General features: G+C 41.0%; 1 protein-coding gene across 1 annotated transcript; it reads right to left on the reverse strand.

Annotated features, from left to right (window-relative positions):
• Window positions 1-25,208: 25,208 nt before the first annotated feature.
• egf (epidermal growth factor) lies at window positions 25,209-105,734 on the reverse strand (the record flags this gene model as incomplete). The annotated part of the gene is made up of 17 exons (XM_048605287.1): window positions 25,209-25,311; window positions 34,650-34,782; window positions 43,785-43,890; window positions 53,214-53,378; window positions 58,533-58,716; window positions 61,332-61,457; window positions 62,783-62,899; window positions 64,516-64,686; window positions 75,464-75,631; window positions 75,727-75,950; window positions 77,990-78,094; window positions 82,404-82,552; window positions 89,106-89,242; window positions 90,569-90,694; window positions 97,293-97,415; window positions 102,068-102,190; window positions 105,632-105,734. Coding segments are annotated over 16 exons (2,247 nt in total), but the record flags the coding sequence as incomplete, so codon positions are not given.
• Between the last annotated feature and the right edge of the window lie 3,236 nt (window positions 105,735-108,970).

Consider the following 108,970-nt stretch of genomic DNA (forward strand, 5'->3'; position numbering starts at 1 on the left):
GGTATATTTGTTGTAATTTATGTAAAAATATATGGCACTATGATTATGTGCCAACTTTCTGACAACAGGTTATTTCAGGTTAAAATGTGTAAACGAACACGTTTGGTCATCCAAAAGTGCCTCAAATCCAACCTACAACCTCACATTTAAAAATACGTAGTGGGATCTATTCCATTAATATTAATACAGCTACTTTTGAATATCCAGTTGCAGTAAACCCATAACATTCGCAGTGTGCGAATGAAATCAGCTCTTCACCGAGGAGGACAATGGAAAACCATCATGTTCTTGAGCCGATCAAAAATATATTAACGGGGATCTTTTAATCAAGTCATTCTTTAAGAGGAGTACCAGGGCCCCCAGTCGTTTGAGAGGAACTCTGAATATTACTCTTAATTAAAAATTGAGACCAAACAAATGGTAGCAAGCATGTGACAGATTTTCGTCAAGCTCAGTTACACGTAGATGATTTCCAAACTGTTTTCAATTTCAGAATAAATGATGGATGAGACCTGCTCCAAATTACATATTTAGAATAGCAGCTTTTCAGAATATTGTTCACCCTGATGTTAATTTTGATTCCCTTTTCTCAATCACAAATACGTTATTTGCCCTAATTTGATGAAAATACATAAATATTGCCAAAGGCAAGTCAGAATGAAAATTTGTCATGCTTATTACACAGAATAGGGCCTAAAGGGAAAATTGGCCATAAGCCTTACATTTTAACTGTTGTAGGGGATTGTTGATTGATATTACAAACACACTTAAATTGATGGAGAGGCAATGGCCTAGTGGTATTATCACTGGACTGTTAATCTGGAGACCTAGATAACATTCTGGGGACCCAGGTTTGAATCCTGCCACAGCACATGGTGGAATTTAAACTCAATAAATATCTGAAATTAAGAATCTAACAATGACCATTGCCAATTGTTGGAAAAACCCATCTGGTTCACTAATGTCCTTTAGGGAAGGAAACTGCCATCCTTACCTGATCTGGCTTACATGTGACTCCAAACCCACTGCAATGTGGTTGACTCTTAACTGCCTGATGGGCAATAAATGCTGCTTTGCCAGTGACACCCTCATCCTGCGAATTAATAAAGGAAAAAAAAGTCTGTACTTTTGTATTTTTTAAGGCCTTAGCAAAAATTTGTAGCTTGGGTTGTGGATGCAGTCACTCTTTTGCTTGCCGATCTGGTTGTTCTGTGGTGGGCAGACGTTTCGTTACCATTCTAGGCAACATCATCAGTGTGACCTCTAATTGAAGCATTAGTGCTCTGCTCCATTCCAAATATATATGTTCCTCTGGTGTGGTGGGTCTTCTCACTTCTGGTGCTGTTTTTCAGCCGTGATCTGTATACCGGGTCTATTTTTATGTGTTTGTTAACAGAGTCCCATGTTGAGAACCAGGTCTTCAGGAATTCCCTTGCATGTCTGTTGTTTGCTTGTCCCAGTAAAGTCACTTTGTCCCAGTCGAACTGATGGCCTTCATTGCCTGTGTGAATTTCAACAGCAACCACCCCACCAGACACAAACAGAGCTGCATTAAGACACGGTTTAATTGAGCCATATCACACTGCAATACCCCAGAACTCCGGAGAATGGAAGAAGAACAGCTGCATAAAGTATTTACCGACAACGGATACCCAAGACGTTTCGTCCACTCCTGCCTACAAAGCAAATGACAGTGAGAGGACATGGTACAACAGAAGACCTCTACCCTACGTCAAAAATATATTGGAAATGGCAACCAGACTCCTTAGACCACATAGGATCATGATTGCGTACAAACCTACATCAACACTGCGTCAAATGCTATCAAAGTCTAAAAATTCCATACCGACAGTAAATAGGACGAATATGATATACAGAATCTCATGCAGTGAGTGCAGTAAACATTACATTGGACAAACAGGGAGGAAACTGATGATCAGGATACACGAACGCCAGCTGGCAGTAAAAAGACACGACCAATATTCACTTGTCTCGATACACACAGACAATGAAGGCCATCAGTTTGACTGGGTCAAAGTGACTATACTGGGACATGCAAACAACAGACATGCAAGAATTTCTGGTTCTCAACGCGGGACTCCATGAACAAACACATAGAAATAGACCCGATACACAGACTGCAGCTGAAAAACAGAACCGGAAGGATCGTATAAATTTGGAACAGAGGAGAACACTAACATTTCGATTAGAGGTTGCACTGATGTTGTTGCCTCCAATGGTAACAAAATGTCGGCACACCACAAAACAACCGGTTCGGCAAGCAAATGAACAACCGCACTTTGGTATTTCCTTGAGGCATAAGAAAGAATCTCTCTTAGCAGGTTGTACAAATGTAAAACATATTCTTTATTGAATCAGAATTATTTTATCAGAAACTATGTATGTACAGTGCACTTAGGGTTTTAAAACAATTGTATGAAAGTTGTTTGAAATATATATATATTAAAAATGGGTGACAGATGAATCCTGTAGAGGGGGTGAAGGTTCTGGTCTGTTTTTGCATATGACTTGCAGTTTGGATCAGCCCATGATCGTAGGTCCCTGGACCAAATTTTGAGAACCACGCCGCTCCACAATTTTAATCTGCTCTAAACTGCCATCTGTTGGCCAGAACATGGAACTACACAACCACAGGCTGTACACATTAATCGGAAAATCCTACGGGAAATACGCCAAGCCAGGCATTACCAGTATAGAGTCAATATAGAAAAACCAATGGACGCTATTGGCATCGTAAATTGAAAATATACAGGTGGCATGGTTTTTAAAACTTTATTTTGAACATGTCTGAATATTTTGATAATATTTTAATGTTACTTCTCGTTCCTAAAATACCTAAACATTCCTGTTAAACCCAAACTTCACAGTTATTTGCAAATCTTTTAGAATAAACAATAATTATACCTCATACTGCATTATTCAAAACGTACAATTATTGTCAGGAGCCGCACAGCAGGTTGTCTTCTGTGCATTCCACTCAGGCCATTATTTAACTCACAAGTATAAACAGAGAAAAGCTGCCTTGCAATTGCCCCATGTATTTTTTGTTCCCTGAAGGAAGAGTATAACAGATTATGACGAAGTTTTAATTTTCATGGCAAAGGATCATGGCCCTGAATTACTTTGAGATGTATTCCCATATTGAAAGTAAAATAGTTTGTTATTTCTTTTCTATAGAAAAGGACATACAAGCCAGAGCTGCCTGAGGATGTACTTCATTGGCTGTGTGGATTACACCTACCCTCGAGGCAGATCTTGAGATTGTCAAATCTGAAAGGACGTCAAGCAATTTCAGAGAGTCACTTCATGGGAAGAGAGACAATGCAAGAGCCTGAACCACCTCCTGTGAGTTACATCCCCAGACTGTGGGCATAATGTGAGGTGAAAGTCTGGACTAAAACACATGTATGTCTTCCCATGCCAGGGAAGGGATTAAAAACCAACTTCTCCCCCTGTATATAAATGCTAATCTGATGTTCTAACACTACTGGGCTAGAATATGTTGAGAAGGTGAATCAATAACTAACTGCTTGTTTCCCCTGCACTTTCAGGTAAAAAGGGTTAAAAATATGGAAAATCTCTCTGATTGCTCAAAGCAAGGCACCAAGTCAAATGTCACAGTCAAACAGGAAAACAGACAACTCAACTCAGCAAATCTCTAAATCAACTGTTCACCTGTCAGAGTTAACATTACTGGACCACGCAACTCAACGGTTACTGCATTCCACTTTCTACTGCGCAGGGACAAACCAAATTCTGATGAATACATCTCTTTGTAACTGTTATCTCTTTCTCACTCACTTCTAATCTGTGTACTGTGTTTTTGTTTTCCCCACATTTTAGTATTAATAAACTCATTCAATCTCTCAGTCAGGAAAGAGATAGTAGGAACTGCAGATGCTGGAGAATCTGAGAAACCAAGGTGTAGAAGGGTCTAGGCCGGAAATGTCAGCCTTCCTGCTCCTCTGATGCTGCTTGGCCTGCTATGTTCATCCAGCTCTACACCTTGTTATCTCAGTCAGGAAAGCCTGCTTTAAAAATATAAATACATTGGAATAATAAAAGAAATCACCAAGAGAACGGATCTTTTTTACATAACCTTGTTGCGTTCAACAGAGGAGTAGAGTTGAATAAAGACCAGGAGCATATTCGTCCCTTCATCATGCAGGATTGTAACGAACTGGGGCCTCTTGGCTGGAGACTGGTCATAATGTATTCCAAAAACTAACACTGTCTGTTACAAATATGGGCCAAATGCCTTTATTCGGCACTGTGATAATTCTGTGATTCTGTCAGCAATGGTCAAAACCAAGTTGTGAGATTACAACTGTGACCTATTTCGCTAAAGTATCAAGTCACGTGGCGATGAGAAACATGCTTAGGATTGTCAAGTTAGACTTGCCGCATTGGAAATACAGAACAGCCAAATGGCTTTTAAAATATCTTTAGCTTTGCCTGCACGTTCCCTTTTTGTCAAAGTGTTTCTTTGAGTGAGACATATAGCAGCCAGTCCACATGGCTCATGTTGACTTTTTACAAATAATCCTCTGCTTTCTATTTCCTTATTTACGAGCTAGCCTCTACACTTTGGTCTTACTGAATCACAGAGCAAGAGAGGGGGGAGGGATTGCTGCAGGTGGCTCTTTGAGACATTCACACTGTTGGTGCTGCATTTAAATCCCAGCTCCACGGCACTTCAGTAGTTGCAAGCCACTTTGGTGCTCAACCTCTTATTACTAAGGACATGGCCTAGAGCATAAAACTCACATCCCACCTCACAGAAAGGGACCTGGTGGTGCTGGTGGATGGAGTGCTGGAGAGGACGACATCCCTTTCTCCTGCTGACGGACAATATGGACAACACCACTAGATGGAGCCAGCCAAAGCGGTCCAAATCAGTGCAGTGTCATGGGTTAAAAGAAACATCATTGCAGGATACTCAAGGCAGAGACTGGCAGCGAGATATTGGACATATGGTTCCCCAATCTATATGAGAAAGAAATGCTCAAATTGGCCAGAGAAGAACCTAATCATTCATGTGGGGACATGGAGATTTCTATAGACCTCCAGTCAAGTGTGAGCTTCATTGTGCTGACTGAAGATTTAAAAGTCATTTAACCTCAGTACCATGTGATGTTCCTGCCGTGTCTCACTGCTGCCTTCTCCCTGACAGTGAGGAGGATCTGTAAAGTGTAGATATTTGAAAATAGGATCACCTGAAATTCCCAAGCATACAATAATATGGAGAAGAAAAACCTAGAGGCAGCGTGGGAGTGTTATGTCTTTATTCTGCGTCAGTGAAAGGGTTTAGTACTGCTGTCATCAGCCATTTTTAGAGGGGTAGCCCTTGTGTGCCATTACTCATCATTGTATGACCTGAGATCCTTGCAAAGAGGCAGAAACCTGTCAGTTATCCGGCATATTTGCATCATGGCAGCTCCCAAGATATCTTGAACAAACCTCCAAAATCTAGTGTTGATGGTTACAAGTGAGTTGAGTATTGATGGAGTGGAAACCTTTTCTGTTAATGAACTGTGCAAAATACATTGTCTTTCACACCTAATGGAAGGAAACAATTTGGAGTCACTTTGGCAATACCTCATTGTAACGAGCCCACTCTGGATCAGATTTGGTCCTTGTAGTTTCAAAATCATCATCCACAAGCAAATGGCGGGTATTGCTCAATTTTTTGAACAATGTGGTGTGTACTCGTGATTTTGCTACTGTCTATAGATGAAACATTAGCAATTGGCATCAAATTCTTTTGGTCTTCATCATCCACTGCAACACTGGATATTTTTGATCCATAATACACAAATTTGCTGTCATTGGAAAATCGTTGCTGGTCTCAGGGTTTGATTTGACCCGGTAAGTGCAGATTGCATCTCTGGTGGTGATGAAAGCATTCAGTGACTTGATTTTTTGTTTTTCGATACTTGCTTCTCAAGATCAGGCAAGTGGATGCTCCCTGTTCTCTGGTACATTTGCTGTTGAACACTATCTTTAGGCTACATTCATTCCTCTTCCATTCTCGCATCAGATTTTCGCTAACACTGAATTAACTTGCCGCAACATAGTTATTTGATAAATTGGCGAATAGTCCAACTTTTAGCTTGGAAACAACATCTTAGTTCATTCGTTTTGTTGGAAGACTCCTGTCTCTTCATCATTCACTGGGCAGAGTGTCCTCTATGAGGAAATGTCACAGGGAGGGACTGTTTCCTTCCATTGTGATCCGAATCGTAAGAGCACAATGGGGATCAAAATGGCTGCCACCTCACCCAGAGACAGATGGTCAGTGTTTCATTCTGCGAGGGGGAGAGGACAGGAGCAGGAGAAGCTCAATTCACATGTTGGACTGTAAAACATTGCACAGCACCAAGGATGGCAGGATTCTGTCCCCTCATCCTTGTATTTGCAGCTGGAATGGCATCACACTTGCTTACAGAGCGGATGGTGAAAAATGCATATTTACTTACAAATGTGCCAATGTATTTACAATGAGGTTTCACTCCATGCTAGCACATACTCTCAGAAGGTTCTTCTTCCTTTCCATCCCACCAGCTCTCAGCGCGGTCCCAGATCCGGAGCTGGGTTGCAGGGAACCTGCCCTACAATGAAGGGATGTAGACAGGTTAAATGAATGGGGAAAAGTTGGTAGATGGAATATAATGTGGAAAAATGTGAGTTTATGCGCTTTGGCAGAAGGAATAGAGGAGCTGAATGTTATTTAAATGGAGAAAGACTGCAGAAAGCTACAGCACAGAGGGATGTGGGAGACATTGCACGTAAATCACAAAACATTAGCGTAAGAGTTCAGCGGGTAACAGGGAAGGCAAATGGAATGTTGGTCTTTATTTCAAAGGGAATGAAGAATAAAAAATAGGGTAGTTTTGCTAAAACTATACAAGGTACTAGTCAGACCACGCTGGAATACTGTGAACAGTTTTGGGCCCCTTATCTAAGGAGTTATCCTTGCATTGGAGACAATCCAGAGAAGATTCACAAGACTGATCCTGAGTATGGAGGGACTGTCTTGTGAGGAGATATTGAGTAGGTTGGGCTTGGACTCATTGGGATTTAGAAAAATGAGAGACAATCTTATTGAAATACACAAGATGCTTAGGGGGCTTGACAGATTAGATACAAAAAGTTGTTTCCCTTTGTGGGAGAGTCTAAGACTAGAGGACATAATCTCAGAATAAGGGGGTCACACATTTAAAACAGAGGTGAGGAGGAATTTCTTCTCTCAGCTACTAGTGTTTATGTGCAATAGAGGGTGTAGAGGGTCATCAAGGTTGGGTCATTAAGTATACTCAAGGCTGAGATTGGCAGATTTATAATCAATAAATGAATCAAGCGTTCTGGAGAAAAGGCAGGAAAGTTGAGTTGAGGATTATCGGATCAGACAGAATCTTAATCAGTGGTGGAACAGAATCAATGGGCTGAATAGCCTATTTCTGCTCCTATGTCTAATGGCCTTAACTCTCAGTGATTCTCTATCTTTCACTGGAGTTCTGTGCCCTTTCCTCTTGAGAGGAAGAGTTGTGAGTAAGCGAAATGGATTGTGTGGAGAGGAGATAATGATGACACCTGTGGGGAATGACTATGAGGATAGATATGAAACATCAAGAAGATGTGTATTAGTGCTGTGTATGAGATGCTCAGATGGAAATGCAAGAGAAAGGAAAGTCTGGTAAATGTTACCTGAACATTGTGTGCCACTCACCTTTCTTGCCCGTATGAGACAGTTGCAGCTTTTTTGGCACTGGATGCGTGTTTGAGGGCACACTGCTACTGCTGATTGTTTCTACCACTTCCATTCAGGCTGTATCGAGTTAAAATGCTGTCCACAGCAAACACTTGTAGCCCCCAGCAGGAAACAGCGAAAGATTTACGGCACAGATGAGGGATTTCAATCCTTTGTGTGAGAGTAGAAAAGGAGCTCGTGGGCCATAGTACTTCAGCCTATGGCATCTCAAGTGCATATCCAACTGGTTTTTAAGTTTGGTGAAAGTCTCCATCTCTAATACAGTGAATTCCAAAAGACCATCCCCATCTCACAGGTGAAAAGGAAGTTTCCTCAACTCTCTATAACCTTTCTATCAGTTACCTGAAGTCTTTGTCCCTACATTGTTGACCCTTTCACTGTGAAAATAATTCCTTCCTTTCCACTCCATTAAAAACCTTCATAATTTCATGTCGGGAGGGGTTGTTAGCTCAGTTGGCTGATGGCTACGATGTGTTGCAGAATGATACCAACAGTGTGGGTGTGGGTTGAATCCCAATACTTTTTGTGGTAATCCATGGAGGCCCATCTCCTGGTCTTGCCCAATCTTTGTTGTGGAATGATGCCTGTCAAGCTATATAACCGCTTGTCTCTCTTTATCTCTCTCTCTCTCTCTAATAGATCTCTCTCTCATTATACCTATGATCCATTGAGGACAATAGCACATTTACCATAACTAATTTTATACTCCTCATTTGAATCTTCCCTTAGCCTCCTCTAGTCCAAAGAAGACAACTCTAGTCTGTCAAATCTTTTCTCGCAGCTAAAATTCTCCAGTATTGACAACACCCTCATAAGTCTCTTTTATACCCTCTCTAATATCATCATAAGCTTCCTTTAAAGTGATGACCAGAACTGCATACAGTAGTCTAGTTGTATGTAACCAGTGTTTTATACATTTCTAACATAAATCCCTTACTTTTATACTCTAGGCCTGGTCCAATAAAGGAAAGTATTCTGTGCACCTCCCTGATCACCCTGCCTGTCTGTATTGATATCTTCAGAGATCTGTAGACATATACTCCATGGTCTTTCTGATCCTCTACATCTGTTACTAAACAATCATCAATTATGATTTCTCTCACCAACTTGCCCTTCCCAATTCCAACAGCCATTTTACTCCTTGATCAGTTGATATTTTCTTGCAGTCTGCAGCTAACTGCTGTAATCTACTTAAACATATCTCTGACATGAGAGTCTAAATCAATGATATATACCATGAGAAGCAAGGGATCCAGTAGGAAGTCCCACAAAATTCCACTGGCAACAGACTTCCAGACACAAAAATACCATTGAGCATGACCCCTTGCTTTTTTAAACCACTGAGGCAAGTTCACATCTAACTTACCACTTACCATTGGACTTCATGGGGTTTTAAACTTCTGACCAGTCTGCCAAATGTGACCTTGGCAAAAAAAGCCTTGTTATAATCAAAGAGCTCAATTTTACACTGCTTGGCTACGTGTCAGTTTTGTCGAGTTCTTTCCACGAAGCCGAATGAGATCTTTTGCATATCTTACCAAACTTGCCACATTAGCTACCAACCTTGCCCCTATGGCAGCCCTGTTGCCCAATTCTAGCCCCATTCTAGTAATTGCTGTTCTTGGAAGATCTCATCACTCATTGGATAGCCACCGAAACACCAGCAACCCTGGTGCCTTGCCATCTTTAAAATGTCACTGTGTACCCAGGCAAGCACTGGCATTCCAAAGTTTCCCAGCTCTTCTCTTCAACAGACAATCTTTCCAAGGATGTCTGCAAGGGGGTAAACTGATGCCCCAATTCTCCAATAGGGACCTGGAAGCCCTGGTGGACAGGGTGGACCAGAAAAAGGATGTCCTTTTCCTGGAGAACCTGTAGAGGATGCCATCCTTCGCAGCCTTCTCTGAGGTTGCCAACTAGGTCAATGTGATCTCCAGGATCTGGAGGAATGATCACCCTCCGGCAGGGTAAATGACACACTCGAATTAAGGCAAAATACTGCGGATGCTGGAAATCGGAAACCAACACAGGTGACACTGGAGAAACTCAACAGGTCTGGCAGCATCTTTCCCTGATGTTTTGGTGCAAAAGTGTTGGTGCTGAAAGAAATGGTCAGCAATGTGTACAGCACACAGGGAGCCAATGCACCAGGATGGCCATGGATTAGGGACCCCACAGGTCTGTGTTCTGTGCACTGTCTGTTTTGCGTTCTGTACACCGGGTGGGTCTGTGTTCTGTACAATGCATGTGTGCGTGTCCTATACACTGTGAATGTCTGTGTCCTGTACACTGCATGTTTAAATTTCTAACACGATAGAAGGCAACAGTGGACACATTTTGGACTGGTTTCCAGTCTTTACATCTGTGTGTTGGTAAGACTTCGAACATTGAGATCTCCTTCCTGAGAGTGCCTCCCGCAAACACCATAGGCTTTGAACCTCCCCAGGCCCTCAGCCCACACATTTACATGTTAAGCCCACACTCCTGGCTCCTGGCATACAACATTCAGATTTCTGAAGAAGGGTCTAGACCTGAAACGTCAGCTTTCCTGCTCCTATGATGCTGCTTGGCCTGCTGTGTTCATCCAGCTCTACACCTTGTTATCTCAGATTCTCCAGCATCGGCAGTTCCTACTATCTCTATAAAATTAACTGGTACTGCTTTTCTAATGATAGCAATCATAATTACTAATATACAAAATAACATTTACACTTAGGTTTTTCTGAGAGTAGGTAATCCTTTTTTTTTGGCACTGAATGAATGTTACTGTGGTGGCTTGACCTGAAGTTGTTTTTTTTCAATCTTTGTTTGACCAGGCTTGATGGTTGCTGAACTCCCAGCAGGACTGTAACCCACGGCACCCTAATCATGTGAGAGTTGAGGCCACAGTGATGGCGTGCTTTTCATTATTTTCATGATCGCATGGCCCAGTGGTAGAGAAAAAGGTCAGCTGTATGATTGCTAACTTAACCTTCCTGCCGAACAGTAATTCAGCGAAAGTCAGAAACCTATCTGCACTATAAACGGCACAATATTAGTTTAAAATGTTTTAACTGTTTATTGATTTTTGCAGGCAAATTGGAAAAGTATGATTAGAAATATCAGCTCCTCGGTATAACAAAATTTACAGGCTTATTGTAATGGCTATAATGTTCTTCTTAGCAATACATATTTATTTGTATTTCTCCATGCAATAAATAATATAAATATAATTCTATAACTCATAAAATAATGTTTGTCTTTTTTTTTATTGCTGGGAAATGGAGTGATTTATGAGCCTGGAAAGTGACTGTGCATTAAAATGTAATTTCTTGGCTTGTTCATTTCCTGCTGATAACTCCCAATGTTAGACAAATGCGACTAAATTTTTAAAGCTCTACTTTCCCAATTGGAAAATGTGTCATCTAAATCTCCGGAGCAGGCTATGAAGTACAGTAGTCCCTTCAACTGAGCTGATAATCTACCTTTGAATCCAGTGCTCCCCAGAATTGAATGGGGAGTTGCCTTCAATCAGGTACTAATCAGAAGTGGATGATTTTTGCAGGTTTCAATAAAGTTCATGGTTTAAAAGTGTTAGCATTGGGCAGCACCCTTACATATGGTTGTAATGTCTTGGCCTGTGTTTATACTATTAATAAATGGATAGATAACCTAATCGATACCTTTTTTTTCAAAAAAATCTGGATTTCAAGCCCATTGCAAAAATGAAGGAAGAAGATAATATTATTTCACTTAATTATTTCAAAATTCAGCCTATAAACTGACGAACAGATAGTCTAGATTGGAATCTCTCAGATTTGAAAACACAGAAACAGATATAATCGGTTTCTAATGTTTGGCTAACAAAATACAAAGTGTCGAAGGACAGGGAGGATGATTCTACCATATGTGGAAATACCTTCAGGACTCATTCACTTCCTTCTATTTTATCCAAACCTGGTTCATCAAACAGAATGCACTGAAAGCTTGGAGCCAAGAAGACCGGAGCGTGACCTCAAGGATTGAAACAAAGCCTTTGAGTGGGCAGCTAATGGCCTGTTTAGTACATCATCTGCTCAGATAGAGGAGGGAAAAAAAGGAAAACCATCACTTAGGGTCAACTACTACTGTTTGAGAAATCAGTAATCATGTGAGCTTTTGCAGCGAGCCAAGCCATGCCATGGTCTATTTTATTTAGGTGGATTAACCTTTATCCCTCACTTTAAGTCTGAACAGCTGAACCAAAGCCACTATAAAGCCACACTTCCAGCAAAGAGCAGTATGATAATCTACATTTACTATTCAACGGACCAGAAAGAAGAGCCTAATTTGATTTAATGTCTCTAATGCTGAACAAGCAAATAGCTCTTTGCAAACTCTCAATACATGACAGAACTACTGTCTCAAATGTTCATGTCAGACTAACTCTCTATTTAAAAGGTATTAGAATTGAAAAGTCACTGCCACTTTCAACTGTTTTAGTTATAAATGTGGATGAGGCTAAACAATTAATGTAAGAAGATGATTAAAATTACACTGTAATATCTTTATATTCAGAATATGTGTACTAATGTTTGTTGATGCATCTTTTGAACAAATTCGACTCTGGAAGCTTCATTTCATTCTCTATTTCTCCCAAGAAGAATATTGCATTTTTCTAAAGGAGCTTCATTTACTTCGAAGATTGAAATGGGATAATGCTAGATTTTAGAAATGTCAGTTGCAAAACAAACACTTTAAGGAAGGCAATCCCTCAGAAAAATGATGCTGTGTGTGTCCTTCACTACCTGAGAGGGTAGGAAGCCCCATTCTCGAGAGCTTCTGACCAATCTGATAGGTGGGAGGCTCCTGCAGTCCCAGCAGCACCAGAACTCAGTAGTGGGTGCTGCTGGGAGATTCCAGAAAGAAGACCACATGGATCCCAGAGCAGAGCGGGATTAGGCACCCTGGGGAGGGGGTGATGAAATAGTGTGTGGATAGTAGAAGCCAGTGTTTTAGTACGATTGTGCAACAAAGCTCTCTGCTGTAAGCTGCTTTAGTTCCATCCTTCTGTTAGAGTCTCTCTTATATGACTACTAAGGTCACAGTTACATTGCAGCATACCCCAGAGGCTCTTCTGACTCTTCATTAAACCATATTCCAACAGCAAGCTGGGAAAGTACAAAGTGGAAAAGGAGGCACGTCCTTAAAGGGCAATATAGATTACACTGAAGAATTTATACAGCCCTTCCTCTTTGGCCTTTGGTGAAGAAAACTGCCATCCTATTCCCCCCATCATTCACTGTCCATTGTATTATAGCTATAGGGATGGATTGAGGCTCTTAATGGCCATTAATTGTTCACTTAAGGACCTTAATACACCTAAGGATGGGCAGACTAATGGGTTCCTTAGTCACCATTTGCTTCCAGGGATTGGCTCGGGAGTGAAGAGGAATGTGGGTTAGAGGGGGAATGGGCCTGATTGGGATGCGATGAGAGTGGGTGTGAACTTGTTGGGCCGAAGGGCCTGTTTCCACACTGTAGGGATTCTATGAAATGACAGAGCAGGCTTGATGGCTGGATGACCTAGTTCTGTTCCTATGATACTGCTTCCTGTAATCTTGCCGAAGATGGATCATTATGAGCAGTGGTTATCTGCCCTTCAGCAACGGTTAGCTTTTTGTCAAATCATAGGCAGATTGGGAATGCTGCCAAGATCTCTCCAATTTCTCTGGCAGACAGACCCCTGCCTCAGCCCAAGGACAATAGCCTGGCAGGTGCCAGTCACTTATTGGTGTTGGCAAGGAAGATCTCTTTTGGCTCCTCCATCCCATGGAGATCAGTATGGCACAGCTGTTGTCATAGATTATTCTCTGGACAGGTTTCTTCTCTGAAATGGTGGTTGCATGTTAATTTAAGAAAGCGAATACCTCTTCAGAAGGCACAGAGGTGGCCTGGAGGTCCCTTCCTGTAGTGTCCACCTCTATCAATGGGACTACTGTCCTTCCAAGGCTGTAGGTACTCGGGTTAGGCCGGCTGCTTCAGGAGCATGCGCACTATCCTGAGTTGGGTGGCAGGTGTGGAGGCAGTCAATTAGACAATTCCCATAAAATCACACCAGTGATGTTTTACCAGCAGGTACGGCCCATTGTCCCAATTTAAGATTATCTTTCAAGGATACAAGTGTCTTCCCTTTATCTGCTGCTTTAGTTATCACTCTGATATTATTCAGAATTGCGTAACCATAGAAACAAAAACATATAAAAAAGGAGCAGGCATAGGCCATTCAGCCCATCAAACCTACTCCTCCAATCAACATGGTCATGGTTGATCCTCTATACTCCTTCTCTGTCTCCATACTCTGCTGAAATCTTTAGCTTCTAAGCATTCCTTTCATAAATATATTCAGTGGCTTGGCATCTACAGCTTTCTGTGATAGAGAATTGTACAGGTCACCACCCTCTGAGGGAAGAAATCGCTCTACGTCTCAGTGCTGAAAGGACTACTCCATATCTTGAGACCATAATGCCTTGTTTTGAAATCCCTGGACTGGGTATATAGCATTCCTGCCTCCAGTCTTTTCAGCCCTGTCAGAATTTTATATGTTTCAATACAATTTCCTCTCATTCGTCTAAACTCTAGTGAATACAAGTACAGTCAACCCAATCTCTCCTCATACAACAATCTTGCCATCCCAGTGATCAACCTCGTGAACCTTTGCTGCACTCCCTCTATGGCAAGAATATGTCTTCTGAGGTAAAGAGACTAAAACTGCACATAATACTACAGATGTGGTGTCAGCAAAGCCCTGTACAGCATTAAAACCTCTTTGCATTGAAGACAAACATATCATTTACCATCCAAACCAAGAATGGCATCAAGGAGCCCTAGCAAAACTGGAATCATTGGGTATCATGGGGCAAACTCCGCTGCTTGGAGCCATACCTAGGATGTAGGAAGACGGCTGCGGTTGTTGGAGGTCAGTCACCTCAGTTCGAGGACATTTTTGCAGGAGTTCCTCAGGGTAGTGTCCTAGAGTCATAGATTTATAAGGTTGTACAGCATGGAAACAGACACTTCAGTCCAACTTGTCCATGTCAACCAGATATCCTAAATAAATCTAGTCCCATTTGCCAGCATTTGGCCCATAGCACTCTAAACCCTTCCTATTCATATACCTTTCCAGCTGCTTTTTAGATGTTGTAATTGTATCAGCCTCCACCACGTCCTCTGGCACCTCATTCCATCACCCTCTGCTTGAAAAAGTTGCCACCTAAGGTCCCTTTTATATCTTTCCCCTCTTACCTTAAACCTTTAGTTTTGAACTCCCTTACCCTGGGGAAAAGAACTTGGCTATTTACCCTATCCATGCCTCTCATGATTTTATAACCTTTATAAGGTCACCCCTCAGCCTCCGATGCTCCAGGGAAATAGCCCCAGCCTATTCAGCCTCTCCCCATAGATCAATTTTTCCAACCCTCGCAACATTCTTGTAAGTCTTTTCTGCACCTTTTCAAGTTTAATAGAATCTACCATAGAATCCTTACAGTGTGGAAACAGGCCATTCGGCCCAACAAGTTCACACCAACTCTCTGAAGAGCATCCCACCCAGACTCACCCCCCTATCCTATCCCTGTAACCCTGCATTTCCCATGGCTAATCCACTAACCCACACATCCATGAACTCTATGGATAACTTAGGAAGGCCACTCCAGCTAACCTGCCCATCTTTGGACTGTGGGAGGAAACCAGAGCACCCGGCAGAAACCCACACAGACACAGGGAGAATGTGCAAACTCCACACAGACAGTTGCTCGAGGCTGGAATTGATCCTGAGTCTCTGGCGCTGTTAGACAGCAGTGCTACCCACTGAGCCACCGTGCTGCCCTAGAGTATATAAGTCCTGCTCTGATTTGCCTTATCAAAATGCACCATCTTACATTTGTTTAAATTACGTTTCATCAGCCACTCCTCCGCCCATTGTCCTCATCCCCCACAACTATCTTCAGCTGCTTCATCAATGACTTTCCCTCCATCATCAGGTCAGACGTGGGGATATTCACCACTGTTTGCACAATGTTCAGAAAAATTTGTGATTCCTCGGGTACTAAAGCAGTCCATGTTCAAATGCACAAGATCTGGACACTATCCAGGTTTGAGCTGACAAGTGGTAAGTAACATTCACCCACATACATATGTCAGGCAATGACCATCTCCAATAAGAGACAATCTAACCACATTCCCTTGTCAGTCAATGGTGTTACCATCACTGAATCCCCCACTATCAACTTCCTAGGGATTATCATTGACCAGAAACTCAATGGACTTGCCACATAAACACAATGGCTACAAGAGCAGATCAGAAGCTAGGAAAACTGTGGTGAGTAACTCACTTTCTGACTCCCCAAAGCCTGTCTATCATTTACAAGGCACAAGTCAGGAGTGTGATGGAATACTCCCCACTTGCCTGGATGAGTGCAGCCCCAACAACACTCAAGAAGCTTGACACCTTCCAGGACAAAGCAGCCCGCTTGATTGGCACCATATCCACAAACATCCACTCCCTCCACTACTGATGCTCAGCAACAGCAATATGTACTATCTACAAGATGGCTGCAAAAATTTACCAAGGATCCTCAGGAAGCACCTTCCAAACCCATGACCATTTCTATTTAGAAGGACAAGGGCAGCAGATATATGGGAACACCACCACCTTCAAGTTCTCCTCCAAGCCACTCATCATCCTGACTTGGAATTATATCGCTGTTCCTTCACTGTTGCTGGGTCAAAATCCTGGAATTTGCTCCTCAATGGCATTGTGGGTCAACCGACAGCAGGAGGATTGCAGCGGTTCAAGAAAGCAACTCACCACAACTTTCTCAAGGGCAACTAGGGATAGCAATAAATGCTGGCCAGCCAGCGACACCCATGCCCCACGAGTGCATAAAAAAAGATTGCTTGCTGTACTAGCATGCCAGCTTTCAGGGACGAGAGTACAAGAACATCCAAGTCCCTTTGTACGTCAACCTTTCCTAATGTATCACTATTTGAAAATATTCTGCCATTCTGATTTTCCAACAGAAGTGGACAATTTCACATTTACCCACCTTATACTCTATCTGCTATGTATGTTGCCTATTTGCTCAACATGTCTAAATTACCCTGAAGCCTTTTCACAACCTCCTCACCACTCACGCTCCTTCCCAGCTTTGTGTCATCAGCAAATTTCAAAATACTTACTTCCACTTCCCTCATCCAAATCATTGATATATATTGTCAATAGCTGTGACCCATGCATTGATTCTTGAACTCCCCTATTTGTCACTGTCTTCCACTCCAAAAATGACCCATTTATTTCCACTCCCTGTTTCCTGTCTGTTCACCAATTCTCAATCCATGCAAGTATATTACAAATAATCCCATGTGCTTTGAATATGCACAATTACTTCTTACATGGGACATTATCAAAAGCTTTCTGAAAATCTAAACACACCACGTCTACCAATTGTCCCTTATCTATTCTGCCTGTTATGTCCTCAAATAATCTGTAGTAGATTTGACAAACATGATTTCCCTTCCATAAATCCACCTTGACTTAGTGAAATATGATTGATATTTTTTAACTGCCCTGTTATTTAATTACTGGGAGACTTAAAAGACCCCAGCATTGTCCCTATTATTAATGTTTGGCTAACTGTTCTATAACTCCCAGTTTTCCTTATTTCTCCTTTTTAAAACAGTGGCATTAAATTTCCACCCTCCAATCTGCCAGGACTATTCCAAAATTTACAGAATTTTGGAAGGTGACAAACAATGCATCCATTATTTCCATGGCCACCTCATTTCGTACCCTTGGATGCAGATGCCCTGGAGATTTATTATCTTTCAATCCCATTAATTTTTCCAGCACTATTTTTAAAATAATGCTTACTTACTTTAATTCCTCCTTCTTAACAGATGCTTTCTTTTTGAGCAATAGGATAGCCTGCCCCAGAGTTGATTCCTCAACATATTGGTCTAAAAACCCATACTATACACACTCCAGGAATTCATCTGCCACAGTACTATTATTCATGTGGTTTGCTCAGACTATATGAAGATCAAAATTACAGAATTAAAATAGCACCTTGCTACATGCTATTTGCTACATTCCAGTGTAATGATGCCCCCTACCTCACCTTATTATTTGGAGGGCTACAGACAACTCACTGTAATGTTTACAATCCCTTGTTGCTGCTTAACTCCATCCAGAGTGATTCCACATCAAGGTTTCCTGCGTCAATATCCTTTCTTACTATCACACTGATTCTGTTTTTAACAATGACACTTCCCCACCCAGATGCTGACATCATATGTAACTAAGACTCAATTCCCATTCTCTCCCCCAGGCCTGACCCAACCAGACACACCCCTCCCACCCAATCTGACAACCCCTCACCCAGACCTGACCCAACCCTACATGTTCTGAAGGAACCAACCTCCCCACTGGTGGACAAGACCTGACCTAACCCCAAACCCCGGGCTGAGATCTGATTTCTCCCACCCCAACCTACCCCAAGCACTGTAACACTTACCTTGCCATTTTGCACCCTACTCACCTGGCAAGCTACCCCTTTCCCACTCTGGCATTCTACCCCCTACTCATCCAGCAACCTTCCCCTGCCACCCCAACCTTTCCAGCTGGCACCCTACTTATCGGTACCCTACCCACCTGGCACACCAGTCCTATCCAACTGTCATCCTATCCAGCACCCTAACCCCTCCCTAGCTGGCACCCTACAAACCTGGTTCACTACCCTCTACTCATTCCTGGCACCCTAATCCATCCCTAGATGGCACCCTTTCCAGCTGGCATCCTACTTACCTGAGACCCTGGCACCCGTGCACTCTAGCGTCACAGCACCATAGCATCACACTTACACAATGGACTTACCGTTTGAGAGAAATGATTGTCAGAACCTTTAAATGTAAATATGTCAGCTTACTGCTGTCAAAAGGGGGTGTGGTTTGGCATGCTCTGACTGTTCGGCGTAAGTATCCCAGTGTGATAGAGGGAGATCATCAGCTATCACAGCATTACCATCATAATGGACTGCTTTGAACTAATCATGGTATTCCTAAGGCACCTCAGGGAGTGAAACACTTCAGTAATTTTCAAAAGCATGCTTGACTGACTCCAGCACTCGCACATATTTCTATCTAAAGTGAGCATAGATCTCGATATGATTGTGGAATAACTTGATTGGTTATCACAAGAATGTTACCTTAGTGTCTCACTGAGGTGGAAATGTACTGACACGTTGCACAGCAGGCAAAGACTCGTTTCACTCAGTTATGAGAAGGTGCTGGAGTGAATGACACCCATATCTCCCCAGGGGGAACAGAAAATTCCAAAGATTCCGATACTGTCTATCTTACAGTCACATAAAGTGTGGTCCATGCTCAGATTGTCCACTTTCCTGTCTTGTTTCCTTTGGTGTATTGACAAGGGTGCAGCAAAAATGTACATTCTGCTCTTAAAAACACCAAGCTAAATTTTTATCCTCTGTGAATACTCAGAAGGAAAAGCTACACTTCCCATCAAACTTCTGAAAAACAAAAGTCCAAACCAGATCAGCATCCTCACTAAAACAAGTAGAATCATAGAATCCCTACAGTGTGAAAGGGACTGTTCAGCCTATCGAGTCTGTACTGACCTTCTGAAAAGCATCTCACCCAGATCCAGCTCCCAACCCTACTCCCATAACCCCACATTTCCCATGGCTAATCCACTAACCCACACATCCTTGAACACTATGGTTAACTGAGCATGGCCAGTCCACCTGACCTGCACATCTTTGGACTGTGGGAGGAAACCGGAGCACCTGCAGGAAGCCCACGCAGACACGGGGAGAATGTGCAAACTCCACACAGACAGTCATCCAAGGCTGGATTTGAACTCAGGTACTTAAGAAGAAACTTCTGAAAATGAACCTGTTGGTCCTTTTAATCCCTTTTAAAGGACAGGCAAACTCTTCTGTGAGCCATGTGATGATCCTATATGATTACAGTTGCTCTATATTGGCCATCTGAACATTGGTTCTGTGATGTTCTTGCTGTCCTACAGAATAACTTTGAGATTTGCCTGCAAGGGAGTACAAGCGGGAAGAGAAGTGTTCCCTTTCTTGTACCATTCAGCCTCTATTTGATGGTTTGCTACTGAAGACAGCTTTTGTCTCTAAGGTCTTTGTGCCCAAAATCCAGACATACATTCCTAGTGGACATAGCTTCATTTATAGAATAAAACATTGTAAAATCTACCTTATAATGCAATCCATGCTGCTTCCAGATCTGCACATCTCATTGTTCAGTAGGATGTATGTGTGCAGGAAGAATGTATGCAAGATACTTTAAAACAAAACTTGTACTGAAATGTCAGCAATGTTTACAAAATAATAGAAGCAGCTAAGACCACATGATAATATTTTTTTCGTATTACATTCAGAGTTTAATGTCTTCCATTTCATGCCAGTCTTAGTACTTGGAAGGCATCTAGTGGCTAAATATTATGCTTGGAAGATGCCCGGTTATATGACTGTGTTACATATGCATAGTGACATCAGTTATAGCACAGAACCTCAGAAAGACTGTCACAGCTTCTTTACTGAAATATTTGGAAGACAACACATATATAGTCACTGCAGTTTTAAAATGAATTCCAACAAAGATCACTCAATTTGTTCGTACTTAGTCAATCCACTCTGTCTGGAATATAAAAATGAAGTGCATGGGTCAGGAAATTTGTCAGCTCTGTAAGTTGGACAACATTTGAATAATAAATATTGTTTTCTTAAATCTCCATTGTTCACACTCTGAAAATTTACGATTGCTGCAGTAGTTTAGATAGATGATTTCTTACTTTGTCTGTAAGATGGAATAAAGGTCTTTCTGAAATTGGACGCTGAAACCATTTAGTTGTTGGCATAGCCTGCAGCAGAGAATGGCACCAAATTGCCAATCATTTTAAGAAGACTTATGGCTGCTGGAGAAAATGTAAAAACTTCACACTGCTGTAATAAAGCCGAGCTGATGCCAAAGTTATTATTAAGACATTTTCAGGTGCTTTACTCAGCATCCAACCCATGATGAACTTGCCCAGAACATATGTGATACTGAATATCTCAGGACGACACGTCAAGTTCCTAAGGAGTTATATTCCTTCAGATAAAGATAGGGGCAAATGAAATTTTTCTGACGAGCCGCTCATACATTGCCTCTGAACTGTGGTACTGACAGATTTCTGTGAAAATCAATTGTTTTCCTTGCAATAATATTTTAAAGCATAAAAGTAATTTGAGACAACATGGGAAATATAGCATGATTTGAAGGAACACATAGCTTGGAATCTATGGCTTCCAAAGCTCAATGCCACCGGAATTTGCTTCACATTATACTGGTTCTGTTGTAGGTGAAGTGACAGAGATGCAATGATTTATGACAACTCCAATATTGTTACACCTGCTTGGTTAAAGTTAAAATGAGTGGATTTTTTTTTCGTCTAAGAATTCACTTGTTTGTGTACTTTTTCAGCTAGGAAATAGAATAATAACACTGAAAATTTTGGGACCACAAAGAAGGTTGCAGACTATTTAAAGACAAAAGGTTCAGTCCCTCTAGTTTGCACAAAGAATGCTTCAAACAATATCCTTTAATGAATTCTCCTGAAACATTGAAAAGAACAAAGCAATAAGGTAGCACAGAAAGAATTAAGATGGGCAGAGCATTCTACTTGAAATCTTTACATAATAGATTATTTGTTAACTTTCCAAACTTGCGCACCCAGTAAAGAACCTTGGCTACCGGTTACATATATGTCAGAAATACATCGCTGACTATTTTATGAAAGGTGTGAATAGGCTGATGAGGCATTTCAGTAAATTAAGTTAATACAGTAAACCACGGACTAAGTAGGCTACTATTTTCAAAGTTTAGGAGCTGTGCAGTCTATCTTATTTCATCCTTTTCTATTTTGGCAGAAATATTTCTAAATTTAAACAATCAATTGCATTCCTCTAACTTGCTGAAATCAAAAGAAAATCTAAAATGCCCGTAAAGAATTCATTTTTTGTTTCGGTCAACTCAACTTAATAGACATTGAGTGAGGGTCGCTGCAGCAATTAATTATTGCGGGAAATTTTCAACTTTGCTGTTCATATATAAAACTAGCATTGTTAATCAGCAAAGTAATTATTGTGCCCAGGAGGGAAACTGAAAATCTATCTGATGGTTGGAATAAAAAAAAGTATTATAATAAGCAGGCGACAGGACACATAAACTGGTTCTGAATTAAGCTATCAAATGTAATGGGCTACTGCCAGTGCTATTAGAATTAGCTTAAATTAACTTTCTTTTCAATGAAGACGTTCCTATAAATCTACTATGTGCATAATTCAAAAATCGAATGTGAAGCTGAATTTCTCTGTGGCAGTGAAAATATGGCAACAAAGGACCTCTGCCCACTGTATCTGCCCCTTGTTAAATGTATACTAATTGTATTTAATCATATACAGTTGATGGGCATTAACTTGTACCTCTGTAAGTAAGCACCTAATGAAACTATGATTGCTGGAACAGGAATGTGTAGGCTTCTAATGTGTAACTCAGTAAATAGATATTTACAAAAGTGTAAAAATTAGCTTCTATTTTATCCTTTACAAACTGGCTTTCTGGAATGCAATGTTCCTAAGACCAACCCCTCTTCCCCCATTCACCCACTTCCCAGGATCAAAAGGCATTTAAATATTTTGGGTAAGAAACAGATCCTTCGTGGCGCCAATGGCATTCCTAGCTCGGAAGAAACAAAGACAATTGGTGCAATGCAGGTGGGCTTTCAATGTAACAGGAACAAAAGTAAAAAAAAAATCAAGATGTTCATTTCCCTGTTGCTGCCAGTTTCAGTGACATAATTGATTGCTATGTGATTGATAGTATTGCTGAAACTGGCCTTTTAAAATAATGCAATATTTATGAGTCATTCTGAAGCCCTTAGCAATGCTAGTTGTTGGAGACAAATTGATGTTCTGTAGGTTGAGCTGAGGCAGGACGGAAGGTATACTGTATAATGTACTTATTTACTTTTCTTGTGGTGGAAGGTAGAAGGTAAAAAAAAAGCTTCGCCATTCTGCCTCCCCCACCCCCAGCTCACACTCTCCAGAGCAGTACTTTTGACAGGAGGACAAAACAATGAAAGCTCAGTGTGTCCAGGTCTCAAATTATACTCCCACTTCAGCGTTTCAGGCTTCTCGCTATAAGGAGATGATTTCAAAATCCCTTTTTGTATAGATTGTGATAGGCCGAGTTAACCTTGCAGCAAATTGGAGATATCATTCATGCGAAAACATTGATGTTTGAATAATTTTGGTGTTAGGTTTCCTACCATCAAATTTTAATAGTCAACTATATTGTATATTTAGACTGTCTGGGAACATTCCTCTCAAGTTTCACTCCTGTTCTGCTGAAGACCTTGGCTTTTGCTGCAGCTATGCTTCCACAGCTGCCAGGAACCTTATACTACTGCACCCAAGCAACCTCATGCCAATGCCCAAGTAGAAAATGTAGCACACTATCTGATGGTGTGGTACGTCAGGGCTGAACACAGTCAAGGTCCATAATGAACACTTCAGAGTGGTGGCCACTGAATAGAGATTGAGGCTGGAGTCCAGTCAACTATTGGGATCCCAGCAAATCTTTCTTCTTCCTATCTACGGCCAATTGTAACTTGGCTGCAATCAGCTGACTCAACATAGATTGAATATTGGACTTGCATCTGTGTAGAAAAAAAGTTTTCCTCAATCTAACAAAATCATGAATATTTCTCATGGGCTACACATAAAACTGAAAAGGAAACTATATGCCCTAATGCAGCAGGTAAATAGAAATATAGAAGACCAGGAATGATCTTCGTGGCCTATTGATCAGGTCCCTAGGGTGTGTTTACCTAAGAATCTCTCAGGGGCCTGAGTATCATCTTACACTTAAAAATTAATAATTAATAGTAAAAAAGAACTTAACTTGGATTTATACACCCAGCAGGTGAAGCTCTTTGCTTGTACTCAAACACACATTCACACAAGAGCTCTAACCTTGACCAAATAGTGATGGAATTGGCAGTTTAATTCAGTAGAACTGGCTGTCCACAATTTTAGATATCAAACTGTCGTCTGAAGTGAAAAAGTGCATCAGGAATTAGGGGCAGATAATGGACTAGTGGTATTATTGCTAGACTATTCATTCAGAGACCCAAGTACTAGTCTGGGGACCTGGGTTTGAATCCCACCATGGTTGCTGATGAAATTTTAATTCAATCAAAATCTGGAATTAAGAGTCTAATGATGACCATGAGACCATTGCCAATTGTCAGGTAAAATGCATCTAGATCACTACTGTCCTTTAAGGAAGGAAACTGCCATCATTACCTGGTCTGGCCTAAATGTAGCTCCAGACCCACAGCTATGTGGTTGACTCTTAACTCTCCTCTGGGCAACAAATGCTGGCCTAACCAGCGAGGCCCTCAACCCTTGAATGTATTTTTTAAAAAGTATTGTATCATATGAGGTCATCAATAAAATGCACTTTGCACCTTGTCAGAATGAGCATAACAAGCCATTGTGCAGTTACTGAAATACACAGCTCAATTAAACATAACAATGAATCTTATAAAAAGCCATCCAGTGTTTTTATATTGACAATGGGGTAAATACTGGTCTCCATGTGGATATGGGTACTCTGTTGATGAGGATTACCCACTCAATTTAAAACTAAATCAATTTCCATTCCCTTCAAATAAATGGAATGGAAATCCAATAGATTTTACAATAGATGAATAATCCATTTAGTCAAGGTGAAAACTTAACCAATGTATTCTGAATACCAATCCAATTCACAATATCTGATGAAGTTGAATTGAGATATCAGTCTTTTCAGTTACTGTCACAACCTGAAGTCCACTAATCTCTCAATATCGTTGTTCTGTACTCTTCCCAACTATCTGCAATATATCTTATTTGGATTGTTCTGTTCACTCACTTTGTTCCCTGAAGTAGTCTGAATATTAAACACAAGTGAGTTTCAATCAAGGGACATTGAGAAAGTGCAATATTATGGGTAACCTGCAGGAATAAATACACTGTACCTAGAAAGTGCAAAACAGATGAGTAAACTAGTTTATCAATTGATCAGTGATTTCAGGATAGTACAGCAGACAGACTGGAGCAGCCTCTAAAGCACGTGTTCTATGGTTTTAATTTGATAGAAATGAACACAATCAAAAAGCTTATTCACTGTTTTCATGAAGATATGACAGCTGAATTGGTTAATTCTTAAACAGATGAATGGCCTCAGCCCATTGTCTTGGGGAGATCAGAATGGCTAATGTTAAGGTAAATCAGAAAGTCCTCTGGCAGAAGCTGAGATTTAGTTCGAGCGCTCCTATGCGGGGCTGTGGACTGTCTCGTGATTGTACATTAGTTGCTCTTTTAACTGACATCCAGTAACCTCATTGCACAATGCAGTGGATACATGTTCTATAGACAAAGAGAAAGGTTAAATATAGTTAGAGAGTAATACTGAATGGCACATATCAACATAGTCCTTTATGTAAATTATTATCGTAAATTAAAGTTGTCATGAAGTACAATCTTCAAATATAACTAACTATCCACAGTGTTGTGATGTATCACCTGGATTATAAACTGAAGACAAACACATACTTAGTATTCAGAAATAGGAACTCTCAACCTAATCTTAATATTGGGTTGAGGAGCTAGAATAGGTCTTTTGGGCCTTTGTACTTACTTCACCATTCAGAAAGATCATGCCCAATCCGGTTATGGTCTCACCTCCATTTTCATGTCTGCTCCCCGTAACTTTTGGTTCCCTTGCCTATCAAAAATCTCTCAAACTCAGCTTTGAATAAATTCAATTATCTAGCCTCTACTGCTTCCTCGGTAAGACAATCCTACAGCTTAACAACACTCTGAAAGAAAATAATTCTCCTCATCTCCATTTGGAAAGGAGATCCCTTATTCTTAAGCTGTGTGTCCTCAATGTAGTCTCCCCCACAAGAGGAAACATCTGCCTATCACCTACCCTTTCACATCCCCTCAGGATCAAACAAGTTTCAATAAGATCACCTCTCATTCTTCTAATCTGCAAAAGATACACGCCCAACCTGTTCAACTTTTCTTCATAAAATAACCCCTTCATCCCAGGAATAAATCTAGTGAACCTTCCCTGAACTGTTTCAAATAAAAAAGCCAAAAATGTACAAAGAATTCCAGATGTGCACTCATCAAGATCCTGTACAGTTTCGTGAAAACATCCTTAATGTATTTTCCATTCCCTTTCTAATAAATACCAATATTCCATTTATCTTCCTGATACTTGCTGTACCTATATATTAATTTTAAGTGATTCCTGTACCAGGTCACCCAGATTACACAATACTTAAGAATTCTGCAATCTCTATGGTATACTGCTTTTTTACTATTTCTACCAAATTGGACAATCCAGATTTCACCACATTATGCCCCTCTGCAAAATTTTTACCTGCTCATGAAAAGTATCTAAGTCAATGATATCAATTCAGTGAGAATGTACTGAGGTCAGAAGCTGATCTATCCTGGCAGAACACAAGCTTGGTGTCAGCAAGTAGATGCTGCTTGATAGTGCTGTTGATGATACCTTCTATCACTTTACTGATGATTGAGCGTAAATGGATGGTGTGGTAATTGGTGGGGTCAAATTTTTCTGGCTTTTTGTGCACGTGACATATGGGTAATTTTCCACATAAGAAGAAAGAACAAAGAAAATTACAGCACAGGAACAGGCCCTTCAGTCCTCCCAAGCCTGCCCCGATCAAAATCTTCGATCTAAACCTGTCACCTATTTTCCAAGGATCTGTATCCCTCTGCTCCCTGCCCATTCATGTATCTGTCTAGATACATCTTAAATGACGCTATCGTGCCCGCCTCTACCACCTCCGCTGGCAACACGTTCCAGGCACCCACCACCCTCTGCGTAAAGAACTTTCCACACATATCTCCCTTAAACTTTCCCCCTCTCACCTTGAAATCATGACCCCTAGTAACTGAGTCCCCCACTCTGGGAAAAAGCTTCTTGCTATCCACCCTGTCTATACCTCTCATGATTTTGTAGACCTCAATAAGGTCCCCCCTCAACCTCCGTCTTTCTAATGTAAATAATCCTAATCTACTCAACCTCTCTTCATAGCTAGCACCCTCCACACCAGGCAACATCCTGGTGAACTTCCTCTGCACCCTCTCCAAAGCATCCACATCCTTTTGGTAATGTGGTGACCAGAACTGTGTGCAGTATTCCAAATGTGGTCGAACCAAAGTCCTATACAACTGTAACATGACCTGCCAACTCTTGTATTCAATATCCCGTCCGATGAATGAAAGCATGCTGTATCTTTCTTGACCACTCTATCGACCTGCGTTGCCACCTTCAGTATACAATGGACCTGAACACACAGCTCTCTCTGTGCATCAATTTTTCCCAGGGCTATTCCTTTTACCGTATAGTTCACTCTTGAATTGGATCTTCCAAAATGCATCACCTCGCATTTGCCTGGATTGAACTCCAACTGCCATTTCTCTGCCCAATCTATCTATATTTTGCTGTATTTTCCGAAAGTCCCCTTCACTATCTGCTACTCCACCAATCTTAGTGTCATCTGCAAACTTGCTAATCAGACCATCTATACCTTCCTCCAGATCATTTATATATATCACAAACAACAGCGGTCCCAACACAGATCCCTGTGGAACACCACTGGTCACAGTTCTCCATTTTGAGAAACTCCTTTCCAGTACAACTCTCTGTCTCCTGTTGCCCAGCCAGTTCTCTATACATCTAGCTAGTACACCCTGGACCCATTGCGACTTCACTTTCTCCATCAGCCTGCCGTGGGGCACCTTATCAAATGCCTTACTGAAGTTCATGTATATGACATCTACAGCCCTTCCCTCATCTATCAACTTTGTCACTTCCTCAAAGAATTCTATCAAGTTGGTAAGACATGACCTTCCCTGCACAAAACCATGCTGCCTATCACTAATAAGCCCATTTTCTTCCAAATGTAAATAGATCCTATCCTTCAGTATCTTCTCCAGCAGCTTCCCCATCACTGATATCAGGCTCACCGGTCTATAATTACCTCGATTATCCTTGCTACCCTTCTTAAACAAGGGGACAACATTAGCAATTCTCCAGTCCTCCAGGACCTCACCCGTGCTCAAGGATGCTGCAAAGATATCAGTTAAGGCCCCAGCTATTTCCATAGTTATTTCCCAGCTATTTACATAGTTGGGTAGATGCCAGTGTTGTCACTGTACCTGAATAACTTGGTTAGGAGTGCAGCAAATTATGGAGCACAAGTCTTGATACTACATCCAGAATGTTGTCAGGGCCCACAACCTTTGCAGTATACAGCATCTTCAGCCATTTCTCACATGGAGTACATCCAACTGGCTGAAGACTGAACTGTGATGTTGGGGACTACTGGAGGAGGTTAATATAGAACATCCACTTCAGCACTCTGGCTGAAGACTGTTGCAATTTCTTCAGTCTTATCTTTTGCACTGATGTCCTGGGCTCCCTCATCACTAGGGATGGAGCTATTTGTGGAGCCTCCTCCTTCAGTGAGTTGTTCAATTGTCTACCACCATTCACGACTGGATGTTGCAGGACTGCAGAGCTTAGATCTGATCCACTGGTTGTGGGATCACTTAGCTCTGTCTATCTTTGGTGCTTATGTTGTTTGATGAGCAAGTAGTCCTGCCTTGTAGCTTCACTAGGTTGAAACCTCATTTTTAGGTACTTGTGCTGCTCCTGCCTTGCCCTCCTGCATTCTTCATTGAACCGGGCATGCCCCCTAGGTTAATGATATTCCGGGCCATGAGGGTGCAGATTGTTTTTGAGTATCATTCTGCTGCAGATGGTCCACAGCACTTCTCAGATGCTGATTCTTGTGTGGCTAGATCTGTTCAAAATCTATCCTACTTAGCAGTCAAACACAACATGATGGAAGGTATTCTTAATGAGAAGAAGAGACTTAGTGTCCACAAGAACTATGTGGTGGTCATTCTTTTTGATACTGTCATGGACAGATGCATCTGCAACAGGCAGATTGGTCAGAATGAGGTCAAGTATGTTTTTAACTTTTTGTTGGTTCCCTCATGCACTGCCACAGACCCAGTCTCATAGCTACATCCTTTAGGACACAGACAGCTCAGTCAACTGATGAGCTGCTAAGCCACTCTTGGTGGTAGAAATTGTAATTCTCCACTCTGAGTACATTCTGAGTCCTTGACACTCTCGGTGCTTTCTTCAAGTGGTACTTAGTGTGGAGGAATACTGATTTATCGGCCAATGTGGGTGGGTATCTGGTAATCAGCAGTTGAACCATGTTTGACCTAATGCCATGCGATTTCATGGGGTCCAGGATCAATGTTGAGGACTCCCAGGGCAACTCCCTCCCAACTGCATACCACTGTGCTGCCACCTCTGCTGGGTCTGCCCTGTCCGTGAGAGAGGATATCAGGCGATGGTGGTATTGGAGGCATTGTCTGTTAGTTATAATTCCGATAGTATAACTCTGTCAGGCTGTTGCTTGACGATTCTGTGAGACAGCTCTCCCAGTTTTGTCACTAGCTCCCAGATATTAGTAAGGAGGACTTTGCAGAGTCGACAGATCAGAATTTCCTGTTTGCTGTTTCCAGTACGAGGTTCTCTGTCCAGTTCTATTTCCTTTTTGAGACTGTTTTTCAGTTGGTGGCCTGTTTACAATATGCATTAATGACCTGGGTGAGGGGAGTGAGTGTGAAAGCAACAGGTGAGAATTATACCAAGAGGAGACAGAGTGATATAGACAGATTAAATGTGTGGACAAAAACTTGGCACGTGGCACAGAATGGGGGAAAATGTCAGGTTATACACTTTGGCAGGAAGAATAGAGAAGTTGAATGTTATTTAAATGGAGACAGACTACTGAAAGCTGCAGCACAGGGGGATCTGTGTACCATTCACAAAGAGCCAGCATCCAAAATTAGCAGGTAATTGTGAAAGTCATAGAATGTTAGCTTTTATTTTGAAGGAAATGGAGTGTAAAAGTATGGAATCCATGCTAAACCTGTAAAAGGCACTAGTCAGACCACACCAAAAAGATTACTGTGAACAGTTTTGGTCCTATTGGAGGCAGTCCAGAGAAGGTTCAAGAGGTTGATGCTGGGTATGGAAGGTCCCACATAAAGCTTTATTGGACACAATTAAAGAGCATATATTGGTAGGAATTGAAAATTGTTTAACAGATAGGAAACAGAGTGGGAGTAAATGGGTCTTTTTCCAATGGTAGGCAGATGCTGTAAGGATCAGTGCTTGGGCCCCAGCCACTCCCATTATATATACATGACTTTGATCAGGGAACAAAATGCAACATTTCCATGTTAGCACAAAACCAAGCAGGATTGTGAATTGTAAGGAGGATATAGTGAAACTTCAAGTCAAGATCGGAGAGTAGGCAACCACTTTGAAGATGCAGTATAATGTAGCTAAATATGAAAATATAAACTTTGATGTGAAAAACAAAGAGGTAGAGTATTATTGAAATAGTGATGTATTGGGAAGTGTGGACATACAAAAGGATCTGGGTCTTCTTGTACACTGGTCAATGCAATTAGATGGCAGCTGCTGCAAGTAATTAGGTTTGCAAATGGTATATTGGTCTTAATTGCAATAAGTTTTGTGTTCTGAAGTAGGGATGTCTTACTGCAGTTATATATGGCCTTGGTGAGACTGCATCTGGAGTCTTGCGTATAATTCTGGTCTCCCTATCCAAGAAATTATTTTCTTGCCATAAAGAAAGTGTAGCAGAAGTTCATTAGGCTGACTCTGGGGATGGCAGGACTGTCCCATGAAGAGGGATTAGTTTAACTGGACTTTTATTCACTAGAGTTTAGAGAAGTGAGAGGGAATCTGATTGAAACATGTGAAATTCTGATTGACTAAATGCAAGGAGGATGTTTTGCCTGGCTTTGGACTGGAGACATAGTCTCAGGATATGGGGAGGGCAATTTATGACTGGGAAGAGAAAAAGTTTCTACTCTTGGATGGTAGAGAACCTATGGAATTCTCTACCACTGAAGGCTGTGGGGGCTAAGTCACTGAATATATTCGAGAAAGATAGTTGTTTTAGATTTTAAAGGCATCAACTGGTATGGGGAGATATGAGGCATATGGCAATTAGATAAACGATCAGCCATGATCATATTGAATGGTGAAGCAAGCTTGAAGAACCAAATAGCCTACTCCTGCTCTTGCATTGTATGTTACTTATTGAGGACAGGTTGAGGGGGTTGGATCTGTTCTCATAGGAATTTAGAAAAATGAGATGAAACATATATAATTCTTGACACAGTGAATGCAAAGAGGTGTTTCACCTTGTGGGAGAGTCTAGGTCCAGAGGGCATAATCTCAGAGTAAGGGGCCACCCAGTTAAGAAAGAAATGAGAAAGAATTTCTTCTTTCAGAGGGTAGAAATCTGTGGAAATCTTTAGAACAGAGGGCTGTGGAGGTTGGGTCATTAAATATATGCAAGGCTGAGAGGGACACATTTTTAATCAGCAAGGCAATCAAGGGCTATGGAAAAAGGCAGGAAAGTGGAGTTGAGGATTATCAGATCAGCTCAATAGGGTGTTTCCCAGGGCAGTTCAGAATCACCCCAGTGCTGTTTGTCTGAAATCAGACCAGGAAATTACAGCAAAATTCCTTCTCCAAAAGACATTGGTGAACCATATGGGCTTTACAGCAATGGTTTTATTCATTAGACTTTTGAATCTAGGTCCTAAGAGCATTTCCTGGGTCTCCGAATTACTAGGCCAATGTCAAATCCATTGCATCATCTCCTCTGCGGTCAAGAGTTTTTGTGGGCTGACATCAGCACCCAGACCACACTCATGTTGGCAGTGTTTATACAATGAGAGCCACTCAAAATGTGATAGGTAAGACCACTGGAATGTTTTAAACACTACTTCTGCTGCCTCTTTTTAGCATACATGGCACAGCATGTATCAAGGTTCAATATGGTTTGTTGTAAGCTGGGGAGGTGATTGCCTAGTGGTATTAGACTGTCATTGGACTGGTATTTGGGCTGCTAATCGAGAGACCCAGGTAATATTCTGGGGACCTGGGTTCAAATCCCACCTTGGCAGACAGTGGAATTTGAATTCAATTAAAAATCTGGAATTAAGAATCTAATGATAGCCATGAATCTATTGTTGATTGTTGGAAAAATTCATCTGGCTCATTAATGTCCTTTAGGGAAGGAAACAGCCATCCTTACCTGGTCTGGCCTACAAGTGACTCCAGACCCACAACAATGTGTTTGACTCTTAACTGCCCTCTGGTCAATTAGGGATGGACAATAAATCCTGGCCGAGCCAGTGACACCCCTCATCCTATGAATGAATCAAAAAAAAGAAGCTGAACAATCTTTTAATTGTGGGAACACAACCTTTGCCACCAGTGAAACAATGACAAGATAAAGATGAGGAGGAGGAAGAAAAGGTGTCATAGGAGGAGGATCTGGCTGGACTTAGAAGATCTGGCTTATAGGTCCACTATCTAAGCATAGGGGACAGCAGTCTGAGCTAGCTGGTTGATAGTTAAGAGCAAGGGCACTGGCAGAATGGCAGTGATGGGACAATGGAGGCTCCTGAGATGGAGGGCAGATTGCTAATCTGTCATGACACCCTGAAAGGCCCTTTGAACATTATCTATAGCTATGATAGCAGCAATCATGACTGCAGTCAGAGCTTCCAATACAACACGAAGCTAAGCCATTAGTTATCAAATGCTAGATTATGGTTGGATCAGCAAGTGTGCTAATAGTTTATGACCACCACTTCCACAATGAGCTTTCAGTTTTGCATAAAGGAATTTCTGAGAAGGAATTTCTTCACCCAGAGGGTTGTTAATCTGTGGAATTCCTTGCCCAGTGAAGTAGTTGACGCTACTTCAGTAAATGTTTTTAAAAAGAAGGTAGATTTTTTTTGAACAATAAAGGAATTAAGGGATACGGTGAGAACGCGAGTAAGTGGATCTGAGTCCACGAAAGGATCAGCCATGACCTTATTGAATGGCGGAGCAGGCTCGAAGGGCCAGATGGCCTACTGCTGCTCCTAGTTCTTATGTTCTTATGTTCTTATAAAGCTGTCTGCAACATTGGGGTGTATCTCCTTTACCCTCTTTAGAGGTTGACCGCAGGTATTCTGGCAGCATGCCAAAGCACTGGCATTTCCTTACACATATCCATCAGTCTTCTAACGTAGCCCACTCATTAAACTGTCCATCTAAGACTTTTGCAATAGACTAGGGTGCAACCTCCTGAGAGCTGACATCTGCCCTGTCCTTGTTCCTTGACCTAACTGCAGGCCACTCATGCCCAGTGTCTCACTACATGCTAGATCCTACTTTTCGGCTATTCTTTTTACTACAGTTGATGTTGGCATAGCTGCAGGTATAAGGAGGGTATATCTTCTTCATTACTGTCTTCCTACTTTTCCATCACGGCCTGGCTAATTGGCAGCTTTTGTGTGTCTGAAAAGGAAAAAGGCATTATCATAACTTTATGATGAGCATAAGAGGAAAGTAAGATATGCAGGCTTACAATGTAGCTTATAAACCAGAAGAGAGTTTGAGATGAGGCGTAAGTGGGATGCGAGAAGAGGGATTCAGCCTGACAATACCATCATCTTCAATCATTTCTGTCCTGTTACTAGTTTCAGTCATGAGCACTTGGTGAGCTCTGTCTCCTCCATGAGGATAAGGGAACGCAAACATCTCCAATCCCTGTCTGTTGAGTGCTGCTATCTCTGGCTATGCACTCTCATCCTACCACAGAGGAGTATGTGAGTATGGACATTGTATTTGGTCGATATGTCTGCCATGACAGAATAGCTGGCAATGTGTGTGAGCTGGCAGATCGGAGTGTGAGGCTTGCAGCTGTGTGATGCTGAGGTGCAGTTATTAATGGAAAGTATGAGACCCGATAGCATTGTATCAGGTCCTTGGGACTTGACTGCTGGCATTGACCAGTACTGCTTTTCATTCATGTAGCCTTCAGAAATTTAGATCCTTGGATGCCATTTCCCATGCTCTTCACCACCCTGCCATGGCTTTGGTGCAGTCAGAAAATCTTAGGGTATTCCTTATTTGCATACTTTTTACATCTTTTTCAAGTCAGAATCAGTTGTGGGATGACTTCCAGTATCCACTTCAACCGCAATACACTTTTCCTTTAAGAAGTGCCTTTTTAAACTTGTTTTAACTTGTATTAGCCTCTCACTATTTTATGGTCTTTTTTTCAAGTATATACTCACTCAACTTTATGCCAGCTGCAAACTAAAAGCCTTTAAATATGCATAATACATTTGAATGCTGCCTTCACCAGAAACAATGGGAGGGAATTGATTGCTCAATGTCATTCTATGCCCATCTTCATGGGTGATCAAATCTCCAGTCTATAACTCTTCCAGTTTTTGTATTTGTCATGTACTTTAAAATTGCAAATAAATGATACTACAGAAAATGCTAACAGACTACGGACAGAAAATGGACATGAAAGTGGCAATATAATTTACAAAGAGAAACAAATTGCTGATCATCATCATGATCTTGCAATTTAGCAGGAAGTTTGAGATTCTAGACCTATAATGATCTACACATTATTTGCACATCTACGTCAAAGGAAGTACACATACATTTATCAATTGGAAATTACTGTGAGAATATGACAGACTAGAAATTAAACAGAGAATCAGTGTTACTGTACAAAACTCACACAGAACTCCCAATTATTTTAAAACAGTGTCCAGGTAAACTGATGCTGTGGCCTGGGTATGGTTTTGTGTTCTGATAATACGGATTGTACGCGCTTCTCCAATCTTCCAATTAGTTTCCACCACAGTGTAAAACTGGAACAAGCAAGTAGCAGAACGCAAATAAACATTAGGTCAGGCAAGATACAACAGACAAACCTGCAAAATGAATGCAGAGAAGCTATTTCTGACTTCATGGAAAGCTACAGTTAAATTCTGAGGAATCTCTTCAGTGTTAGTAAACAAGAAACAAATTTGTCAGTCATCAGTAGTTTTTTTAAATACTGCATTTCAGTGATGCAACAATCTAATTCCCCAGCAGGGCCATGTGCATATTTAATGCAGATAAATCTGGTTATTCTTTGTCTCAGATATTTCTCTTCACATCGGTAACTTTACTCTGAATAGTTTTACTCTCAAAGAGTTGGTGCTTTACACATCCACTCGGGAATGAATTCTACGTCATGGTAATGTTCTAACCTCTGTTTTCTTATTCGCTCATCCGTTGTGAGAATTGCTGACAATGTTTATTGTCCATCTCTAATTCACCTGGAAAATGCTTTCGCGAGTCACCCTCCAGAACTGCTACAGTCCACACAAATATATATAAAACTATATCAGTTAGGAAGCCCTTGAGCCTGATCAACCATGTGCTAAGATCACGTTTGATCTGATTGGAACTGACTCCAACCAGTGGAGATTTCCCCCTGATTCCCTTTGACTCCAGTTTTGCTAGGGCACTTTGACACCATACTCAACATGTGCTCTTCTTCCCAAATTTAAATCACCTTCAATCTTTCCCCACATGACGAAAAATTGCAGCAGCTAAATAACTTGTACTTGAGAATCTGTACCGGAGGTACATTTGTACCTAAGATGGCGCCGTAAGTGGCAACTTGTAAACTTTTCACTGCACTCACGTGAGTAAATGACAATAAAACTAATTCTAATTCTATTGCTGCTAGTTACAGAGATGATTCTGTAAGTTTTTTTTGTTATGCCGAGAAAGCTTTCAAATATAATGGGGAAGGTTAGAATCTAAAGGGTTAAAAATAGTTTGATCAATAGAATTGAAGAATAATAAAGCCTTAAGACAGACGCGTTGACATATCAAGTCTTTAGTTGGGTTTCCACATGAGGCAGCTCAATGAATCACATTCTCCATGAGAATTGGAACATTGCATTCGAGTTTTATTGGACTGGAATTGGTTAATGTTGTTAATTCGGTGAAACTATGTAAGGTTTTAGATGGAGTAAAATCAATCAGTGAGTCTGGTAAAGACTTTAATTTGTGTTCAACTTTTCAGAATAAATGCTTATTAACCAGAGACGGCAGGGCAAGTAACTTGAGAGAAATTCAAAAAGGAACTGAGCATGATTGGCACAACCATGAGATACTACTCACTAACAATTCAGATAATTTACCAAAAAAAACTGTAGTTCATCAACTGCACACAGGCAATGTTACATGATAGAAATTCAGAATAAAATACTCTACAAAAAACTGTGCCTAATGGTTTTTCTCTTAGATGTGAATATTCGGTAATATATGTTGGCCAATGAACAAAGAATTCTCCGTCAAGCAAAAAATGATATCGAAAATAATGGGCACCTGTGTGTGATTAGTGAAGTAGCAATGTTTAGAAAGCTCAAAGATGAGAGTGAAACTCAAACAATTTAGAACTGTCCACAAAGTGAAATTACAGACTTGTAATAGATTCCACGTTTCTGTTTTAATTCCTTTTCTAACACACACTCTGGATTTGATTGGGAAGCCAAATGCTGCAAACACTGAAAACCCGAAATAAAAACAACAGAAAATGCTGGAAACATTCAGCAGGTCTGGCAACATCTGGCGGCACAGAAGCAGAATTAACATTTCACCTCAATGACTAATGAAAGGCAATCAACTTTAAAGAACCTTCTTTCTCCACAGATGCTATCCTAACTGCTGAGTAGAATAAAGAACAAAGACTGGTGCAGCACAGGAACAGGCCCCTTTGGCCCACCAAGACTGCACCGACACATAATATCTTTCTAAACTAAAATTCTTTTGCCTCTACGCTGTCCATATCCCTCTGTTTATTCATAAATCCTTCAAGATTCCTCCTCTGGCAGCGCATTCCATGCACTTACCACCCTCTGTATAAGAAACCTACCTCACATATCTTCTTTAAACTTACCCCCTTTTACCCTAAAGTTATGCCCCCTGCAATTGACAATTCTACCCTGGGAATTATCTGACTATCCATTCTATGCATGCCTTTCATAATTTTGTAGGCTTCTATCAGGTCACCCTCATTCTTCAATGTTCTTTTGTCCAATCTCTCCTATAGCTAATAACTCCAAACCAGGCAACAACATGGTAAATTCTTTCTATATCTTCTCCAAAGCCTCCACATCCTTCTGGTAGTGATCCAACCTGAACTATATACAATATTGTAAATGTGGTCTAACAAAAGCTGTATTTAACATGACTTGCCAATTTTTATACTCTATGGCCTCACCAGTGAAAACAAGCATGTTATATGTCTTCCTGACCACCCTAATCCATCTGTGTTGCCACTTTCAGAGAACTGTGGACCTGAACACCTAGATCCATCTGCATGTTAAATCTATTAAGGATTCTATCATCTACAATATACTTCCCTCCTGCATTAGATCTCCTAAAATGCATCACCTCGCATTTGTTCAGATTAAACTCCATCTGCCAATTCTCCACCCAAATCTCCGGCCTATCTATATCCTGCTGAATCCTTTGGCAATCCTCCTCACTATCTGCAGCTCCTCCAATCTTTGTGTCATCTGCAAACATACTAATCAGACTACCTATATTCTCCTCCAAATTGTTTTTATATATTACAAACAACAGGGGTGCCAACATTGATTCCCACGGAACACTATTAGGCACAGATTTCCAATCTGAAAAACACCCTACCATCTCTACTCTATGTCTTCTTTGACTAAACCAGTTCTGTATCTATTTCACCAGCTCACCACAGATTCCCTGTGACTTCATCTTTTATACCAGCCTGCCATAAGGGACCTTGTCAAAGACCATATAGCCAACATCTACCACCCTGACCTCATCAATAATCTTTATTACTTCCTCAAAAAACTCAAATTTGAGAGACACAACTTTCCCTGTACAAAGCCATGCTGCCTATCACTAATTAAGTATTTCCAGATTTTTCTGTTTATTTTGGACTTGATAGGATTGAAACCCCATGTCCTTACCCCCAACCCCATACACCAGGTCTTGCTATCACATAGTCTGCAATTACACACAATACATGGTTAGCCACTAACAGTCTCCATTAAAAACTATTCACCCTCCTAGCTGGATCGCCATTCACTCCTTTGTCTATCCAACTGTTTTTCTCTCTCTTTGGGCTCTATCACCCCCTATCGGTTTCTCCTTTCTACCTCCCCTCACCCTATCTTCTGCAAATAAGCCAATATTATCGTAACTACCACTAGTTCTAAGGAAGGGTCACTCGACCCGAAATGTTCACTCTGATTTTTCTTCACAGATGCTGCCAGACCTGCTGAGCTTTCGAAGCAATTTCTATTTTTGTGTTTTTTAAAAAGTAAGTTGGACTTCTTCAATTTACTTTCAATTGATTACATTGTCTGCTGCAGTGGTATTCCTCTTTGTGAGACAGGAAGATGTTTATGGAATCAGTAACAACCTGATAAGAAGCCGATGAAATGTACAGAAAGTATTTGCAGACTAATTGCAGGAAAAACTCTAGTCTTTGTCTGAGTTTAGCTCAAATAACCTTAACACTAAAAGGAAATGTGGATAATGTTAGGTCTAATGATAGTGATGGTGGGTTGATTTAGGTAGGTTTAATGCAAATAGAAGTTTAAGGAGGAAGTTAAGGAAATTATATAGTGTATATGCATTAGCTTGGCAGAAACAGCTGTAATATTTAAATAATAACCAACATAAAATTTCTGAATATGAGCTGAAAAACTTGTTTACAAGGTTACTATGCTAAGTTTTTTGTTTTCACTCAGAGGGTAAATTTATGAATGCAAACTGAAATAGGGCCAATTCTGACACTATGCAATGGTGTTAAAGGCTGATAGTGACTCATCTGCCCTCTTTCACATTTTTCTTGAGTTTTATTTTGACTGCAGTCAAAATTTTCTTGTATGTATTACAGACATTAAGTTTGTACAGACATTAACAAATCTGCATCATTCACTCAGGAGTGCATGGGGATAAAATTGAGTTCTTTTGACGTGATGCTTGATCTTAGAAAGAGACCTAAAATTTAATGAAATCCTATTCAGTCTCTCCAATCCATTTTGTTATGCAAAATGCAATCCATTTTTTTTTAACAAAGGCCAGATACTTAGTTAACTGAATGCAAATCTGCTAACCAAACAATGGATACATTGCAGCATATTGCAAAAATCAACCTCATATTGATTCCATAAACTAGCACTTAAAAGATACAGCAATTGTGGAATGAATTTGTGCTGCAGAATTCCTTTCACTTCCCACTGAAAGATGTGTCATGTCATACTGTTGACCACAGCACATTAATTCATGGTGTATGGGGGTGCCGCAAAAATGTTACTGCTTTTTGACTGGATTCCATGAAAAATCTGGTTGACATTATGAAACATTATGCTGGCAAATGAAAGAAAGCACAGAAGAAAGAGAAGTGATCATTCACATGATGTTGTAGGATGCATATTACTGTCATTCTTTTATAATTAAATATCTAATATTGGAATAAAAAATATTGTCAGACATAATTGTTACAAATTCATGGTATTTTTCAAATCAGTTCACTGATGGAAGTGGACATCATCTTATTGAGATTTGAGCTTTGTTGCTGAGGACAATGAAAGATGTTGGTTTTAGTCAATGCTTTAAAACAAGCTTTTTTCTCAGTGAGGGCTGATCACAGTGTATTTGGTTAATTACAGTACAAGAGAGAGAATGTGGCAAAAGTTCGATGGTTGGCCAAGCAACTACAACAAATGTTGCTATGTTCTGTGCTGGCTAATCTGGCAAAATTTCGTCTGTAACTACCAATGATCTCTGAAAGTGAGAAATCTCCTGATGACAGCATAATGATAAAATGGGACAGATTTTTGGAGGTGACATTAACAAGTGAAATTCGCAGAATGATAGTCTCCCTTCACTTATTTTATACTATAATTTATGTTGAATCTTCTAAGGGAGCTCATAGAATCTGAGGATCCCTACATTGTAGAAGCAGGCCATTCGGCCTATCAAGTCCACACCGAACAGCATCCCACCCAGACACACCCCAATACCCTATCTCTGTAACCTACGTTTCCCATGGCTAATCCACCTAACCTATGCATCTCCACACACTAGGGATAATTTAACATGGCCAATCCACCTAAATCAGTCAAGAATGTGTCAATTTATGGGTCTAGCCCCTGTTTTGACTGCTAGAGCACCTCTGAGAAATTTCCTAAGAGGCAGCCAGTAAAATGTCCACCTATGTAGCTACCGTTCAATGAAAGGAGAGGGTAGCTCCTTGAGGCTCCAGGCCCAATAAGAGACCTGCAGCTCTGATATGATGACAGCCCCACCACCAGAGATAACGTTGCCACTCTGAGAGGGAGAACACCAGGTTCCAGTCATCTGACCGCATGTGAAGGGATTAGACTTCAATTTAAAAAAGAACTTGGCCCCCAGCCTGTCAGGCCAAACACATGAAAGGGAAACCCTTTGACAGGATAGCTGGCAACAGTAGCTGTAACCTATTGATGTTTGTGGCTCTGATGAGTGACATTGGTAATAGGAGGCCTCACCAGTGTAACACTCCAGGCACCGGAGACCTGCCTCCAGGTGCCTGCTGGGCTTGACCATCAACTGGGGTCAGGTGTGGAGTGCCTGTCTGCCACTGGGAAGAAATTCAGGTGTTCATTCCAAGCTCACCCTGAAACTTTCCCCCTGCCCTGACCCACTGTGGGACTGGGGAAGTTCAGCCTATGAGCAGGAAACCCAGCCAGCATTATTATTAATTTCAGTCTCTACCAGATGTGAAATATAATCAAAGTAGATCCCATTTCTCTGAGGGGGAAGAAACGAGAGGATCTCTGGCTAATGTGCTATGACTTAAAATGCAATACACTAACATCTTTTAAATGAAAGTATGCAAAAATAAACCTGAAAAAACTCTGTTGGATCACAAAGGAGCTGGGTCACCATTTGCCAACTGTAGAACTCGCCCAGAGAGCTTCTTTCCTGTTTAAATAATTATTTGTGCATTCTAAGCAACAGAAAATTGTTGCTGCATCTGAGTTGAATGAGCTTTCAGAAGTTTGTATGGTGAAACATTGGCATCATTATGTACAAGTCTCATCTTGTTTGGATTATAAAAAAATCTAAGGTCAATTTTCCACTTAATAAAATGAAAGAGTAAGAGTATGCAACAGCATTTGTTTTGTTGCTAAAATATCAGTAGACCAGGATCCAAGCAACTGGATCAGATACTGGTGTAATCTGAACCACACCCATTACAATTGGCATCAGAACAAAACGTCTTGATTTTATTGCACAATGCCAATTAAGAAGACTGTCAATTATGCAGTTATTTTAGTCACCCAGCTTACAAATTGAATGCAGTCCAAGCTTTTAAAATAATGAAACAATTGATATAAAACATGCGGTGATTAATTCATTAAAGAACCAATAAAATGGACCACAAATATGATTTCAAGGCAGTTGAGGATTATCAGATCAGCCATGTTTTCGTTGAATGATGGAGCAGACTTGATGGGCTGAATGGCCTGCTTCTGCTTAGGGTCTTACAAGAGTACTCCAAGATAGTTTAAAAAATAACACATTAGCAAATGGTGTTGTTAAAGTAATGAGAAATTACCTAAACTTTGACTTGGCTGAAGCATTCAAATATCATTCTAATATATTCCTTGTTCACTGAGGAGTAGTGAAATGGCTTTTGATGTATCCTAAAAAGGGAATTTAAAGTGCTTCATGTTTTTCCTATCTAATACTGTTGCAAGATGAAACAAAGATAGGGGAAAGGACAGGTAGTGTTGAGGAAATGAGGAGGCTGCAGAAAGATTGGACAGCTAGGGGAGTGGGCAAAGCGTGTGAGGTTACACACTTTGATAGGAAGAATAGAGACATAGACTACTTTTTAAAAAGGTATCAGGCTTCAGAAATCTATAGCACAAAGACTTAGGAATCCAAGTTCAGGATTTCTTTAAGGTTAACATGGAAGTTCAGTTGGCAATTAGGAATACAAAAGCAATGTCGGCATTTATGTCAAGAGGACTAAAATACAAGAGCAAAGCTGTGCTTCTGAGGCTGTATAAGGCTCTGGCCAGTCTGCAGAGCTCTGATGAGGAGTCATCTAGACTCGAAGCATTAGCTTGTTCTCTCTCTCCATGGATGCTGCCCGACCCCCTGTGATCTCCAGCATTTTTTTGTTTTCAGTACAGATTCCAGCATCTGCAGGAATTTGCTCCTTAATTATTGTTCACATTTTTTGTAAAACTTTAATTTACTTCAGCTGTAGAAGATTCAAGAATACTAATTCTAAATGTTGATTCTTAAGTTTCAAAATCTTCATCCAATTGTATTACTTTCCCACACTATTTTAATGCAGAAGCTATTTCATTTATCTGAAATAGTTTACAATAAAATACTGCACAAAGGAATATGAGCATATCAGGCATTTGTATACAAAATTTGTTGATTGGACATTTTATATTTGTTAAATAATTTGAACATTTCTGAGAATCATCTTCTATTGGATTTGCTGCCTTTACTAGAAAAACAGAAACAGTATCAACATGGGTAAATTTCAACCTTCATTAAATTTAGCAAAATTGCTCGAAATATAGGCAAAAAATAACTCCAAAACAAATGCTCTGTAAAAGAAAATCTCATTGTTTTGGCCATTTGATCAGAGCTGAAAAGCTACAGAAGTCTCTTGTGGAGGGCAAAGTGCAGGACTGCAGGGGTCAATTGTCAGACTGGCCTAAGACACGAGTGTTGCATACCAGGACATCGACCCCTGCTGAAATATCAATATACACCCACTGTGAAGATCGTTGAATGCAAAAGGAGATGGACAGTTCCCCTTTTAATCACAGTAACTGCAATATTCAGACAACTTGTTAACAGGCCAGGTTTTTCAATCACTGACGAAGAGAATGGATGAGTGGAAGAAATCGATGAGTAGATGAATGATTGAATGGAAAATAATGTGATCCAAGGGGGAGGTCAGAGAAGATTGTTAGATGATGAGGAGGTGGTTGGGTGATTAGAGGAAGTAGGGTGAAGGGAGTTGGTTGTTGAATGGTTGGGTTCAGCTTATTGGGATTGAGGAGGCAATTGGTTGTGGTGCATAGTTCAGTTATGCTGTCTAATTAGTGAGTGCAATCAGCTATTCACCATAATAACATAGTTAGAAGTGTCCAGGTAAATCTCTCATAACTGGCCCTAAGTCTCTGATCCTGAGCTCAGTTTTTGGAGATTTTCACAAGGGGTCTTGGGAAATATAAATCGTCCCCTTGGAGGTTTAAACTTGTGGGTAATTTCACCACATGTCTGTGCATGAGGACATATGTAGAGTGCTAATGTGCATCTCCCATTTTGTGTCACATCTCAAGCTGATTTAATATCAGAAGATTTGAGCCAATCCCGACTATATTATGCAAGTAAATCAGAATATGGTGTCCAACCTAAAAAACATTGACGACAAAGAGAATTTGTTTGAACAGGTAGCATCAACTTTTTAATCCCATACTGTACAATTGAAACAACTGGAGGTTAAGACATAACACCACATTTATGACACCAATTTCCGCAGAGAAATTATAAACCAATATTTAATTTCATTGAACGTTGTCTGTACCATCACATTTCGAATCCCCTGAAGCTAGAAACAAAACTATTTTAGCCAAGACGCTTGAAACATTAAGGTTGATATTTTCTCATTCTTAACTCACGTTAGAAATTAGTTTATAAATCATACTCCTTGTGCGAGGCATTGCAAGCTATTATCACTTACTGGGATTTTAGGCATGTACCTTCATGACTTTTAAGCTTCATGAACTGATCAAATTACCTGCTGCTCATTGTTTGTCGATGTGTCAGTTACATTGTTAATGCTGCTGCTGCTGGTGTCACTGATTTCTTCAGAGTATTGGCTCTTCTTCAAGTGTTTCTGGTGCCTATTAAATAAAACCTGCATACATCATTGAAGCTCCAGTTAAGATTAATCAAGATTTAAGAAAAAAATTGAAAAGATTCAGGATGCAGAAATGCAGTTGTCATTTAGTGGAGGCAATTGGAGTCTCACCTCCTGGTTGGAGAGCCAATGGTACCCCCATGTTGCCTCTTTTAAGGAAGGCTTGCTGCATGAAGTGCCTCTCAAGTAATTGACTGGAAGCGGTGGGCTTTCCCCAGGATCAGGGCCTGGTGGGGGTGGGGGTGGGGGGACGGTGCCAGTGGAGGGGAGGGGGTGGAAGATCTGACTGTCAAGGGGATACTGGACAGGCAGAGGCCAGCAGTGCTATGTCATAGGAGAGTGGTGGCCGCTGACAGTACCATGTCTATCCAACACCTACTTCAATGCTGATTCCAGGAGGGGGACAAGGGGTGAGGGTCATCGGTGAGCCATTCTGACACCCAGTGTGGGGGCCTCAGGTGGAAGGGGTGCTGGTAGGTGGCTCTTGGCTGGCCCCTCACTTCTGAATGCTGGGCCCCTTGATCAGGCCAAATGCATTTGCGTGAAGGAACTGCTCCAAGTTTCCCTCTCTGACCCCTCACTCCTCCGCCTGCCACCAGAAAGCTGCAATCACTACCACATTGGTTTGTTTGTCACTGTGTGGTGAGCAGTCCCACTGACTGCTGGGCTCATACCAACAGAAGCAGGATGAGGTCCTTAACTGGGCACTAACTGTCCACTTAAGGATGTGGATGGTCACTTCAATCGGCAACAGGACAGGAAGGCCATCCCACGGGCCTTCATATCACGGCAAAGAGCATGAAATCACACCTACTATTTCCTCAGGTGCTAGTAAAATACCAGGAATGAGACAACATAATTTTAATATTAGTTGTAGCCCATTTAAGAGTGAAACTAGGAAGAACTGGAACAAAAGCCTTTTCCTTTAATAATTTTATGAAGCAGTCCCGCAGTTGGGCAATGTTGGTCACTTTGTGTGAGCTTCAAATTTGCACAGTCTCCAGACCATTTTTTGTCTGTGGAACAAAGTGGCCAGCAAATACAAGTGAATAAATCATAAATTACGAGCTAATTACTTGTTCTGAGACATCACACTAGCCACAAAGCAATGGCAGCTGATACTTAGGGAAATTCCACTGTATTATTGCCCAGTCTATACACTCAAACTACTGTGGCATTTCTGTTTAGCATCTGCAAACAGATAATACAGGGAACACATTGAGCCATTTACCTTGTACTGATATTTGCAACTAGATACAAAGTCATAATTCATGAGTACTTCAGAACTGTCTTTATCAAGGTAGAAGATACTGCCAAAACTGTAATGAAACAGAGTTGTTTGAAATACTGGGTGGAATAACAACTGGCAAAATGGAACCATTACAAAGGATAATGGTACTGTCACCAGTACTAGATGGGATCTATTGGAGGATGCTGGGAGTAGTGAGGGTATAAGTTTCAGAGGTATTGACCATAATCTTGCTTTGGACTCAGTCCAGTGAAGGTTCATTAGATTGGTCCCTGGGATGAGTGAGTTGCCCTGTGATGAGATGCTGAGTAACAGGGTTTATATTTGCTAGAATTTAGCTAATTTCATTAAAATATTTAATGTTATGCAGGGCTTGACAGGTAGAGACACTATTCCCCTGGGCTTGGGAATCTAGAACTTGGGGACACAGTTTCCAGATAAGGGACCTATCATTTAGGGCTGAAATAAAGATACATTTCTTCAGTGGGTTGTGAGATTTTGGAAATTTCTAGCATAGTGGGTCATCCATGCATCACCGTTAAATATATTTGAACCAGGAAGAGACAGGATTGTAGTCTTTTAGGGAGTCAAAGAATATGAGGAGTGGGTAGGAAAGTGCAGTTGAAGCCAAAGACAGCCCAAGACAAACCACGATCATATTAAACGTTGGAGCAGGCTCAATGAACCACATGATCATCTTCTGGTCCTATTGATGTCCTAATATTGTTTAGATATAGCGATGGTGCCAGGGACTAAAGAAATGCAAGTATTACTCTCTTGTTCTAAAAATGGTGTAAGGACAAGCTCAGCAACTACAGGGAAACAAGCATCTATTTGTTCTTGACAAATCAGATATAACTAATGGCTTGAGTCTGTTGATTAGTTGACAGATGGGGTAGATGAGGGATATGTGATTATGTGGTGTATAAGGATCCTTAAAGAGTATTTGATAAAATGTCACTTAATAAGCTTATCATGAAAACTGAAGCATGTGTAATGAAAAGGACTGTAGTAACGTAGGTGTGAAATTGCTGGAGTAACAGGAAACAGATTATTTGTGAACAATTGCTTTTCGGACTGGAGGAAAGTATACAGGGGATTTCCCACAGTCACCATAAGGATCTCTGCTTTTCTGGATGTGCATTAATGGCTTAGACTTGGATCCACAGATCACAATGGTAAAATTTGTAAACGACACAAAACGTGAAAGTATTTTGAGGAGGATGGCAATCAACTTCAACAGGATATTTAATTTTCCTGACATAGTCTGGGACTGCCATAATGTTAAGGGTTTAGATGGAGTGGAATTTGTTAAACGTGTTCAGGAAAATTTCCTCAAGCAGTACATAGAGGGTCCTACTCATGAAGGGGCAAAACTTGACCTACTCTTGGGAAATAGGGCAGGACATGTGACTGAGTGACAGTGGGGGAGCACTTTGGGACCAGTGACCATAGTTCTATAAATTTTAAAGTAGTTATGGAGATCGACAAAACTGGTCCACAGGTTCAAGTTCTCAACTGGGGCAAGGAATGTTTTGATGGAATTAGACAGGAGCTTGCAGGGGTTGATTGGAGTAGCTTGTTTGCAGGCAAAGGGAGCTCAGGCAAGTGGGAGGCCTTCAAAAATGTGATAGCTAGAGTTCAAGGTTTATATGTTCCTGTGAGGGTGAAGGGCAAGGTTAGCAGGAGTAAAGAACCCTGGATAACAAGAGATATTGAGGCTTTGAACAGAAAAAAAAGAAGGAGGCATAGCTCAGGTACAGGCACCTGGAATTAAGGAAATCCCTGGAGGTATATAGGGGATACAAGAGTTAACTGAAAAGGGAAATCAGGAGAGTGAAAAGGGGGCACAAGGTAGCTTTGGCTGAGAAGATTAGGGTTAATCCAAAGAGATTCTTTAAGTATATTAGAGGAAAAAGAATAACTACAGAGAGAATAGGACCACTCAAGGACCAAAGTGGACATCTATGTGTGGAACTGCAGGAGATGAATGAGGTCCTCAATGAATATTTCTCAACTGTGTTTACCATGGAGAAAGACATGAAGACTTGGGAAAGCCAGTGGCGATATCTTGGGGACAGTCTTTATCACAGTGGAGGTGGTGTTGGACATATTAGAATGTATGAATGGATAAATGTGCTGGTCCTGATCAGGTATATCCCAGAACCCTGCAAGAGGCTACAGAAGAAATTGCGGGGGCCCTGGCTGATATATTTGCATCATCGTTAGCCATGGGTGAAGCCCCAGAAGACTGGACGGTAGTGAATGTTGTGCCCTTATTCAAAAAAGGTTACAAAGAAAAACCTGGGAATTACAGACCAGTAAGCTTAACATCTGTGGTAGGTAAATTACTTGAGAAGATTCTGAGGGATAAGAAATACATGCATTTGGAAAGACATGGTTTGATTAGGAGTAGTCAGCATGGCTTCGTGTGTGGGAGATCATGCCTTACAAATTTGTTAGTGTTCTTTGATGAGGTGACCAGGAAGGTTGATGAGGGTAGGGCAGTAGACATAATCTATATGGATTTCAGTAAGGCCTTTGATAAAGTTTCACATGGAAGGCTGCTCTGGAAGGTTAGATTGCATGGAATCCAGGGAGAGCTGGAAAATTGGTTGCACAATTGGCTTGATGGTAGGAAGCAGAGGGTAATACTGGAAGGATGCTTGTCAGACTAGAGGCCTGTGACTAGTGGTGTGCCTCAGGAGTCGGTGCTGGGCCCATTGCTGTTTGGAACCCAAATCAATGATTTGGATGAGAATGTACAAGGCATGATTAGTAAGTTTGCAGATGACATTAAAATAGGTAGTATCGTGGACAGTGAGGAAGGTTATCAGAAATTGCAGCAGGATCTTGATCATTTGGGGAAGTGGGCCAAGAAATAGTAAATTGAGTTTAATATAGATAAGTGAGAGGCGTTGTGGTTTGGAAAGGCAAATCAGTTAGGAGTTTCATGGTGAATGGTAGGGCCTAAGAAGTGTAGTGGAACAGAGGGACCTTGGAGTGCAGATTCACCCTTCTCCGAAAGTGGAGTCACAGGTAGACAGAGCGGTGAGGGAGGCGTTTGGCACACTGATCTTCATCAGTCAGGGCATTAAGTATAGAAGTTGGGAAGTTATGTTGCAGTTGTACAGGACATTGATGAGGCCGCGTTTGGAGTATTGTATTTAGTTTTGGTCACCTTGCTATAGGAAGGGTGTTATTAAACTAGAAAGAGTGCAGAAGAAATGTACAAGGATATTGCCAGGACTCAAGTGACAGAGTTATAGGGAGAGTTTGCACAAGCTAAGACCTTTTTCTTTAGAGCATAGGAGACTGAGGGGCATCTTACAGAAGTATATAAGATCATGAGAGGCATGGAGAGGCTGAATGCACTCAGTCTTTTTCCCAAGGTTGGACACTGGAGGACTAGAGGGCATCAGTGTAAGGCAAGAGGGGAAAGAATACATGGGAACCTGAGGGGCAACTTTTTTTACACAGTGGGTGGTATGCATATGGAATGAGCTGCCAGTGGAAGTAGTTGAGCCGGGTACATTAACAACATTTAACAGACATTTGGATGAATACATGGATAGGAAAGGTTTAGAAGGATATGGGCCAAGTGCAGGGAAATGAGGTTAGCATGGATGGACGTTTTGGTCAGCATGGAGCCATTCGGGTTGAAGGGCCTGTCTCCGTGCTGTAGGACTCTATGACTCTATGACATAGACAAGCCAGTGGAATGGACAAGTACGTGGCAGATTAAATTTAATGCTGAGAATTGTAAAGTGATATATTCTGGGAGGAGAAGCAGGTGAGGCAATCTGGGTAAAAACATTAAAGGAGATGCAGGGGCAGGTGAACGTGGGGATCTGTGCACAAATTGTTGAAGGTGACATGGCAGATTGAGAATGATTTAAAATCTGCATCCTGAGCTTTATAAACATAAGTATCATGTGTGAAAACAATTTATGAGGAATCCTTATAAAACCCTGGTTCTTCCTCAACTGGAGCACAATGTCCACATAATAGGAAGGCAGCGAAGGCATAAGAAAGAGCTCAGAAAAGATTAATGGGAGTGTTTCCAGGGATCCAGGACTTCAGTGAGATTAGAGAAGCTAGGGCTGTTCTCCTTTGGAAAGAAGAGGTTAATGGGAAATTTGTTAGTGGTGTTCAAAATCATGAAGGGCTCTAGATACAGCAGTTAGAGAGAAACCGTTCCCATTGGCAGAAGGTGCAAGAACCACAAGATACAATTTGAGGTAATTGACAAAAGAATCAATGATGACATGAGGAGAATTTTATAAGCACTGTGAGTGGTTAGGTTCTAGAATTTACTGTCCTGAGGCTGTGATGAAAGCAGATATAATTGTGACTTTCAAAAGGAAACTGGACAAGCACCTAAACAGAAATAAATTGCAGGGCTACAGGACAAGGATAAGAAGTGGTGAAAGTAGAACTGCTCTTGCAGAGAGTAGGTACGGACCATGACAGATAAGTTGCCTTCTTCTTTATTGTGACCATTCCATATCCGTATGATACTATATAGCTTTTTAATTAAGACTATAATCATTGTGGCAACTATTTTCATATCCATCAGCAATTATTTCAGATCGATCATAGGTACCACCTCTGCCAGGTAATCCTATTATCTTGGAGCGCCAACAAAGATAAACCCTTTTTGGTCCCGCTCAGCTGCTCCACTTCACTGTTTAACAAAGGAGGCTCCTTTACCCAATCGAGTCAATCATTAGCTCACATTCTGTTTTTCCTGCCTCTAATTTATTTTTGCCATCTGAAGACTTGTCCCAGCCCTTCTCTTCTGATATATGGCATTTGTAACAAAAAAAAACCCTTGCACCTGAAGCCACATCTTTTTCAGTGCCTGTTGCATTCTGTTCTTGCAATGCTAATAAAACTCCACAGCAGTGTAAACGTTTCACATTAGGGCCAGATTTTCATGTTTCTCTCTGAGTTGGAATGAAGGTGGACAGGATTTAAGAACGACAGCAGGAGGATTTCCACTGTCATTCCTAGCATGGCGGAGTTTTAAGTGCACAGGATAAGCATGTGGGTAGCAAGCCAGCATATAGAAATCCCACATTTGCCCATTCCATTACAGGGATGAACATTTTAGAATATCCATGGAGTTGAGCCCACTTGGTAGTTGATACGTTTCATAGCACCTCAGCAGAATTGTGAAGCATAAGAGCAGCTCAACCTTGGTTCAGGAACTTTTTGACACATAAGTTCGAATGGTTTTGATGAGGTCTCATAGTATAATGCAATGATAAATGACAAGATATATATGTTTTTAATTCAGTGCTTAATGACAGGGCTTTGCTTGGAAAAGGTAAGTGACCATTAAACTGACAAACATTGTGAAAGTTTTCTTAAATGCAATTGTCCTGCTCTTCTACTTTCAAGAGTATAGAGATTCAGATTTTAAATGTGTCAATTTTCCTCAAGATATAATATTTTCTTTGGTCCAACCATCTTTCAAAGATCTTTTAAGTACTGGAACAGATGGCTATCTGTTCCCTTATTTCAAAGATTGAGGAGATGGGCTGAAATATTCCAAAGATATCAAAGATTGTTTTTATATATTCAGCTCCACATGCTTTGTTTACATAGCTGAGCAATGGAATTCTCGAATGACCTCCAAAACACATCAATGAATTTAGCTGAGTAGGGCTGTTGACACAGCTACCAAGGGGACTATGAGCTTTTTATTAATTGATCATATCCTTCCATGGGTGTGGGCATTGCTGGCTAATCCATCAATTATTGTCCATCCCTAGTTGTTCTCGAGAAGGTAGTACTGAGCCACCTTTTTGAACTGCTGCAGTCTATGATTAGTTCGTTACCTTTTGTAAAGATTTTTAAATGGCTGCTTATTTATTTTGACAGTTTTATAAACATTAAAAAAAACCCTCTTTTTAAAGTAGGCTTGGATGGCTATGTATTTTAGTTTACAAGCTTCTAAGAGGGTTAATATTTTGAGTGCAATGACTGTTTGTTTATTTTGGGGTAACATGAACATCTCAAAGGCTTCTCAAAGTTATTGCATGGCTCATGAATTCTGTCTATAGTGGATTCCAGGTGACTGGACATACGGGCATGGAAGGGGCACAAGGTATGAAGGAACTGGGGTTATAGAGGTGATATAGGAGGTGAAGGAGACTAAGGCATGAGTGAGGAAGGTTAGAATTCATAATGGTTATGGGCAGAACTGGAAGATGCCCCAGTCAACAGAGGTGGCCAAATCTAACCTGTCTATCCCAGTATCCACCCACTTTGGCCCTACTTTCAGAGGTGCCAGCCCCAACTCTGGTCAGTCCCTACCACTCCATTGTGAAAGAAAGCATGGACAGGCACTGGGGAAATGGGATTGTGACATTAGGGAATAACAGGAGATGTGATTCCTATCATAAGGATGAAACTCCAGGTCTAAGGGTTCATTATTAACGTCAATTAGGACTGAATAAGGAAGATGCTATGACCTTGGCCATGAATAGAACACTGAAACATAATCTGTTGTTCTGCACTTATTTTGCAGAATCATTGGACTTTATTAGTTGGTCCCTGAAAAACAAAGTAGGTATGTATCTTTTACATTTATGATTTAACAATCTAAATCTAGATATAATCTAAAGAAAAAGGCCATTTTATATTTTACTTCAATTTCTGGCACACACCACAAAGCCATTATGTGAATTAATGAACAGGATTAGAAACGTGATTAGGAATAGGAGGCAGATTTTCTGTTGCAAGTATTGGATACTAGGAGTATTGTGCTCAACGATCCACATTCACTCCTGATTGTACAATGCCTCAATTTTAAAATTCTCATCCTTGTTTTCAAATCTCTTCCAGTCCCTGTAACCTGCTGTAGGTGCACAACTCTCCAGGATATGTTTACTCATCCAATTCTGGCTTCTTGAGTTCCTCTGATTTTAATTGCTCCACGATTGGTGGGAGTGCCTTCAACTGGCCAGACTCTGATTTTTAGAATTCCCTTCCTAAATCCACATCATAATGTCATAGAGTCACAGAGTCATACAACATGGGAAACAGACCCCTCAGTCCAAACACATTCCCAACTAAACTATTCCCATTAACCTGCTTTTGGCCCATATCCCTCCAAACCCTTCCTATTCATGTGCTTATTCAAATGCCTTTCACATGTTGTAACTTACCTGCATCCACCACTTTCTCTGGCAGTTCATTCCACACAGGAACCACTCTATGTGTAAATTAGTTGTCCCTCATGTCCTTTTAAATCTCTCTCCTCTCACCTTAAAAATATGCCCACTAGATTTGAACTCCCCCACTCTAGGGAAAAGACCTTTGCTATTCACCTTATCCATGACTCCTCATGATTTTATAAACCTCAATAATGTCACCCTACAACCTCCTACGTTCTGGCGAAAGAAGTCTCAGTCTATTTTTATATCTCAAACCCCCATTCCCGGCAACATCCTGGTAAATCTTTTCTGAACCCTCTCCAGTTTAATAAGATCCTTCCTATAGCAAGGCGACGAAAACTGCATACAGTGCTCCAGAAAAGGCCTCAACAATGTCCTGAACAACTTCAACTTGACGTCCCAACTCCTATACTCTCCTTTTCTGTTTCTTCCTTTAAGTTGCTCCTCAAATCCCACCCCTTTGACCAAGATTCTGGTTATCCGCTCTAATGTCATCTGTGAGACTTGGCATCAAATTTTGCTTGAGAACAGTCCTGCTAAGCATCTTATGAAGTTTGTTACATTAAAAGTGCTATGATACCACAAGCCGTTGTTCTGAACATGGAATATATCCTAACAATGTTCCAAAACATCAGGACAACAACTGCCTTGGGATAATGAAACTCTTTAGGAATTTCAGGCCCTTAAATTCTTTGCCTTGGCAACAGATTATTGCAAAATCATGTTACCATGTTGGATTTCATCAGAAATCACTCCTACGAAAAGGCTAAAATTAACTGTTCGAGGCATTTTGAATCCTAATTTTAAAACATTGACTTAAGTGCATTTCTTCATAAAACAGGTTATTGAACATGATCCAGTTGGACTCACCTGTAGCAGTGTGTAACACAAGCTCCCACAGACAGCAGACAGATTAACACTACCACGCATATAGCTATAAGCACATTACGTCTCTTCTCTTCCTCAACACGATGCAGCTCCCACCATTGTAAGTCGCTGTATTCACATCGTTCCCCCATGTAGCCTTTCAGACAGCTATTAAAATGGCAGAATATTATAATTGTAACAAAAATATTAACTCATTCTGAAGAACGGTCACTGGTCATAGTGTCATAGAGCCATACACCACGGAAGCAGACCCTTCACTCCAACTTGACCGTGCTGATCAGACATCCCTATCTGACATAGTTCCATTTGGCAGCATTTGGCCCATATCCCTCTAAACCCTTTCTATTCATGTACTCATCCAGATGCCTTTTAAATGTTGTAATTGTACCAGCCTCCACCACTTCCTCTGGCAGCTCGTTCTATACATGTCCACTATCTGCGTGAAAATGTTACTCCTCAGGTCCTTTTTAAATCTTACCCCTCTCACCTTAAACCTAAGCTGTCTAGTTTTGGACTCCCCTAGCCTGGGAGAAAGACCTTGGCTATTCACCCTATCCAGGCCCTTCATGATTTTATAAACCTCTAAGGTCAGCCCTCAGTCTCCCAGGCTCCAGGGAAAAAAGTCCCAGCTTATCCAACCTCTTCCTTTAGCTCAACCCCTCCAGTCCCAGTCTCTCCACGGGTTCTGCCAGACCTGTTGTTTCTCCAGCTTCTTCTGTTTTTGTTTCAGATCTTTAGCACTTGCAGTTCTTTGTTTTAACACTACAACTGTACTCTCACTAAAGATTAGTGAGAGAACATGCTATGTTCTTATGTTCTCACATAAGATTAACGCAATGGGAATTGCTCTGCCTCATATTTCTGCCATAACATTAGAGTTAGAAAAATAAATTCAGAACAACTAAATCATCTTCCTGAGCTCCCTGGAAGTGAGCAAAATGGCCAGTGTGGCTGACTGAAACAGTGTTAGGCCTCTTGATTATGCTGCTGAGAGTCCTAGTGTCTGTTTAATGTCCCCAATCCTAAATTGAACAAAACCTGAATTGTTAAGTTTTTCCAGGTACCAACTGCCTCACCCAGCAGTCCTTAAGAGAGCTCTGTGAGAGCGGGTCATTTTTATTTTACAGCCTGAAGATGGAAACCGGAGGAGCATGAGTGACATTTCCCATTCCACAGCCGTACAGTAGGTACTTCCAGCCCTTGCTTGCATCCTTCCCTTTGACCTATGCCCTCCCTCCAGTGATGATGCCAATTTTACAGCCAGCCAACAACAGTGTTCTCTCGACAAGACGGCCGACTGACATGACACTCTTGGTTAAATACTTATGGGGGCCCTTGGCAAGGTGCAAAGTGGATGTTATCTCCTCAGGTTTATCTCCCGTTTCAGGCTCAATCTGTATTTCTAGCCTCATTTATTCCATTGTTTTTTCTAAAGTTAACACCCGTGTCATTAATGTGTGTGTACAAGTTCTGAACGTGCAGTTGTTTTCATGTCATTTTTCACCTCTAGGTGGAATGTGATGCTGGCTCTCTACTCTCATCACTGCTCCTCTGGTAGCAGGTTAATAAAGTGATTGGGAGGGACATTGACAGAACAATACCCTGCACCCTTTGTTTCACATCCCCACTGCACAAAAAAAAAATCTCCCTACCTCACCCCCTCCACACTCTCGGAAGAATGGTGTAAATGACCAGAATAAAAAATGTCCCACTTTACCCTCTCTCTTTTTCTGAGAGTTCAGGACTTCACGTCAGTGTCCAGACACTTTAGACAAAATCTACAAAAGCTGCCTGACATGCTGAGCATTTCCAGTATTCTCTTTTCTTTATCTAATCATTTCAGTTTGAGACTTTGTGCTATTATCCCATACGAACTGCCAAAATACATTGCATGTGACAACACTGCCCTCTGCTGCATTTGAATTTTTTTTTTAAAAAAATTAAGCTTTCACCAATTTAACTGAAGGAAGGGGTTGAATCTGGAATCTGTGGTCCAGCTCATTGTTTTTAACTGTATTCTTCTGCTTTTCCTGCAAACATGTGTGTGAACTACCAAGAAAATATGGAATCAGCGGGGTAACTTTGACTTTAGCTAATAGGTTAAAGCAGCCGAAGTAATTTGACCACAGTACATCTCTTTCGATTTTCATGGAATCCATTACTATGTCTGCTTTCATGGTTTTTCACATGAATACTCACACTCAGCATTACCCACAATCAGACTGTTTCTCCATCACTGGCCCAATTCTCTTTTTTAAAAACTTTGGGTCAGGGTGTAAAAAGTCGGGACTAGTCCTGGCTCCTGAACCTGGCGACGAGAGGACGTGGGGATTGTTGAAGCAATTACTAGTCGGGATTGTGTCCAGGAAACCCCTTTAATTTGCAGAGTGGTTTGCAAAGCGGAAAGGCTAATTAGAGATGCTACAGTTTCAAAGGAGCTGCCGGCTGCAGTTCAACATGAAGGGTGCACTTGTGCACATTTTTAAAAATGTAGCAAGGAAAAATAGAAAAAGCTGTCGAGTGGATGGGGAGTGTGAGGGGAAGGATCCAATTGGCTTGGGTTACATTGGTACCAACTGCATAGGTTGCACTCGGAAAGAGTTTCTATTAAGATGTTTGGTACACTTGCCTTCATTGGTCAGTGCATTGAGTATAGGAATTGGGATGTCATGTTGCGGCTGTACAGGATATCGGTAAGGCCACTTTCGGAGTATCATGTACAGTTCCGGTTGCCCTGCTATAGGAAGGATGTTATTAAGTTGAACAGGGTGCGGCAAAGATTTATAAGGATGTAACTGGGACTGGAGGGTTTGAGTTAGAAAGATAGGCTGGGACTTTTTCACTGGAGCGTAGTAGGTTGAGGGGTGACCTCATAGAGGTTTCTAAAATCAGGAGGGCCATCAATAATTGGCAAAGGTCTTTTCCTTAGGGTAGGCAAATTCAAAACTAGAGGGCATAGTTTTAAGTTGAGAGGGGAAAGATTTCAAAGGGGCCCGAGGGGCAACTTATTCACACAGAGGGTGGTGCATATATGGAATGAACTGCCAGAGGAAGTGCTCGATGCAGGTACAGTTACAACATGTAAAGTACATTTAGACAGGGACACGAATAGGAAAGGTTTAGAGGGACATGGGCCAACACAGGCAAATGGGTCTAGTTCAGTTTGGGAAATCTGGTCGGTAAGACGAGTTGAAGTGAAGGGCCTGTTTCCGTGTGTATGACTCAATTACTCTTAACTGGGGGTTAAATTACAGGTTAGAACCAGAAAGTTAATAATCTCTCCACTTTTTTGTTATCTGAGCCACAAGAAAATACATAGGAGCACTGGGTTTAATTAATGGGTCATATGGAATAATGTGGATCAAATGGGTTGTGTTTCATAGGATACCAGCTCCAATATTTGGGAAAGAAGGTTAGAATGGCTGAACCACAATGAAACCATACCAGTGTCCCATCTGAATGATTAGAGAGGGCATTAAATAAAATAGTGTTGGTGGAGTTACATCAGAGGAGATTGAGAAAGTTAGTGATAAAGGACAAGTCAATAATTCCATAGAATCCCTATGGTGTGGAAACAGGCCCTTTGGCCCAACAAGTCCACACTGACCCTCAGACCCATCCCCCTAATCTACACATCCCTGTAGATGGGCAATTAGGCATGGCCAATCCACCTAGCCTGCACATCTTTGGACTGTGGGAGGAAACCTACACAGACATGGGGAGAATGTGCAAACTCCACACAGACAGTCACATGAAGGTGGAATTGAACCTGGGTCTCTGGCACTGGGAAGCAGCAGTGCTAACCACTGAGCCACCACTTCCGCCCCAGTAATGTAGGATAGTGATCCAGCAAATGATAATCAGGCACAAATTTTACCAATACACCAGCAAATAGGGTAAGAGTAAGGGAAATGTTATAAAGACAGAATTAGTTGTTTTTTTTAATCTGAAAGCATGCAACTTCCAAGATGGATGAATTGATTTTACAAATTGATGAGATTTGGGCATTGTTGGTTAGGCCAGCATTTATTGCCTATTCCTAATTGTCTTGGAGAAGTTGGTGGTGAGCTGCCTTCTGCTATAGTTCTTGGGTTATAGGCACATCTGCAATGCTGTAAGAAAGGGAGCTCCCAGGATTTTGACCCAGTGACTATGAAGAAAGTGTGGTACACTGGCAGTTAGGATGGTGAGTAGCTTGGGGAGATCTTGCCAGTGGTGTTGTTCCTGTGTATCTACTGCCCTTGCCCTTCTAGATCAGGTTTGGAAGGTGCTGTCATGGGATGTTTGGTGAGCAACTGCAGTGCATCTTGTAGATGGTGCATACTGCTACTACTGAGCATTAATGCTGGAAAGTTATGTTGAAAGTAGTGGATGAACTGTCCATCAATTGGGCTGTTTCATCTTGGATGGTGCTAAGTTTCTTGAATGCTGCATTCATTCAGCAAAGTGAGGAGCATGCTATCACACTTCTGTTGTGTTCCTTGTAAATGGTGGATAGGCTTTGGGGAGTAAGCAGGTAAGTTACTCTTCTCTGCCTCTGATCTGCTTTGCTAGCAACAATGTAGGCAGTCTAGTTTAGTTTCTAGTTAATGTTAACCCCCCCCAGGATATTGATAGTGGGACTTTCATTGACGGTAATCCCATTGAATGCCAGAGTGAGATGGTTCGATTCTCACTTGTAGAGCTGGTCATTGTCTGGCATTTGTCAGATACAAAAGTTACTTGTCACTTTTCAGCCCAAGCCTGCATATTGACCAGGTTTTGTTACATTTCGAGAAGGACTAATTCAATATTTGAGGAGTTGCACATGGTGCTGAACATTGTACAATCATCAGCAAAAATCCCCACTTCTGACCTTATGATGGAGGGAAGGTCATCGATGACGCAGCTGAAGATGGTTGGGCCTAGGGCCCTACCCTGAGGAACTCCTGCAGAGATGTCGTGGAGTTGAGATGATTATCCTCCAATAACCACAACCTTCTTCTGAAATCAGGAGGAGGTTTCTTGACGTTCTTTGACGTTCTTTGACATTGCTGTTGGTGGGACTTTACTATGGGCAAATGCCTGCATTATTTCTTTCGTTATGCAAGTTACTGCACTTCAAAAGTTGTGAGGCACTTCAGGACAGCCTGAAATTGTAAAACTTTGCCATTAACTTAAATTTCAGTCCAGTGATAGCATCTGACTACTGCCTGATGGTGCAAACTATCTGTCTAGTGCTTTCTTCAGTTTGTGACTACTTAGAAGACCATTTTGCAATCTATGCTTGAAAATGAAATGCAAATCACTGACTTCACTTACTTGCATGCAAACATTGTTATCTCAGGGATATGGAAACAAACCCCTCCATTCAGACAGAAGTCCTGATGCGAGAGCGGGCAAGTCGCAATGTGATTATTTTGCTTGTGTGTCGGAGTTTCAAAAGTAGTGCTCCTGACAGTTATCTCCATCGAGTCATCAGTAGGCAAGGCTGAGCCGATCACACCTGAGAGAATAGTAGACATCTTATACCTTGAACCATCCATGCTACAGAGCTTATGATTGCTGGGCAGGAGAAAAATGTGGTACTCAGGTCTTTTAACATAGTTTCTGGGAATATGGACATCATGACCATATGTTCTCCATCCCTAGCAATTATTACGAAGATGTAGCTGCTTCTTATTCATCTATTACATTTGCTGAAAGTGCTTCAACTGTCAGCTGGAAAGTTCAGTCCTTTCAATTCAGAGACCATAATGTAAATACATGTCCAAATAGAGTTGGTTTGTGTCTTGGTGAGATGGAGTTCCCATGCATCTGCTGACCCACTAGCTACAGGCTTGTGAGTTCAACTTAATAGTCAATAAAAGTGTTTCACATTAATAAACTTATCCATGTTGTTACATTTGAACATTTGAAGAATTTGAAATGCATTGATGGAGGCGTGAAAATATCATTTCAATCATTCCTCTCCAGTAGCAAGGAAGTGTCAGAAGTTAGAATCCCTGGGAATTCCATAGAGTGACTCAGTCTCTGAGACTGATTCTTCCAGGGTAGTGTAGCAGAAATCTTAATTATGTACACAGAGGAATTTCTGCTGAACTGCCAGCAAAGTGATAGCAGTCCAGCAGGAGCAACTGCAATGAAATTCCTGACCAACAAAATTTTCCCACAGGCACATTTTTGCTAAAATGATTACACGGCAAAAATATATAACAAAATCTTTCACATTTCTATTTTTTAAACCTACCAGTACAGAAGAATTCATCTATGGGTTTTATCCAAAAGGATTTCCTTGAAATATAGCATTTTTTAAACAAACACTGTAAATGGCATTAAATAACAAAAACAATAAATCACTAATTCTTACAACTGACCGATGGGGTCAGGTGTCTTCTGGGGTGGGAAGGGAAGAAGGCTCGTTGCCACACTTTGCCCCCTCCAAGTAATGAAGTTTGGGATTGATTCCTCCTCCACTTAGCCAGCGAGTAATGTTTCCATTTCTTTAGGCAATGGTCCTTTAATTAGCATGAGGCAGGATCTCTGTTCACCTCCCAGAGGCCATCCTACCTATTGAGTGCTCGTGAATCAAAGGTTGAAGGCCGTGCACACTGGCAGCGCCAGCATTGAGATATGGCCATTGGTAGTACTGCAAGTAGGTCAGGGGAGTAACATTTGACAGTGGACACAAGTATTCAGGTAAGTGTGGGATCTCAGCCGACAGGCACTAGCAGAGTGTTGAGGGGGGCACGTTGGAACAGGGCTGGATGGGGGACCAAGGGTGAAAGTGAGGATGCAAAACTGTGGCAGAGGATTGTCTGACTGGCATGGAGGGTGTGTTCTGCCTCCCAACCTTTTAGCGAACAGCAACCTGCAGGGTTAAACTACTCGAGTGGCACATTCGATGCAGGCCTCTCCTGCCAGTTATATAATTGGACAGACAGCAGTATGAGACTCTTCATTGGCTATTACTTGCCTATTCGAGCACCTCAGTTTGGCCATGTGCGGAAAACTCATCTGATGCCTCCCCAGCCATCTTTAAAATCATGCAGGAAGCAGGAGTGAGTGGACAGCCAATAGGTACACAGCTGAGGACATGGCAACCAAACTATTGGTCCTGGTATAACTCCCACCTGCCATTGCTCATAACACTCAGCTAATGAAGCTTGTGGACTTACCTTTACAGCTATAACCTGTCCCCCAAAAGCCTTTGTTACATGTACAGATGTAGTTGCCATCTGTGTTTGTGCACACAGCATTTTCATCACAGTTGTGCATCCCAGTTTTGCATTCATCAATATCTGCAAACATAACAGGTATCACGTGTTGGAATTGACCATAAACTTGGGGAATATTTATACCTTTATATAAGTATTTATTTAGTTTATAGTTTCCATTCCAAATGATGCATACTTTGGAGAATTCACATTACAGGTTTGGGGAAATTTCTTTTGAGAAGGTTGAGTACGTTAGGTATGTGCTCATTGGCATTCAGGCGAATGAAAAGAGAACTTATTGAAACATATACGATTATTAGGGGACTTGATAGAATCGGTGTGGAAAGGTTGTTTTCTCTTGTGGGAGAATCGGGAGATGCAGAGGACATAATCTCAAAGTAAGAGGGCACCCAGTTAAGACAGAGATAAGGAGCAATTTCTTCTATCAGCGGGTAGGGAATCTATGGAATTCTTTATCAAAAAAAGCTACTGAGGTTGGGTTATTAAGTACATTCAAGGCTGAAATAGATGTATTTTTTAATATGTAAGGGAATCAAGGGTTATGGAGAAAAGAAAATGTGGAATTGAAGAATATGAGATCAGTCAGGATCACACTGAATGGTGGAACAGACTCATTGGTCTGAATGACTGATTCTGCTCTTACATCTTATGGTCTTAGAGGTTAGAAAAGCATACTAAAATGCAAGCTATAAAGTAGAAGGTAAACATTAAGTCAACAATGTCAAGAAGATCATGTATCACAACAGTACCACTGTCCACAAGGTATAGGAGCAGAATTAGGTCACTCAGCCCATCAAATCTACTCTGCCACTCGATCATGACTGATATGTCCAGATGGATGAGGGAAATTAGTATAACACCAAATGCAAACAGTACTCCTCACCATAACAGAGGAGCCCGTCACCACTATAGCCAGGATGGCATTTGCAGACGTAGCCGCCCTCTGTGTTAATACAATCTGCTAGGTGTCTGCTGCAAAGGGAAGCATCAGTGGCACATTCATCAATATCTGCAAGAAAATCATGTGTATTAGAGAAATGGACTGGTGTCACTATTATAAATGAATCATTGAAACATAAAAATATGGGTACCAGATTGGCTGGCTTCCACAATGCTGGTCATTACATGACAATGATAATGAAGTTGTTGTCTATTCTTGACAAACCATCTTTATTGGTTAATCTTCAGCAGTCCCAAAAACAAAGCAAAGGCTAGTGGTGAAACTCTTTGGGAACACTAGGTCCAAAGTCACACTACATGTACCTTAGTGTGATGATAAAAAAAAAAAAAAAAATTTAAGTCTTTCATGGGATGTTGGTATCACTGGACAGGTCAGCATTTATTGCTGACCTAATTACTCTGGAGAAGGTGATGATGAGCCATCTTCTTAAAAGCTTTCATTCCTTGGGACATAGAGATACCATGGTGCTGATAGCAATGGTGAAGGAATATTGTTCCAAGTGAAGATAATATGCGTCTTTGAGGGGAATTTGTAGATCATGACGCTCTTGTCCTTCTAGATGCTAGAGGTTGAGAGTTTGGAATGTGCTTTCAAAAGAGCCTTGGTGAATTTCTGCAGTGCATCTTGTGGATGGTACACACTTTTACATCTGTGCATCAGTGGTGGAGAGAGTGAACACTTATGGATGTGATGCCAACAGTTGGCTGCTTTGACCTTGATAGTATTCAGTTTCCTGAATGTTCTTGGGCCTTTATTCATTCAGGTAAATGGACGGTGTTCCATTTTAATTCTGACATGTGCCTTGTAGATAGTAGTGAGGCTGAGGAGTCAGGAACTCACTACAGAATCCCTAGCCTCTGACCTGCTTTTCTACCCACAGTATTTGAATGGATAGTCCAGTTCAGTTTCTGGTCAGCCCCCATGATGTTGTTTGTGGGGAATTCTGCAACGGCCATTGAATGTCAAAAGCAAGACACACAAAGTAAGAAGAGAACGGATGAAATTGGTGACAGGTAGACTGCCAAGGAACTTATTTAATAACTTGAAGCTGAATTTTCACATTGGCACAGATCAGATTGTGCCATCTGTCTATACCAGACATTAAAAATTTAATTAACCTTGAGTGCCAGCAAGCAGATTACTAGGCATAACTGGCCAAAGAGTGATGCTAAATTGGCAAAATAAATTCAATGCACAGGTTTCAGTTATGTAACTGGGACTTTGCTGTTTGGAAATCATTTAAAACTTCACTCATGGAGTAAAACTAATTCATCAATCAGTGTATTTCAGGGAAAGCAAAATCTGTGTACCCAGAAGAAACTTGCTTCGCTCAGAATTAAAAACAAAAACAAGATGTTAAATGAATTCCTCACCACTGCAGATTGTGCCATTGCCAGTAAATCCTTCCAAACACTGGCATCTACCAATTCCTTCTGGGGCAAAACATTGAGCATTGAGATCACATTCCAGCATTCCACAGTCATCTTGATCTTGAACAAGAAAATCAAACAGTATTAGCAGAAATAATAAATAAATAAGTAGCTTTTAACAGGAATCATATTGGCTTTTCCCCTGTGTATGTCACAGGATTATGCAGAAAATTTAGAAAAGTTCAGCCTCAAAAGGAAAAATAAAATCAGAGGGGACCTCAAAACAGAATCTAAAATGGCAAGGGTAAGAGAAGTGGTGATCCAGAGCATTCTTTCAACTTAGATCAGGACTATAAGACAAAGACAAGTGATAAAAGGGAAGGTCTTCATGTAAGGCCTGAAAAATCTTCTGCATAGATTTATGGGAAATGGGACTTAATTTTTATAGGGCTTTATTGTACCTTTAGAATGTCTCAAAATTCTAAAGGTACAATAAAGTGCTATAAAAATTAAAACGCATTCTTTGTAACCAATTGACTACTTTTGAAATGGATTGAATGTTGCTATGTGGACATATGCTTCAACCAATTACATACTGCAAGACCCTAGAAATAGCAAAGAACAAGGCTCAGAAAAAGTACAGTTTGTGATGTTAATTAAAGGAAGACTGTTGTTTGAATTGTGCTCTGGACCATTTACATCAACGCAACTAGACAGAGAGAGCGTTGATTAAATGCTTCACCTGAAAGATGTCATCTCTGACAATGGGAATTCTGTCAGAACTATTTGTCAATATAGATTATGTAACTCAAGTCTATAACAGACCCTTAACCCGCACCTTACCATGGAACTCCTACAGTGTGGAAACAGGCTCTTCGGCCCAACAAGTCCACACCGATCCTCAGAGCATCCTACCCAGATCCATCCCCCTCTCATCCACCTAATCTACACATCCCAGAACACGATGGGCAATTTAGCATGGCCAATCCACTTAACCTGCACATCTTTGGACTGTGGGAGGAAACTAGAGAACCCAGAGGAAAACCCATGCAGACACAAGGAGAATGTGCAAACTCAACACAGACAGCCACCTGAGGGTGAATTGAACCCGAGTTCCTGGCGCTGTGAAGCATCAGTGCTAACCACCGAGCCACTGTGCTGCTCCAGTTGCAGAATGCCACTAACACAGGCAAACATTCTGGAATTTTTTGAAAGGAAACTAGATGCTGTGGTTGTGGAGCTAGGGAGAGTGAACTTTAGTTTTCTGTGAAAGGATAACTTAGATGGCCAAAAAGCCCTCCCTCACCTGTTGCTATCTTTGTGCTGTTTATACTCCATTAGTACAAAATGTAATCATCAGAGTTTATAATTCATTTCTGATGCACAAATCGAATTTTAAGTGTTTAAATTTTAAGTGCTCACTTTCATATAAACTACAGTTTTAAATAAATTTTATAGCTCATGTAACAACTTAACTAACATCCCTAGTAAAACAGATAACTGCTTCCCATGCCAAAAAATAAATGCAATAAGTCTTTATCCCATTACGTTCACATGAAAATTTTAGAAACTCAGTAATGTTCTATACTAATTCAATAGCTGTGAATAGCAATTAATGTGGAAGCTGAAATGATTGCTTTTAGCACTGCTGCCTCAAAACTACCTAAATATCAGTAAATTTGGTCTGCATTATGTATTGGTTGATTTTCAACTGCCGTTCCAAAAGCAGCTGTTACCTGATACCATTATCTCCGCCACAAGCGTGGATCTTGGCTGGAGCTCAGCTGTAATCTCGTCCTCATTGAAATTGGTAACGGAGGAACTCGGTTGTGTGGGTGACACTTCCTCCTTTTGTAATGTTGTGGCTATTAACACATTTACCTCGTGGGATGATGTTTTTCTGGAAGCTGTTAACAAAACAGAGGTCTGATTAGTGATCTGCTTAACATGTTTATTCAGTCTGCAAGCATTATCTTGATCGTATCTTCACTTGGATATGTGCATAAGTTATTGAAGTTGGCAGGATACGTTGAGAGAGCAGTTAAATAAAATATATTCTTCCCAAGTTTTATCAATATGAAGTTAGATTGCAAGAGCAAGGAGGTTATGTTCAACTTGTATAGGACATTAGTTCAGCCTCAGCTGGAGTATTGTTTACAGGGGAGGCAATGTCTTAGTGGTATTATCACTGGACTGTTAACCCAGGGACCCAGGTAATGTCCTGGGGACCTGGGTTTGAATTCCACCATGGCAGATGGTGGAATTTGAATTCAATAAGTGTCTGGAAGTAAGAAGAATCTAATGATGACCGTGAATCCATTGCCGATTGTTGGAAAAACCCATCTGGTTCACTAATGTCCTTTAGGGAAGGAAGCTGCCATCCTTACCTGGTCTGGCCTACAAGTGACTCTAGACCCACAGCAATGTGGTTGACTCACAACTACCCTCTGGGCAGCTAGGGATGGGCAATAAATGCTGGCCTAGCCAGCGATGCCCTGATGCCATGAATGTGTCAAAAAAAAGTTCTGGGTATCACATTTTTACAAAGATATGAAAGTACTACAAAGAGTGCAGAAAAAATGTATGGAATGATTTCAGAGATAAGCAATCTCAGTTACAAAGATAGATTGCAGAAGTTAGAATCGTTTTCCTTGGGGAAAAGGTGGCTGAGATGAGATTTGATAGAGGCATTCAAAATCACTCACAATCTGGAGAGAGTAAATAGGGAGAAATTGTTCCCGCTGGTGGAAGGATTGAGAATGACAAAGCACAGATTGAAAGTAATATAAGCAAAATGAGCATGAGCAAAAGAAACAATTTCACACAGAGTGGCTAAAATCTGGAATGCACTGTCTGGGATTTTGGTGGAAGCAAATTCCAGTGAGGCATTCAAAAGCAATTAAACTATTAACTGAAAAGGAAGAATGTGCAGGGTTATGGGGACAAGGCTGGGGTGAAATCCCTGACTTTTTATTTCAATGGAAACCTTAGCTTTCAGTACTGATCTGGATACTACTGATTTGGCTACCTGACCAAAGAGCTATACAGAGGAAATTCTGGAGCTCAGAAATAAGTAATTGAAAGCATAGCCACTAACGGTTAGAAGTGAAGGATGCACAAGATGGCACAGCTGGAGGAGCTTTATAATTTTTCAAAACATTTTGTTCACTGATGAGATTTGGGGGTCATTGGCTGGACCAGTATTTATTGCCCATCACTAGCTGCCCTTGGGAAGGGTGGTGAGCTGCTTTCTTGAACCACTACAGTTCATGGAATACAAATTAGCTTTCAAATTAGATATTAAATCAGAAGCTGAACAGGAAAATACATTTCTATACACAATTAGCATTTAACTGATGATGGCATAGCTAGCCAAGTGGTAAAAGAAGCAATATATAGGTTTAAAGAGAAACTGAAAAACATTGACAATTACTTCATCATCAAATCTAATAAAATTCTTGAAAGACATGATTTAATAGAAAAGTGTAGCATCTAGGCAATAATTTCATTTATGATTTCTACAAATTAGTGAAGAAATGTGACTTTAAGTTACAGTTCATAAAAGATAGAAATGTTCTAGGAATTGCGAATGCATCTGTCAGATTTAGAAAAAGGATTTGTTCATGATGAGGATGTCGTTAGCTAAGTGAGAACTCATTGCCCATCCCAAGTTTGTTAGTACTCATCAACACACTGCTATAGGTATGAAGTCACATGTATGATGACAGAATTCCTTCCTGACAGGACATTAGTGAACCAGATGGGTTTTTAGAAGAATGATCACAATTAGGCTGGAATTGAATCAAATTCCACAATCTGTCACGGTAGGCCTCAAATACAGAACATTAGCCTGAGATTCTGGATTACTAGATCATGATATTACCACTTTGGCACCATCTCTCCAGATTTATTACAGTTTAAAGCACACTTGATTCTACAGAAAGTTTTTCAAATAATCAGTGAAGTTGAGATCCAGAAACAAGATGAATCAATCCTAAGAGAAGAAGATCAATTTTATCAGAATCCATTCCATTCTTAAGGTACACAAGATAGGTGAGCAACCATTAATTACTCCAATTAGTACAACACTAGACATTTAAACTTCCTGTCAGAACTGTGGAACAAGTAAACCTCACAGGAACTGATACTGCCCAGCTAGTAAAAGTGAATGCTTTATCTGCGACATAAAAAAGACCATTTCCAGAAAATGAATGGAGGGAAACAGTTCCAGAAAAGCAAGGAATGAAATCACTTCCTTTGCCAAGAAGTTAGACAGTCTATAACAGAAGAAATGCCTAAAATGTTTCCAGGGAAAAAGATGACCCAGACCTCTTATATTTTGCTGAGCTGGTATTTATGTCAATGTTCATCTCATAAATTTGAAGTTAAACCCTGGGACACTTTATATTATGTTATCAGAATCATGGCTCAGAAAACACTATCCACAGCAAGACAACAGTGCAACTACATGGTCCATGAGGCATAGCACTTAATATCATGTTACAAGTTATTCTTCAATTTGGGGACTCCAAATTGTAGACAACCAACAAGTATTTCACAATCAAAAATCCTCACTCTTGAGGAGGAAGGCATATTTTGACCCCAATCTTTTTCAAATGATGGAAGGAGTTAAACTATGCACAATTAAGGAACTATTGGTTAAGAAATAGCTCTACATGGAACAGCCAGATGAGGAACAACTTGTCAAAGGACAGCCAACTGAAGATTTCACTGGTCTCCTGAGATACATGGCAGAATCTAAACAAGCAAACAGAATCCATTGAGATTAGTTTTATTGGTATATGAAATTTGTTTCATACTATCCACAATTTGGGAATCGATGACTGAACTGGATGGGCCTAAATATTTTCCATGACTGTCCACAGTAGAGAATCCATAGATTGGAAGATCCAGTAAGGTTTAGGAAGAAAAGCAAGCATTGCAATAGCAAATGAATAGCAAACATCACTTGATCCAATTGATTAAACTATACAACTGATGAAACTTGCAGTGCAACATAGCTTGGTGAACAACTAACTGTGACAGATTCAATTACAATGTTAGATGTGAGTTAGCTCAAAGAGGCAAGTTCAGGAGGAATATTTGACTTCATTATCTTGCCAGGGAGCATCCTTGCTAACTGTGACAGAGACCATGTCAAGTGTTGTATTCCCAGCTGATGTTATCACCAGCTAAGTCAGCTCTCTGTAAAAACCTGGCTTGATAGATTACATTTTTGTATGGATTTAATGAACTGGTCTCTCACTGAAACAGAAGCACACTATAATTCAGAAGTTTATTACAACAGAAATGAAGAAAGAATAGAATAAATGAAAACCATATCCTTAAAATACAAATGCAATGATTTTTACACACACAATGAAAGTATAAATCTGTTAGTCCCAAAACATTTTGTTATAAATTGAATAACAAATAGCTTTGCAAAGTACACAAGACACATCTCTACTACAGTTGCCAAAACAACACTTGTGTAATACTCACACCAGGGTCCCTGTACCAAACACCTCACTAAATTTAACTCAGTTGTGACCTCACCTCTTAGACTGGAACTGCAGATAAGCAGATAACTTCTTCCCAGAGCAATCACACACCTTAGCATCACTATACTCAGGTTTAAGTGACCTCTTCACGTTTTTAAACCCAATAATTCTGATTTGGAACTAACATGAGCTCTTCAGCCAAAATAATTTCATTCATTATGTACATATATCTGGGGTGGCACAGTGGTTCAGTGGTTATATCAATGGGCGAAATGGCCTGCTTCCACACCGTAAGGATTTGTGATTCTATACCTTGTATATAGCATTCCTGTCTCAGGAGCACTGGTCTACACAGTCAGCCTGTTTCGAGGACTTCACAGGGCTAATTTACTAAAAGTTAAAACGAAAACTAAAAGTCTCTCTCTCAGCTCTGTCATTTTCCTTAACATTAAACAAATTCCAGCACTCTCTAAAAAACATTTGAGGCCCCATTATCTACCTTGCTGAGTCACAAAAAAAAAATGAATAAAAGTCCGTTAGTGAACAAAATCCATTCAACAGCAACAATTCTTAAGTAACAGAACTGAGGAAGGGACCAGGTTGCTTTCACAAACAGTGCATCTGTTAAGGTGAATTACAGCATCAAATACAACCATGACATTAAAGTAAAGAGTTTACATGCTTCAGCACAGATCTACAGGTGGATTGAGAATAAAAACCTGTTGATACACATAGGAGATGTCGTACATGCGACCCCATGACAATCACCACTGTTAAGGGATGACCAATGTCCAATGATTCAGGACTCATCAAAACAAGTAATCCCAGTTTCAGCAGGGACAATGTCCTTAATGAAGTAAATTCAAGAGATTAGAGATCTTCCAGTTTAAAGATAAGTAAAGACTTCAGACAGTCAGGAAGTGAATCATAGACAGCAGGCCTCTGCCCAGCCAATGACCAGTCTTCAAACTTCGAAGAAAACACATTCCAGTGGAATAGTAAAAACCTCAGATCGTTGTAATTTATATAGTAAGAAGCTTGGGGGAGATGGGTGGCAATGAATGTATTTACAATACACATGTGTAAATTAATCATGACGAATAAAGTTTGAGGTCGGGTGTAGGTGACAATGTTGAACATGGGTATGAAATAATTAATATAGTGCCATACGCACCACCCACGATAATGGGGACATGTGGGCAGAAGAGCTTAGGATCTCAAAAGGAGTGACTTCTAATATCTGGCCCTCTACAAAGTCTCTGTAACAGTGTCTGTTATATGAATGGTTGGAATCAGATCAAGATCTCAGCGATATGGTGCATAGCAAAATGAATGTCAGAATCAGACAAGATGTTCAGTGAGGCCTATCTTCAAGATCATCATGTTACATCTTCCGCCCTTTTCCCCAAGCAGCGTGACGAGATTGTCACTAGGGAGCAGTGAGTTCCTATTTGATGGTCATTATTGCTTGTTAAATGTCTTTTTAACAATCCAACTCACCATAGGTTGCAATCTTATCAAACTTTCCGCACAAATGAGTCATCGGGAAAACTCAATAAGGAAACCAGAGTGCGTTCTTGGCATGTTCAACTCACTGCTCGCTCTAAATATTTTCCATGTTGAACACTGGGCACCAACACCTCAGCAACCATACACACATGCCATGTCCATGGGTATTGCCCTCCAACATATGCCAGCCTCTGTGAGCCCTCATAGCACATCTCTGATCTATTTACAGGACGCTTCTGCTTTTTAGTGCTACACTGGTAACTATTATTGTAAAGCTGCAGGAAGACCATCTGTGCTCAGGGACACAAACAGCCAGCTCATGGTCTGGATCAGGCTGCATCTGAGCTCTTCACCCACTCCGTCAGTGCCCACTTACTCTGAGCCGATACTCATAACATCTTTGTTATGCATTGCCTTGCCTTTTGGTGCATTGTCCATTCAGCCAGATATGTCTTACCATGCCATCCCACACAGTAAGTTAAGGGAGAACCTCTGATACCTGTCCAGACCTTGTTTACAGCAGTTAAAGTCAGGATCCTCTGCTCATCAGGGATGAGGAGCTAAATGACAGACAACCATCTGCCCTATTTTGGCATGTTTTGCCCTTGGACTGAGAGCAAGGCAGGTATTAAGGGAGATGAAAGTCAGTGACTTATCTGTTACAGTTGGTGCAGATGGGGAGGCGTCCCAAGCAAACGAGCAGGCATTTCTCAGAGGGAATGCAGGGTAAGTGATTTCAGAGTTTAGGGTAGTTGAAGGTGAGTGGGGAAGATGTTGCAGGCATTGACGAGTATGATAGTGCATGAGCCTTGATGGGAGGTGGCTGCAGTAACACAGACAGAGTGTGAGGTATTGCAGAGAAATGGTGGCACTTACACTGGAGGAATGGTGCAGGACATTATGTTCTTCCTGCAGTGTTGGATACTCCTTCAGATGGCTGACACCCAGCTAACAACATTGTTCTGGGCTGGCTTGGTCAGATTCTGTGGCCTTGGTTGCTGAGTCTACAGGTAGAGGAGGCCCTGTCTCTGCACGAACATGTTCAGCAGGATCTGTAGGTCCTTGCCCACAAAGCAGGGTTCTGATTTCCTGCTGTCTGCCATGTCTGGGGTGGTGCGGTGAAGTCAATATCAGGAACATGCAGGGCAGCTCCAGACTGACAGCAATGCAAAATGACCTTTTAAAAAGACCAGGGATATTGGTCAATTCTAAATTCTTCTATGAGCGGCAAGTTGCTTTGGGAATAATGGTAAGATGGGGCATACATTGGACATGATACTCTCCATCAGGGCAGAAACAGCAATTCATGCAATGAGTTGATAAGTTATGGTGAAAAAAACCCATTTGAACCCCTATGTAAGAATCACCCCACTCCATCAATGCGACTCGCACTTAGTCAGAATAAATAAGATGGCAGCCTATGGAAACGTATAACGAATTGTGATCATGTAATGAACTATTCTTGTGTTAACTACAAGAGACTCTTCTGGTTAGATAAGGAAGAGGTTTTCCCCTACCACACTAGACCAAGTAGATTCCTACACTTAAAGAGGATAGTGGTGGCAACTTTTATCACGAGAAACAGCTCATACTGTGTAATGAGCTGGTATGCTCATACAACATCTATATTGCTATGTTTGCAGTAGTTGAGTACATGTTCAAAGTTTCAGTCAGGACTATCCTTGGCATGTTGTTATTTCCTTTCTGATCTGCTTCTGAAAATTGTCATATTGACCACAAATAAAATCTAGTGGCATTTATAGGACATTGCAAAAACTTGCAAAACTATTAAATGAAAGCTTTCATAGATTTGTTTATTTACTGCGGTGTTGAAGTGAATAGTTTGTTTTGTGTATTCTGCAGCCAGATAATTTAAGTTGAGAAGTCACTATTATATCAAATATTGATGCAAACATGGAATTATTAACAAATGGCAGGACGATAAATGAAATGTTTCTTACCTGCTGTTGGAGGAAGGTTTATGGCCTGACATGATTTTCCATCCGTTGTCTTTTGGAAACCGTCATGGCACAAGCAATGTGGAATTCCGAACCTATTCTCACAGATTTGATCACACCCGCCATTTTTATGCAAGCAAGAATCAGCACCTGGAGTATTACCACAAGAAATCTTTAACAGTTCATAACTCTAACTTTAGCATTTATTCATAGTCTCATGTTTATAGTTAACATTTAGATACCTTGGAGATGGTTCGAATAAATGATCTAATATTAATTCATTGATTAACTAGTAATTATTTCAAAGTCGTAGAAAGTCCAGATTTGCTGTGAGTATATTTATACACAAATCACAGCAATTTGAGACAGGTTATGCTGTGCCGTTAACTACAAAAATCAGGAAATTGCTGATTGAAATGCGCTATTGCTCTGTTAACTGCTTGCAAAAGGTCACTCACTGCCTAGACCTCCATTCAATATAATGTTAACGTCACTGTCATCATAGATAAGGATTCACGAGAAAAGTTTGTTCACTTCATTCAGGGTATTCTTTAACAGTGTGGTAAGCATTAATTACTGCCAAACAATCTTTCTGACAATAGCTTTTGCAATTATGGAGCTCCATTCCTTCAGATTTAATTATTGCTGGAAATTTGCTTTATTTCGTAATGTCTACTCCATCTTCTTTGTTATTTTGACATTTCATTCTCTCTTGTTGAACAGCATTCTGTACATGATAGTGAATTCAATCTTTGAACTCACACTTTCTGGCTCACACATCACATTATTCATTAACAGCTATTTGACCTGTTAGGTTAATGAGAGCTCTGTTCATATAGCCCCCTGTGCCAAGTAGAGGGCAGTAGCTGTATGAATAGCTGGCTGGCAGAAACATCTAATGCACAAGTCCAGAGAAAATCTACAAGTGTAATGGATTGAAGGTTCTACTTTGTTCATTTCTGTCTAGCTCTGGTTCAAACATCTGACACCTTTATGTATTTCTTTTATTCATTCACAGGATGGAAGCATCACTACTTGGCCATTTACTGCCCATCCTTAACTGCCCTTGATGATGTGATGTTGAGCTGTCTTCTTGAATCCCAGAAGTCTTTGAGGTGTTGGAACATCCACAGTGCTGTCATGAAGAAGGAAATTCCGGGACTTTGACTCAGCAACTGTGAAGGAAAGGCAGTATGGTTCCAAGTCAGGACTTGGAGGTGAAAGTGCAGCCTGTGCTCCCAAGCATTTGCTGCCTTTGTCCTATGAGGTGGTAGAGATCATGCATTTGGAGGATGTTTTTGAAAGAGCATAGGTGAAATACTGATGTGCATCTACATGGCACACTCTCGTTATTATCACTGTCAGGTTTCCTTTAATCAAAACAGAAAGTGCTGGAGAAACCGAACAAGTTTAATGGCATTTGTGAAAAGAGAAGCAGAGTTAATGTTTCAAGTCCAATTACTGTTTTTGGAAACTGTCAAATTCCAAAGAAGGGTCATACCAGACCTGAAACGTTAACTCTGTTTTTCTCTCCACAGATGCTGCCAGATCTACTGAGTTTCTCCAGAACTTTGTTTCTATTTCAGATTTCCAGCATCCACAGTATTTTGCTTTTATCTGAGCATTTTCTTTACCTTCATTAGCTTTAGATCTACAATCATATTATGTCTTTAAGTGCTATTGACAGTAATGACCTAATAATGTATAACAATGACTATGTGTTGTAAGCATTGATTTAGTTTAAAGTTCATAATGAATTTGATTTGAATAAGTTTTCACAATTTATCTGCATGACTAGCAAAAGAAAAGAAATTGCAGTAGCTGTTCACCTGAGCTGCCTTTCATTTTGACCTGTGAAGCAATAGAACTTGAGAAGTTGTCAAGAAAAAGTCAACAGAAAAAAGTCATGATCAAGAAACAGCAACAGTGAATTCATCAACACCATCCAGCAGAAATTAGCAAAATATATGTTAAATGTTTCCTGAAACACAATGGTCAATCCATTTGCTGTGTAGAAAAAGTACACAAATAGGATTCGAGTAGGTAGCGTGATGTGGAACACAAGAATCAAGGAGGTTTCATACATAGGAGCCTGGATTTTCACCTTTGGAGTCCTTTAAATCTATCAACAAGAACAGATCAAGGGATTCCCTTCCATTCTCATTTCCAACAATTTTTATTGTCACGGTTTTAGAATATGGGCATTACAGAACTATCTTGCTCAGCAGGGGCCTGTTTTCCTTATATTCATTCATGGGATGTGGGCATCACTGGCTGGCCAGCATTTGTTGCCCATTCCTAGTTGCCATTGAGAAGATGGTGGTGACCCACCTTCTTGACCTGCTGCAGTCCATGTGCTGTAGGTAGAATTACAGTACCATTCGGGAGGGGATTCCAGGACTTTGATCCAGCAACAGTGAGGGAACAGCAATATATTTCCAAGTCAGTACGGTGAGTGGCTTAGAGGAGAACTTGCTCCTTCATTGCACTCCTTATATAACCGGAAGCCTTTCCTCAGATAAAGAGAACAAAACTGCTCATGATACCATAGTTGTGGTCTCAGCAAGGCCATGTAAAATTGCAGCAAGGCATCCCTGCTCTTGTACTCAAATCCTCTCAGTATGAAGGCCAACATACCATTTGCCTTCTTCACCACCTGCCACACCTGCATGCTTACTTTCAGCGCAGGGTATACAGGACACCCAAGGCTTCTTGTACCTCACCCTTTCCCAATCTATTACCATTCAGGTAATAATTTGTATTCCTGTTTTGTTTTTGCTACCAAAGAAAATAACTTACATTTATCTGCATTACACTCCAAATACCATGCATTTTTCCACTCGATCAAAATTATCCAAATCACACTGAACCATCTCTGCAACCTCCTCACAGTTCACTTTATGGCATCTGCAAACCCAGGGATATGACTGTTAGTTCCCTCATGTAAATTATTAATATATATTGTCAATAGCTGGGCCTAAGTCCTGATCCCTGTACTACCCCAAACAGTACTTTATCCATGTCAGTACGTTATCCACAAATCCCATACACTTTAATTTTGCATGCTAATTTCTTATTGAGTAGGATTTTATCAATAACTTTAAGGTCAAAGTAAACCACATTCCATAGCTCCTGCATATTAACTCTACTAGTTGCATCCTCAAAAATTTCCAGTAAATTTTGCAAGCACGATTTCCCTTTTGTAAATCCACACTGACTCCTTTATTCCAAGTCTTCTCCTTTTAAATCTTTTATAATGGAGTTTAGCACTTTCTTTGCTACTGATGTCAGGCTAATTGGTCTTTAATTCCTTGATTTCTCTCCAGCGCCATTTTAAAATAGTCGGGTTACATTACCTACCCTTTAAACCATTGGAACTATTCCAGACTCTACAGTGTCTTGAAAGATGACCAGTAATGCATCCATTACTCCCAGTGCTACCTCCTTAAATATCTACAGCATGATTCAAAGGAAGGGAAACCATAGGATCATGTGGAATGCTAGTTTATCCAGCCATTCAGTATTACTCATTGTGAAATTGGGCAGGGTTCAAAACCATGATTAGAGCCCATTCCTGTCAGTAGGTTTGGTTAAAGTTGCCTATGTCAACACGGATAATTTTTGGTGCAAAAATTTCTCGAAAGGATTGCTTAGAATGTATTTTTAAACAAGTTTTACTTTGCACCATCCAGCCTATTAATGCTAAATGAATTTACCTGGTTTGGCTATTGGATGAACTACAGCTAAAGATGAAGGTCGGATCATTCCACCTCGGAGTCGCACTCTATTGTGACCCGTCGACTTATCCACTCTCATAAGGGAAGGTTTGCTCCAGTCTGTAAACCAAACATGATCTTCAAATACTGCCACACCAAAGGGACGTCCTACAGGGTGGCAAGAACATTCAGGTCATTTCTTCAAAAGCTGTTCGCTTTTTGTTATGGATGAGAAAATATTTGTGTTAAAAAAGGAACCTCACCTACTTCGTTCTGTGCAAGTATCCGACGGTTGGATCCATCTAGATCTGACATCTCAATGACAGATTGTTTAGTATCGCACCAGTACAGCTTGTCTGTTAGGTAGTCTATGGCTATTCCACTGGGCCACATGAGGTTAGTGCTAACTATCACCAAACGACCGTCACCTTCCAGAGAAGAGGTTTCTATTCTAGGTTTATCTCCCCAGTCAGTCCAGAATAGTCTCCTTTATTAAATGGAATAACACACAATAAACTGCAATTTTATTTAGTTAGTATGTTATAAGTGTACCTATCAAGCATTAAGACAGATGTATTCAAATGTTAGATTGCAACAAAAGAGCTCATTGGACATAACATCAACATGAAAAGCTCTGTATATCAGGAATACTCTTGTGTTCATAGTTTTCCCACGTTATCAAGGTGCCAAGAATTTAGGCCAAAAAATTTAAAGGGACTTATTGCCTGAGCAATCTGGGTCTTTCAAATGTTCTTATTAATCTTTTATTCCAGTGATCAACTAATAGACTAGCTAATGGGACCATTACATCTTTCAGATCCCTGTGGTATTTACTTGCTGTAAATTAGTGAATAATTGGAATTTTAGTGAGTAATTTATGCACACATAGCCTAGCAAAATATTACAACACAAAATTACTTTATTTGAACTAGCTTTAAAAAAGTTCAGGTTGTAAAACATTGCTGCTATACAATATTGAGCTTTTGTTATTTTACATACTTAAATTAGTAGCATACTCTAAGAGAACAGAACCTACCAATCTTGCATAGAAGAAAGAAAATGACTTCCCATAGGCTTCCTCACATCACATATTGTGTTCTAACAAATGACTAAGAGGCCTCCTGTGCCTCATTCTCTGTGTTCTTAAACTGGCTTCTGCATTGCACATGGCAAGAAGTTGGCTCAAGTTGCTTTTCAATTGGACTGCTCTATAACACAAAAGGTGTCACTTCCACACAACCTGGTCAAGATCAAGAACTTGCTCTTGTGGAAAATTGTGAATGCATACTTTGCAGCCAGTTAAATGGCTCCCTTACAATTTTTTTAAAAAATTCATTTATTTGATGAGGGTGTTGCTGGCTTGGCCAGCATTTATTGCCCATTGCTAATTGACTGGAGGTCAGGTAGTAGTCAACCACATTGATGTGGGCCTAGAATCACATGTAAAACAGGTAAGGGCAGCAGATTTCATTCCCTAAAGGATATTAGTCAACCAGACAGTGGTTGCATAGTCACCCTTAGGTCATCTCTTCATTCTAGATTTTATTGAATTCCAATTTCACCATCTGCAATGGAATTAAACCCATGTCCCCAGAGCATTAGCCTGGGGTTCTAGATTACTAGTCCAGTGACATCACCACTATGCACTGACTACTCAGTGAGTTCTTGACCTACCAACTAATGCCCCTGAATTGAATGGCATAAGACAGAAAATCTTGCCCAATGCAGGAGGTTATTATCAACTACTATGGCACCATTTTGGAGATGATTACGATAATATCACACTCCCTCCTCTCGCATTTCCAGATCAAGTTTAATCTGGATATTTGAGAGAGTTATTGTTCTGTGGTCAGGCTGATCTAACAAGAATCTTGAACTGTTTATGTTTTATAGATAGTTTATTCATTAACTTCTATGCCACCTCCTTGATTTTACCTCTATTTTGTTTCTAGCTGTTACTGCATGTTGTCTGCCACCTCTTGAAGCTCAATGCGTTGAAATTTCATTGAAAGATATCAACTGCACATTTGGATATTGTTTATCTAGTATTTCGATACGGTCCTTTTATAACATGTTTTTTGGGTGACAAAGTGTCTGAATGTCCCAGTATTGACCCATTTCTAGGTATCCATTGAAGAATAGAAACTGGAGGATGAGTGAACAATAGGAGAATAACTGTTCTGTGGATTCTTGACCTGTGTAGCATCTTCTCACTGTATCCCTATAGGAACAAGTCTGAGAGTGGCAACGTCGTTGAGCAGGGGGTTACATTTCCATTGTCCACTCGTGTGGTGAGTTCAATTATCCTTCAGTGTGCCTTACAACAGCACAGTTAGACTAACTGATTTTAATATGGGAATACTATAGAGAAGAAGCACAATCCTTCAGAAGGTGTCATGAATGAGATTCTTTGAAATACTTTAATCTGATGATTAAAAAGACATATGATACAATCTAATTTTAGACTATACTATTATTTCAGCAATACAATGACTGCTTTGCCACTTTATATTTTTACGTTCTTACTTTGCCAATGGATGAACAATAATTCCTCTTGGCGTATCGATACCTTCATTGATGATCACTTCTCTATGCATGCCATTGAGTTCACTCCTCTCAATGTGTGATAACCTAAAAGGAGAGGCTATATTAAAGCTTTTTGGATGATTCATCCTTCGATTTCAGTCATGCAGCTATAATTATAATAATTTTTCTCACATTAGGATATGTTCTCATTCTCAAGGATATCCCTTCTTTTGATAGGGTTATAGGAAGGGTAATTACTTTTTAATATAAGATTTGAGAGTGCCTGCATTATTTCTGAGCAGTTCCACACATGCTATTGCTACTTTATGGTTCAATGCTTCTGTATCTAGCATATATTTATTAAATGTGCATGTAAGGGCTGTGAGTGGATACAGAGGGTAGAAGGAGCAATGGGTGGGTGTGTGAGAATGTGACAGCTTCAAGTTGAGTGCATTGTGCAGGCTCGCTACCTGCTCCCTTACCTCACAACATCAAAACTTCAGTCATCAGGAATAGAGGTGGAAATCCCAGAATCAGATCTGCCCATCATTTTTACAGAGTTTCAGAATGGCACCAACTTTGAGAAGATCTGGGCCTCCATGTTTAACTGCACACGCAGTTGTTGTCAATATCAGTGTAGAAAGGTGATGATGCAATTAGTTTTTTACCATAAAATCCATGTTTTTCTCTCTAATGTCCTTATAACAGCATTTCACTTGTGATAGCCAGGATGAACCTGGCTTGACATACTTAAACCTTTGTTTTCCTTCTAAAACTCCGTGAGCATGAGCATATAACTCTGTTGTAGTAAATTCAAGACATGGATATATTATTGCAAACTCTCAAATAAATTATCTTTCTTTGGGAGTGACAATTATGAAAACAATGATTTAAAAAAACAGCAGAAAATGCAGGAAATACTCAGACATTCCGACAGCACCTCTAGAGAGAAAAAAAGAGAATTAACCTCTATTTTTCTCTCCACAAATCTGCTGAACCTGCTTAGTATTTCCAGTGCTATTTGTTTTGATTTCAGATTTCCAGTATTGGCAGTATTTTGCTTTCACTGGAACCAATACTACCAGCTACACTGTGGGAAAGAAGTTATCAATTATAAGTGTCACAGCATTGTAATACGATTTCTAACTCAGATTGGTGCTCAGCTTCATTTCTACACCGCGGCTGAACTCCACATTTTTGGTCAAGTCTCCATATATTGGCCTCTTCAGAATTGTGGAGCATGCTGGAAATCCTTTTGCTTCCTCGTGTGTTGAATTATTGAAGGTGAGGAGGACAACCTGAGTCCCCTGTTTATGGCACTTACTGCTGTGTTCGGGTAAATTTTACTTCATTAACTGAAAAGATTTGGGACATTTAAACAACTTTTCAGTCCGTTAGTGACTGAGTGTGTGGGTGAATGAGTAAGTGAATGGGTGAATTTGGGTAGGGTGGGTGAGGTATGGGCAAGCAGGTATGTGGTACAGTAGGTGGGTAGGGGAAGAGCTGACAACTGGACACATCAATATCGGCAGAGAAGGGTGATGAAGCAATTAGTAACTACCATAAAACCCATGTTTTTCTCTCTAATGCCCTTCTAACAATGATAGCCAGGATAAACCTGGCAAGTGGGTAGGGTCATAGGGTTGTAGGGTGCTAGCTAGATGTCAGGCAGTTGCTAGATTTGGGTCAGTAAATTCAGGTTAGGAAGAGACTGGGGATCAGTGGGACATCAGGGCGATGGAGAGGTGTTAGAAACTAGTCATGTTAGTCCAGTTTACTGAAAGAGCCCTTGAATGAGTTCATGACTTGCAGATGAGACTCAATTGTAGATTACTACTGCTTTGTGCAAATTCATCATTTCTAAATGTTGATTATTGGTCACGATTTAACTTAGACTTAAGCATAACCTTTTCCTTGGAAGGCTTTTTATTAACAAGTTATAGTTGTTGCACTAATGATACATGGACTTCAGGAGCTGTTATAAGGAGAGATTATACAAATTAGGCCTGTTTTCACCAGAATTTAGAAGGTTAAGGGGTAATCTGATTAAAGTCTTCAAGATAATAACAGGAAAATACAGGTAGATTTGGGGATTCTAGGACTAAGGGACACAGTCTAAGAATCGGAGGCAGACCATTCAGGAGAGATATTAGGAAGCACTTCTACACGCAAAGGTTGGTAGAGGTTTGGGGATCTCCTTCACAACCTGCAGTGGATGCTGGATCATTTGTTAATTTTATATCTGAGATAGACTTTTGTTAAGCAAAAGTATTAAAGGATATGGGCCAAAGGCAAGCATATGGAATTAGGCCACAATGTCATTGAATGCCAGGGCAGGCTCGAGGGGCTGAATAGCCTACTCTAGTTCTTTTGTTCCTATAACTGTCGCTTGAATGGCTCCTAGGGTTTGAAGATTTTCTCTGAATTTTTCAAGTTCTTGGTGATGTTCATTATGCATGATGGCAAATATGCATTGATTATATTCAATTCTGTGAAGAAAGGTGGGCTCCTATCCAGGCTGCCTGAAGCTTAAATGTCTGGGAATTCTTGACACCTCAAGAAATTTGCAAAAACTCCCGCCAGCTGGTCTGCACAGGATTTGAGGACAATTGGGGACAATGTCAGCAAAATGAAAGAGCTGGTCTTTGACTTTAGGAAGCGGAGGGGAGGGGAACGCCCCTGTCGGCATCAATGGTGCTGAGTTGGAGATGGTTGAGAGTGTTAAATTCCTGGGAATGGTGATCACCAACAATCTCACAGCGACTGTCAAGAAGGCACAAGAATGCCTCTGCTTCCTCAGCATGTCCACAAAGACTCTTCCCAATTTTTATAGACACACCATAGAGAGTATCTTTTCTGAATGTATCACAGTGTGGTGTGGCAACTGCTCTTCCCAAGAGCCCAAGGAACTACAAAGAGTCATAAACACAGCCCTATCCATCAGGCAAAGAATCCTACCATCCGTCAACTCCTTCTTTACTTCCCGCTGCCTCGGGAAAGCAACCAACAAAATCAAAGACACCTCCCACCCTGGTTATACTCTCTTCCACCCTCTTCTATCTGGCAGAAATATGAAAGTTGGAATACACCACGAACAGATTCAAGAACAGCTGTTATCAGACTTTTGAATGGGCCTCTCAAATGTTAATTCTGATCTCTCTCTCTCTCTGCACCTTCTTTATGGCTCTAACACTGTTCTGCTACTCTAATGCACTTTGTATGGTTCGATCTGCCTGTATAGCACGCAAAACAACACTTTTCACTGTATCTCGGTTCATGTGACAACAATTATTCAAACTCAAACTCAAACTCAGTACCACCTTAATCCAGGAGTATAGGAACATCTAAGAAATTTGCCTCCACTAAACCATCAAGATGAGTAGAAAGTTCATTCACTGTCTCTCTGACCTGAAGGACAATACTGAGATCTAGAATGCCCTCTTGGGCTGGTTATCTTTGTCTTAATGTGTTTCCTCCTAACATTTGCAGCCTCACTGTTGAGGGCAATGAAAGATCTGCAGTAGTCCCAGCACACACAACCTCATTGTCTTGTGACTGCTGAATGAGATATATTCAAAACCACACAACATCTGCACGCAATACCGAAAAATAACGATTAAGGATGACTTGCAATGTTCATGTGATCTCTCTTCCATTATAGCAAACTGCTCTTTTACTCAACAATTGGGGAATTGTGGAGGAGTGGGTTAACAAGGTTCAGAGATAATCAAGGGATCAGCTGTACAGCTACTCAGGAGTTTGACTGGGATTTGTCAGTCTAACATTTCCTGCTAGCAAGTGAATCAAAACTATCTAAGGTCTCCAACTCAGAGCTGAAGACTTTTCCCGAATGCTTCAGGGAACAGAGCAATTACGGATTGGAAGTTCAAACTTTCCAGCCAATTTTCATCGTGTCAGTTCATTGGGACTTCTGTGGCATCCTGAGGTGTATCTTGGATCATTTGTCCTATCTCTGACTATCCAAAGATTGCAAGATCGGGGCCAAAAGTGTAAAAATGTGACAGATGTTGCGGCTATTAGTGCCTTCCTTTCAGTGGTAAAACACAAAGGTATGACACCAACTCAGTGTGGTCATGCTGAACTATTCCATTGCGCGTGAGCAACATTGTTTCATTGGAGAGATTGGTACGTGGTGAAATACCGATTGCCCTAAATGTGTTTGTAAAATGAGCAGCACTCATTGCTGAGTGTTGCAATGCAATCACCTCTTGACTTTAAATTGAACTAAGTTTATTGTCTGATTATTTCCAAATCCTCTTTCATGATGCTTACAGCTATTTGCTAAGTGGGTAACTTAAGGAGCACTGACAGATGTTCAGCTAAACACAGATTTTGATCCGACAGTTAAAATTAAGATAAACCGCAATAATTATCTGTCTAACTCCAGACATACCCTCTGTCAGTCCAGTATAATTTGCGGTTAATCCAGTCCACAGCTAGTCCTTCAGGTAAATCCAGATCATTGCTAATAAGTTCCTCACGCTCAGAACCATCCAGATTAGCTCTTTCAATCCACTTCAGGCCTGTGTGAGCAAAATAAATCTACAAGGAAAATACCAGAAAAATATTAAAAAGCTGTTAAATAACACAGAGCAGTCTTTTGTATGTTAAATTTTAGAGTCCTTCTGTAAGAAGAATATTATAGTATCATAGAGTTTTTAACAGTGTGAAAAGGGCCTTTCAGCCCATTGTATCCACACCAGTTAATGATCTTGCATGAGCCATTCACAGCATCCTAAATAAATCACATCTGTTTCAAGCTGCATGGAACGGCTGGAGAACAAATACTTCTTTTGGACATTCAGTGTTGGCATGAGACAACACAGTGTGGAGCTGGAGGAACACATCAGGTCAGGCAGCATCGAGTCAGGACGCAAAACGTCAACTTTCCTGCTCCTCTGATGCTGCCTGGCCTGCTGTGTTCCTCCAGCTCCACACTGTGTTGTCTCTGACTCCAGCATCTACTGTTTTTGCTATCTCCAACTGGCGGCATGAGATGCTCCAGAGCAAAGCCTCCCACAGTTAGCAGAGTAAGGCTTCCAATAAGAACATAAAACCTCGGAGCAGGAGTAGGCAATTCAGTCCCTTGAGCCTGTTTTTGCCACTTAATACGATCATGGCTGTTCTCATTTCAGCCTCAACTCCACTTGCTCCACAGGGGCTCTACCTGCTCCCTGTAACCCTTTGACACGCTACTAATTAAAAGTTTGTCAATTTTCTTACATTTATTCAGTGTCCCGGCATCCACTGCACACTGGGGTAGTAAATTATACAGATTCATGACTGTTTGATGGAAATAATTCCTCTCCATCTCTCCTTTAAAGCAGCCACACCTTACCCTAAAACTGCGACCTCTCATTCCCGATTGCCCCACAAAGGTTAAACATCAACTCTAATTCTACTTTAACAATCCCCTTTAGCATCTCATACCTCAATGAGCTCTTCTCTCATTCTTCTAAACTCTAGCAAGTACAGGCCTGAACTGCTCAAACTTTCCTCGATACCCCAACAACACCCATCACTCACTGGACGGAGAGAAATACTACAATGGTGTGAAATATGAGAGAGCTGCTGTGAAAATAACAATAACTGATCAAAAATATCATTTTTAAAGGAGTAAATCTCTCCTGATCAAAATTATGGCTTTCTTTGTAGTGATGCAAATTCACAATGACAGAACCAGTGACACATTAAGACTGATTCCCAAAGGGGACAACATTGACACAGAGCTCACAGTCCTACACACCATGAAGTACTGCTGTGACTTCATATAATGCAGTACAGGAGAGCTATTTAAATTGTATTTACTGTACATTTGGCACCAATATCTAGATTCTAGAGTACCTTTGAAAAAGTACTGCATCAAAGACTTCCCCCTTACAAGTAAAGATTACTGGGCACGAAGAGTATTGCGTTCAAAATGATTATTAGAACAACAGCAACAATACTAGATAATACTGGCACCATTGAAAACCATCCTAATGGTTTCTATGGCTGTAAAGTGAAAAGAATGCAGAATGTCTGCACGGTGTGGGGCGGGGGGGGTGGGTGCGGGAAGAAGCAATCTGCCCTGCTCCTCAGCATCAAAGCAGAAAAAAGGAATTTGTTAAAATTGAAAGAGCAAAAAGAGTGTGAATATGGAGGAAGGCTGATTTGTTTGCAAAGTGATAAGAGAATGATCATAAAGACATGATGTCAGTGTTCTGAGGGATACATGAGGTTAGGAGACTAATGGGTGATACATGGAAACAAATTACTTTGGGAAGGGGTGAACTGATCGAGTTTATATATCATGATGGAAGAGGGAGGAATGCATCTGAACAATCAAGCCTGAAAGTGCAGGATGTGGATGAAAGTTTAAGAGACAACGGGACTCAGGTACAGATTGAAAGAGGTTATTTTCCAGAGCTGTGTATCGGTTTTAACAGTTGACTGAATGTGGATTTTGAAGCTCAGCTAAGCTCAAAGATGACTAGTACAATATCATTGGAGTCAGATTCCAATATAGTGAGTGCCTAAGGAGGAGAATAGAAATCAAGTCAAAGTTACAAGGATCCTACCTTTTGCTTGGAAAAGTGAGGTAGGGCTGTAAATGGCCAAATAGCTTGGCAACTTTGGAGTTATCGAGGTCCTGTTCAACTTGATGGTAGGACCTGGGAGAAACGCTTAAGCACTACGTCCAAATGCTCTTTATTGTTCATCTGTTTTTAGTACGTTGTTCAGATAAATGATGACGTGGGGCGAACCTTGTAAAAGTGTTCTCCATGGTCCGCTGGAAAAGGGCACAGGCTGACGATATCCCAAATGGCAGTTTTGTATATCGGTATAAACCTTTATAGGTGTTAATTGTAGCATACTTCCAGGGTTCCTCATCCAGTCACAATTGCAGGTAGGTGTGGCTCATGTCCAGCTTCATAAAGGATAGCACCATCCCCCGCCAACCTTGCATTAGTCCTCTATTTGAAGGATCAGGTACTTATCCAGCTGTGAGAAGCAGTTTCCGTTTGCTTAAAATCCCCACAGAGGCAAACTGAGCCATCAGGCTTCACAATCTGTATAACCGGTGCCTTCTCTGTCCAGCCTTCTGATTGCCTTGCAGGTGAAAGTAGAGACGGAAAATGGCACTAAGCGGGCCTGGCAAAATCTTGGAATTGCTTCCTGGTCAACATGTAAAGTGGCTTTAGCCCCTTTGATAGTTCCAAACTCTTCCTGAAACACACCTGGGTATTTCACTAGAACTTCACTGAGGCAGCCATTTTCTATTTGAAAAATGTTGAGCCAATCCAGGTGAATCTTTCTCAACCAATTCCACCCCAATAGGCTTGGGCACGAGCCTTTTACTACCATCAGTGGTAACTGCACCAACTGCTTCTCATTGGAGACGCAAACCAAAATCATACCCTTAATCTATAACGGTTCCCCAGTGTATTTTCTCAGTCTGGCCTAGGTCTTGCGCAAACTTTATGATTGGAGTCCAGAGTGAATCTTGTTGAAGACAGGTTCTGCAACCACAAATACAGCTGTGCTGGTATCGATCTCCATCAGAACTGGGTGACCATTTAACCAAATATTAATTTGAATCGTTCCGATTTAGATGCCACTAAGCAATTTAATTGTTCTAACCCACATGTAGGGGAACATTGCAGGATGTGCACTCTCCCGGGTACCAGCCTACGAGGTTTCTTACTCAAGCCAGGCCTTGTAGGATTCCTTTGCTGTCTTGAGGCTGCATACCAGCAGCAACTACAATGGCTTGCCGGCCCAGATTCTGAAGAACGTTTTAGCCACTTGGCCGAAGCTCAGCTTTGTTGTGGGGTTCTGCTGTGGGTTGGCCTAGGGTTCCTCTGCCCAGGATATGCCCTGTGTGAGGCTCTGACATTGCCTGCACTCAAGTGGTGTTCCCCAAGCTCAGTTGGAGAGGTGAGGGTATCCACTTCTGTAGCTCCCATTCTCTACTTTCTGCATTTTCTAATGACAGGGCCAGTTGCAGTACCTGTTTGAAATCCAGTTGGGCTTCAGCTGATAGCTGCTTTTGCATGTTGATATCATTAATCCCACATACCAAACGGTCTATCAGCAACTCATTCAGGGTTAACCCAAAATCACATGCCTCTGCCACTCGCCTCAGCCTCGACAAAAATTCCAATACGGATTCCCCTATTTCTCTAACAGCTGCATAAAGCCAATAGCATCTCAGAATTAGGAGAGATTTGGGGTCGTAATATTCGTTAACCAACTCCGTCAGCACTTGGAAGCTTTTAGTGTCTGGTGTCCCTGGGAAAGTTAAACCTATTATAAACCAAAAATGTTACAGGTCCACACACAGTCTGAAGGGTTACTTGTTGCTTTTCATCTGACCCAATGTCATTTGACCAAAAAAAAAAATTGCATTCTTTCCACATTCTGGGCCCAGTCTTCAACAGTGGGATCAAATGAGTCAAGCTTCCCGAATAAAGGTATGATGCCAAAAATGCAACTCCAAGATGACTGTTGCAAGCGAATGTTCTTCAGGCATGTCCTGTTTTCTCTTGTCACCACTGAAATAATTGCAGACAGGCCAGTATCCCATCACCAAGTCACCCTTTATTTATCAGTGCATAAAGCACTGTCTGTGGCCAGGCAGCTCGGAGTCAGTCCCCTGAACTGAACAGATTCTAATCTCCTGGATATATTCGTCAGCCAGGGCTTACCTGATTGGCCCAGGTTAACAACTCCAATCAATGACCTCGTTGTCATCGAGGTCAATCTGCTTCCAATCACTACAGTCTCTCTATACCCTTCAGGATTCAAAATAGAATTATAAAACTTCAGACTATGAATTCTGTACTTCATTTTGATTTCACCACCACCGTATTCTCCTGTTTGCAAGGGTTTGCTCTCAGTAGAACTGCCCTATTTTCTGACGTTAACACCCAACTACTTTTGATGTGTGTCTCTTCTCTCCTACCATTAGCTCCTTGTTGACTTTTGCTCTATGCACTGTTGCCATCTGTTCCATTTGCTCCTCCTTCCCCCTTTTTCCACAACGTTATCTATCAGCTTACCAGCCCTCTTCAGTTCTAAGGAACAGTCACATTGGACTTAAAACATTAATTTTGTTTTTCTGTCCACAGATGCTGCCAGACATTGATATAATCTGCACATTTATAATTTTATATTCACTTTCACTGTTTTTCACACAATCACAGAACTGTTACAGGTCAGAAAGAGGCCATTCAGTCCAATGTGTTTGCATTATTATCTAGTGCCAATCTCCTGCATGCCACTTCTATCGAAATAAACATCTAATGCCCTCTTGAATTCCTCTATCGAACCTGCCTCTAGCACATTTCTAGGCAGTGCAGTCCGTGCCCTAACCACTCGTTGTGTGATGAAGTTTTTTCTTACATCATCCTTGCTTCACTTGCACATCACTTTAAATCTAGGCCTTCTCATTTTTTTTAAATGAGTGGGAACAGCTTCTCTCTGGGATGGGGATGGGGAGGGACTAGGAAATGAGTGTTGTTCCTTCAGCTTGCATTGTGCTGGAGGTCAGGATCTTTCCTACAGAAAGAGTGGTCACCCAGCCTCACCAATGTAAAGGAAACCACATTGTGAGCAGCGAATAGATTGAAGGGAGTTTAAACAAAACACTGCTTCACCTAAAAGGTATGATGGGGCCCTTAGACAGTAAGGAGGGAGGAAGTGAATGGATAAGAGTTACTCCTTCTGTGATTGCATCGGAAGATGCCATGGGGGAGTGAGATGATACTGGGAATGATGGAGGAGTGGACCAGGGTTTCAGGGAGGAACTGGTCCCTGTGGAATGCTGAATGCAGAGGGGAGGGGAAGATATGCTTGATGGTAGCATCCTACTGGAGGTAGCAGAAATAGCAGAGAGTAATTCTTTGAATGTGGAGACAGTGAGGGTAGGTGGGGGTGGGGGGTGGTGGAGGTGGGGTGATAACAAGATGAAACCCTATCATTCTTCTCAGCTGGAGGGGACGGGTTGAGGGCAGAAGTGTGGGAAGTGGATTGGACACGGCTGAAGGCCCTGTCAACTACAAAGGCAGGTGTGGGGGACTGGAACCCATGGTCAAGGAAAAAGGAGAATATGTCAGAAGCACCCCTGTGGAAGGTGGCATCATTGGAACAGATGTGGGGGAGATGGAGGAACTCGGAGACTAAGATGAAAGCCTCGCAGGAAGCAAGGTGTGAGCTAGTGTGGTTGAGGTAACCGTGGGAGACGCTGGGTTTTTATTGGATGTTGATGAACAACCTAACCCCAGAAATGAAAACAGCGAAGTCAAGAAAAGGAGGAGAAAAGTCAGAGATGGATCAGGTGAATGTGAGGCACTTTACAGTCTCTAGGACTCAATATTGAATTCTACAAATTCACAGGCTGACCCCATGACATCAGTTCTCCACTTTCCTTATGTTTCACACCCCCCACCCCCAGCATCAGCACACCTCCCATACCTCCTCCACCACCTGTGTCACAGACTTGTTCACTGTGTTCTTAGCCAAAAAGATCCATTTTTTCCCCTTTCACTGCTTAATTTGCGGTCATTTCAAATCTCTGTTTCTCTTTCACCTCAAATGTTAAGTCTGTTTCTCCCACTACAGATGATGCCGGGCCTGCTGATTTTCACCAGCATACTCTGTGTGCTAAGCCAAATAATATCTTCACAGCAGCCCCCTCACTGAGATCAACTAAGTAGGCATTAAATAGTTCAACTTCTTGTTAGAGATGAGGGTAATATCACAAAAGCAAGATTCAAGCTTCATTGTTAAAGGATAATGTCAGTAAATGCAAATAATTTCTGAGTAAACCCCACCATTTGTTATACATTTCATAGCTTGATTCTTTGTTGCTTTTAAAAAAAGGTTAACAGTTGTTGATTTTACATGGGCTAGTCAGTCTGCAATATAAGCAGACTGATAAATGTCACCTCAATGCTGTAAGATACTATTGCTAATTTTGCTAACAGAAGTTTCTAAACTTCTCTGCCTTGAATATCAATGAAAAATTAAGATGTTAGTTGAAACTTGAAACAATAATTATGTATACAGATATTCAGGAGCTATCCATGTGCAGTTTTCAAATCCTACTTACCTTATTTTGCACAGGGTCATAATCAAGCGCAAAGACTCTGCCCATTTGTCTTTCCAGCACAATATGGTAATCTGTTCCATCAAAGTTTATGCGCCTTATGTCCTGGCTATTTGCAAATAATAAAAATGGTCTGGGACCTGTTAAATACAAATTGGCATTATTTTCTGTATGAGTTCAAAATGAAGGTCATCCACTACCAGAGCCAAAAAAAAGTCACATAAAACAAAGGTCTCCAGCCCAAATTACAACAGGGAGCATAAACATCCAGGCTCAGAGACCATAGGAGTGAATCATAGAATCCCTACAGTGTGGAAGCAGGCTACTCAGCCCATCGAGTCCACACTGACCCACTGAAAAGCATCCCACGCCCCCTCCATACTTGTAACCCTCTCTTTGCCATGGCTAATCCACCTAGCCTGAACACTATGGGCAATTTAACATGACCAGCCTAACCTGCACATCTTTGGACTGTGGAAGGGAACCGGGGCACCCAAAGGAAACCCATGCAGGCACAGGGAGAAAGTGCAAACTCCATACAGATAGAGGCTGGAACTGAACCATGGTCGCTCGTGCTGTATGGCAGCAGTGCTAACCATCAAGCCACTGTGCTGCCCCAAATCTTGGCTACAGTTTTCATAAAGGCTCCCATTTGGTTAAAAGAACTATCAACAATCGTGGTTTAGAAACCTGAGAACCAATGGTCAAGAAAGATGAAGAGGGACAACGCATTACAGTAACAGTGACGAAGAGTTTAAATTGTGGTCAGCAAACCTAATAGGAGGTATGTAAACACAGACCTGTGGGAAAGATGGACAAGAATTTGAAGGGGACAACAAAGTGTTCTTCAGCGAAAACCCACAAAAAAGATTCAAGATTGAGCAGTAGTTTGCAGGGACAGAGGGTTAGAAAGTAAATGTTCGTCTTGAGAGTGGGGGAGGAGCGAAGATGGGAATTTTGAAAGAGAGGCAGACAACAAGACAATACGCAAGGAAAATTAACCATTTAGACTTTTAACCCACCCGGGGGTGGAGTGGAGGGAGGGCAGGAGAGGGTAGACACAATATAATGTAGTTGCTTAGCATGGAATAGCATGAAGGGAGCAAGAATCAAGTCTCATGGACAAGGTAAGCTTGAGAGAAGACAAGAGAAAGAATAGGTTATTTTACAAGTCCCCTCCTCATTTGCAGTTTATTTAGTCTGTTGGCATAGTGATATTTGTGAACTTGCTATAATTTTTTAGAATTGAAATTAATTTTTGCTGTACGTTCCCAGTGTGCAAAGTCCACGCTCTGATTACAAATTTGTAAACTTACTCTATGTTTCTACTGATTGATTCTTTTCTATTAACTGGTTGTTGAGAGAGCATTTTGAGTTGCAAATACTTGATCAAAGTCCTTCCCCATTAATGTTCATTGAGAATTCATAACTTACTGAAACTCTTAACATTTGGAATTAATATTGACCTGAGGCAGCGCAGTGCTGCCCATCAAGTTGTAGCTGATAACCAGGCAGACATTCACATTTCCAAGATACTGGATTCTGCAGTACACAGATCTGGCCACAGCCACCATTATCTGGCGCAGTGCAACCTGAAAAGAAATAGATCAGATCATCGAATCACTCGTTATTTAACAATGCTCACTATTAATTCTTACAGAGATAGTAGGAACTGCCGATGCTGGAGAATCTGAGATAACAAGGTGTAGAGCTGGATGAACACAGCAGGCCAAGCAACATCAGAGGAGCAGGAAAGCTGACGTTTCAGGTCTAGACCCTTCTTCAGAAATGGGGGAGGGGGAGGGGAAGGGGGTTCTGAAATAAATAGGGAGAGAGGGGGAGGCGGATAGAAGATGGATAAAGGAGAAGATAGGTGGAGAGGAGACAGACGAGTCAAGGAGGCAGGGTTGGAGCCAGTAAAGGTGAGTTAGGGAGGGGATAGGTCAGTCCAGGGAGGACGGACAGGTCAAGGAGGCGGGATGAGGCTAGTAGGGAGGAGATGGGGGTGGGGCTTGAAGTGGGAAGACTGGATAGGTGGGAGGACAGGTTAGGGAGGCGGGTATGAGCTGGGCTGGTTTTGGGATGTGGTTGGGGGAGGGGAGATTTTGAAGCTTGTGAAGTCCACATTGATACCATTGGGCTGCAGGGTTCCCAAGCGGAATATGAGGTGCTGTTCCTGCAACCTTCAGGTGGCATCGTTGTGGCACTGCAGGAGGCCCAGGATGGACATGTCATCCAACGACTGGGAGGGGGAGTTGAAATGGTTCGCAACTGTGAAGTGCAGTTGTTTGTTGCAAACCGATCGTAGGTGTTCCACAAAGCGGCCCCCAAGCCTCCGTTTGGTTTCCCCGATGTAGAGGAGGCCACAACGCAAACAGCGGCTACAGTATACCACATTAGCAGATGTGCAGGTGAACATCTGTTTGATGTGGAAGGTCTTCTTAGGGCTGGGATGGGGGTGAGGGGGGTAGGTGCAGGGGCAGGTGTAGCACTTCCTGCGGTTGCAGCGAAAAGTGCCGGGTGTGGTGGGGCTGGTGGGGAGTGTGGAGCGGACACGGGAGTCACGGAGAAAGTGGTCCCTCCAGAAAGCAGATAAGGGTGGGGAGGGAAAAATGTCTTTGGTGGTGGGGTCGGATTGCAGATGGCGGAAGTGTCGGAGGATGATGTGTTGAATCCGAAGGTTGGTGGGGTGGTATGTGAGGACAAGGAGAATTCGATTTTTGTTGTTATTGCGGGGAGGGGGTGTGAGGGATGAGATGCAGGAAATGCGAGAGACACGGTCGAGGACATTTTTGACCACTGTGGAGGGGAAGTTGCGGTCCTTGAAGAACGAGGACATCTGGGATGTCCGGGAGTGGAATGCCTCATCTCGGGAGCAGATGCGGCTGAGGCGATGGAATTGAGAATAGGGGATGGCCTTTTTGCAGGAAGGTGGGTGAGAGGAGGTGTATTCTAGGTAGCTGTGGGAGTCGGAAGGCTTGAAATGGATATCGGTTTCCAGGTGGTTGCCAGAGATGGAAATAGAGAGGTCCAGGAAGGAGAGAGAAGTATCGGAGATGGTCCAGGTGAACTTAACGTTGGGGTGGAAGGTGTTGGTGAAGTGGATGAACTGTTCGAGCTCCTCGTGGGAGCATGAGGCGGTGCCAATACGGTCATCGATGTAACGGAGGAAGAGGTGGGGTTTAGGGCCGGTGTAGGTACGGAAGAGGGATTGTTCCACGTATCCGACAAAGAGGCAGGCATAGCTTGGGCCCATGCGGGTACCCATGGCTACCCCCTTTGTCTGTAGGAAGTGGGAGGAATTGAAGGAGAAGTTGTTAAGGGTGAGGACAAGTTCAGCTAAGCGAATGAGGGTGTCAGTGGAGGGGGACTGGTCAGGCCTGCGGAACAGGAAGAAGCGGAGGGCCTTTACACCATCTGCACAGGGAATGCAAGTGTATAGGGACTGGACGTCCATGGTAAAGATGAGGTGTTGGGGACCAGGGAATCAGAATTTTTGGAGGAGGTGGACGGCGTGGGTGGTGTCACGGACATAGGTGGGGAGTTCCTGGACCAAGGGGGAGAAGATGGAGTCGAGATAAGTGGAGATGAGTTTGGTGGAGCAGGAGCAGGCGGAGACAATGGGGCGACCAGGGCAGTCAGGTTTGTGGATTTTGGGAAGGACATAGAAACGGGCCATGCGGGGTTGGGGAATGATGAGGTTGGAGACCGTGGGTAGGAGGTCACCTGAGGCAATGAAGTTGTGGATGGTCTGGGAGATGATGGTTTGGTGCTCGGGGGTGGGGTCATGATCAAGGAGGTGGTAGGAGGAGGTATCAGAGAGTTGACGCCTGGCCTCGGTGATGTAGAGGTCAGTGAGTCATACTACAACTGCACCTTCTTTGTCCGCAGGTTTTATGGTGAGGTTGGGGTTGGAGTGGAGGGAGCAGAGGACTGCACGTTCTGTGGGGTAGAGGTTGGAGTGGGTGAGAGGGGTGGAGAGGTTAAGGTGATCGATGTCTCCGACTGCCGTCATGACCTTTCAATACAATCATGGCCAAACGAACACTTCAATGCCATTTACTCACCCTATCCCCATAACCCTGTATGCTATTGGTAATCAAAAATCTATCAATCTCTACCTGAAACATACTCAGACTGAGCTTCTGTCTGTGAGAGACAATTCCAAAGGTTCGCAACACTGAGTAAAAACAAGAATTTTCATCTCGGATCTAAGTGGCAACACCCTTATCTTCCCCTGGTTCTCGACTCCCCAGCTGGGGGAAACAGCTTATCTGCATCTACCCTGTCTATCCCTTTCAGTAATTTGCAGCATTCTGTAGGATCACATCTCATTCTTCGAAATTCTAGAGAATACAGACCCAGCTTGCCAAATCTCTTTTCAAAGGACAGTCCCATCATCCCAAGAACAAATCTGGTGAACTTTTGCTGCACTTCCTCAATGGCAATATAATCTTTCCAGAGACAAGGAGCCCATGTTACTCCAGGTGCAGTCTAACCAAGCTCCGAAACAATTGAAGCAAGACTTTGTTACTCCCGTTCTCAAATCTTCTGATGACAAAGCCTAACATTCCATTAATAAAGTTAGTATGCTATTGCAACAAGTTTACCACATCTCCAGAAAACCATTAGTTATCTAAATTGAAAATTATTGGCTTGCTGAGTATGAAAAAAAACTCACTTTTATGTACAGAAATAAACAGGAATTGGAAAAGATCAGTGTTTAAAAGCACATTTCACTACCTCCAATTCCCCTGTTAATTTTGTCTTTGCCAAATGCCTTTCAAGCTCCCTCTTCAAATTACGGATGTTATCAGCCTCAATTTCCTCTGGTTGTCAATGGTATGACTATTTGCAGGGGAGATTTACAAAGAAAGGTTCATTCAGCAACAAATTCAATAGAAATAATCAAGATGGAAAATATCATTTTAATATTTTCAGCCTATTTCTTTATCAAATTTTCCTTTCTCCTGTTGGAAACCCATGGACACTCCCCTGCATCTCTTTACTGCGAGAGTGGTTCATTTAGTTCTGTTTGGAATCCTTCATTTATGTCAGTATTGAACTTTCTAAATAGTGCCAAATGGAAATGAGATTTTTTTTGGAGTGTCTTTTCGAACAGTTTAATAGATTAAAAACTTACGGAAGAGTAAAGATGATATTGGCTCATACTTTTCCTCTGAAATAAAGAAAATGGCATTCACCATTATTACTGATGTGCGACTACTACTGCACCCTCAGCTGAGGACAGGTGCACTGTTAAATATGGAAACTTAACTGTTGCTGTCGAAGACGTGTTCCAGTATCAGTAGATTTGTGAAAACAGCAGCTCACTGTTTGTCTCACCATTAAAATTCATTAAATGGCATATGATTGCAGTATTTGTGTACTAATCATGAACTAAATTCATCACCCAATTTTCAAAATGGTGGAGACAGCAGGGTAGGACATGTTTGGGCTCCCAACCCGTCCACTCCCTCTTGCATGACTGACTGCAACTTTCATTCTTTTTTTTAAACTTTACTTTTCTTCATTTAACTTTTGAATCAAATCCATCTTTTCCTTCTTTCTGCAGCTGCGGTGGTGGAGAGGGGTTGCAGGGAGCTGTTGATTGGTGGATTCAGTCTATTTCTTGTGGCAATGGTGGTTGCGGATTGAACAACGGTTCCAGTGTCGATGAATTGAGGTTCATTGTTTTCTTCTGACATGTTGGCAGCGTCTGCAACGGCGACGGGGCGAATGATCCCTCGGTCCTTGGGAGTTTATTGGGATGGTCAGTCGGTTGAGATGGGCCCTGGTCCTGGAGAGCTGGCTATGACGGCGACTGGAGTATCGGCAGCAGTGGAGGGGCTTTGGTGGAGGCGACGTTCTGGATGCAGTCAGCGGCCGCCGGGTGTTTTGCTTCACCGTGCTTCTTCCTTGGTGTTACGCCCTCAGGGGCAGATTTGATGGCTGCAGAAAGTGGCAGCATCTCGTAGCCTCTCAATAAATCAAGAAGACGTGTATGGAACGATAAATGAAATTTGTCCTGACTTTGTATGATTTATTTCTTTTAATGATTTATGCAATTAAAATGGCGCCAGCTTATGGCGGTTGATACACATTTTGCTACATTTTTATAAATACATGTAACAATAAATTACTATTACTCATCCTGCTACATTAAAAGTTAAATCTTGCCACTTCAATCTCAGTAGCCTTTTTTTCAGTACACTGGCTATGGCCAGCCAGCTTGGAGTCAGTCCCTAGAATGAGGGGGCTCTCTGAATCTCTTGTTTATTTCTCTTTTTTTTGTGGTTGTGTGCGCACTGTCTTAGCAAAAACATACCACTGTGCAAAACACTTTATTAAATATTCCCACCACCAGGAAAAACACCCGTGTGGCTAGCAAACCAATCACAAGCAAAGCCCAATAAGGGCCATGCTTACTCAGTGGCCTTTTAATGATGTGAGAGGCATTAATTGTTGCCAAATTAACTATCTGTCATGGAAAATCAATTCTCATCAGCGTGGAGTCACATTGCTTCATCTTTTCAATGCTCGTTGTGATTTTTAAAATGTAACATTTAGAACAAAGAAAGAACAAGGAACAATACAGCACAGGAACAGGCCTTTTGGCCCTCCAAGCCTGCGCCGACACATTTTGCCCTCCCGTACTAAAACTGTCTTCACTTACAAGATCCATATCCCTCTATTCCCTTCCTATTCATGTATTCGTTCAGGTGCTTCTTGAATGTTGCTATTATGTCTGTTTCCACCACTTCCTCTGGCAGTGCGTTGCCTTTGTGTGAAAAACGCGCCTCGCACATCTCTTTTAAACTTTTCCCCTTGCACCTTGAACCTGTGTCCACTAGTAATTGACCCCTCCACTCTGGGAAAAAGCCTTATACTTTCCACTCTATATCATTCACAATCTTATGAATTTCTATCAGGTTTCCCCTCAACCTCCTGCATTCCAGTGAAAACAAACCCAGTCTATCCAACCTTTCTTCATAGCTAAAATCTCCCATACCAGGCAACATCCTTGCAAACCTTTTCTGTACCCTCTCCAAAGCATCCACATCCTTCTGGTAGTGTGGTGACCAGAACTGTATGCAGTAGTCCAAGTGTGGCCTAACTAAAATTCTACGAAGCTGGAACATAACTTGTCTATCCTTATACTCAATACCCCCTCCAATGAAGGCCAGCATGCCATAGCCTTTTTTTAAAAACCAACTTAACTACCTGCGCTGCCACTTTCAGTGAGCTGTTGACCTGTACACCCAAATTACTCTGCATATCAATACTCCAAAGGATTCTGCCATTCACTGTACAATTTTCACCTGTATTTGACCTTCCAAAATGTATCGCCTCACGTTTGTGTCTCAATTAAACTAGAGTATAATTAAAACTTTTCCTCTCTGTCTCTCTTTTTCTCCACCTTGATCTATTTTTTCTCAACCTTTCTCTATCTTCTTGAATATTGAATTCAGATTTGAATTTACCCATTCTGACATACACAACCTTCTCAGATATTATTCTGTGAATTCCAAATTCTTCAATCTTCAGACTAAGGAATTGCTTGCCCTGTTCGCTCAGGTTTCAGGTGGTTTGGTTTCATTTTTGCAACATCATTAGCTCTAACATTCAGAATTATCCATACAAAACATTTAAAAACCTGTTTTCTTTCTGCTCATTGATTGACGATAAGTGATTAATCTTTATTATGGCTTCTTAGCGTTCCCAGTTTTGATGTGATCTGTGTACACAATATGATGGAGAACCCAAAAACATTTTGGTATGTGTTTCTTGGTTGGTGTATAAGCAAAGTGGCTCCTTGACTGTAACAGTTTGAGTCTGTTCTATTCATGACAAAAATTCCTTATGCCAGGCTGGATTTATAAAAGGAAATTTATCATTTTGATTTTGTTTGCCTCATTAGCTTACTATTTAATACTTCAAGAAAACCAAGGCATATGTATTCTAATTAATCACTTACACATGAATTGTAATTCATTCAAACTCTGCAAGTCCCAAGGATAAAAATATTTTGATCAATTTTGCAGAAATTATAATGAAATACTTCACATCAGTTTTATGTGTTTAAGGCCTTAATGGGGTTATTACTTATTGATAGTCAAACACATAGGATATTTTTTCCACTTCATTGAACAAATGTTTTTTAAAACATTTTGCCTTCTCAGGTTGTACCTGAACATGTTTTTCCATCAGATCCTAAAATAGATCCTGGTGGACAGACACAGATTGGTCCTTTGGATGTCTGGATGCAATCATGGCTACATTCGGTGTAATTTTCCAAACAAGGAATAGGATCTGGTGAATACAAAACAATAGAATAGCAATGAAATCAGCATTATTGGAGTATCAGTAATGTTGTCTTTATAAAATACAATTTTACATTATTACTCCTGCAATTGTGTGATACTGGGATCACAGTCAGTTAAGGAACCATCTCCTTCCTGATCACCTCCACTTCTACTGGGGTTTTCCAATGGAAGTACCAGGGGGCGATTGAATACTCTTGAGCGCTTTTGAAGGATTTTTATTGTACTGCAAGAGCATTGGAACATCTTTATGCCATTTTTTAGTGTTTGCTTTGTTTCAAGAATGAGACTTTTCATTTTACTTGAAAGGGTATTGATAGATTTGGGAGAAAGGTTAAATGGAGTTTAGGCATGGATCAGCCATGAGCTGTGTGAAGTGAAGACCAAGGTCATGTGCTGTAGAACAGAGAGACCTAGGCGTTCAGGTACATAATTCTGTGAAGTTTGCACCACGTATAGATAGGGTGGCTAAGGAGTCACTTAGCATCCTTGCCTTCATTGCTCAGACCTTTCAGTATAGGAGTTAAGATGTTATGCTGACGTTGTACGGGATGTTGGCGAGGCCTCTTCTGGAGTACTGTTTCCAGTTCTGGTCTCCCGGATATAGGAAGGATATTATTAAGCTGGAGAGGGTTCAGAAGAGATTTACCAAGATGTTGCCGTGAATGGAGGGTTTGAGTTACAAGGATAGGCTGGGACTATTTTCACCAGAGCATAGATGGTTAAGGGATTTATAGAAGTTTATAAAATCATGAGGGGTACAGAAAAGGTGAATGGCAGGTGTCTTTTCCCTAGAGTTGGGAATTTCAAGCCGAGAACATATTTTTAAAGGTGACAGATGAAAGATTTAAAAAATTTTTTTTACACAGAGAGTGGCTAGTGTGTGGAATGAACTTCCAGAGGGTGGTGGATACTGGTTTAAACAATGTTCAAAAGATATTTAGATAAGTACATGAGAAATGCTTGGAGGGATATGGGCCAAGCATGGGCAGGTGGGACCAGTTTAGTTTGGGATTATGGTCGGCCTGAAGGGTCTGTTTCCGCGCTGTATGACTCTTTGACTCTATGGCTGCATGGTCCAGTCCTATTACTGTAGCTGCAATTCTGTATTAAACAGATAATAATCTTAGATTTTTCTATGTGTTAAGGAAGGTTGTGTTTTATCATTTATTTCCTTTAAATAATGTTACTTTACATCATTGGAATGAGTTAAATATCCACACCAAGTTCTCCATTATAACTTACTGCCATTCTTCTATACCTATATACATCAAACAACAATATACTGCATTCAAGCAGTTACAACAATTACGACTTGTCACTGAACGCTGACCACATTAAAAATATCATAACTGGCCCAATATATAGATTGTCAAGAGGATGAAACAGCTAAAACCGAAATATACTCTTGTAAAGGTAGAATTTTGGAGACCAAATATTTAACCATTTAGTAGGTGGGTCAGCTTGCATATGAGTAATATTTCTGCAGAGTTAAAATTGACCGTCTCCCATTGCCTTGTGACCTAATTGTTCGAAATTGTCCACCAGCAGATTGCCAGGTCAGAAACTGTTCCCACCAACACTGCCCCCATGCTGGTGCAATAGGGACCATTATTATTCTATAGAAACATGAGGAGCTGAACAGTTGTCTTTGAATGAATAGATTAGCACCGCAGTGAGTTTGACTCACTGTAGTAAGTAAGCAGTAAATCTAAGCATAAAATGTGATTCCCAGTATATTCCAAAATTCAAACTTTTTTTTATAGTATTAAACTGACCACAAAAGACTGATGAAGTATGGCTGCATGTGGATCACTGACTTCTCTATTGGATGGAAGCCACTCCCACAACGCAAGAGGGAATTTAAGGATCCTTCCAAACTGAAGTGTGCTCAAAGATAACACAGTGTGGAGCTGGAGGAACACAGCAGGCCAGACAGCATCAGAGTTCTTGATATCTCTGAAGTGGGCTCAATACCTTTTCCTGATACTAATTCAAAAGGGTATTATAATTTGAATTGGTCTTTCAAATGCAAATACTTCGGTGGTCTGAAATTCTCAAGGTGTGAAATCCACAACGCAGGATGTACAATTGACCTAACTACCCATCTTGTTTGGGAAGGAATTTGAACTTGTGAACATCACATGATACATGTGAGGAAGCCATTTTATTGTCTGCTTTTAAATGAAGCTGCTCTTCAGGCAAAGTTCCTCCAAATCCCATTGAATCCACTACACCAATCCAAGTTGCCAATAATCAACAATTACATGAAAGTGTGAGAAGGAAAACCCTTAAATCTGTTTCAACTAAGAATTTAATTGACACCTAACTTTCTGGATAGTGAATTCTGAGCAGGCTCACAACTTACTGAGAATCATCTGATTTACAAAATCACCCCTCATATCAACTCATATAAGAAACCCACAGGCCTTCCACAAAAGAGATAATTATAAGTTGTAATCGTATTGTTTTACCTTCACTTGTATCTAACCTACGTCCGTGTGAGGCAAATGAGACATGTTTTAATTATCTGGAACTAGTATATTGTAGTTAAAACTCACAAAATGCTTGGTCCTGGTACTATTTAATTGAGACAATCACCCTGAGGGTAAAAACACACACATACCTTACATGCAGCGCACTGATCACGGGTGATGGAAAGGAACTCACAACATCTGTCTGTGACAAAACAGTTTCGAGTTTTTTGGCTAAAGGTAATGAGTCAATGTTTGTACAAGCTCAACTGTTACTCAACTATATAAAGTAAAGCAATTTGATTATTTGTGATTATTGTGATATTTTGCTTTGGCGCGGTTCCTTGTGTTAAAAGTGCAATACACAGACAAGTTGCTATGAATAATATATTGACATATTGTAGTTGAGAATTATAGCTGCCTCTGAACTTGAACAAAATTATTCCTGGATAGTCTATATTGAGGTCTCTCTTATTACAGCTGTAAAGGCAAATTAAAGGAAAAGCATCAGAAATAAGATAATAATGACACAAAGATAGGTGGAGCGACAGGTAGTATTGAGGAAGTGGGGCAATTGCAAAATGACTTGGACATACCAGGAGAGTAGGCAAAGAGGTGGCAGATGGAATATAATGTGGGAAAGTGTGATATTATGGCACTTTGGTAGGAAGAGTAGAGGTGGAGACTACTTTCTAAATGGGGAAAGGCCTCAGAAATCTGCAGCAAAAGGGGACATCGGAGTCTGAGTTCAAGATTATTTTAAGGTTATTATTCAGGTTCTGTTGACAGTTAGGGTAGTAAATACAATGTTAGCATTCATGTCAAGAGGGCTAGAATACAACAGCAGGGATATACCTCTGAGGCTGTATAAGGTTCTGGTCAGACTGCAGTTGGAATATTATGAGCAGTTTTGGGCCCTATATCTAAGGAAGGATGTGCTGGCCTTGGAGAGGGTCCAGAAGAAGTTCATTAGATTGTCCCCGAGGATGAAGGGCTGGTCATATGAGGTGTTGTTGAGGACTCTGCGTTTGTACTTAATGGAGTTTAGAAGGATAAGAGGGAATCTCATTAAAACTTACAGAATACTGAGAGGCATGGATAGAGTCGAGGTGGAGAAGATGTTTCTAGTAGGAGAGACTAGGACATGAGGGCAGTGAAGGGACAACCACTTAGAACTGAGATGAAGAGGAATTTCATCAACCAGAGGCTGCTAAATCTTTAGAAATAATTTCAACAGAGGCTGTGGAGGCCAAGTCATTGAGTGTATTTAAGACAGATAGATATGTTCTTGATTAGTAACCAAGAACAAGAACTAAAAGTTACAGACAGAAGACAGGACAAAGGTGTTGAAAGACATATCGGCCATGATCGAATAGTGGAGCAGACTTGATGGGCTGAATGACCTAATTCTGCTCCTATAACCTATAGCCTTATGGTCTATATTAGAACTTTTTCTTTTGAATACACACCACTAATTTTATTTTGACACAAGTATTGATATTTATTAACATATGCTCAATTAAAAGTCACATCAAATCTACAATCACCTACAATCACATATTTTCATAGCATCTTTAAGCAACAAATCAGTTGAAAGTATTTTACTGGTGATGGTCAGATCTAAGTAAAAATGGAGGCAAAATAGCCATGGATGTTAGAACTACAAAAGAGGTAGGTTTCAAAGAGTTCTGAAGAAGTCAAAACAGACTTGAAGTGTAAATTCCATTTTTCTCTCCACAGATGCTGCCAGATCTGCTGAGTCTCCGCAACACTTTCTGTTTTTATTTCAGAGGTCCAGCATCTGCAGTATTTTATTTTTATTCCAATACAAGTAAGTTCTTCAATGTCAATACTTTTTAAAAGATCCTTTCACAGAAGGTGTACCTTGCTGGCCAAGCCAGCAGTTTTGCCAATCCCTAATTCCTCTGGAGAAGGTGAGCTGCCTCCTTGAACAGTTACAGGCCTTGCAGTGTTGGGACACCCACAGTGCAAATAATATCTGTCCTAGACATTGAAAGTTCTGGAATCCATGAACAATGCAGAGATTAATTTAAAGAAAATGACATTTTGTGAAATTCTTCAAAAGTTACTGGAGATACAAGAGTCAATGGATTGAATGTTCCTACCCTTTCTGTTCATAGATTTTCATTCAGAAACAAAACCTTACCATGACAAGTTTTCATATCAGGCAGCAGTACAAAGCCTTCTGGGCAGTAGCAGCGATAAGAGCCTGGAAAGTTCTCACAGCCTAGAGTGCAGCCATGGTTCCAAAAGGCACATTCATTGACATCTGAATATACAGAGATACATGCATCAGAGGAAAGAGAAACTGTATGTTGTATTTGGAGCTAATAAAAAAAATTACAATGTAAATGGCTATAAGGAAAGAATGAATGTAATTGGACAGCTTTTTCAAAGAGCTAGCATAGAGATGATAGGCCAAATGATATCATTCTGTACTGTATGATCCTAGGTTGGAATATAATATGGCAGTAGATCTCACTATCTGCACTCTTCCTAATTCCATACTGCTGTTTCACTTAGCCTTAAGTAAAATCAGTGACGAGAAACCATCTTGAAGTGTCACTGAAAACTTGCTTCATGCAAGCGATCATGCACCAGTTGAAAGGCCCAAGAAAATTGTAAATTATAAACATATTTAAAACTAGCCAAATCAAAGATGCCTGTGATAGATATAACAGAGTGTGAAACTGGAGGAACACAACTCCTGCTCCACACTGTGTTATCTCTGACTCCAGCATCTACAGATCTTACTATTCCAAAGATGCCTGTGTTGGCTTTGATGACCTTTGTGGGAGAGATGTGTTGAATATATTTTACAAAGGAGTGTTCTACAGATATATTCTAAATAACACTACCACTGCAGAGAACAAAATCTAAACCTAAAGCATTTTTCCCAAAAGTGTGGATTTTACATATTCATACAAACAGTTTACTTCCCCACAACTAGTAGTAGCATCCATATGAGAAAAGGTGATCTGTTTAGTCACGGTAGACTGATAAACGAGGAAGTATAATGGGAGATGTTCTGCTTTGATATTTCTAGCACATCCTTTCCCTGCAAATTGCATAGCCCAGTCAAAATTAATGGTTGAAATATGTTTGGACATGTTAGAATTCTCAGATATGTGCTTCCAACATTTGGAGTGTGGAAACAAAGGTTCTCCCTCCTATTTCAAATGCACATCTCATAAACATAAACGTTCAATTCATGTGTGGATACCAACATAGAAATACAAACATTACATTTATACCAGAAATGGTTTTTAAGATGGAAAAATTTACTCAAGTTTCATGTAAAGCACTATACAACATATAATGTGAACATACATGCACATGAAGACAGCATATGGACATGGAATTCTGCCAAGTCAGAATGATTTAGGAATCTTTTAAAAATGGAAGAAGTGTCCTGATTCCCAGGCTTTCTGATTTTTAGCAAGGCCTTTAAACGTTTGAGCTGGCTGAGGTTGCAAGCCTGCATCTGACACTCCTGTGGCTTTATTGCAGCAATAAGAATATCCTTATGCTCCAAAATTTTCATGGAGTCAGGCTAGCATTGTAAAAAAGTCTTGGCTTAGAGCATCTCAGAGGCATAATGAACCATATTCTGCATGAGCTTTGAAAGCTGATTTCGGAGAGTTTTCCTCATCTTCTGATGCTAAGCTATGCTCCGCTGTGCCCTCCACCCAACCCCATGGTCCTTCTTTCCTCATTGCCAAGCTATGGCACTTCCAGTGTAGGGGTTCTGGTTTGCGATCGGTAATTTGCTGATTTTTAGGTGGTTCGAATCACCCCCTAGATCCCTGGTTCTGACACTGGACTTATTTAGGGAATGTGAAATGAAGAAGGCAGTAGACAGGTGTTTCAGGGCAAAATAATCTCTGTGTTTATTAAATACAAAAAGGTGAATATATTAAAACAAATAAAGGCAAATACAAAACAGTGAAATTGACACTATCAATTATATACAGGACAGTACTTAAATATACTATTAAACACATGTTAAACACTATTAGAAGCTAAACAGTAGTTTTAATCACGGAAAATTTGATCTGGCTTTCTATCCTTGGAGTCTCTGCACTGTTACCATCTACCTTTTTCCTCCCTGCGAGCTAGGTTAGATACTTTGGTGTCTCGAGAATATAAGCTCATCACTGGGGATAAACGCGATTTTGAAATGCAGTTGGCCATTCCTGTTTGCCATAGCTGGTGCCTTGAGGAAGACTTCGGACGGTGTAGGCCTTCCGTCTGTGTTGACGTCGCTGGTGCGGTAGGACGCATTTTGGATTTATCGGGTGAGTACTTTGTTTCTCTTTGTAGTTTTGCGAGCCAGTTTTCAGCTCAGGATGTGTCTGAGGCCTTGTCAGTTGGGTCAATGGTTTTCGGAGGTCATCAGTTGTCAGATCTGCTGGTCGTGGTCGGTTGCTGTTCATTGCCCTGGTATGGAACAGGCCTATGTCAATAGGTTTCGAGGAGACAGCTGTGCAGATATCTCTGGGGGGAGAGTAGCTGTCTGGGATCCCTCTTCTGGACATGGTTGTGGGGATGGCTCTTGGGGCGATAACTCTTTCGGATCCCTCTCCTCTGGGTAGCTATGGGGATAGCTCTTTTTGGTGAGGTCTGGGCCTACAATGAAACTAATTGTGGCTCTCTTATCTTCACGCCAAATCTGTGCTTGCATTGTGTTGCTGCTTTTCCTTTTAAGGCAATTGACGTCCTGATGGTTAACACTGTGTGTGAACGTGCGTTGTTTGAGGTTGAATGCCTGATATCTCTATGAATGAATATTGATTGAAGTTGAATCAATACCTGTACAGGCTTTATTTTGTCTGTGTTGATGTAGCTCGAAGTGCAAAAGTTAGTTTCAGTCTAGAGTATGAGGCCTGATTAATTGTTCTCTTAGAGTCAAGGTGTGAATTGGATTTTCGACTGTGCAATGGCTCCAAGCAGTTATCCCTGTCTGTGTAATTTTCTCAAAGCATGGCTGCTTTTTTTTTTTTAAACTTTGAAAAGTTATTTGTAAAGTCCAGGATTTTGGTCCAGTATTTCAGAATATGGGGATATTTACTCAATCTTAAACCAGGTTCATTGACCCACAATACACCATGTAGATCTAATGAACCATATAGTGACAATGTTATGTGTTTTAAAAAGGTAATTCATTCATTGTTACATATTATATTAAATATGTCAGTTCATTGCAATGCAGTGGAAGTATCAATCATTCAGGACCTTTAAAGTATCAATAGCAGAAACTGCTAGCGCTTGAAACCTTTATGAAGATAGACATAAATAAGCAGTGTGCAAGTAATAGCAAAGATCGGAGACAGAGCTGTCTCATGCCGGGTCTGTAACCAGCAGATCAGAACCCCCCAGTGCTTCAACAAGATGCTACCCATAATGTGAGAGAAGATACAGGCAGCACAGATTTGCATTACCAAAAGTCAATGAGGGGTTGAAGATAGATCAGCCGGGAATGGATGGGAATAGTGAAGTCTAGAGGTAATGGTGTCATAGGTGATAGTTTCAACAGCACTCGAGCTGAGGCAAGGTCAGAGTCAGATGAGGTTACAAAGGTAAAAGAAGATAGTCTTAGTCATTTAATAGATAAATGGCCCAAAGTACACCTTGGGATCAAGCACAACACCAAAGTTGTAAACAGTCATGTTAATTTCAGAAAATTGCCAGTTGATAGCGCATAGTTTACCTTCACAGGAATTCTGATCATCACTCAGAACAAAGCCATCTTTACACTCACAGCGATCTTCTGGGTCTTTTTTGCAGATGTTTCCATTGCTCCTTTCTGCAGAAAAGGATAACAGAAGCGGAAACGAGACAATGTTAAATATTCATTAATAACAGAGTAACTATCTGCAGTATTCAAATTTTCCTTTTAATAAATGTCAAGGTAATAGAAATTGAGATCTTAGGGATGAATTTTCAGAAGTGCGTTTTATGTGCCAATATGGTAGCATATCAAGAAATTGTTGCAAGCCTCCAAACCATTCAAAATTGCTTTTCCTGTATCTTTGAAAGATATTACAGCTTGCAAATGAAGGGTTGTGGAATACAACTTGATTTTCAACTTAATAATTACTCATTTAAAATCTATTTACCAATCCGCAATTTTGCCACTCAAGACAGATGTTCTGTTAATTGTGATGATGTAGATTGGTCATTTGCCTGCCTTTCCAGTGAATATTTTCAATAAGCACTGGTTGAAACAACGTGGACCCAGACTGCTTGAAGATTTTTTTTTTTTTAAATCTAATGGAAATTCAAATTGTACGATCCAGCTATTCTTATTCACAACTGAATCATTTCAGACAGGGAATCAACACTTTTGTTGCTGTTGCAACATTTCCTTTTCTGATGCAGCCCCGTAAAAGCTGCTCACATTGCCATATTTAGGAATTTACAACCTAATGCATGGGAGATCATACCCCCGTTACCTGTAGACCAGCAGATGAGATGGTTGCTATTGCATTACAAAGCAAATAGAATTGCTCTGACATAGACAGCTGCACTTTGGACAAACCAACATTATTTTTCCCTCACCCACATATTCCCCAAAGCCTGTCCACCATCTACAAGGCACACGTCAGAAGTATGATGGGATACTCCCAACTTGTCAGGATGACACAGCTCCCACACGCTTAAAAAGCTTGATACTATCCAGAACAAAGCAGCCTTGGCACCACATCCACAAACATCCACTTCCTCCAGCACCGACACTCAGTAGCAGCAGTGTATAATATATGCAAGCTGCACTGCAGACATTCACCAAATATCCTTAGACAACACCTTCCAAACCCATGGCTGCTTTCATCTAGAAGGACAAGGGCAGTTATCACATGGGAACACCACCACCTACAAGCTCCGCCTCCAAGCCATTCACCATCCTGACTTGGAAATATATCGCCGTTCCTTCTCTGCCACTGGCTCAAAATCTTGGAGTTCCCTCCCTAATGGCACTGTGGGTCAGTGATTCAAGAAGGCAGCTCATCACCACCTTCTCTTTGGCCATTCGGGGTGGGCAATAAATACTGACCAAACTAGCGATGCCTATATCCTCATGAGTGAATAAAAGAAAGTCTCACACAAGGTTTACTTTTGATAACCACTATTCTTTATAAATTCGAACCAAGTTATCTGTCTCAGTTGGTGGAAACTTGTGTCCAACCCTATGGTGCATTTGGAGATTGGTGATGGAGGTGCAATAAATTGGACAGGAGGGTGGTAGCTTTGGTTTCTGCTACTATTCCAAGCCTACCCTGATTATGTTTGGGGCAGGAACATCCATGGACAGCCTAATTCACTAGTGTTAACATATTAATGGATAGAGAAGTCATCGTGTTAGGAACACGACAAACAAACCTTCGCGTGTTTGCTTGGGTGCTTCCAGAAGGCAGGAGGCCCTCATTGAAAGGCACTCACCAACTAATCAATACTTTCAAGATGAGGAAGGGGTTCCCACAGATAGCTACCAGCTTTGCACATAACCACCTTCCTGAGGAAACCTCTTCTCACAAACTTCTACCCATTCACTTGTGCCTGGTCCATCCTCAATCCAAGGCTGGTTACTATATTGGCAGTAGCATTACACCCCTCCCTGCATCCAGTGGTGCCCCTGTGTACGGAGGAGCCTCTAAATGGCCATTGCCATGCTCATAATAATAATCTAATAATCAAGTCATCAGGGATTGATTATTTAGTTAGTTTATTTGAAGAAGTAAATCACATAAGTTATGAAGCAGACACTACAGCATACAAACATAAAGCAGACTTTTGAGAAGAGCTGCATCATTTCACACACACACACAATATATGGCGTCTTTTAAGTTGAATTCTCTTAAATGCAAGATACCAAACATCTCCTTCCTTTCCAAAAGAAGTTAACTAGTTACAATATGTGAACCTGAGAGACTCCATTATGTAAACGTGATTTACTGATACACCCAGATCGAATTAATGCTGACTATGTTGTTTCTTTCTGTGTTCTGGATCTTGTATGGTGCAACAGGACTAAGAGGCCATTGGGAAACTGGAACAGACCTGATCTATCCTCAGTTCCATCTCATCGTTGTGTTAGCTTGTGTGTATGGACCAGTTCAGATCACATTCTGTTAACTTGGCTGAATGTCATCTGCCTTCTGCCGAATCCTGAACACAAAATTGTTGTTCCTGTTCTAATATTGGAATTCTTGCACCCACATTTTTAATTCGAGCTCATTTGTCACTATCAGTTGCACTTTTACAAATTGCCCTTGAGTTTCAAAAAGAGCACTTTGGATACAAGTCAGTAAATTGGTATGTGAGTCAAACATGCACCCACTGGTGATGGAATGGTTGCATTCTGAAGCATTGCTCTCAAATGTAACATTACAGTCTGTAGGTCTTGCTTGTGTCTGTCTGAATTTGAGGATTAGCTTTTTGACTGTGAAAATAATGCTTTCACTTAGACCACTGGTCCTGTGATAAATGGAGAAAAGCAGTGTGTTTGATTTTCCTGAAATAACTCCCCAGTCAATTTTCCAGAAAGATCTCACGAGGACTGCTATAAAATTACAAGTTAGATGCTTCTGGAAGTGACTTTTCCAAAGCTTCAAAGAGGTCCTGCTGCTTCTCACACCATTTTGAAACTATGTTCTTTTTCCCAATAATTCCCTGAGTGCTGAAGACTAATGAGTAAAATTAGAAATGTGTGAGGATGAGAAATTGAAGTGATCTGGACATCTTTGAAGATCATCTTTCCCTGAGGAGTTGGTATGATTTTTGTGTTCTTCATTTCACTTGAATCAGGATATATTGGAGTAAATAGAACTGAAAAGGTTGACATGTGACAAGTTGATGTGACATTTCAAATTGTTGAATATCAATCTTTCATTTCATGCTGCTTGCATCAATACTTGTAGAGAGGTAGTAGGAACTGCAGATGCTGGAAAATCTGAGATAAAAAGGTGCAGAGCTGGATGAACACAGCAGGCTAAGCAGCATCATAGGAGCAGGAAGGCTGACGTTTCGGGCCTGGACCCTTCATCATTTT

Source organism: Rhincodon typus, chromosome 1 (genome assembly GCF_021869965.1).
Source record: "Rhincodon typus isolate 14 chromosome 1, sRhiTyp1.1, whole genome shotgun sequence".
In the NCBI taxonomy this organism is placed as follows: Eukaryota; Metazoa; Chordata; class Chondrichthyes; order Orectolobiformes; family Rhincodontidae; genus Rhincodon; species Rhincodon typus.